General features: G+C 46.8%; 1 protein-coding gene across 2 annotated transcripts; it reads right to left on the bottom strand.

Moving 5' to 3' along the window:
- Positions 1-2,035: 2,035 nt before the first annotated feature.
- On the bottom strand, positions 2,036-59,772 carry LOC115078701 (early activation antigen CD69-like). 2 transcript variants are annotated; one of them, XM_029581679.1, is made up of 7 exons: positions 59,597-59,772; positions 27,737-27,919; positions 24,528-24,644; positions 23,226-23,270; positions 8,761-9,002; positions 8,183-8,286; positions 2,036-2,208 (listed from the first exon to the last, which is right to left on the bottom strand). In XM_029581679.1, exons 1-7 carry the CDS (start codon positions 59,667-59,669, stop codon positions 2,169-2,171), a joined length of 804 nt encoding a protein of 267 aa, XP_029437539.1. In that variant the 5' UTR covers positions 59,670-59,772; the 3' UTR covers positions 2,036-2,168. The 2 variants fall into 2 exon arrangements, with proteins under 2 accessions (XP_029437539.1, XP_029437538.1); XM_029581678.1 differs by lacking the exon at positions 2,036-2,208 and adding an exon at positions 2,700-4,222.
- Positions 59,773-114,959: the final 55,187 nt, after the last annotated feature.

Genomic DNA, 114,959 nt, shown 5'->3' with positions numbered 1-114,959 from the left:
AAAAGTAAGTCGCTTCGCCGCTTCACACTGTCCGTGTCTCTTCTTCCCTCCTCCCGAAGCAGGGCGCGAAAAGCAGCCTTGCTCCGGGAGGAGGGAAGAAGGGGCTGGCAGTGCGAAGCGACTTACTTTTTGCAGCCCCCTCCGGATATCGGAGGGGGCTGCAACGTTTTTTTCGCTTTTTTTTTTTTGCTTCGGGAGGAGGGGAGAGAGGACTGGGGCTGCCCCAGAGACCGGCACCCATGATCGCGGCTGGGGCAGGTGAGCGGGGGCTGGGGGAAAGTTTGCCGCCTACCCTTACCCCTGCCTCTAACGCAGGGGTAAGGGTAGGCGGTAAGTTAGCAGGTTAAACGCGCGGCAAAACAGCAGGGAAAGATAGCGATAGTCGGGGCGCGGGTTACGGGATGGGAGGGAATAGCTAATTCGCTCGTTTGCATGCAATATACATGCCGTGTGCGGAAGGGGTTGTCCAGGGGTTTTTGGGACGCGGTAGGAGTAGGTTAAAGGGGATTCGGGATCGCAGGAAGGGCTAACGCGGCCAGAAAGTGAGTAGAATGCGGGTTAGGAGCGGGGTAAACGCGGCCGCACTTTACTGGATAGACCTGACACAGAATAGTCTCCGAATCACCAGCGCCTTCTAGCCTTTAATTAAGGGTACAATACTCCTTAGCAAAGGTTAAACCACCAAGCTGAGAGACCTCGTTCCAGGACACACGCTTCAGGTTCCCCACCCAGTTACTCCCTCATGGTCCCCCTTCCCCCACCTCGGAAATCTGGTTTCCATACTGCCCTCCATGCCAAAGCTCCTAAGATTACTCATTCATAGTAGGGTTTAGTGCAATGCATAGGAGGATTAGTTTAGGAGCTGTACAAACAGAACATTTAATCTGGAAATGCAGAATTCTGTTACTGTATGAGTGGCCATGGGGCAAGTTATGTCTTTATATGCAAGCTGTGGAGGAGCTGTGACTAACAAGTGAAAATTAAGATAGAGGCTCATGTTTATTTCATGTTATTGCCTTTGGCGAGCAGGATAAAAAGTGTTCCAACTTGCTTACAGATCATCAGCATCCAGCCTTGCAGGGGCCGCAACAATCTCTCTTGCCCAGGCCCTGATCCTAAGGCCACCGGCTAGGATACTGAACCCTCAGACAGAGGCTGAGGAGAGTCCAGGCTGAAGGTGGATACACAGAGGGCACTGGAAGCAGTGGGGTCATCAGAAACAGAGCACAAGACTTATGTAAGGCCCCCACTCCCCACCCAGGGGGGATAGGGAAACACCTCCAGTACCTGAATGCAACTCACCTTGAGCTGCCATTGAAAAGGCCACAAATAAAGACAAAAAGAAACGTCAGCCTTATCTGCTCCCGTGACCCATCCAAATGGGAAACAAACGTCTATGGAAGTTTATAGAAAAATGCCACAGCCTGCCTGGGCTTCTGCTGGAGAATGAGCTCGTTGGGGTGTGATAGGCCCAGTTGGTCCCCGAGACAGTTTTGAATCATATGATACACAAGGATAAACAACCAGTTTTCTTTGCAGATATCTGGCTGTGTCGACTTGGAATATCTTTCCAAGACTTCACAAGCACATAAAGTTCCTCAAGCTTGCACTCGTGACCGGAATTCTTCTGCTCAGCGCCACTCATTTAATGCTAACGTTGACTTCATTGTTTGCCATGCAGGCTTTGTGCCAGCCTGACTGATTTTGATGGTCGTATACCCAGGAGCGTGGCAGATCATTTTTGAATAAATAAATTCCCACAGGCTGCTGTTTGTGTGAGTTGTAAGTTTTTGTATAATCTGGATGAAGCTTCTCCCTCCTGGCACAAGGGATAGGATCTGTGCCTTGGAACGGTTACCTGATGCCTGCTGGGCGTCCTCTGGAAGGAGGGTAACTTCTGATGTTGCTTCCTTATAAATATTAAAGCCTCCCGACAAGATAGGTTGATGAACAAAATATTTTTTATTTATGTAAACACAGTTGCTTATTTCTAGTACTGCTTTACAAATGATAAATAAAAAATGCAGTACAGGAACATAATACAACTTCACAGCTCTTACTGAGCAATTTACATGCAGTATGTACAGACAGACAAACTTCCACAACCTAATTGTGCACGGCGTGAGAAGTCGCTCTCCCACGTGTTTTACAGCTGCTGCCTGCCAGCTTCATGGACTCCTGCCCTCGTCCTTGTACTGACTGGTGACCCTGGCAAACACAGCACATGGTACAGTGTGTGAGCTCTATGGTGAGGGAAAGGTCAGTCAGACAGGCTGCTGGACCCAGTGGGCCTTGGCCTGATGCTAATGCTCTTATTTGAAAGGGTAAGTAACCTTCCTTTATTTACCTGTTCCCACCCACTCATGATTTTATAAACTTCTATCCTGTCCCCTTCTCAGCCGCCTCTTTTCCAAAGTAGTTAAAAGACAAAAACGCTGAGGAACTGCGGAAGGATCTTTGAGAATGGGGAACTGGGCATGTGAATGGCAGATACAGTGCACTGTGGATGAGTGCAAAGTGATGCACATAGGGAAAATAATCCTACGTATACAGGATTCTGGGTCCTGTCTTAGGAGGAGTCACCATCATAAGAAGTTGCCATGCTGGGTATAGCTGTGTTTAAAAAAAAAAGGTTTGGAAAGTTCCTGGAGGAAAAGTCCATTAATTAAGGTAGAGCTGCAGAAATTTACTGCTTATTCTTGGGATCTATCAAACCCTTAGGATTCTGCCAGGTACTTATGGCCTGGATTGGCCTCTGTTGGAAACAGGATGCTGGGCTTGATGGAGCCTTGGTCTGACCCAGTATGGGAAGTCTTATGTTATCATCTTAGGGTGAGTGGTTTGCTCCTCTCAAGGCCATCTCTCTGTGTTTACTAACATTACTGTGTTTACTAACATTAGGGAAAGTTTGCATGAGCACAACATTGTGGAATAAATTCCCATCGCAGCAAAGCAAGTTTGCTCAAAATTGAGTCTTCAAAATAAAGGAAGACTCTCTAACTCCATCTCTGTCCCAGGTCTCACTGTGAGAACCCTACACAGAGGCCTTCATCCCTGCAACCGAAACAGGGGACAGCCAAGAGCGAGCTGCCCCTGGGAACGGAAATTACAAACTCCACCACCTAAGATGGTGGCCCCAAGTATTTATATCAACGGGGCTCACCCTATGGGAGGGAGCTACCCACCCAGCCACATTTTTACAGTTTCCTTCCCACACAAATGGAATATTCTCGTTCAGCCAAATTGTAAATCCCACCCGTGCGCAAAAAATAGGGGGTTACGCGCATGGCTGGGCCTTGCGCACACTGTGTGCATCTTCAAAGGGGCGGTCAGGTACAGCGGCCATTTGCCCTGGTACCGGGGAAGGAGCGCGCAAGCTGCTACTGCTCTGATGGAACAGTAAGCAACAAAATAAAAAAATAATGATGATAGGTAAGAGAAAGGGGGGTGGAGAGGAGGTTAGGGTAGGGGAGTTCCCTCCCAGTCCTCTCCTTAATTGGAGCAGACTGGGAGGGACCTGGGAAAGGCCTCGATGCATCGCCGCGCAGAAATTGCAATTCTCTCTACCCCTTGCGCGCAGATTACAAAATCAACTGCACGTGTGCACACGCCACTTGCATTTTATAACATGCGCGCTCCTAACGCTTCTCCATGTTTACAAGACCACTTAGATTTTGTAGAAAGTATAATTTCTTATTGAGCAATACAAGTCTTCTTGGGAGATGCTGGATGCCCGTTCTCCGACAGATTGACCACCAGCATCTCAAATACATTTATTTGGCATTTTTTATATACCGACAACCGTTTGCACATCGTATCGGTTTACAATTAACTTGGAAATTATAGGCTGGGCCTTTACATGGAACGGATAACTGCAGGTAAAAACGGAGGAACAAAAACAACCAAAAGTACATAAGTTAGAAAAAAAAAAAAATTTAAATAACTTATATTTTCTAATTACAAAGAATCAATGGCAAAAACGGGGATTCCAGAAAACAATTATATGGTGGGGGTAGAGGACGGGTAGGCCTGTCTGAAGAGCCATGTCTTTAAAAGTCTCTCTCCATGGTTCCCGGTAGAGGTCTGGCAGGATCACTACCCTCCTAATAAATGGGGCCGTGCTGGCTGGGTGCAGATGCACTTTCTCTGCATGTGGCAGCCGGCACTAATGGCGCTGGCATCATTCAGGAAGACACAATCAGAATCTTGCGAAATGTTAAACCTGCAACACAGAACATTCACTGTAAGGGAGAGCATTCTCACGCCTTAAAGAAAAAAGATATACTGTGTTTTCAAGACGTTGAAAGGAAAACTAAGAAGTGGGCATGTAAAAGAAGAGAGAAGCGCTATTTTGGGTTTTCTTGTCCGGCAAAACTGGATGCCCAAGGACAACCAAGCAATAAGATTGTGACCATGTTGGTTGACAGCTGCCTCAAGCAAGACAACTTTCCTTTCCTGAACAAACCCAGATCAGTCTAGTCCAATGGGTTTTGAATCCCCACCAGCAGATGGAGGCAGAACACAAAACTTTGAGGCACAGCTACATAACCGAGAGCGCCACCTGCAGTCCCTCAGTATTTCTCTGCCTCCAGCAGATTGTAGAGGTGTAAAACCTGCAGTCCCTCAGTATTTCTCTGCCTCCAGCAGATTGTAGAGGTGTAAAACCTGCAGTCCCTCAGTACTTCTCTGTCTCCAGCAGATTGTAGAGGTGTAAAACCTGCAGTCCCTCAGTATTTCTCTGTCTCCAGCTGACTGTAGAGGTGTAAAACCTGCAGTCCTGACTGATTGGGTTTTTGGAGACTGTAAATTGCTCCCCGAGGTGCCAGGTTCCATTGTGCGGACATCCCTTGGGCTGAGTCGGGCGAACGGGGGGTTGGATACCCCTGGCGGTGCTAGCCCATGCAGTCCAGGGCCCCTGATAGCCAGGGGACTAGCTCCCTCTTCGGCCCCGAGGTCCCCTCCTGTGGATTCAGGGAAGTGTCCCCTTAGGGATTTTTGGATTCTTTATTTCGCTGTTGGGTTTTATTTTTGCTTTGTTTTAATAAAACCCCCAAATGACTTTTTTTTTTTTAATCTGAGCACAGTGGCTGTGCTGGGACAGTTGGCCTGCACGGCCCTGCCGAATCTGGCCGGACCCTGGAGACATAGCGGCCGTTTGAGGAGTGGGAGCGGCGCAGACTGCAGCGGGTGAGGTGCACTTTATCCCCGGCGGGGACGCTGGAGCCCTGCGGATTGCCGAGACGGAGTTCCTTTGGCGCGTGCGCCATTTTCCTGCCGCTACAAGTCTTGCCGTGTGCCGCCAGTGGTAGCGCTGCCCACCAGCTCGTGCGCCACGTGGTGCAGCCTAATTCTTTCCACAGCGTCGCGGTGGGGCCTACGGGAAGTCGCATGAAGGACAAGCCTCAGGTGGAGGCACGCGAGGCCTGCGGGGCGTGGGCTGCTTATTGAAACTCCCTCTCCCTTTGCACAGGTTGTTCAATGGGGGGGGGGGCCTCCGCGAAAGATTAAAAAAAAAAAATCCAAGGCGGCCTCTCACCCGGCAGGGGCCAGGACAGGGCCCAAAGGGAAGTCTTCTGCTAATTCAGAGGGAGACTGAACCCAACTGACTCAGGCCGGTAGGGAATCCGATATTGGTTCCCCTCCCCCCCCCCCCGTGGCGCAGGAAACCAAAACAGGGGGATGAGAAATGATCGGATTCAGATTCCAGCGGGGCTGAGGGGACGCTGTCGGGAACAAGGGGGTTTTCCCTCAAATTTGTGCTCCTGATGCATGGGGAGTTCCTAGCCAAGAAGGCTGCTAAACACAGACCTAGAGAGAGGTCTTTAGGGTCCTCGAAGAGGCTTCAGGGGCTGCATAGGGGATCGCTGGATCGACAAGCAAACTTCAGGGGCCTCATGCTGTGCGGCCATTGGACCGTGGAGACCCGGACAACTTGGATGAGCAACAGAGAGAGGAGGCTCCCTCTCCAGTGGTGGATCCCAATGGGGACCAGCTCCCAGACCCAGATCCGAATAAGGACGACCAGGCTCTGCTCGAGGGTGCAGACCCTCGGGTGGTCCATCTGTTTAAGAGAGAGGAGCTGTGACCTCTTATCCCCCAGGTGTTGGAGGAGTTGGGGGTTCAGTTGAGCCAGGAGGAATCAGATAGTGAAGGGGTCAATCCGGGCCTGGATGGTCTTCGGGGTCCACCCAGCGCTTTTCCTATCAGTAAAAAGATTTAGAGGCTCATTAGCCAGGAGTGGGACCTCCCGATAGCAGGCCTGAATGTTGGGAGAGCTATGACGAAGCTGTATCCTTTTTGTTAATTGCTCCGGCCTGCGCTTTGCACCTCACAGAGGCGTAGCTGCAGATGCCCATTCGAGCAGCACATCAGAAGCTCCTCAGGTTCAAGGTGCTGGCTCAGCATTTCCAGTTGGTCAGACCCTGAAGCCCCTAATATGACAAGCAAAGCACTTATGTTTCTTGGTTGCCGGTGCCATTGGCGGCGGTCACTGTATGTTCGATCGGCTTGCGTGTGCCCAGCCTGTATCCTGCACTTACACACACACTGTAGTAAGTATGTGCTCAACGTTATGGGGTAGATTTTCAGAGCCCTGCTCGCCTAAATCCGCCCAAAACCGGGCGGATTTAGGCGAGCAGGGCCCTGCGCGCCGGTAAGCCTATTTTACATAGGCCTACCGGCGCGCGCAGACCCCGGGACTCACGTACGTCCCGGGGTTTTCGGAGGGGGGCGAGTCGGGGGCGTGTCGGGGGGCGGGCCCGGTCGTCGCGGCATTTCGGGGGCGTGTCGGCAGCGTTTTGGGGGCGGGTACGGGGCGTGGCTATGGCCCGGGGGCGTGGCCGCGCCCTCCGGACCCGCCCCCAAGTCGCGGCCCGGCGCGCAGCAGGCCCGCTGGCGCGCGGGGATTTACGTCTCCCTCCGGGAGGCGTAAATCCCCCGACAACGGTAAGGGGGGGGTGTAGACAGGGCCGGGTGGGTGGGTTAGGTAGGGGAAGGGAGGGTAAGGTGAGGGGAGGGCAAAGGAAAGTTCCCTCCGAGGCCGCTCCGATTTCGGAGCGGCCTTGGAGGGAACGGGGGGAGGCAGCGCGGCTCGGCGCGCGCAGGCTATACAAAATCGATAGCCTTGCGCGCGCCGATCCAGGATTTTAGTGGATACGCGCGGCTCCGCGCGTATCTACTAAAATCCAGCGTACTTTTGCTTGAGTCTGATGCGCAAGCAAAAGTAGGCTGATCGCGCTTCTTTTAAAATCTACCCCTATGCGCGCGCATCGCATGCTCAGAGCAGATGCCCTGCACGTACCAAGTTCCTATGGAGGGCAATACGAGAGGCGCAAGATGGCGCCACCATGTGGTCAGGCTGACCAAGTTTAAAACAGGGCCTAGCCCACTGGGGGGCTGCTCAACCCACTCTTAAGCCCACATCCCTTTACCCCAACGGGATTGGGAACGACAGTGGTACGCACGCCGAGCAAGGAGACAGGAGTACATTTTACCGAATCCCTCATCTATGAAGGTCATTTAAAAACAAAAACAAAAACTTACCTGGGCTCAGCGCTTACCAGCTGAGCTCAGAGACGGTCTCCGGCTGTGGAAGAGGGGCTCAGGCCATCACCGTCGCCCTCAGCTTCCTGCACCCATTGCCTTTCAGCTGCTTCAGCAGCAAAGTCCATGCCTGGAACCGGCTGCCGGACCAAGGCCCAGCTCTGAGGGATCTGGGAAATCTCCTCAGGAATTCTCAGCTGGGGGAGGGACCCTTAGGTATCACCACAGGAGAGCGGGGCTCAATCTTCTCCAATTTAAAAGCTGAATTTCTTCTTTCAGAAAGGTACAGTGTGAGGTTTTTTCCCCCAACCGTGTTTAAAAAACCCCAAAACGTACCCTAGTTGAACACATTAGATATTATTATATATAAGAATTTTAAAGTATTTTTTTCAGGTGGATCTATTTGAAAAGAAAAATTAAAGAATAGAAAGTAAAAACATTGTGTGATTGTGGAAGAAGATGAAAGTACTGGTACTGGTGGGTTATTACTCTTTGATGTAAGATACGCCACAGGGGATCTGCTAGGATTACTTAGAGATATTGTCTGAGTCACTAACATGTCACACCCATTAGCCAATCAGAAAGCTCCCTCAAGTCCCGCCCACTTCACACATTTCTCCAGTGAGCGGGAAAGACTTACAGGTTATTGAACTCCGATCCATCCGGCCATTTCCACGGTTTCCCTTTCTCTCTTCTCAGGCCGATCCAGTGATTGGAGTGTACTTTATAGTGCATGGTGAAATTCTGGAGGAAGAGAGACAGCTGCTGAGACTGTGTCCTCCACAGGGAGAGCTTATTACTGACCAGCACTCAGATACTAAAAGGCAAGGCTGCATCTCTATACCGGGGAGGGGTAAGGACTTCTGCACCGCTCACTCCACCCTGCACAGCTTCTTGCTGGCTCTCATCAGGCAGGCATCTCTCATGGCCTCATCTTGTAGCTCTCATCAGGTATCATCTTCCTCACTTTCTCTCCATACTCTTGCCTTTCACCGTCATAAGCACTGACCCCCTCCTCCTTCCTAATAAGTCACCCACTTTCCAATTAAATGATCTGCAGGCATTAGGAATAACGAGAGCTGTAGAGTCGTGTGCATCCCACAGCCCAGCAACCTCAGCTGGAAATGAGGATACGGGACACCCAAACACTGCCATTCCCCTGGAAATGAATGCACCTCCTCCCCAGGCTGGTGGGGGAACGGACCCCCTCACACTCACCAGTTCCTGCAGGGTCTCGATGACAGCGAGGGAGGCGTTGTGAGAGGCGCAGAAGCTCTGGGCCTCGTCCCAGTCTGTGCTGTTCTCATAGAAAAAGTAACATTTCCCTCTGTACCAGATCCAGCCGTCTGCACAGGAATCTGCAGGAGGAGGAAGGGCCGAGGGGTCCGCAGGAGGAGGAAGGGCCGAGGGGTCTGCAGGAGGACGGGCCGAGGGGTCTGCAGGAGCCTTGCTTTGGGTACCTATAAAATGAGAAAACAATTCCAGTTCAGAGACATTGAGGAGAGTCTTCGGGAGCCCATCTATGTGCTGGGTCTGTGGATGCTTTAGTACCCGTTTACCTCGTAGACAGTATTCAAATGATTTCTCTTCAAAATCAGCCAGAAAGGTGAACGTGTAGAAAAGCATCCGTGGACCTTCTGCAGGCTGAGGGGTAGGGCTTGCACCATTGTTACTTTGCTCTCTGTGGGCCCCCGATGCCTGTGACCTGCACTAATTCTGCTGTGGTAACTGCACACTGCTGTGATACATTGCAAACCTGCAGTTACAGGGTTAAATCTGCAGCCTCTGCCTGGTGAGTAGGCCTGAGTGAAAGGGGCTATAGAGAGGAAGGAAGGTCACTGCAGGAGAGAGATGAAGAGAAAAGTCCTGAATCCCCTCTCCCCCCCCCCCCCCCCCCCCGGACCAGTGAATGAGCAGGTAACTCCCCCGGTCCTGCTTCTGAGAACAGATCCCCTCACAGGTTTCAGCTGCTGCTTGAGAGGGTCACAGGCACCGTACCCTGTCCCCTGGACCAGTGAATGAGCAGGTAACTCCCCCGGTCCTGCTTCTGAGAACAGATCCCCTCACAGGTTTTAGCTGCTGCTTGAGAGGGTCACAGGCACCGTCCCCTCTCCCCTGGACCAGTGAATGAGCAGGTAACTCCCCCGGTCCTGCTTCTGAGAACAGATCCCCTCACAGGTTTCAGCTGCTGCTTGAGAGGGTCACAGGCACCGTCCCCTGTCCCCTGGACCAGTGAATGAGCAGGTAACTCCCCCGGTCCTGCTTCTGAGAACAGATCCCCTCACAGGTTTCAGCTGCTGCTTGAGAGGGTCACAGACACCGTATCCTGCATTCCTACTCCATGCAAACTGCTGGATGAAGGGTAGGGGGAAATGTTCATGAAGGCCTGGGTGAGGGGACCAGAGAGCATTGCTGGCAGAGTTTCAGCTGAAAAGGGACGAGCTCCCAGAAGACAGGGCTTTCTGCCTGCGAGTGGCACGTGGTCCCTGCTCCTGCGAGTGGCACGTGGTCCCTGCTCCTGCGAGTGGCACGTGGTCTCTGCTCCTGCGGGCCGTACAAAAGCCCCCCCCAAAGGGCATTCGTTTGCCCACCTCTGTTCTAAAGCAAGCAGCAGATAAGTAACCGGGACAGGCCCAACACCCTGGGGTCCTGATGAAGGAGTTCGATTTCATGAACCTCTGAAGACTACACTCCTGAAACGCCTCTCGTCTCTTCATGCCTGCCGTGAAACGCACAGCCATCTTGATTTACTAACATTTGCAACGCAAACGGAACCTAATACGTAGTGACGTACTTACGCACTAACATTTAGTGAAACGTAACTCCATTTTGGATTCATAATTTGTATTGTATTAATACGAACGCTGCCGCGAATGTCTAACCCGTCAATTAAATGACGAAACAATAGTCTGATCATAAGCTACACCTACTAGAGACCACGCTAGCTATTGCTTGTTCAGCAGGTTGTAAATTGTTTGTTCAGCGAAAACCAGAACGCATGTGTGAAAGATAAGAACTGTAAAGTGCATAAAGGTTTGCTCCGAAGGGGGCGTGGCATGCAGTTGTACTAAGCCGTTGTCTTAGCTGCATCTTGCTGGCAATAAAAGTCTATCTTTACGGATCAGTTGTCTGGGCCTCCTTACTGACTAAAAAGAGACGGTTACATTGGCGAGCCAGCCAGGAGGTACCGGAGACGCTATTTTAGCTCTCCAGAAGGTCCGGTAGTTTGGTGGCGGAGCAGTCCCCCTTACACCTGGTGAGTGGCCACCGCTGAGTTCAGCGATCAGGTTTCTGAGGGGATCGTTCCACAGAAATCCTGCCGAGATCTCTGGGTTGATGATCCGGGAAGAAGGCTTTCATGACGATCGGAAGACCCCTGCAGGCAAGTATTATGGAAACAAGGGAACAAGTGAAGAATAGATAAGGAAAATAGCCCGGTCTATCCCTGGCGGACCGAGGGGGCCTTGATCACACCCCACGCAGTGTGTTAGTAGGAATTACATTCCGAAGACCACGCGGATAATAAGGAGAAAATAATAAGTGAAGTATACGATAGTGGGAATAGGTTTCTTGTTGTGTGAAAGAGAGTGAATGGCCTCGCAGTTCTAGGCCGGGCTGACCGCGTCCTAGTCGGGGCGATTGTGATCCTTTTGTGTCTGGCGGATACGGACCCCTTACCTATCCGTCTTCCCTTCCCTCCTTTGTCTGTGAATTCTATCCTAATGGGAGGGGGCGGTTCGACTCCATTAAAAGTCATGACGGAACACTATAGCGAAGTGTTCGATAGACATAAATGTACAAAACCCGGAATGATTCAACGATGCACCCATAGGTGGCCCAGTTTGTGTGTAAATTGGCCTCCGGTAGGAACTTTCAATTTCCAAACGGCCACAAGGGTCCAGAAAATAGTTATACGAGAAGGGAATCCGGGTTGCCCTGAGGATATTCCGTATATAACCGCATGGATAGCAGTTATTGAAAATCCTCCGTCGTGGGCAAAGAAGCTAGTGGAGGGAGCCGCCCTCGTAATGGTAACTCAAGTATGTAAGATGGGAGACCGGAAATCCCCGAACCGGAAGAGAAGGGGAAAGGCGGCCATATTGGAACCTACAGAGCATGCGTCATCTGCGGCGGCCATATTTGTAGTACAAGGGAATTCACGAACTCCAGAAAAAAAAAATTAAACCCCTGCCGCCCGCAGCACTGCCCGACGCTGAAAATATCTTGCCGCCACCATATGCCCCTAGTTATCCCCTGGCATATCCTATGCCACCAAGCCCCCCAGTTCCCTCCAATGCGCAAGCCGATCCAAGGATGGCACCAGCTCAGGAAGAGCGACCCGAAGCGGCAACCGCAAAGGAAGAAAGCGGCAGCGAGTCGTCCGTGGCAGACGGAACTCGTAGTAAAACCCAAGCCGCAGCAAGTTTGCAATTACCAATCAGGGAAACATCAACTGTAGTTCCTGTAGTCCCGACTGATGAAAACGAACATCGCACTACGCAAACAATAAAATTATTTACCTACATACCTTTTACATCCAGCGATCTCTTCAATTGGAAACAGCTCGGGCCGTCATACGCTGAAAAACCAGAACAGATGATAGACTTTTTACGGGGCATTTTTGCAGCCCATAATCCTAACTGGGCTGACATTCGGCATCTAGCCTCCATCCTTTTTACCACTGAAGAACGCCGACAGATACAATTAAACATGGAAGAGGCAGCTCGATTAGGAGCCGGATCAGACGGACGTCCTGAAGACGTAGTGAGAGGCTTAGCCCCGACTGCAGATCCCAACTGGGATTTCCAGACCGCGGCAGGGCGGGAGCGCATCACCGCCTATCAGACCGCCTTTCTTGAGGCTTTAAAGAAAGGAAAGCAGAAAGTTGTAAACATGGGAAAAATCCAAGACGTGGTGCAGAAGAGAGACGAGTCCCCCGGAAACTTTTTGGAGCGATTGATGGATGCGTACCGCCAATACAGCCCATTTGATCCAGAGGATCCCAAACATCAACCCATCATAGTGATGAGCTTCGTTGGGCAGTCCTGCCCAGACATTCGCCGGAAGTTGCAAAAACAAGAAGGGTTCGAGGGAATGAATATCAGCCAATTAAAAGCGATGGCTGATAAAGTCTATGTAAACCGAGAACCGGATGGGGACAGCAAGGAAAAGAAAGAAACTAGAAAGTTAAGAGAACGTGTCAGTTTGTTAGCCGCAGCGTTGGAAGAAACTAATTTCGGGAACCCGTCCAGGCAGTATCACGGGTATCCCGGATTCCGAGGAAGAGGCAGACCGCCCTCTAGAGGGCTGCCAAGAGGACTGCCAAGAGGACGAGCTAGTAGAGGAGGATCGGTTAGAGGTGGAAGAATGCCATTGGGAACCAATCAATGCGCATATTGTAAACAAGAAGGGCATTGGAAGTCTGAATGTCCGGAGTCCCTGCAAGCAAGGCAGGAAGAATATACTCCGCCCAAATCTAAAGAAACGGAATGGCAGATGACCGTAGGTGAGACTTCCGGCGAAGATAGTGAAGCATGACTAGGTAGGGGAACCCTTCCCATAGACCCCCTAGTGGAGATAAAAGTGGGGGCTGAAACGTTCAAAGGACTGTTGGATACGGGGGCTCAGAGATCTGTGATGACCACAGCCATCACCACGCCTACTTCAAAAAACATTTCTATAGTCGGGGCTTCAGGAAAACCACTAACTGCCCCCTTCCTCCAGAAACGGCAGGTTGCAATAGGAGGACAATTAGTGTCCCATCAATTCCTCTACGTACCAGGGTGCCCAGTACCACTCATAGGGAGAGACCTCCTATGTAAATTAAGGGCTACCCTGCAGTTCGAACCTACCGGTGAAATCAAGGCATTCTTTGCCGATAGCCCAGTCTCTCTTATTTGTCCACTCCAAGAGGAATGGAGACTACATCTCCCCGTCCTTGAACAAATCACTCTGCATCGATACGAAGTGGATACCCCTCTCAACGAGCAACGAAGGCAGCTAATGGATAGCGTGCCTAAAGTATGGTCCGAACAGAATCCAGGGGGAATAGCCATCGATGCTACCCTTGTCTGGATCGAAATGAAACAGAATGCACAGGTGATCAATCAACCTCAATACCCCATTCCATATATGGCCAGAGAAGGAATTGAGATACACCTGCAGAGACTATATGATTTGGGAATTCTCAGGCGAATCCGATCTGCTTGGAACACCCCTCTACTGCCCGTAAAGAAACCCGGTTCTACTAATTACCGGCCAGTACAAGATTTACGAAAAGTGAATAATCAAGTAGCAGATCTAGTAGCCCTCGTACCAAATCCATACTCAATCTTGGCTCAAGTTTCCCCTACGTCCAAGTGGTACAGTGTCATTGACCTCAAAGATGCTTTCTTCTCCGTTCCAGTAGCAGAAGAATGCCAGAAGATCTTTGCCTTCACATGGGAAAATGCACGAACTGGAATCAAGCAGCAGTACGCATGGACTCGCTTACCGCAAGGGTTTAAGCACTCACCCACGATGTTCGGGGAGCAACTGGCAAAAGACTTGAAGATGTACCAAGTCATGTATGGGCCAGTAATACAGTATGTGGATGACCTTCTGTTGTTTCGTGAAACGTATCACGAATGTGCAGGAGCCACTTTCCACCTGCTAAAGACGTTGTACTCAAAAGGATACCGTGCAAGTAAAAAGAAGGCGCAAATATGTGAATTGGAAGTAGAATACTTAGGCTTCCAAATACGGGAAGGTACCCGTTGTCTTGGAATATCCCGTACCAGTTCAATACGAGGTCAACCTGTACCCACTTGCAAGAAAGAGCTCCGAGCGTTCCTTGGAGCTGCAGGATACTGTAGGCTGTGGATTGCCAACTATGCTGTTATTGCCCAGTCCCTGTACGACAAGTTGCGGGGAAAGGAGGCAGAATCTCAGCCCTTCCAGTGGGAACCTCATGAATTGACAAGTTTACAACAACTGAAAGATGCCTTGATTGAACCACCTGCTTTAGGATTGCCAGATGTGACGAAACCATTCCATCTATTCGTCGATGAAAAGAAAGGAATGGCCATTGGGGTATTGACTCAAACTCTAGGCTCGTGGGAACGACCTGTTGCATATCTGTCGAAAGGAATGGACAATGTTGCAAAAGGATGGCCAGGTTGTCTTCGAAGCATCGCGGCTGCGTGCTTACTAATCCCGGAGGCTGTCAAATTGACTTTTGGTCAGATACTAAACGTAACAACTCCCCACACTATTCAAGGACTTCTAGAAACACATGGACCAAAATGGATGACCAACTCACGTCTTGTAAAATACCAAGCCTTACTGTGTGAAACACCTGAAATTCAAATACAAGACAGTAAAAACTTGAACCCGGCCACTCTTATGCCGGCACCTGACCCCGTTGCACATGACTGTGAAGAGGTCATGACTACAATACATTCCAGCAGACCAGACTTGAGGGATCAACCATGGCAGGGAGCATGGACACTATTTACTGATGGAAGCAGCCAAGTTATTGATGGAATTCGAGTTGCTGGTTATGCTGTGGTTTCTGAAGACGACATCATTGAGGCTGAACCCCTACCTCCTGGGACATCAGCTCAAAAAGCTGAGCTAATCGCTCTCACTCGAGCTCTACAATTGGCAGAAGGACAGACTGTGAACATCTACACAGATTCCAAATATGCTTTCCTCACTATCCAGGTACATGGAGCCTTATACAAAGAGCGAGGTTTCCTAACAGCCGAAGGAAAGCAACTGGCTAATGCGTCTGAAATACATCAATTGCTAATTGCTGTATGGGCACCGCAAAAGGTAGCTGTCATGCATTGTAAAGCCCACACGGGAAAATCAGATCCCGTTGCAAAAGGAAACCAATGGGCAGACAAAGCAGCAAAGGAAGCAGCCCGTGCCCATTTATCGCCCATCCCGACTACAACTTGTCCACTTCTGCAATTCCCAACAGAAACTCCTACCTACTCGACGGAAGAGACTAACTGGGCACAGGCTGAAAAATTCCACCATCACGATGGCTGGTGGATTCTGCAAGATAACAGAATATGGATACCTGAAACATTAGCTTGGACTATTGTCAAAGAAGCTCATAACAAAACCCATCTCGGTCGAGATGCATTAATAAAGTTGCTGGGAAAAACGTACTACATCAATAGAATCATCCAATTAACAAAGCACGCAATCAGTCAGTGTGTCACATGTGCAAGAAACAATCCTAGAAGCGGACCTGGTCCCACACCCGGACACATTCTAAGAGGAACTACGCCATTTCAAGTTTGCCAGATCGACTTCACTCATATGACTCCGTCCAAAGGCTATAAAGCAATGTTGGTGGCTGTCTGCACCTATACCGGATGGATCGAAGCCACACCGACACGAACTGAAACCTCCAGAGAAGTTGCATCTCTGCTCCTTCACCAAATCTTACCACGCTACGGATTACCAAGACAAATCAATTCAGACAATGGACCAGCATTCACCAGTGAGGTTATCCAACAATTAAGTCGAATTCTGGGTATCAAATGGCATTTGCACTGCGCATGGCGACCACAGAGCAGCGGATCTGTTGAACGAGCTAACAGAACTCTGAAAAATCAGATAGCTAAACTATGCCAAGAAACAAAGACCAAATGGCCAGACATCCTACCCTTAGCTTTGCTACATATCCAATGTAGCCCAAAGCAGTCTGGTCTAACACCTTATGAAATGATGTATGCAAGACCTCCACCTCTCCCTTCTTTTCCCGAATCACTACAGATACAAGGGGAATTGTCCCTCAGTAATCAGCTCAAAGGACTATATAACACAGTCATTGAAATCCAGAACTATACATGTGACGTCGAACCTTTAGTCTTGCTGACCCCTATTCATCCATTCCAAGTAGGAAACTCTGTATGGATGAAGGACTGGGATGAATCAGATTTCCTCAAACCACGATGGAAGGGTCCATACACAGTGTTACTCACCACTCCTACTGCTGTAAAAGTCTCTGGATGCCCTTCATGGATTCACTGGACCCGCCTGAAACCTGCTGCCTCCAGTTGGCAAGTCTCCAGAATTGGAGACAACAAATTAAAGTTCACTCAAAACAGGCAACAAACTAGTCCAGGTTAAATGACTCAAGTACTTTGCTAAAGACTACTAACACATACATTTTTTCTTCCTTTCAGAATTAATCTGCTGATCTACTTACAAAGCAAGACATAAGGTGTATACTCTAAACCTCCAGCCATGAGAAACAGACTGCTACAAGTTATTCTACTAATCTCATGTTCTGCAACTACGTCTCTCATTCTACCTCTAAGCAAGAACTGCACTGAATGCGTCAAGTTAATCCGCACTACAACTCCAGATGGATTCCAGGTTGTCTCTACCATAATACACCAATCCCAGCCACCCACTCCATGTGCAACGCAACCTGCATGCGCATTAAACACCACTCAAGGATACCAGTCTTTTCACCGATGCCTACAGGGTGACAAGGTCATTTGTCACACACCAACAACTCCCAAGTACTATAACATTACCCTCACTGCTGGATTACCAAAGAGCTACACCTCAAGTATCATTCCAGAAGGAAAAGGTATCCTGTATTACATCAACTCAACCAAAGTCCTTATCGGAGGAGAATCTACTGTCGCGATAACCTTCGATGCCTGTGAAGCTATTGGAAAACACCCAAACGCTCTCCATTGCGGATCTCAATCCTGGAAGAAGTCCTATACTCATAACCACAAGTACCTTTGTCCTTACAATCGGGTTGCCAACCCATCCAGTTGGATACCATGTCAAGGAGACTTAATTTTATCGGGATGGGCACTGGTATGTGACTATACAGGAGGAGGTTACCACGGCTGCCACGGGGTTGGCAGATTAACTGCAGTAACTGGTAATATCGTTTCCATACAATGGCCCATACGAGGTGAAGGATCCCCCTGGCAAGATACTTGGGGCTTTGGAATCGATGGAACCGGAAGAGACCCCATGACTTACATAACCATCACCCAGCGTCGTGACAAGCCTTGGCCAATCATTCATCAGACCACTGTGGTGGGCTATCAGTCTTTTTTTGATGAAATATCCCATGTATCAGAAGAATTGAAGAAGCATGCCTTTTCACTTCAAGCAAAGAATATGTTTGTAAATCTGGCGGAGAATATAGCTCTCTCTCTCGAAGTCAAGAATTGCTTTGTCTGCGGAGGCACACACACCAGAGAGCAATGGCCATGGGAGGCCAAAGAGATCTTCCAAACCGACCTCAATCAATTGAACACAACTATAACTTACAACCGGAAGACACATCCCTACGAGTGGGCTCTCCAGACAGATGTTATTGGCAGACAATGCTTATCCCGGCAACACTCCCGAATCTATACAACCTCTGTAGGAAATTCGCCATGCACTGGGGTCCTTACTGCCAACTTGACCAAACTAACCTGGTGGCAGACTGAAAATTTGACTATGCCCACTACCCTGTGGACTGACTCAACCCTAAACAAAACATGGACTGCTGCTGGGGTGCCAACCACCCTCTTCGCTGCGCCAGATGGATACTACTTCGTTTGTGGCCGTCGGGCTTATGAATTGTTACCACTCAACTGGTATGGCACTTGTTTTCTGGCCACCATACGGCCAAGTTTCTTTCTTTTACCAATCACAGCGGGAGAAACATTAGGTGTACCTGTCTATAGCCCCATGAGGCCAAACAAGCGTCGCAGAACTGCTAAAGTTTCTATTGGAGATTGGAAGGATCAGGAGTGGCCTCCTGAGCGTATTGTACAATATTATGGCCCTGCCACTTGGGCTGAAGATGGGTCTTATGGATATAGAACTCCAATCTATATGTTAAATCGTATCATCAGACTGCAAGCAGTCTTGGAACTTCTGACTAACGATTCTGCCATGGCTCTCAATATCCTTGCCAAGCAAAACACCAAAATAATTACAGCTGTCTACCAAAATCGTTTAGCCTTGGATTACCTCCTAGCACAGGAAGGAGGTGTATGTGGAAAATTTAATCTCTCTAATTGTTGTTTACAGATTGACGATAAGAGCAAAGTCATCGAAGAAATTACTGATCGAATGATTCGATTGGCACATGTTCCTGTGCAGACGTGGACCGGTGTCCTTGACTGGACGGCCTCTCTACCAAATTGGCTTACTTCAATCCCCGGATTGAAGGACATTCTCATTCCTCTGCTGTTTTTTATTCTAACTTGCATTTTATTCCCTCTTTGTTTACCTCTTATTTTCAGAAATCTACGATCTATGATTGAAACCATTGCTGATCGCAGAGCCGCGGCTCATGTTATGATGATCAATAAGTATGTGTCTATTTCCTCATTCCCTGATTCTGATGCCTCTGACTCAGATATTACTTCTGACTCTGATGATGATTATTTTGACACTAAACTCTAATACTACTTCATTAACTCACGCCATTGGACCACGTTTGTTGTCATGGTAAGCCGGGCTACAAAGGGGGGTGACGCCAATAGGGCCCATCCGTCTCAAACCCGTGAAGTAACCAACGACCTGGCAACATATTAGGGTCCACCATGAAAGTTCTATGTATTAATTTTCCATCTCTTTTCAGTTACCTAACAGATACAAGTGATACTTCCACATCGAAGTTGAAGTATCAAAGGGGGGAATGAAGGAGTTCGATTTCATGAACCTCTGAAGACTACACTCCTGAAACGCCTCTCGTCTCTTCATGCCTGCCGTGAAACGCACAGCCATCTTGATTTACTAACATTTGCAACGCAAACGGAACCTAATACGTAGTGACGTACTTACGCACTAACATTTAGTGAAACGTAACTCCATTTTGAATTCATAATTTGTATTGTATTAATACGAACGCTGCCGCGAATGTCTAACCCGTCAATTAAATGACGAAACAATAGTCTGATCATAAGCTACACCTACTAGAGACCACGCTAGCTATTGCTTGTTCAGCAGGTTGTAAATTGTTTGTTCAGCGAAAACCAGAACGCATGTGTGAAAGATAAGAACTGTAAAGTGCATAAAGGTTTGCTCCGAAGGGGGCGTGGCATGCAGTTGTACTAAGCCGTTGTCTTAGCTGCATCTTGCTGGCAATAAAAGTCTATCTTTACGGATCAGTTGTCTGGGCCTCCTTACTGACTAAAAAGAGACGGTTACACTGACCCTCCTCCGCCCAGCCGAGGCGGCCACCCAAATATCACACAGACACAACAACAAACAGCCTCAGCCATAACTTGGATGCAAATGGACGCAGCCGTTTGTTACACGACCCTAACAGGGGAATCTAATTCAGCCCCCCGCGGGGGAGGTACCGGTCACCCCATGTCACTGCCCCGGTGGGACAGGGGTTTGAAAGGGGGGGGGGGGGGGGGGACTGCGCCCAGCGGCAGAGCACTGCTACCGGAGGGACCCCGTCCAGCTGCCACTCACCAGGCCCCATCGGAGCCCCTCACAACGAGCCATTTCCCCAGCCTGACATCCATCCTTGATGGCCAAGCGCAGCCCTCCGTGTTAAGATTATTCTTCCAGGATTTTGCCACCGCCACCGGGATCCTGTTATGTGGGGGCCAGGAAATCCCATCACGGCCCGCACTGGACGGGCTCCCCCCATGCCAAACGGCTACGGCCCTGCATTAAACCAGTGAATACGCTCTGCAGTGCTGAGCTACCATCCTTCCTGGGCTGTCTTAATCCTAGGCCCAGCTATGATGGGCTCCGCCGTGAATCCTCAGGCTGCTAACGCGCTGGGTTTCAGGAACTGCCAGCGCAAAGGGAACCTGGGCGAGCTACCACCGGCAGAAGGCTTCAGAGCCTTGAAGGGGAGGGACCCCAGACTGGACTTGGAGGAAGAATCAGCTGACCAGTTGCAAAGCCAGAGGAGACGCCTCGCCGCAACCACCGAAACCATGGACCGCGCCAAGACTGAGCAGATCGTACAGAGCATCTGCCCCGTAGGCTATGACAGCCACCAAGCGATCTGCTTGGCTAGCTTCCTCCGGGAGCAGATCTTGCGAGGTGAGGAGCTGCTGAACCCAGCAGAGGCCCGCTCTCTGGGCTAGGAAACTGCAGACTGCAGCTCGTACCCACCTGTGACCAGAATCGTCGTCCACTTGGTCACCGCCGACATCGCGGAGTCCACCTTCGGTGTCTTAAGGAGCTGAAGGAAATCCTCAGGGAGGGGGTATAGTTTTTCCATCGCACTGCTGACCTTGAGTGAGGCCTCGGGAGTATCCCATTCCCTGGCCAGTAGCTATAGGAAGGTGGGATGGGTGGGAAAGGCCCTGGACAGAGGGCGCAGGCCCGCTAGGACAGGATCTCCCTTCTTGCTTGTGGACGAGACGATGGGTGTGGGCGGCCCCGGAGGATCAGGAGGGGGGCTCGATGTCCAGCTCATGTAAGATATGAGGTATGAGTGCGTCCAACTCGTCCCTCTGGAAAATTCAGAGTACTCTCAGGTCATCGCCTCCCACCTGTGCCGCGAGGAGGGGCTCATCCTGACGGGGAGGGGAAGCGCCTCCCCCCTGGTCCCGACCCGGGCTGCTCCGAGTCTTGGCGCTGTCGACTTAAGACGTCCGCCTGAATGTTGGCCACGCCCGCAATGTGAGAGGCTGCCAGGTGTGAGAGATGTCTTTCTGCCCACGACATCAGGCGGGCTGTCTCCAGTGAGACGTTGGCTCTTCATGCCGCCCTGGCGGTTGATAAACGCCACCGTGGTTGCGTTGTCAGAGAGAATCCTGACCGCCTGATTCCGCACGAGTGGAAGAAAGTGTATGAGGGCCAGCCGTACTGCCCTGGTTTCCAGGCGATTGATTGGCCACGCCGCGATCCCGGCGCTCCCTGCACGCCGAACAACGTGCCGACCGCGACATGCTCGGCGGGGAGGCGAAGGCTGCGCCACCGATGATCCGAGAGGGATCGTGCCCGGGGGAGGAGCGGGAAGAGGTGTCTGCTAACCCTGCCGACCCCGAAGGTAACAGCAGAGGAATACGACCTCTCTGCTGCGGCGGTCCCGTGGAATGCGCCTCATGGGACTGCGGCAAGGGGGAGGAGAGGCTGAAACCTCCAACATCCACCCCCTAATCCGGGAATCTGAAAATCAAAAACCCTGATGAGACTGAAACAAGGCAAACACTTACCCTGTGAGAAACAGAACAGTAAAAGGTAAGGAGACAAGACAGCCCTGCCTGCAAGACTCCCAACCACAAAGCCAAGAAATAGAAAGAGGAGGAAAGGATTCCTCTAAACAGGGGGAGCAAGGCTCCCCTACTCCTATCTGCTGGAGTCAGGAAGATACTGAGGGTCTGTAGAGGGTGCACCCTCCGAAGCCGTGTCTGACTCCATCTGCAGGACGGGGGACATAACCCACCGTCTGGCCTGATCCTGGTACGTACAGGAAATGCCACTCAGCTTCTAGGAAAAGGATCGACGATGTCTTCCTTTGCAAAGTAAAAGGTTGGTTCTTTAACAAGTTTGTTCCTTAGTTGAACAAATATCTGTCAGCATCTGGGAATTTTAGGTCATGCGTAGTATCAGGCTGGGGGGGGGGGGGGGATTTGGGTATTAGAACCACTACCAAACTGGTCAGACCAAGGGTCCATCGAGCCCGGCATCCTGAATCCAACAGTGACCAATACAAGTCACAAGTACTCCAACATTAAATAGATCCCAAGCTACAAATGCTAGCAACAAGCTGTGGCTATTTCTTATGTATTAATAGCAGTTTATGGACTTCTCCTTCAGGAACGTATCCAAACTTTTTAAACCCAGTTACACTAGCTGCTTTAACCACATCCTCTGGCAATGAATTCCAAAGCTTGACTGTGGGTTGAGGGGTTCAGTGAAAAAGAAGTTTCTCCAATTTGTTTTAAATGTGCTACTTGCTAACTTCATAGCATGCTCCCTAGTTCCTTCTATTATCTGAAAGAGTAAACAGATTCACATTTACCCAAACAAGTGCTTTCTGGATTTTATAATATCTTCCCCCCCCCACCCCCATCAGCCGTCTCTTCTCCAAGCTGAAAGTCTTAACCTCTTCAGCCTTTCCTCATAGGGGAGCTGTTCCATCCCCTTTATCATTTTGGTTGCCCTTCTCTATACCTTCTCCATTGCAACTATATCCTTTTTGAGATGTGGCGACCAGAATTGTACACAGTATTCAAGGTGTTCACATACACTCCCTCCTCACCCCAAACCCACCAGCGACGGCAACCTTGGGGCCTTCCTGCTCTCTGCAGCCAATCACAGCTGCTGCTGATCTTCCTTTCACTATAACTGCTGAGACTCACCCCCCCCCCCCCTTCCACCCTACACAGAGCAAATCTGAGGACTCCTCTCTTCTGTGCAGGGCAGAAGAGAAAATGCTTCACCTTCAGCAGCGGGGAATGCAGAGGTTTACAGGACAGAGACCTGGCAATTCCTCTACAATTCCAAGGTCTATGGGTCAGATCCGGGGTATGAAAGGGGGAAATGCAGTATGGGATGGAGAGAAGGGGTGGGGTAAATATGAAAGGGAGAGAGATTAGGGTAGAAAAGGACCAAACCAAGAAGGAGAAAGAGGGGGAGAAGAGAGACGAAGGGGAGAAGAATAGTGAGGAGATGGTAGAGAGGTGAGAAGCCAAAAAGACAAAGGAGGCGATGGGGATAAGGAGAGGAGAGTTTACCTTCTGAGAGGCTTTGAGGTGGATCCTTCTGGGATTTCACAGTCACTAACAAAAAGAAGAGAGGAAGCTCGGTGAGACCACGGGAGCAGCAAGCGACCTCATGTCGCACTGAGACCCCCCTCCGTCAGCGCTGGGACTGCTCCTCCCTCTCCTGGGGGCTCGGGGGAGGGGGCTGCTGACCACTGCTTCTGCAGAGGAACATAGGTCAGACCTGGATCTCCACCAAGGCAGTGCTGGGCCATTCAACACCATTTTGTGAAAAAATAATTAGAAACACAGAAACTTGATGGCAGAAAACAACCGCATGGCTCATCCGTCCATCAAGAAAGCACTGGATAAATGCAGGGGATCTCCGAGGGAGAGATGGGAATTATAAAGCTAAATTAGGGCTCCACCCTTTCTATCCCAGGCTTTCTTGAATTCAGGTATCTGTTTTCCCTCCTCCACTTTCACTGGGAGGGCGTTCCACACATCCATCCCCTTATCTGACACTTAAGCATGGATTTCAATCTTAAGTCTGTTTAAACTATTGTTTAAACTTGTTTAAACTATCTTTTCTCTTACAGCCTAGTTCCACATTCCCTGTTATAATGTAACTTTTGTTTTTGTTTGCTCTGTTAATTGGTTCCCCCTAGTTTTATGTAATCCGGTAGGATAGGACCTGGTCTTGAGCATCGGTATATTAAAAGAATTTAAATAAATAAATAAATAAATCTGCACCTGAGGCAATGCCAAAGACCCAGGGAGCTGGATTTGAACCCTAAGCCTCCTTGATTCTCAGCCTCTGCTCCAATCACTAGGCTACGTCTCCATTCCATGATGATCAAATGATAACTGTTAGCATCTAAGGACACAGAGTGCCGCACACCATCAGGGAACGCTTCAGCCCTGGCGTGTACATATATATATCACACGCATGTCTCACATGCAGAACTGCACTCCCTAGTTAAGAGGTTGGTGGCAGCGAGGAAGGAGGATATTGTAATAAGTGCCTTTCACTCTGTGTGTGTGTGGCTATGCTTGCATCGTGAGCTGTAACTTGGAACTCTCTCTTTAATTTGACTGACTGGCATGTGGTGGGATAATTTGCTCAGAGTCATACGTTCTATACATTTTTACATTAAAGATGAACTTAAATAAGGAGTCACTAACAGAGCAGCACAGAATGGAGCAGCTCCTCCCCCTCAGGAGGGCGGCGCTTCGGCGCCTGCGCGTGAACTTTGAGCCTCGCAGTAGTCTCGCGCTGGTGAACGCCAGACTGAGACGGCGCGTACAGAGAGCGTCCCGGTGCCTCTCACTTACCTTGCTGGGCTTTTATACCCAGAATCAAACCCAGAATCAGAGCAGTAAGTAGCACCAGAGCGATCACGATCACGATCACGATCAGGCGTTTCCTTTTGCGGAGGCAGTGTGCCTGTCCTGAAACACAGAAAGGAGAAAGAGAGAGAGAGAGAATGAATGAATGAATGAATGAATGAATGAATGAATGTCACTGGTTGCAAACAGACCTGGAACGGCTGACACAGCTGAGAGAGACAGAGACACAGGACCCAAACACCGGGCAGCCCTCCCGCTTCTCCTCTGCTCAATCAGAAGCTCTTTCATTTCCTAAAAACGCTGCTGGGTTTTTCGCTGGGAGAAATGAAAGTTAAGCTTTCTTTGGGGAGCCTCGCTCCTGGGTTTGAAACATCTCTTCCTTCACTTACAAGTGAACGTGGACAAACAGCACTCGAGCTCCGCACACTCACATTCGTCCTGATAAAGGGGCTTCGAAAATATTCCAAAGTACTTTTTCAGCTGGGGTTTTAAAATGAAGCCAGAAAAAGAGGTTTTTGGGTTCTGTACTGATAAGATAATGAAAAGCTCAAAGCTGCCATATGACAACATTTAATCAATGTACAGGGACTTTCATAAATTATTTTGTTTCACTTTCTAGGTGAGAGTCCCTGCATTATGATTTCAATCTCCAAGAGTTATAATTAGTCCTAGCTTGTGAAATTAAGTCCAGTCTGCCACCTAGGGATGTGAAATGTAATTTACGCAAGGCTCTGATTCTTTGCAGAGTGTAAATAGCCCTTCCTAAGAATTACCTAACCCTAAGGGTGAGCCTGAGTCTTTGGAGAAGGAATCATTGATCATCAGCAGAAGGGACCTCTGCAGGGTCTGAAAGGCTCAGCTTGAATATCGCAGTGTTTGCATAATTCTTGTATCGCTCGGCAAGTCACAGCCAGTACAGACTTCAACTGACCACTGGCAGCTAAAACCGTGAAAACCAGTGCACATTTTCATGGCTACCAGATTACTGCATCAGCCTGTAAGAGGGCTTTTGTCTAAACCTACTTCTACCAGTCAACATATTTAAATAAATATGAGAGACAGGGAAGTGGAAGGTAAACCACAATGCTCCCATTAATGATTAAAAAACAAAAAAAATCAACCATTATTGAAACAAAACATCCATCTTCTTATTTTCTTCTGATTTTCATTTCAGTGCTAAGGGGATATCAGTATTTGGAAAGAGTTTAAGAATTTCTCCTACTTAGAGTCACAATTGTGGAAGTAACCACACAACTCAGGGGGTGCAGCTGCACTGATCATCATCAGAACCTCTGACAGGTGTCACCCTGATGTATGTAAAGTATCAAAGGCCAACATGGAAGGAGAGCTTTCAACAGGCAGAGAGCAATACAATAATAAGAGGTCCCTGAAAAAATAATAAAAAGAAAATATGGGGCAATGCTTAACTTGCGGACATTACTGCAAACGCCCCCAGTAGTTTTTACCTGCAGGGTTTGCCCCTCTAATCCAAGCAAAATTAAGTAAATTGTTATACTTTGATTATTGTCCCAAGAAAAAGTACCTGCAGAGATCAGAGATGCAAAGCTCCACATGTGGCTGCCTCCCACCGTGCACTTGTAAACTATGCAGGCAATGCCACACACCATTTTACCTGCATACACGTAGAGCAATTTTCAAAAATTATTTCCACAGCTGAAATGCTTTTTCACCTACAGAAATGGCTTTCAAAATTCATTGCCCTCATTATGAAAAGAAAGTAGGAAGACCCAGAAATAAAACTAGAAGAGCACATTTGGAGGTAAAACGACTGCCACAGCAGAGGTGGGATTATAACTTGGATCTCTAAGTTCCAGAGATTTCAGTTAATTCCACAAATTTCAGTTTATGCTAAACTGCTGAAGCAAACAGGTTATCATAAGACAGGACTCAAGCTGCGAAAATAAGGACATGCCCACTGCAGGGCAACATCCAGGACCTCCTCTCTCTCTGCTAGTCTTAGCCTGTGTGAGTGAGGGGAGCAGTAAGGCAGTGACTGCCCCTCTCCTCTCTCTGAGGGTCTCAGGTGTGAGTGAGGGGAGCAGTAAGGCAGCAACTGCCCCTCTCCTGTCTCTGAGGGTCTCAGGTGTGAGAGTGAGGGGAGCAGTAAGGCAGTGTCTGCCCCTCTCCTCTCTCTGAGGGTCTCAGGTGTGAGAGTGAGGGGAGCAGTAAGGCAGCAACTGCCCCTCTCCTGTCTCTGAGGGTCTCAGGTGTGAGAGTGAGGGGAGCAGTAAAGCAGTGACTGCCCCTCTCCTCTCTGAGGGTCTCAGGTGTGTGAGTGAGGGGAGCAGTAAAGCAGTGACTGCCCCTCTCCTCTCTCCGAGGGTCTCAGGTGTGAGAGTGAGGGGAGCAGTAAGGCAGTGACTGCCCCTCTCCTGTCTCTGAGGGTCTCAGGTGTGAGAGTGAGGGGAGCAGTAAGGCAGTGTCTGCCCCTCTCCTCTCTCTGAGGGTCTCAGGTGTGAGAGTGAGGGGAGCAGTAAGGCAGCAACTGCCCCTCTCCTGTCTCTGAGGGTCTCAGGTGTGAGAGTGAGGGGAGCAGTAAGGCAGGGACTGCCCCTCTCCTCTGAGGGTCTCAGGTGTGAGAGTGAGGGGAGCAGTAAGGCAGTGACTGCCCCTCTCCTCTCTCTGAGGGTCTCAGGTGTGAGAGTGAGGGGAGCAGTAAGGCAGTGACTGCCCCTCTTCTCTCTCTGAGGGTCTCAAGTGTGAGAGTGAGGGGAGCAGTAAGGCAGCGTCTGCCCCTCTCCTCTCTGAGGGTCTCAGGTGTGAGAGTGAGGGGAGCAGTAAGGCAGCAACTGCCCCTCTCCTGTCTCTGAGGGTCTCAGGTGTGAGAGTGAGGGGGAGCAGTAAGGCAGTGACTGCCCCTCTCCTCTCACTGAGGGTCTCAGGTGTGAGAGTGAGGGGAGCAGTAAGGCAGCAACTGCCCCTCTCCTGTCTCTGAGGGTCTCAGGTGTGAGAGTGAGGGGAGCAGTAAAGCAGTGACTGCCCCTCTCCTCTCTGAGGGTCTCAGGTGTGTGAGTGAGGGGAGCAGTAAAGCAGTGACTGCCCCTCTCCTCTCTCCGAGGGTCTCAGGTGTGAGAGTGAGGGGAGCAGTAAGGCAGGGACTGCCCCTCTCCTCTGACAGTCTCAGGAGCTCTTTCCTGCTGTCTCAGAGTTACTGACAGAGAGCAAGCTCTTACCATGCTTCCTCCTGGAATTTTCTGCATTCTCAGTGCCTTCCTGGGATATAAATTCCTCATTTTCGGAGATTTCATTGGCGTCTGCCCCACGCCCCGCGCTCTCTTGCTGAGCCTGTATTCTTCCAGATGCTTCGCCATTGCAGACTTTGACTTCATTCAAGTCCTTCGCCTCGCTGTTCCTCTCTGTGGGTGAAAAGTTTATGATGTAAAACTGGAAGATGAAAAGATTTTAGTGGTGGCCAGGCCTGACGTGACCAGGTGTGCGTAACGTGCATTTGCACGGAGCGGTGCCCCAGGGGAGGCAGCGGGCTGAAGATAGCAGGAGACCATTGTGTGTGAGCTTCTATGTATGAGTGAATGAGAGAGCCTGTGTCTGTGTGTGACTGTGTAAGAGTCTATGGGGCTCGATGCAATACAGTGCGCTCAGTTGGATGCAGGTTGTGTAGGCGCCACCTAATTCCCTTGTGTGTCTAATGCACAGCAAAACTAATAGTGCTCATCACATGCAAAATGCAATAAATGAATAAATAAATAAAATAAAATAAAAAAGGATTGGATAAGTTTTTGGAGGAGAAGTCCATTACCTGCTATTAAGTTCACTTAGAGCATAGCCACTGCCATTAGCAATGGTTACATGGAATAGACTTAGTGTTTGGATACTTGCCAGGTTCTTATGACCTGGATTGGCCTCTGTTGGAAACAGGATGCTGGGCTTGATGGACCCTTGGTCTGACCCAGTATGGCATGTTCTTATGTTGATGAGGCTATTAGTTAATCACCCGAAAAGCAAAAAAAAAAAAAAGGTACATCTAAAATGCTGTTTTGTGCTCAGAAATTAACGCCTGCCTGGAGCAGGTGTTACTTTTGCACTCCCAAAAGTTGTACAGAAAAGCAGAAGATCCTGTTTTTCTGTACATTCTCCTACTTAATAGGAAAATGTACTGAAAAGCGTTAAGTAGGAGGAAGGAAAACTTTTTTAAAAGTTAAAGAAATTTGTTTTAAAGTGCGCCAGATAGGTTTGGGAAACGGATGCTTAGTTCACAAGCGTCCGTTTCCCAAACCCATGGCTGCGTGCAGATTAGGAAATGAGATGCCGATAAATTCAGCGTCTGTTTTCCTAACTGGAAGAGGGCTCCTGCTGTCAAGGAGGCGCTAGGAGTATGCAAGCAACCCTAGCACCTCCTTGACAACGCAACCCCTAATTTAAACATTGCAAGGCGCCCCCAGGAGAGGTGCCTGGGGGTGCGCTAGGAAAGCAGGCGCTGAATACTCAGCACCTGCTTTCAGCGCTCTTTTTGATTTTTTTTGCATCGGCCCCTGTGTGTGTGTCTGTGTGAGAGCTTGTTTGTGTGCCTCCGAGAGCCTGTGTGTCACATACAGGCTCTCACAGGCATGCACGTGAACATACACACTCTCAAGGTACCTGTGAGAGGGAGTGCGTGAAAGAATGAATGTGTTATTGTGCATGTGTGAGAGAAGATACAATTTTTATGGCTCCTATCTCCCCCAATTCATGACAATCTCAGGGTGACTAAATCAGATCCCAGGAATGGAGAGATTTTTAAATCCTATTAGTTTTAACTACTGGATGTAATTTACATTTACATTGTATTAATATGCGAATCACCTAATGCATACAGGACATGGGGATGTACAAGAGAACATCCATAATAAGTAACATCAAATAAAAACAGATTTAGAAGGAAAAAAAAAACCAAAAAAGAAATGATAAAATCAACTATAAAAAAAACATAAAATCAAAATGTATACAACATTGCAAAAGAAACCTAAAAATAAGCAAGATTAAAAAGCTAAGTTCTGACTACCTTTCTGAAACTCTTGATGGACTCAGATTGCCTAATTTCAATAGGGAATGAGTTGCAGAGAGTAGGCCCCAAAACTGAAAATGCACACGCTCGAGTGACTTGAAGTCCGGCAAACCGTGGAGATGATACATCCAGCAGACTGCGTTGGGAGGAACATAGAGATCTTGTGGGCTGATGAAATCGTAGGATGGCATTGGTCCAATGACATGATTCATCTGTCAAGAGTTCAATAATAATCATAGCAACCTTGTATTTTATCCTTTCATGAATGGAAAGCCAGTGTAGCTTTATCAGGGTAGAAGTAATGGGGCGGATTTTAAGAGCCCTGCTCGCGTAAATCCGCCCGGATTTACGCGAGCAGGGCTTGCGCGCTGGTGCGCCTATTTTACATAGGCCTGCCAGCGCGCGCAGAGCCCCGGGACTCGCGTAAGTCCCGGGGTTTTCCGAGGGGGGCGTGTCGGGGGCGGGGCCAATCGGCGCAGCGTTTTCGGGGCCTGTCGGCAGCGTGCCCGGGGGCATGGCCGCGCCCTCTGGAACCGCCCCCAGGTTGCGTCTAGGCGCGCCAGAGGCCCGCTGGCGCGCGGGGATTTACTTCTCCCTCTGGGAGGCGTAAATCCCCCAACAAAGGTAGGGGGGGTGGGTTAGGTAGAGGAAGGGAGGGGAGGGCGTTAGCGAATTCCCTCCGAGGTCACTCCGATTTCGGAGTGGCCTCGGAGGAAACGGAGGTAGGCTGCGCGGCTCGGCGCGCGCCGGCTACACGAATTCGGTAGCCTTGCGCGCGCCGATCCAGGATTTTAGCAGATACGCGCGGCTCCACGCGTATCTGCTAAAATCCAGCGTACTTTTGTTTGCGCCTGATGCGCCTACAAAAGTACGCGAGGGCGCCCTTTTTGAAAATCTACCCCTTAGTGATCAGCCCACTTCAAACCAAAAAGCAAGTGAACAGCCGCATTGAGTAATAACTGCAAAGGGCGAAGAGAAACATTAGCTAAGCCAATGTAGAGAGCGTTACAGTGGTCTAAGATAGGAATCCATCTCGTTGATATACAAAAATTATCCACCAACACACCACAATTGACCTACAAATTCCCCTCCGCTTACACAACTCCACAAGACCTACCAGAGACGCATACAGAGGATCCCTCCATGTACCCCCTACTAAAACCACCAGTCACATTACCTTAAGAGATCGAGCCCTCTCCACAGCGGGCCCACCTTTATGGAACTCCATCCCTCCCGACCTCAGAAATGAGCCTTGCCCCCTAACCTTTAGAAAAAGACTCAAGACTTGGCTGTTTAGGCAAGCTTTCCCGAACTCCAATTAATGCACCTCGCCAGCAAGATATCCTACACAGCAGCTGTACCTCATCTCCTTGTATATAATTAAGTTCTTCTATCTCTCTTTATTTCCTCCACCCAAGTTCATTAGTCCTTGTTAATTGTAACTGCATTTCCTCATCACGTCTATCTATGTTTTTATTGTATTCTTTGCACCCCTGTTTTTTTATGTAAACCGACATGTGAGCGCTTCATGAATGCCGGTATAAAAAAAACCTTAAATAAAAAATAAATAAATAAAAAGAGAAGCCCGAAGAACTGTGTGGAACTTGCAAAGATGGAAATGATTTTTTTTTTAAGGCCAGACAAGTCACGAACTCTGTAGAAGCCTTGGAAAATAACATGTCTGAGGGCGAAATGACAAGGTGTTGTCTAATAAAACCAAGACTTGATCTGCTTCTGAATAATGAAATTATGGCCATGAAGTGAAATAGAACTGAAATTAACAGCAGTGTAAGGACTATGGATGGCATGAAACTCAGTTTTGCCCATATTTATGATAATTTATGATGTTTTAGCCACTTGAATAGCAGAAAAACCAAATGTTAAGGTGCTGAAGTGTGTCGCCCCATGTTGGACATATGCAAAGAACAAATTGAATGTCATCGGCATAGAGTTTGTAAGAATCAGACAAGGTAGCGAGAAGTTTGCAAACTGGAGTAAGCTAAAGATTAAAGAGGGTAGAAGAAAGTGCAGAACCTTGTGTGACTCCAGCTGTAATAGAACAGGTTGAAGAGAGTTCATGTGTTAGTTTGATGGCTTGAGTACGGTCAGATAGGAATAAAACCATTTAAGAACATTTAAGAATTCCTGAAGCCTGTAAAGTAAAATGTTGTGGTCGTTCGTGTCAAATGCAGCCGAAATGTCAAGTGATACTAAAAGGAATTGTTGACCCGAAAGTATCAGTAAGGGAGAGGAGTAGGAGCTCAGTACTTAAAGTTCGATGAAAGCCAGATTGATGTGGATCTAAAGTTCAGCTTTTTCAACAATCATTCAGTTGGCCCAAAACAGATTCTAGAATTTTAGTCCAAAAGGGTAAAGAGGAGATCAGCCGATTAATTTTTAGAATCTGAAGGGCAAGATTGCCTTCTGCTAAAAAAAAACAAAAAAAAAAACCCCAAACAGCGTGTTTTAAGTAAGAGATTGATAAGTTTAGAAAAAAATTGGAGCTATGATATTACGAGAACATTTCAAGAAAGCTGAAGAACAAAGCATTTGTGGGCAAAGGGTATTGGTGGATTTGGAAATTAAATTTTCAAACTCAGTTGACGAAACAAATTCAAAATTGGTCCAAGAGGAAGACGCAGGGGGAGTAGGCTGAGTATACCGTGCACATCATTTTTCAATTTTTAATTTGAAAAAAATAGAAAAAGATTCTGCAAAAGGAATATCAGTGTAGTGTGAGGTCATGGGATTGGTACGTTTTTTTGCAATGTTAGAGAACTTTTTGGTTATATCCTATTTCATTAATTTTTTTGGAAAAATGATCCTTCATGTATTTGTTTTTATATACTGGTGTTCGATTTGCATATCACATCTGTTTACATATAACTTAAAAAGTGCAGGAAGTCAAGCATTTCCTTTTGTTTGGTACAGAGAACACTAGAAACTAAATTCAAGCAGTCTTGATATTTACGAAGTAAAAGATGAAGTCTGAGCACTCTCAGAGGGAGCTTTTCTCCAAGAGCATTCAGCTCTTCTATGGGCATGTCTGGCAGTAAGAAATCAGGGCTGGATTCTCTCTCATCCATGTGAACCTATAAACTTACCTCCCTCATCCATTTGAACCTTATCTGTACCGCCTCTCGCAGCCATATGAAAATGTATAATCTAATATTGCCATAACTAATTTTGATCATAATGTCTATCCTAACTCATTAACATACTCTATTCCATCGAAACTTGTAAACCGTTATAATGGCGAAACCGAATGATGGTATATAAAACTCTATAAATAAAATAAATAAAAGCAAGGATGTGGTTTGGAATTAGACAAAATAAAAGATTTAAGTGGAGCAACTTGATCAAGAGCAGTTAAAATCAATAGAGCAAGATGTTAATGCAGCCGAAAAATTCTCATACTGAATGCTCGTGAATAATGGTGAAAGCACCTCGTGAAGTGAGGAGGCGTCAGCAAAAACTCGAGAGGATGACATAGTAGGTTCCATAGTAAGAGGAGAGCTAAGAAGATGTAACAAAAATGTAATGGAGTAACGATCTGACCAAGGGACAGGCGAAATGCACAAAGACTCTGCAGGAAATGCAAAGGTGGAGTCATTAACAAAGATAAGATGTAGAGTATGGCCAAGCATATGAATAACCCGAGACTGAAGTATATGCAAAGAAAGTGAGCAGCGCTGTGGCAGAGGAGAGACATCAATATGTAAATGAATAAAAGATAATTAGGATACTTTGTTTCTCTTTGACCTCTGATTTGTGGGATATTATCTTATGTACTCTCAGAGGATATGCATGTAACATATTCCTTACCAAGCATATGAATAGCCTGAGACTGAAGTGTATGCAAAGAAAGTGAGCAGCACTGTGGCAGAGGAGAGACATTGTAAGGGAAACTGCAGAATCAGCTCAGCATGTTTGACATACAGCACAGAGAAAAGATGACCTGACCATCCATCCTTGAGTCTGGATTGTTTAGACTGGGACTGCTGGCAAGGATAGTGAGTAATCCTGTCCCACAAACACACAGTCTAGTTTGGCATGCACACTTGTTTACATTACGCTATAAAAGACAAGTAGCTGTGGCTGACAAACTGAGAGAGTTCCTTTGCAGAAATGCAAAGTGATACTTTTCCTTTGCTGACATGCAAAGTGATGTTTGTCCTTTGTAGACGTACAAAGTGAAGACCCCTTTTTCGCCTGTGATGCGCTCTCTCCTTGCCAGGCTGATGATGAAAAGGGTGTAGTGAGTATTGGCCGAAATACTGTGCACGAATACAGATGTATATGCTTAGAACTGTATATTTTAGTGCTTAGATACTTAGAATCGTTAAGATTGTATATCAATAAACATTATTTTACTTTTACCTTGTTCTCGCCTACCACATTCCTTACAGACATCAATATGTAAATGAATAAAAGATAATTAGGATACTTTGTTTCTCTTTGACCTCTGATTTGTGAGATATTATCTTATGTACTTTCAGAGGATATCCATGTAACATATTCCTTACCAAGCATATGAATAGCCTGAGACTGAAGTGTATGCAAAGAAAGTGAGCAGCACTGTGGCAGAGGAGAGAGACATCAATATGTACATTAAAATCACCCAAAATAACCATCTTGTTGAGATCAAACTTGGAAAGCAGTAATTGCTCAAGAAAGGGAGATAAGTGAGAGTTCAATAACTTAGGAAGGATATAAACAAAGCAAATAGAGAAAAGGCTTGCAGATATAATTAACATGGCTAAGTTTGAGGTCCCATTTAAGTGCTCAACTTTAATGCTCCAAGAGCTTTATGTATGACCAATAAACCCCTGCCAGGGAATAACCAGGAGGACACATCTGATTAACAACCAGTAACCATGACTCAGTAAATCAAAAATAGAGTTGTTCCGTAGGAATAAAGTAATTAATAGCTGACATTTACTCTTCAGAGATTGAACATCGATCAGACAAGGTAAAGAAGGAGCACTTCTTACTATTCCTCTCATTACCTCAACTGCAGTAAGAGCTAGGACAAGAGGAGTTACTTTTCTTGAAAGAAATCTCCCCTGACCAGAGATAGACATGATTAGAAAGAAATAATCCTTAAGCCGACAGCTGTTAAAACTATCCTCGGTGACACCGTGCATGCACGAAGGAGCACACAAAGGAGCTCCTCTGTGCATGTGGCGAGGCATGCACACCTCCAGCCCCCCAGGGCAGGTGACATCATCAGGGGCGGGGCCAATGGCCATAGTGACAAGAGCCGGCAGAAGCAGAGAGGGCACAAGGTCAGGTCTCCCTGTAGAGCCCATAGGTGGAGAAGGCTTGGTAAATCTGGGAGAGCAGCTGGAAGACAATTTGATGATTCAGCTCTTTTGAATTTTTTTTTTTGGGGTGGGGAATAGAACTTTTTTTTTTTTAATTGGGGTTTTTTATTCATCAGATTTTTTAAATATTTTTGGTTTGGGAAATTTTCAATATTCTTTATAAATATGACAATGTTTTATATTTCTTGATTTTATTTAATGTTTTATGAAGAATGGTAATGTCCCTGTTTTCCCATTGTTGCTCTGGCTTGTTATGAGTTCCAGTTCGGTTCTTCTCAGCACCTTCCTATTTATACTTTCTGATCTCTTTATTCTGTATTTGCTGAGGGTCTCTCTGGGTTCTGCATATGTAACAGAGGTGAGGTATTTTGCTGGCATGTAATTTCTGTGTAAAGATCTATAGCAGCCTGGTTTCCTAATAAGAGTTTTATTGCTGTTCTAGGGCCTGGTGTAATAGGTGCAGTGTTGCCTTATCATAGATGAAGTTGTTAGGGCTGTTTTGGTATGGGAGGTTGACTATATTGTAATGATAATTGTTAGGGATGTGAATCATTTACGGACGACTGAAAATATCGTCAGATATCGGGGGGTCCCTGATAGCGATAGGAAACCCCACGATTAATTTAGTGGGTTTTCTTTTTATTGGGGGGGGGGGGGCGGGAAGAAAGGACACAACCCTAAACACACAACCTGACCCTTTAAAATGAGTTTGTTAGTATCCCCCCACCCTCCGGACCCCCCCCCCCCCCCCAAAACAAAATGTTTAAATACCTGGTGGTCCAGCGGGGGTCCCGGGAGCATTCTCCCGCGCTCGGGCTATCGGCTGCCACAAATCAAAATGGCGCCGATGGCCCTTTGCTCTTACCATGTGACAGGGGCTATCGGTGCCATTGGTCGGCCCCTGTCACATGGTAGGTGCACTGGATGGCCTGCGCCAGTTTTTTTTTTTTTTAAAGATGGCGCCGGCCGTCCATTGCTCCTACCATGTGACAGGGACCGGCCAATGGCACGGATACCCTGTAAGGTTTCCCTAGGGTACCTCATAACCCTTCCCTATCCATGGGTTCTGGGCAGAGGGGGAGGGGGGGCTTGTCCGTTTTTAAAAATGAAGATTGCAGGACAGAGCTGGGACAAGCACTGAATGATTCCGGGCATCAAAACACTAGCACTGGCCCTGGTGGTGGCTCCAGACGTGTGTGTGTGTGGTGGGGAGTGGGGGGGAGGGAGTAATAAAGAGCCGGGTCATCACATGCCCATTATCTTGGGCAGCACAGGCAAGGAACAGAGGGACAGCCCTGTAACTACGGTAGCAAGTGCCAGGTTTTAAATGATTTTTATTCACTAGAACTAGGAAAGAGCCAATTAGAAGAATATATTCCTAACCTAACAGGCAGGGAGTTTGGTTTATAAAATCATATCACCCTATTAGCGGAGGATTATCCTTGTGATTCCAGCACAGGGAAAGCCAGGATTGCAATCCTGCTGCCATGATCTTGAGCAAATCACTTTACCCTCCCGCTGCTTCAGAACGCACCTCTATACCTGCACTTTCTGTGTGCAGAAAATATGCATTTCTAAAGGTGAGTGCCGCTAGTGCTCTGGCATGGGATTTCTATGCCAACGAGGGCATTAAGCAGAGAAGTAATGCTGGCACTAACCCAGGTTTCCTAACACTAGGAACTTGACTCCATGTATCTGTGACCTGGGGTTAAGTTTCCAGCGTTACTGCATTGGCGCTTAACCCCCCCCAAATAAAAAGTTAAAACCAGGAAGACTTCAGTCAGGTAAGTACAGACTTACAGGCTGAAACAGAAAAACCCACGGGAGAGCCACGGATTCGGAAAACGGATGCCGGCATAATTGAGAATCCGTCTTCCAAGCTGCAGGCAGATTTTTTTTTTTTTTAATTTTGTTTTTAATTTTGGAGCCTCCGACTTAATATCGCCATGACATTAAGTCGGAGGGTGCACAGAAAGCAGTTTCTGTGCACTTTCCCGGTGCCGGCAGGAGTTAATTACTGAGAGTAAAATGTGCGGTTTGGCTGCACATTTTACTTTCTGAATCACGTGGGAATAACTAATAGGGCCATCATCATGCGTTTGCATGTTGCGGGTGCTATTAGTTTCGGGGGGGGGGGGGGGGGGGGGGGGGGGGGGGTTGGCCATGCTTTTTCCATGCGCTATTACCTCTTACTGTATAAGGGGTTAAAAAATAGTGCGTCAAACGCGTGGCCAAACGCGGGCTAACCGTGCTCCACCGGAGCGCACTTTACTGTATCAGCCCGTTATCTGGCTAGGTGGCAGCCCCTTAGGTGGATAAGGACTCTCTGTAGTTTACAATGTTATATTCCACTTGTAAAAAAAGACATCCGAGCAGAGCTACATTAAAAAAAATATATATAATGAATCGGGTGCTTGTTCTGTTACCCCCTTCCCAAGATAAAATGGGTGTTCAAGCCTGTGCAAAATGCACAATTTAAAAAAAAAAAAAAAAAAAAAAAGTTTGCCGCCCTTAAACTCCCGATGCATTTGCATATCATTAGTTTGCTGCATCAGGCGTTAAAAAATGTTTTAGTCTGAGCATTAAAACCGTGCAGTGAAATCCAACAGCATTTTAATGTCCAAATTTCTGCAACGGCTCCTCAGATTGCAAGCGCTCTGCGGCCAGGAAAACGCTCCAGCATTTTATTAAAACATTTATAACTCACCTACATTGACTGTTATGAGATGTTACAGCTAACAGACATTGTAGTAAAACAAATGAAAGACTTACAGCAAGATACATTGCTCAACCCTTAAAATCATTAATCCCACTTAATTAAAAACCATCATCAAATTAGAAAAAAGCTTTTCTAAACATTTTAACATCTTGAATACTCTGGCTGTCTAATGGGATGTCATTCCATGATGTGGGCCCTATAACACAGACAGCCGGTTTCCTGGTCTCTTGAACATGGGCTACCTTAAAAGTTGGAACATCTAATAAATGATTGATAGGATGCAAGGATCTCCTTGCAGTATGCACAGAAAATAAATCCATTATATAGCTTGAAGCAATATTATGCAGACAATTATACACAAGGTAAGGACCTGAAACTGCTTCACTGACAACCAATGTTATTGAAGAAGCAATGGGGTCCACATGATCTCTGGGGGATGCCCCCAAGACCAACCTTGGGTGCAGCGGTTGCAGGGCACTAATATTCAGGAGAACAATATAAAGAGTTTCAGTAATTGTGGTTAGTACAAAGGCATGAACAATAGTGCAGAACTCAGATTTATCTACCAAAAAAAATTCTGGGTTCAGATCAGGCAGCTTTGTTAGTTGAACTACAGCACCAGCAAGCCGCTCTGAGGAGTGATACACCATCAAATGTTCTTCAGCTGTAATACTCTTACCAAGTTATCTAATTGTTTTTCCCCGTTTGTTTGGATCCAAGTCTTGATCTCCCTGTTCAATGTAATGCATCCTTGTGCAAAGATTATTGTTTGAATGTAAACAGAGGTGATTTGTAATTTGTTACATGAATATCGGTATATAAAAATGCCAAATAAATAAATAATATCCAGAAAAAACAAATTGGTGATTGTTTTTCAGTTCCAAATCAAAATATAACCCAAAGTTATGAACTTCAGTACCTGCAGGTAACTCGCTTTGAGCTACCAGTGCAAAGGTCCAAGCTGAATAAAATAGACCAGAAAACTAAAGTCACCTGCTGTCAGAATAATAGGTATGCAATGGATTTCAGAACAGAAGCAAATCCCTTTGACAAGTCCTTATTTGAAAGGTGCACTAGGATGGATGTATTTTGGAAGGATTGCCTGATAGACTGCCTTGCATCAAACCCTCACTCTTCCCTCCAGCTCAGCAGTGGGCTGCACACCCTTCTTCTGGGGTTTGACAACCGGAGTGCCCTTTCAACCATCCTGCGGCGTCAGTGAGAGGAGACCACCCTGCACCATTACCTCTGGCCTGTACTGCTGAGTGATCCATGCAAGTTAGCATCTTGAATATGCTCATGCTGGGAACCTATAAGTCATCTATTAACTAGGGGCAGGGCTTCCCCAACCTGTCCTGAGGACTCCACAGCCAATCGGTGTTTCAGGTTATTCACAATGATGAGATAAATTAGCATAACGAGTCCCCATAATATGCACATTCATTGTGGATATCCTGAAACCCCGACTGGCTGTGGGGTCTCCAGGACAGGATGGGGAAGCCCTGAAAGGAACCCACATCATAGGACGTTGCTATTTGGATGATTTCTGCAAAATCGGTCCCCTGTGCAAACGTGGAAATTAGCCTTTCATGGAAAGAGGTCGGGGGGGGGGGGGGGGGGGGGGTGAGAGACTGCGAGACCTCTGTAATCCGCCCATTTTCCTTTTCTCTTGCAATTTCAGCTTTCAGCTGGGTGGGGGGTGGCAAACCACAGTCGCCCCTTTGTCCAGTCCAACGTGCAGCAGGAGCAGAGACTGCGCACACCGACAGCTCCTGCACGACTTCCTGTTGTTAGTGTGCACTAAGGGAGCTCTTGCATGCTCCTAGCAAGCTTTCGTTTTAGCCCCTTGCTGGACTCCCCTCTATGCCCAGCTTTGTTCAAACTGATGAGGTTCCCGCATCAAACCCCCTTCCTCCACAACCTTGCAGTACTGCAACGCTTGCCCCTTCCTTCCTGTTTAACTGTGATCTTTCCATGCAGAATGCACACCTACCCCCCTCCCTCAAATGGAAGAGCCAAGGGTTAATATTACCCTTTAACATGGGTAGAGAGAACAAGACTAGAGCATTACTTAAGTTACTGCATATAATAAATGTAAGATTATTCTTATAATGTAGGGAGATTAGGGGCTGCCGGTACTCGTGTCAGCACAACTGCGCCTGCGCACGCTACAATACACAGACAGGAAGTGGGCGTGGCCACCAGGGACCCTGCTGCCCGGGAGATTTTACACAGACTCAGGGAGAGCAAACGTTCCCACCTCGGCATGGGGAGGGTGAGCAGGAGCAGCAGGAAAAGGAGGAGTCTGCTGCACAGGAACCCTGCTCAATCTCTCCTTACCTCACTTTGCACACTTAATTTATCCGCTGTCAGTGCAACTTTAGAAACCCGATTCCCTGGCTGCTGTAATGAAATGCTCTTGGTTACTGCTGGGGGGGGGGGGGGGGGGGGGGGGATTCTGCACAAATATATTTAAAATTCTACGAAAAAAAACCTAAGACCTTTATAGTGGTCAAAACAATGACAGTCTATGTAATTCAAAATGCAATACAGAAAAAATTACTTAAAGATGCAGAGTTAAGTATTTTGAGTATTGTCTTACATGTTCATTTTCCCACCCCCTGAGGCTCCTTTTCCCTCCCTTTTCCCTTAGCCTCTCCAAGTTCTCACCCCCTTGTTTATTGTAATTTCTTCTTCAGTTCTCTAAGTTTTGATGTAAACCGATGTGATATGACCTGTCATGAATGTAGATATATAAAAAGTATTAAATAATAAATGTTCACTATAAGAGTGACCCACCCTCTCTCCCTATGCCCCTGGCCAATCTCCTTTCACTTTGCCCTCAAGCCCCAACTCCTCCATCTGCCATTCTCTCCCATCTCCCCTCCGAGTTTGACCCCTCTCACCCACACACAGGCTTCCCTCTCACTAGTGCATACACACCCCCATGATACAGGCTCCCTCTCTCACACACACACCCCTCCTCCAGGCTCCCTCTCTCATACATACACCCTAACATATGTTACCTTTGTCTCTGCCACACCCCTGCACACTGGCTCCCTCACACACACATCCCTTCACACAAGCTCTCACCCATAACACCCTCACAAGCAAACCAGCAGCCTCACTCCCTCCCATACACACACACCAGCTCCCAAAGTTACACATACACCCACTCGTTCACAATCTACTCATCTATGCTTCCTCTCTCCCCCCCCCCCCCCCGCCGCAGACTTACACCAACTAACAGACTCGCTCTGAGTGGGGCCCGAGTGGGATGGGCTCTGTTCACAGCATGCCAGAGCCTACTCCATTCTTGCCAAATTCAGCACAGAAAATGGAAGTTCTGTGTAAATCCTGCACTCTGCTGTAGTGTAGAATGGCGCCAGGAGTATCGGTTCAATGCACTGGAATAGTCACCCAATGATGCTGAATTTCATAGGTGGTAGAGTTTGAGGTTTTCAACAAATACACTATCAGAAATGTCCAGAATGGAGAGGATTAAGATCCGCCTTTAGAATTTGTCATTAAACTTATGTGTATAATTTAATGTTTTCTAAAGGAAAGGGTTTTATACTGTAGTAACATAACACCCCTATGCCTTTTTGTTTGTACTAGGGAGAGAGAGGGAGGGAGAGGGAAGGAGGGAGCGTGCGTGGCATTCTGCAGCTGAGTGGCCATGGTCTGCAGGGCGAGGGCACTGTCTTTGGGAAGGAATCATGTGCTGTGTAGGGCAAGTGGATCCGGGCTACCAGCAGCCAGTCGTCGAGGTAAGGAAACGGTTGGATTCCCTGTTTCCTTCAGTGGGCCACAGCAACTGCTAGACACTTATGAAGACCCCCCGGGCTGATGAGAAGCCCAAGGGGAGCACCTTGTACTGGAAGTGATGTCCACTGACTTAGAAGCACAGGTACCACCAGTACATATGGTGCATAGGGATGTGGGAGCACACATCCCATCGTTGGGCTATAGGAAGGGAAGTATAAGTTTGAGAGAAGTCCTCTTGAATTCTCTCTGGTTAGAAACTTGAGGGCTTACAGGTCCAGGAATAGACAATGCCCCCCCCCTCCCCCGGATTTCTTGGGGGATGAGAAAGTACTGGGAGTAGAACACCCCTGATGCCACTGAGGGACGGGTACTCGGCCGATGGAACATTGGAGAAGCAGCCTGGTGAGCTCTTCCGAGGCATCAGCTGGTCCGTGTGGATTTGAAATTCAGGGTATAACTTTCGTTGATGATCTTGAGCACCCATCGCTTCCCAAGAATGAAGGAAATGTGAAAGCCTGCCAGCGACAGGCAGCACTAGAGGTGGCCCACACATTTCTAAAAGCTCCAAGGGGTTCTGGGGGTGTTGCTGTCGGGAAGGAGGGCGAGGTTGACGCGGATTACGCTGCCAGGAACGTTCCGAGACTGTTGGGAAGGTTGCATCCGTAGTTGAGGATAAGGCTATGGGGGAAGGGGGTGTATGGATGCCTTTGAAAGTAGGGCTTCCAGCAGGCTGGGAAGTACTTTTTTTTTTTTTTGCAGATGAAGGGTCTGGTGGTGATGTCAGAGACATGACCGCCACATTTTGTTCTTTTAATTGGGCCATTGTCTTGTGCAATTTGTCTCCAAAAAGGTTATCAAGGAAACAGGGAAGATTGGCCAGTTTCTCGTGGCCGTCCTCCCTGATGGCGCTGGCCCGAAGCCGTGCCAGGAGTCTGGCGGTGACGGCACCCTGCTGTGGATCATGCAGATGTGTCGAATGCTTTGGAGATGGTAAGGAGTAAAGCAGAGTTGCTTACCTGTAACAGGTGTTTTCCCAGGACAGCAGGAGGTTAGTCCTCACCGATGGGACACATCAGATGGAGCCCAGCCCAGTATGCCACCAACCCTGCAGCCACGCGGGGGACCCCCTTCAATCTCCTATCAAAGCATTAAAAAAATGAGCGAAAAATAAAATGCAGGTGAACCCAAGTCCGCGGGGTCACGGAGGATTGGAAACCAGACCTGTCGCAGCCAGTGTGGGGCCCCAAGGATCATAAAACCTTTGTCCTGTTGTAGCTTCACAAGAACCTTGCCTATGAGTGGAAATCAGAGGGTATGCATACAGGAGACCCACACTCCAGGAGTGGGTGAAGGCATCCACGGCTGGTTCCTTTCCCTCCCTGCGCAGGGAGCAGAAGCGATTAACCTTGTAGTTCTACAAGGACATGAAGAGATCCACATCCGGCTGACCTCAGTGGTGGAAGATCTTGCTCACCACAGAGGGTTTTAGGGAGCACTCGTGGGGGTGTGAGGCAGTCTGCCACCACAGTCTCCATCCCTGCCAGGTACACTGCATACAGGAGCATGGAATGTGACAGGGCAGGGCCCGGGCCCAAATCTGCACTGCTTGTCAGAGGAGATAAGAGTCTGTGCCTCCGTTTGTTCCTGTACCATATCATTACTTGCTTATCTGTCTGAGTCAAGACAACCCTATGGGACAGGCAGTTCTGGTACGCGTAGATTGCATACCAGATCGCCCGGTGTTCCAGGAAGCTTATCTGGCATCTTGCCTTGGGCTTCAACTACACCACTTGCGTGCGGAGGCCGTTGACATGGGTACCCTAGCCTAGGTTGGAGGCGTCCATGGTCAGGATCACCTGAGAAGCAGGGGGCTGGAAAAGAAGTCCCTTGCTCAGGTTGGATTTCTGCACCCACCAGACAAGGAAGCGCTGAAACGGTTCGGTTATCCAGACCAGTTCAGAGAGTTCCTGAGAGGCTTGGTATCACCAAGACCGCAGGGTCCACTGTGTAACCCTCATGGCCAGGCAGGCCATTAGGGTGATGTGCAGTGATGACACCATGTGACCAAGCTACTTCAGGGCTGAGGCCGGCTGCCGACGACAAACGGACCTGGCTAACCCCAGGATGGCTATGTGATTGCTGGAAAGGAACGTCTTGGCCACCGTAGTGTCCAGATCCGCACTGATGAAACAGTCACTGGGATTGCGACAGCTGGGATTTGGGGAAATAGACTAGGAACCCCAGCGATTGGAGGATCCCCACTGTCGAGTTCAGGGACTGAAGGGCTCCCTCCCTCGAGGAACTCTTGAAGAGCCAGTCCTCCAGAAATGGGAACACTTGCACCCCCTCGTGGCACAAAAGTGCTCCCACCACTGCCAGGCACTTTATGAAGACTCGGGGTGCAGAGGCAAGCTCAAAGGGAAGAACCCTGTACTGGAAATGCTGCTGGCCTACCACGAAGCACAGATAGTTTCGATGAGGCGGAAAGATGGCAATGTGTGCGTAGGCGTCCTGTAGCTCGAGAAAGCAGAGCCAGTCCCCCCTGATGAAGAAGTGGGAGTAAGGTGCCCAAGGTTACCATTTTGAACTGCTCCCTCCGGAGTAATCTGTTTAAGGCCCGGAGGTCAAGGATGGGACGGAGGCTGTCTGTTCTCTTTGGAATGAAAAAGAAAAAATACCTGGAGTAGAACCGGCGGCCACTCTGGGCACGGGGAACCGGTTTGATGGCTCTGGACCATAGCAGGGCTGAGGCAGATGCTTGGGAACTGACCGCAACACGAAAAGTGTACCTACCGAATGCCAGAGGAACCGATTCGTGATGGGGGGGGGGGGACCCGAAAAAAAATGAAATTCTTCCATGAAGGGAAAAATAATGAAGAGCTCCAAACCACGAGGCAACAGCACCGTGGAAAAAGACTGAAGGGGTCCTGCATGGCTGCAGGGTTGGTGCTATGCTGGGCATGCTCAGTGTGCCAGTCAAAGTTCTAGAAACTTTGACAAAAGTATTCTGTGCTGGGCTCTATCTGATGTCATCACCCCTCTGTGAAGACTACCATCCTGCTTGTAAAGAGTCTGGAGACACTCATATAGGTGGCAGTGTTGGATCTTGGCATTAAGCATACCGGCTTGAAAGCCGTGCTTGCCAAAATCTAGGTACTTGCAATCTCACGCTGAAGGGGTGTTAAAAACAAATTGCCATACTGAGTCAGACCAAGGGTCCATCAAGCCCAGCATCCTGTTTCCAACAGAGGCCAAACCAGACCACAAGAACCCTCTTCATGGCTGATATGACCATGATGGAAGCATAGGGGGAGCTAGACCACACTGTAAAAGGGGGATTGTCTCATGTGAAACTTGAGATTGGTTTTTCGCGATGTTGCTGGTCCGGAGAAGGGAAACTCCCAAGCCCTGGTAATCACGGCATTCAACATGGCATGCAAGGGCAAGGCTATGGGCTCAGACGGCATCTCAACGATCTTTAATATGCTGAGAACCTCCACCCAAGGGTCTGGCACCTTTCTGGTCTCTACGATTAGCCTGTTTCCCATGAATTTAGAGTAGAAGTCTTCCAGGGGGCAAACCGGCTCAGGTTGGTCCTCCAGAAGGATAACCGGTTGAGGAGCCAGGAGATGTGGATGGAGACCGGGGAAGAGAAACATCTTGAAGCAGAGAGCCCTGAGGAGGCATAGTGGTTCAGGGCTAATGCTCCCCTGGTGGGGTGACAGCAGGGACTCACGGGGAGAAACTTAAGTCCTGCTGGTACGTTGGCCAAGGGCCTGTTGCTCCACAGACAAGAGAAATTGTATCAATATCTGTGAAATCTGCGACATCTCCTGAGAGGCTAAGGTGTCATGTGCAGGGGCAGAAGATGGTTCCTTTGGAAGCCCCCTCAGGGGTAGTGCAGCAAGAAGAATAGCCGAGTCTGGGCCTCGGTAACTTAACGGCCTTCTCCACTGCAGTATATTTGTGACTTTTGGCCAGGGGCTCCTGCAAGTGGGAACTTGACTGCCTGCCCCAAGACACTGAGGACACATCCGAATAGACCCCGTGGATCCATATTCAGAGCCTGGATGGACATCCGAGCAGAAGCAGATGCCTCATGTCGCTCTTCTCGCAGAAGGGGTAACTGCGGGGGATCTGTCCACAGCACATGTGCGTGGGAGTCCACTGTTGATGGATCTTTTATGCTTCGGGGCAGGTGGTGGTGTGCGTCCCTGTGCTGATCTCTTTGCTGGCGACACATGGTGCGTTGATCCCGATGCCGTCTTGCGTCAGTGCATTGACCGCTGAGGCTCTCTTTTGCTTGGTGCTTGGGTGTTGGCATGGCCTGGTGCATTGGGGTGCCGAGCAGATTGGTGCTGGTACCTTCAGAAACAGGGCCGGCATGTCTCCCGAAGTTCCATGCATAGGGCCAATGGGGGGGGGGGGCACTTTGGCTGGACCCCAGGGTTGCCCGAAAGCCCCACCGAGGCTCTTTTTGAAGCTGGATGGTCCCGACTGGGTCCAGGAAAGGACTGGGCTGAAGTGGTGTTAAGGGTGCAAGACCCCGAAGCTGCCTCCTTTAGCTTGGCGATTTTAGGGGCCCGGGGACACATGCAGCCACAGCCCCTGCACGCAGCAGGATCATGGTCCGGACTGAGGCAGAGGTAACATTGCAGATGGCAAATCAGTCGTAGTCATAATCTTGTCACACTGGCAAAACTTGAAGCCAGGCGGCCACAGCATTATTTTTTTTGCTTGAGACGCACTCCACATGCAACCCGCAGTGCAGAAGAAAAAAAAAAAGACTGAGGCAAGATGGGAGCTGCGCAGAAAGCCACACAAAGGCGCGCACACAATCAAGATGTTATGGGCTTAGAGAAGCTCCAGCACCTGGGCCTCCCAAAGGACGTCCCAGGCAGCAGGGCCAACGTGTCCCCGAGGGGGAAGGGGGACAGCTTAAGACACAGAATGTGCTCATTTTATTATGTGGCTTAAGCTAATATCCACAACATGGCAATGTTAGTAAGCAGAGACATTTCTGCACCACCATGTTCTAATTAAAGAACATTTTCATGTAGTAACCAGCCCGAAGTTTGCAGGAGGACCTTGTGAGACTGGAAAATTGGGCTTCCAAATGGCAGATGAAATTTAATGTGGATAAGTGCAAGGTGATGCATATAGGGAAAAATAACCCATGCTATAATTACACGATGTTGGGTTCCATATTAGGTGCTACAACCCAAGAAAGAGATCTAGGTGTCATAGTGGATAACACATTGAAATCGTCGGTTCAGTGTGCTGCGGCAGTCAAAAAAGCAAACAGAATGCTGGGAATTATTAGGAAGGGAATGGTTAATAAAACAGAAAATGTCATAATGCCTCTGTATCGCTCCATGGTGAGACCGCACCTTGAATACTGTGTACAATTCTGGTCGCCTCATCTCAAAAAAGATATAATTGCGATGGAGAAGGTACAGAGAAGGGCTACCAAAATGATAAGGGGAATGGAACAACTCCCCTATGAGGAAAGACTAAAGAGGTTAGGACTTTTCAGCTTGGAGAAGAGACGGCTGAGGGGGGATATGATAGAGGTGTTTAAAGTCATGAGAGGTCTAGAACGGGTAGATGTGAATCGGTTATTTACTCTTTCGGATAATAGAAAGACTAGGGGGCACTCCATGAAGTTAGCATGGGGCACATTTAAAACTAATCGGAGAAAGTTCTTTTTTACTCAACGCACAATTAAACTCTGGAATTTGTTGCCAGAGAATGTGGTTCGTGCAGTTAGTATAGCTGTGTTTAAAAAAGGATTGGATAAGTTCTTGGAGGAGAAGTCCATTACCTGCTATTAAGTTCACTTAGAGAATAGCCACTGCCATTAGCAATGGTTACATGGAATAGACTTAGTTTTTGGGTACTTGCCAGGTTCTTATGGCCTGGATTGGCCACTGTTGGAAACAGGATGCTGGGCTTGTTGGACCCTTGGTCTGACCCAGTATGGCATTTTCTTATGTTAACAGTCTGGGATACTGTTACTCAGATAAGGGGAAACAAAACACACTGAACTGCTTCTATGGCAGCACTGACTGCATTTTCAAGAACGCTCATAACCCAGCAAAAAAGATGCTGCTAGCTGCAATTTATGGCTTCTCATAAGGCTTGGAGCTAACTGCAGGGAGTGGCTTGCTGGGCAGATGGGATGGAGCACTTGCTCCTTTTTTGCTTCTCTGTTTCTACCACCCTTCCCCCCATGCTGCCATCACCGTATGGTCCCATCCCAGTGTCTTTCGCTCCTGTCCCCTTCATGAGTGCCTCACTGCTTTCCCATCACCCTTGACACCTCCCCCCTGCAGTTTACGTGCCTGCCTTCTCCATGGCCCTTTCCCAAGTACTACTCCTCCACCCACAGCACCTTTCCAAGTCACCTCTTATGTACCCATCCTAAGCACTGACTCTCCTTCATGCTCTACTCATGACCCCTTTGCCCCTTCTCAAGTACTTGTATTACCTCCACCCCAACACCCAAGTGCTGGCTCCCAGATAGTCCCTCCCTCTGCCTGATAACAGTACTCACTGTGCCTGGAAATGCTCCTCGGGGTTAGCAGCTCATTTCGGATACAGCACACGTCCATCATCTGCATGCGATTTCAGGCTCCTGGTAGTGGTGAGCAGCTTCATTCTTCCCTGCCTCCTCACCGCAGCCATCAGCCCCACTCTGTGTGGTTTAGACTCCTTGACACCATCACCTCTCTTTCCTTTGAAATGATTTATCAGTTTCTGAACAAATCTGGTATAAAATTCCCATGACAGTATTCAGATTGCTCAGTCCTGATTCTCCTCCCTATTAAGGACTTACAAGCCAACTCGTGGGCTGAGGTCATCACAACTTGGTTTACTGGACATACCCCGTTTGTCTTTCTTCAACCCGTGAAAGATCGTTTTCTGTTGCCGCTCCATCTTCATGGAATTCTCTTCTGTATGAGGTGCCTGCGCAAGACAACTTAAAAAAGTTTAGGCGTCTATTAAAAAGCTTCCTCCTTCAATATGCCTACGGCGGGTCCTGAATAACTGATGATTGTTAAGTAATGTTGGTGAAAACTATTGATTAATATGAACTTCCTCTGGTGAGCGTTTTTCTGTTTTGTCTTTTTTTTTTTTTATTGTTGTGTTTGTTTTTTACATTATCATCAAATTATTTCATGTATGATTTGTTGTAAATCACATAGACCTATATTGTGGTAGGAGATTAATGCCATTTCTGAAGAACAGAACTAAGATCTTACTGTATTGGGCAAAGTTTTTCAGACACTCAGTGATTCAAGTGCTATGTTTAGCACCTATTACACACACCCAGCAGAGTCTTCAAGGAAGCACACATGGTAGAGAAAGCTTTTGTTGTCCCAGGAAGGCAGCTTCAGATAGATAGCGAAGTCTGCAGACCCAGCTTGAAAGAAAGAAGTTACCTCACAGAGCGTCCATGAGAAAAACTGAAAACCCAGAACAGTACCAGGCAGCAGAGGTCACAGGAGGAATTTGTGCAGTTCATTCAGTAAATCAGAACATTGATAGCTCTCCCTGTTTTTGCTATTAAAAAACACGGTGCTAATACCGATTGCAAAATCTTCCAGGACAAAGCTAAAGAACTCAGCCAATGATATCACACAGGCGTGGTCAGGGCACTGATGTTTCTTTAAGATATCTGTGTAGCAGTTCACAGCACAGGCCCATTTTGTATAAAGACATTTTTCATGAATTGCTACGGAGAGAAAGCCTGCCTTCCAAATGGATGCAGACCTTAGCAGGCAGCGATTACAGAAGCTTTGAAGCAATAAGTGATACTAAACTGCCTGGATGATGGCAACAGTTCTTTATTGAAATTAAAAGCTAAGAAAATGGTAATATGTAATACTTTAAATAAGTGTTCAAACAAAATACAAGTGACAGGTTACACTGTAAACTCAATGTATGTATCCAGGGCTTAGCCTTCTCCCAATCGGCTAATCTGTTCTTCATACAGGACAGGATTCAGGTGGCACCTTATACACTAATCCAGGGGTCTCAACAGGTGCGTCGCAGAGCCAGCAGAAGACTGATCTTTCCTCACCAGCCTAGGCAGGAGTTGGGTGACTTCTCTTTTATTGGGTATGACAAGAGCTGCTCTTGCTTCCTTCTCCTCTTCCTGGCCAGTTGACTGTTATTCCCTGCTCCTTCACCCAGATTAGAGCGAGATAATCACCAACTCCCGTTCATATGGGGCTGGCAGGACACCACCATTATCTTCCCCTGCCTGGCAGTGAGGCTGCTGATGCTCTCTTCACCTCATGGGGCTTGGACATGAAGGCAGGAGCTGCCTGCTCTGTAGATCCACTGCAGATGCTGCCTCCTCGTCTTCCTCTCCTCAATGCCCTCATCTGCTGCTGATAAAGCAGGAGGGAGACTCTGGATTGGACTGAAGGCTTTTATACTGGCTGGGAGCAAGGAGGAGGGGGAAATGTACTAGGAAGGAAAGCATAAGAAGATAAGAGTGTTGGATAGGAAGGGATAGGGGAAAGATGGTTATGGTTGCTGGGTAGGGAGAGGTAGAGGGAGGGGTTGGAGCTGCTGGGCAGGGAAGAGAAATGAAGTGGAGAGAAAGATGGGGATGTGGTGGATGCTGAGCAGGCAGGGGTAGGAAAGAGGTGTCAGAGGTTTTTTGGATAGGGGAGAGTGAAGGGCAGGGGAGAGAGGGAGCAGGAGTGGGGGATGTCGGGAATGTTGGACAGAGATAGGGACATGTGAAGGGATGATTGAGGAGTTGGGAGAAGTGAGGGGTGATGGGGGCATGGAGGGGAGGGACTGGGTACAAGGGTCATCCTAGGTCAGTTTTGAGAATTTGCATTTCTTCTCTCTTTGAACTTTTTTTTTTTTTTTTTTTTTTTTTTAGTGTAGGGGGAAATATATTTCTGTTTCTAGTTCTTGGTCTTGGGGTTTCCATTCCAGGTTTTGTTTGCACAGTTGTAGTTTACGGTCCTTTATTCTATATTAGGTGAAGGCAGGTCTGTCTGTGCTCTGTGTGGATGTGACTGAGATGAGGTACTTTATTAGAGGTGTGTATCAGCCTTATTTGCTGTATTTTCTCCATATGATATTGCACTGGTGCTGCCTTTTCATGGGCAGGGCTATTGCTGTTTCATTTCTTGGAGTTAGTGCTGCTGAGGTAAGGCAGGTCTGTCTGTGCTCTGTGTGGATGTGACTGAGATGAGGTGCTTTATTAGAGGTGAGTATCAGCCTTATTGGCTGTATTTTCTCCATATGATATTGCACTGGTGCTGCCTTTTCATGGGCAGGGCTATTGCTGTTTCATTTCTTGGAGTTAGTGCTGCTGAGGTAAGGCAGGTCTGATAGAAATGTACAGAGTGGAGTTTGCATCTGGTAGTAGAGAGCGTTTGTGATGCTGTTAAGACAATACCAGAATCAGAATATCTTTTTTGTATGGTGAGTGTACAGGGAAAAGTCTTAGCTCAGCTCTGCACCAATTGTTAGGAAGCAGGGGACTCCCTGTGTATGCAGAACATGTGCTTATATTTAGTACCACAATAGTCATGTTTTCAGTGAGTCACGCATGTGAGCGTCATCACCTCTCAGGCGTGTCCTGAGAAAAGAGGTTAAGAACCACTGCACTAATCAATGTATTAAAGCATGAACTTCTGAGGATAGTGTCCACTTCAGATGGGAAAAAGTGGACTTTGTTCTTGAAAGCTCATGCTTCAATAAACTTGTTAGGTGCCGCCCGACACAGTGCAGACTAACACGACTACCCTCCCGAAGACTGTTCTCCAGGACAGGCTTTCAGAATATTCCTAATGAATATGCATGAGATAGCTTTCCATACAATGGAGACAGGGCATGCATCTCTCTTATGCATCTTCACTGTGGATATCCTGAAAACCAGGGCCATTTGTGGGGAGGAAGCTTAGACGAATGATTAGTTTTGCTTTATTATTTAAAACAGATTTACCCATGCATTATTCCTCTTGCCTGGCACACTCCCCCTCTGGTAGCTTGCCACTCCTGCTAGACAGTAATTCAAAGAGAAAACCTGTAATGGGATTCAAAAGGGCATGGGAAAGAATCTTTGGTGGCCAGAGATGGAAATGAACAAGTGGGGTAACATGCAGCAGCAGCAGGTGGTATTACCCTGATAAACAAACTTTGGGGGCAGAGTGGATGCAACACTTGTGCTTATAGCTGCTATCATTATGTTGTATGTTTTGCTTTCACTACACTGTAGTAAGATACTCACTTCAAGACTTATTTACAAATGAGCCAATACAGTAAAAACGAGGCGCTAGGGACACTAGCAGGTCCCTAGCGCCTCTTTTTTGAGAGGAGCAGCGGCTGTCAGCTGGTTTGACAGCCGACGCTCAATTTTGCCAGCATCTGTTCTCGAGCCTGGTGACAGCCATGGGTTCAGAAACTGGACGCTGGCAAAATTAAGCATCCGTTTTTGACCCGCGGGCCTATTTCAAATTTTCTTTTTCTTTTTTTTTTTTTTTTTTAAACTTTCGGGACCTCCGACTTAATATCATGGGGATATTAAGTCGGAGAGTGCACAAACAGTTTTTACTGCTTTTCTGTGCACTTTCCCGGTGCCCGGAGAAATTAGCGCCTACCTTTGGGTAGACGCCAATTTCTGAAAGTAAAATGTGCGGCTTGGCTGCACATTTTACTTTCTGTATCGCGCAGGCATAACTAATAGGGCCATCAACATGCATTTGCATGTTGCGAGCGCTATTATGCACTGTACCGTATCGGCCTGAAAGTCGTTTGATCTGGGGCAGTGTTTCCCCAAGGCACACCTACATCATCAACATGGACACCTGGAATTATCACCAAACTGAAATAACCGAAATCCCTTGGTCAGACCACTCTCTCATCCATGCCACCCTGACCCACAATTGTATACCCACCAGAATAGAAAACAACATAAGAACCATCTCATATCGTCCTCCCTTTGATAGCGAAATACTACAACAAAATCTCCAACAGCAGCTCAAGATCATTGACTTAAACGCAGAAACAGCCACAACCTCATGGATCAACATTACCAAAGCCGTAGCTGATAAAACAAACCCAATCATAAAAACTATAAAAATTCCAGAACACCACACTCAATGGTACAATGACAGCATAAGATAAGCTAAACGAGAACTAAGGAAAAAAGGAGAGATTCTGGTGCAAGAACAAAAACTACCCCATTACTCAATGCATACCGATCGCAATTAGCAAACTACAAAAAAAAAACCAACCAAAACTTATCCACAATGCAAAGAAAGATTTCTACTCAACCAAAATAAATACCATCAGAACCCCAGAATGCTCTTCACCAAATAAAACAAGAACACCTCCCAGCACAAACAGTAATGATTTTGCAGAAAGCTTCACAGAAAAAAAAAACCCAGAAAAATTAACAAACAACTCCAATAACACCATTACTCACACCCAAACTACAATATCGTCTCTGGAAATAACTTGGCATGAATTAGACTCCGCCTCCTCACTAGAAATCTAAAAAATAATCAAAAAAATGAATCCATCTAACCATCCCATCGACAGCATCCCCATACAAACTATTAAACTGCTCGACAACCCAATAATTAAACAATAATGGGCATAGTTAGCTTCTCCCTCACTGAAGGGAAATACCCTGACTGCTTAAAAACAGCAATCATTAAGCCATTATTAAAAAACAACCTAGACCAAGAGAATATCCAAAACCACAGACCCATATCAAATTTACCTTTCATCGCAAAAATCATAGAAAAAAAAAATAGTCCACTCCCAGCTCTCTGACTACATAGAAACGAACATACTTCACCCTGCCCAATTTGGTTTCAGGAAAAATTTAAGCACAGAAGCATTACTCCTGTCACTAAATGTCACTATACTTCCAGGATTCGACAAAGGACTAAGTTACATTTTATTACTACTTGATCTATCAGCCGCTTTCGACACAGTCAACCATTCCATCTTACTCGACAGATTATCTGAAATAGGGGCAACTGGTACTGTAATAAAATGGTTCACCTATTTATCTCAAAGAAGTTTCCAAGTATTTTTCAACAGCAACCTATCAAAACAAAAGTAAACTTAAATACAGGAGTCCCACAAGGATCTGCCCTGTGCTTATCCTAGCAGCAAATGGTTCCCAATCCAATATAGAGTTATCAAGCCAATAACTAGAATTATCACTACCATCAAGGGCACTTTTCAAGGCAAGGCAACTTTTCAGCAAGCATGGGAACGAGACTTGGGGGGAGTCATGGGATCAAGTCTTTACTGCTATTAGTACAGCGGTTCTCAACCTGTGGGTCGTGACCCCTTTGGGGGTCGAATGATGATTTGCTAGGGGTCACCTAAGAGGCCATCGGAAATATGGTTTTTTTGTCGCTCCTCCAGTCACTCCCTCCCCTCACCGGATGCAGTAAAAAAGTTCATTCTGCGCTCCCTCGCTCCCCGATTGGCCGGTGCTGGGCAAAAGGGGCTTGCCGAAGCTCCTCGAGTCGCTCCCTCCTGCTGTAAATGTTGGAATACGTTGGAAGAGGGGTAGTCTTATACAGCGAGGATATCCCAAACTCTATATTTTAACTGTAAAAGTTGGGGGTCATCTTATACACTGGAAAATACAGTACAGTTACTTAGGCCTATGAACGAAAATAATTTTACGGTTGGGGTCGCCACATAGTGGGGAATTGTATTAAAAGGGTCGCAGAACTATAAAGGTTGAGAACCGCTGTATTAGTAGAAGCTCTGTGTCAACCACCATAAAAGAAAATGGATACAAGGTGCTATACTGATGGTATCTAACGCCAGAAAAATTATGCAAAATGTAATCTTTGCTGGAAAGGGTGTGGGAAAGTAGGGACCTTCTTACACATGTGCTGGGAGTGCCCAAATGTGAAAAGGTTGTGGGAGGCTGTCAGTGATTTTGTTTACGTGTTAGCTCGCATCACTATTCCCACAGACCCTAAAGTTTGCCTGTTTTACGCACCCTTCAATGCTGTTAAATGTGAATTAGCTTTATGGTGGCACAAAGCTATGAGTCACTTTTGCTCTAGATTAGATAAAGTATTTTATATGGGGAAGCCGACAGCTATTCGATGCGATCGTCTGCACAGTTTTGAAAAAATTTGTCAGCGCTATACTAGCTGGAAGGAGGGAGAACAGAGCAGCTCCAGCTGATAGGCATACGTATCAGACTCACTTTTTGGGATGTAAACTGCATGCCTAGTACGAAGTTATTCACAATTGGGGATATTAATACCCTCATTACCATATCAATATTACAACCTGCATTATCTGATTCTGCAAGTAAGTTATCACCATAGACTCAGAGGCTGTTCTGGAGCCTTGTAGCTAGGGTACGGGAGAAAATAAAAAATACACACACAAACAATATAGTAAATAATGAGTGGCAGCCAATACACCACTATATAGTTAGCATGTTATTTTATTTAATATAAGTTCATACCATTGTAATGCAGTTCGACATTAATGTATGTAAAGTCTTCACGAATTCTGTGAGAAATGATCACAATATTGGCATGTAGAACATAGACAACCTGTTTGTATCATTTTATGTTGTGTTGCTAATAAACATTAAAGAAAAGAAAGCTTGTAATACAGAGGCAAAGCTATCCAGGTTAAATACGAACATGTGAATGCAGATTGCTATTCCATAGTAAACATTTTACAATAAAAGCAGTTTACAATATCCACATCAAACCAAGAGACTCCATAAACTGCTACCCTCCCACAGAATACCACCTTTCAGCAGTCATTCAGTACGGAGGCATTTTATTATAACTTGCAAGTTGCTTTATTTTGTATGATAAAATCCATATTTAATACAAGTGGCAAACCATAAACTGTTCAGATTTGGCTTTCCCCCTATGGCAGTAAAGGCACTGGCCATGTAAAAAAACAATGAATATGCATTACTGACCCATCAGGCACCAAGAGATTGCTCTAATAAGGTACGCTAAGCTTACTGCTAAGCATGAATCTTTACTTCAACCTCTGAGATTTAAGTTTTTAAGTTTCCATTCACTTCTATTGGGCATTCTGACACCTAACAGCCTGGGTTCCCGGGCCGGCAGGAAGAGGAGCGCTGCCATTTTACAGGAGTATGGTGGAGGGGGGGCCTAGAATTTCTACTCACTTTCACTTCTGACCACTGAAGTTACTACATCAGCCTCTAAGTTACTGTGTTTTATGAACAGTGGTTCCCAACCCCGTCCTGGGGGCCCACCAGCCAGGTGGGTTTTCAGGATATCCACAATGAATATGCATGAGAGAAAATTTGCATGCACTGCCTCCATAACATGCTAATTTTCTCTCATGCATATTCATTGTGGAGATCCTGAAAACCCAACTGGCTGGTGGGCCCCCAGGACGGGGTTGGGGAGCACTGTTTTGCAGCAACTACTTGTGATGTGGCAAGGCACATGTCAGAAGGCTGTTCTGAAAGGGGATGGGTCCTTTTCACTGACAAATGTCAGCTTAGAGCAGGTCACACAGGGGTGCCCAGCCGCGTCTCCTAGCACAGCAGATCATTTCATAACATCAGGTCCCTGGGAGAGGTGGTTGGGCGCGCGTTAAGAAAGTGGGTGCTCAGCGTTGAGCGTCTGCTTTCCATGCGCCAATACTGCATCGGCCTGCTAATTGATAGTATGCACGGGTTAGTTCCCTATGTAAATTCAATAGAAGTGAAGGCATTAACTCCTCCCCCCATGCGGAGGGCTCAAAAGCTAATTCATGTTCTCTGTATTTGTTTTGCTCCTAGTCTGTAGAGAGTGAGCTTGCCAGTGCTAGTGTTCAAGTTGTGTGAGGCTGAAGGATACCTATTTCTACCACGGCAGCAGAGGAAGGTGGCCAGAGGGAAGCGACTGACTGGGAGAGGATGGAATCTGAAACCCTAGTCCTGTCAGGGAGGTGCTGAGCAAAAGGGACATGGCATTAAATTTAGAATCAAGTGCTTGATTTACCCACCACGAAACATGAAATAAATGAGCTCTTTTAGTGCACTTTCCATGCAAATATTATGCAGTGACCTTGCTTTTAGCATTACTACCAATGCAGCAAATTGCACTAAAATCAGCACATTTAGTTTTTAGTGCTGGTTTTACAGGTCACCCTTTGAGATGAAGTAAAATGTATTAAACAAAAAAAAAGCCAGGATAGTAAAATTAACAGTGAGCTAAAATGGTACTTAACATCTCATTGTATTACCATTTTAATTTCACCAGTGACAGGTGAAGTTAAGATTTATTCTGTCTAATCATTCAATTTCAGAGTCACAGCTGAGGTGTCACAAGTGAAAGTATAGCCCAGCAGTCTGTAGTACAGTCTAAGCTTATTTCTTGATTCGAAAGCCTGCAGAATAAATTCAGCTTAAAAGTCAGAGTCACATCAGTGAAGGCTGCTAGATAATATCAAGGGGACAAGTTCTGGTGTGGACATGAGCTGTGCTGCACAGAAAACACTGTCTTCAAGGGACAAATTATAGGCAACCATTAACAGAAGTAAAACAGAGTTCCTTACCTGTAACAGGTATTCTCTAAAGACAGCAGGATGTTAGTCCTCACATGGAGCCCCGATATGGAAAACTTCTCAAAGTTTCTAGAACTCTGACTAGGCACACTGAGCATGCCCTATGCCATGTGTCCACGCAGAGTTGGCAGGCAGGTTTCATGAGGTCTAACTTCCTGCTGTCCTCAGAGAACACCTGTTACAGATAAGCGACTCTGCATTTTCCCCCGAGGACAGACATGATGGTAGCCCTTATAATGGTTGAATCCCTAGCTACAGCTGCTCCCCAAAACAAAGGGGTCCAACAGACATCCAACCAGGTGCCAATAGGCACAACAGTGCTGTTCATAGCAGAGGGGGAGACTCCCTGAACCCAAACAAAGGGCCCCAGGTTGGGAGAGAGAGGTTCTACACCTCAAACAGGTACTGGAGGTCAGGCTGGCCAAACCTACTCTCGAGTCAGCCATCCCTATCTAGACAATAGTGCAATGTGAATGTGGAGAGAGAACTCCACATCATTGCCTTGCAAGCAGTTCCCGTGGAGATCTGCAAGTGGACCACAAAACTAATTTAAAAAAGCATTTACTCTGAGTTTTTGCCTCTACAGCCAACTCCTGTCTTGTTTTATTTATGCAACTTTTCTACACAGTTATACAAAAAAACAAGTCTCTCTACGGTTTATATAATATAAAATAAAAAATAAGATAATTAGAATAAAAATTACTTAAAACCATTCAATACAAATAAAATCCAGCTAAAAGTATCTAAATTCATTACTTAAAAAAAGAGACAGTAAATGAAACAATAAAAGCAAAGTCATTATTAACTCTGTCTGATATTTAACCTGCGTCTTGAGAATTAATCCCATAAGCTTGCTGAAAACACCAGGTCTAAGTCCTTTTTAAATGTTCTAAGATTGGATTGAAGTCTCAAGTTTTGTGGCAAAGCATTTCATAGTTTTGGTCCTGCGATTGATATCGCACGGTCTCTGACCTCGCTAAGATGTGCGGATCTAACCATCTTGTCAGTCTTACATTTAACTTGCTTTATTCTACTTTCTTCTGTTGGATCCTTCTTCCAATTTTTGAATGAAGATCTTTTGGCTAAAATAGCCTCTTTCACCTCCCCTTTTAACCATGCCGGTAATCGTTTTGCCTTCCTTCCACCTTTCTTAAGGCGTGGTGTGCTTCTAGGATTTTTTTTATTTATTTATTTATTTATTTTTTTAACAGTTCACTCCTCTTGCACACTTTTTACTTTTGTAGCTGCTCCTTTCAGTTGTTTTTTTTATAACTATTTTTCTCATTTTATCAAAATTTCCCTTTTGAAAGTTTAGTACTAGGGCTGTGGATTTACTTACGGTCCCCCTTCAGGTCATTAATTGAAATTTCATCATATTATGATCACTTGCCAAGCAGCCACACCACCATTACCTCTCTCACCAAATCTCAGAAAGGAGCTCCTGTACATGGAGGAGGAGCTGCTGTTGCTGGTACTTGGTGCTAAGAGCAAAAAACCAGGTGTTGATCTGACTTTCAGCATCAGGCAGTGATGGTTTTCCCATGGTACAGGGGATCAGCTCTGAAGGCACAGTGGGTCGGGAAACAATGCAGCAAAGCAACTCCACACCAATCTGCAGCTGCACGTGCAAAGTGCATACAACAGCAGGGGAGATGGGCAGGAAGGAGGCAGCAGCTAAGAGCTAGGGTAATTTCCAGCAGCAGTCCGCCTGAAGTGGGAGTACAGGAGGAGGAAAATGCCTCCGTCTTGGGCTGCAATCTGGTTGTCCTTACTGGGAACGTTCAGGGCACCGGTGGGCCCAGTTCTCTTTACGTGTTCATAACACGTAAAGATTAGAACCATGCCCGCTTACCTTCCGTAAAAAACTTAAGACATGGCTCTTCATCCAGGCCTTCACTTAACCTACAGATCCAGCAATTCCTCAATAATTCAGACACTGACTCCTACCTAAACTCTCTGACAAGTGTAGCCTATACACTTAAGCCTCTTCTCATCATATTATTGTATTATCTAATTTGTTCAGTTATGCCTTCTATCGCTCCGGCTATCCTAGCCCTCCAGGTTAATACCCCTTGTTATATGTAACTTTCATTTCTTGTTATATGGTTGACTTTGTTATTCCCCCATGTTATTTGTAAACCGATCTGATATGAATTTCTTTCATGAAGGTCGGTATATAAAAATGTTAAATAAATAAATAAATAACACTGGCGAATAAAACTAAGAATTTTAAGGCAATGAAGGTGGAAGCGTTTTTAAATCCCTTCCTAGGTGGTGGTTTTAGCTACTTTTTACCTAATTCAGAGAGTTTTCGTAGTGGAGCTGCCAATAGTGGCAGCAAATCAGGCCTGAGGTGGAAGGCAAAGGAAAGGGAACAGAGGCTGAGGCTGGACGGGAGGGGGAAACGAGGAAACGGCGGGGATGAGTCTGGCTGGGAGGCCCTGCTCCTGATTGCAGGCTCCTACACCTCCCCTCATGTAGCAATTCTGTACGGAAAAAAAGTTACAAATAAATTGCATTTCGTAAGAATAAAATACTAAACGTATCTTACTGGCAGCGGGTTGTTAGCTCATTTCAAGAAAGCCTACAGAACTGTTTAGCGCGTGCGGGAAAGAAAACACTTCCACCCCAAAACTCCGCTCACCTCCGCGCCCGTCTCCCGCTGACAACGAGAGAGTCACACTTTCGCTAACCGCGCTGTAACGGGCGTCCTCCATCGCTGAGCACCGCTTGCCTCGGTCTGTGCCCTCTCACCCGCGCTACCTCCGCACACTTATGGAAGCGTCCAGAGCCAGGCTCGCTCCTGCATGGCGGCGGGCGGGCGCGCGCGGCGGCGATGAAGCACAGGCGCACCCTATCCCTATAGTGCAGCCGTAAGCCAATCAGAGCAGGGCAGATCCAAGCCTGTGCTTCTCTCTCTCTACCCTCCCTCCCGGCTCTCTCTACGACGTAGTGGCGCGGGGTAGAATTCTCTCGTTTTCTGAACCAGAGCAGGGCGTCTTGGTTTCAAATAGTCACCTGCTGTGCAAACCTTGATTCACGCAACAGGAGCACATTTTGTGGGCAGACCCAGCACCGTCCGTCCAGCACGGCAGAAGAACATAAGAACCTGCCATACTGGGTCAGACCGAGGGTCCATCAAGCCCAGCATCCTGTTTCCAACAGTGGCCAATCCAGGCCATAGGAACCTGGCAAGTACCCAAACACTAAGTCTATTCCATGTTACCATTGCTAATAATAGCAGTGGCTATTCTCTAAGTGAACTTAATAGCAGGTAATGGACTTCTCCTCCAAGAACTTATCCAATCCTTATTTAAACACAGCTATACTAACTGCACTAACCACATCCTCTGGCAACAAATTCCAGAGTTTAATTGTGCGTTGAGTGAAAAAGAACTTTCTCCGATTAGTTTTAAATGTGCCACATGCTAACTTCATGGAGTGCCCCCTAGTCTTTCTACTATCCGAAAGAGTAAATAACCAATTCACATCTACCCGTTCTAGACCTCTCATAATCTTAAACACCTCTATCATATCCCCCCTCAGTCATCTCTTCTCCAAGCTGAAAAGTCCTAACCTCTTTAGTCTTTCCTCATAGGGGAGTTGTTCCCCTAATTGTGCGTTGAGAACCTATCTGGTTCTCAAAGGAGGTGGCTAACAAAATTAAAGCTAAAAGAACAGCATTCAAGAAATATAAAAGATCCCAAAGGGAGGAGCACAAAGAAGAATATTTGTTTCAACTGAGGGAGACAAAGAAATTAATCAAGTTGGCAAAAAGTCAAGCGGAAGAGAGGATTGCCAAGGAGATAAAAAATAGTGACAAAACATTTTTCAGATACATCAGCGAAAAGAGAAAGGTCCAAAGTGCTATAGTGAAATTGAAAGGTGGTAATGATCAATGTGTGGAGAGAGACGAAGAAATGGCAGAAATATTAAACAAATACTTCAGCTCTGTGTTCACTAAAGAAGACCCTAGAGAAGGACCATCTCTACACAACAAGAAACTGGAGGGAAGTAGAATAGATGAAAATCCTTTTACAGTAGAAAATGTATGGGAAGAGCTAAAGAATCTGAAAGTGGACAAAGCCATGGGGCCTGATGGGATTCATCCAAGGATACTGAGGGAGCTCAGAGATGTTCTGGCGGGACCGCTGTGCGACCTGTTCAATAGATCCCTAGAAACGGGAGTGGTGCCAAGAGATTGGAGAAGAGCGGTGGTGGTCCCGCTTCACAAGAGTGGGAACAGGGAGGAGGCTGGTAACTACAGACCGGTTAGCCTCACCTCGGTGGTGGGAAAAGTAATGGAGTCACTGCTGAAAGAGAGAATAGTGAAATATCTACAGTCCGGAGAATTGATGGACCAGAGGCAGCATGGATTCACCAGGGGAAGATCCTGTCAGACAAATCTGATTGACTTTTTTGACTGGGTAACCAAGGAATTGGATCAAGGAAGAGCACTCGATGTCATCTACTTGGATTTCAGCAAAGCTTTTGATACGGTTCCGCACAGGAGACTGGTGAATAAAACGAGAAGCTTGGGAGTGAGGGCCGAGGTGGTGACCTGGATTGCAAATTGGTTGACGGACAGAAGACAATGTGTGATGGTAAATGGAACTTTCTCTGAAGAGAGGGAGGTTTTAAGTGGTGTACCGCAAGGATCGATGTTGGGACCGGTCCTGTTCAATATCTATGTGAGCGACATTGCAGACGGGATAGAAGGTAAGGTTTGTCTTTTTGCAGATGACACTAAGATCTGCAACAGAGTGGACACGCCGGAAGGAGTGGAGAGAATGAGACGGGATTTAAGGAAACTGGAAGAGTGGTCGAAGATATGGCAGCTGAGATTCAATGCCAAGAAGTGCAGAGTCATGCATATGGGGAGTGGAAATCTGAATGAACTGTATTTGATGGGGGGGGGGGGGGGGGAAAGGCTGATGTGCACGGAGCAGGAAAGGGACCTTGGGGTGATAATGTCTAATGATATGAAGTCTGCGAAACAATGTGACAAGGCGATAGCTAAAGCCAGAAGAATGCTGGGCTGCATAGAGAGGAATATCGAGTAAGAAAAGGGAAGTGATTATCCCCTTGTACAGGTCCTTGGTGAGGCCTCACCTGGAGTACTGTGTTCAGTTCTGGAGACCGTATCTACAAAGAGACAAAGACAAGATGGAAGCGGTACAGAGAAGGGCGACCAAGAAGGTGGAGGATCTTCATCGGATGACATACGAGGAGAGATTGAAGAATCTAAATATGTACACCCTGGAGGAAAGGAGGAGCAGGGGTGATATGATTCAGACTTTCAGATACTTGAAAAACTTTAATGATCAAAAGACAACGACAAACCTTTTCCGTCAGAAAAAAATCAGCAGAACCAGAGGTCACGAGCTGAGGCTCCAGGGAGGAAGACTAAGAACCAATGTCAGGAAGTATTTCTTCACGGAAAGTGTGGTGGATGCCTGGAATGCCCTTCCGGAGGAAGTGGTGAAGTCTAAAACTGTGAAGGACTTCAAAGGGGCGTGGGATAAACACTGTGGATCCATAAAGTCTAGAGGACGTGAATAAAGAGGAGGCAGCAAAACACTGCACGGAGCGGCAGTAGCCACAGAGGCATTCACGGAGCGGGATGCCAGTGGCCAGTGGTTGGTGTTCCGCCTTCACGGAGGGCTGTCATCTCCAAAAAAAAAAAAAAAATTCAAACAAAAAACAAACAAACAAACAAAGAGGTGGGTAAGAGTATGGGGCAGGGGTGTGGCCTGCTTGTTGCAGCGGTTGCTACCCCTAATTGAGCTGGATGTTCACTGGGATGCAGATACGGCGCTGCTCTCTGCATTGGTGGAGGGGTGGAAGGGAGTTGGGGCCAGAGGGTGCTGGAAGCCAATAGTGACGGGTGGGAGAGAGAAAAAGGGGGGGGGGGGGGGGGGAAGTAAAAAAAAAATGAATAAACTGCGTAGCTTGCTGGGCAGACTGGATGGGCTGTTTGGTCTTCTTCTGCCGTCATTTCTATGTTTCTATGTTCCATCCCCTTTATCATTTTGGTTGCCCTTCTCTGTACCTTCTCCATCGCAATTATATCTTTTTTGAGATGCGGTGACCAGAATTGTACACAGTATTCAAGGTGCGGTCTCACCATGGAGCGATACAGAGGCATTATGACATTTTCCGTTTTATTCACTATTCCCTTTCTAATAATTCCCAACATTCTGTTTGCTTTTTTGACTGCCGCAGCACACTGAGCTGACGATTTCAATGTGTTATCCACTATGACACCTAGATCTCTTTCTTGGGTTGTAGCACCTAATATGGAACCCAACATCGTGTAATTATAGCAAGGGTTATTTTTCCCTATATGCATCACCTTGCACTTATCCACATTAAATTTCATCTGCCATTTCGATGCCTAATTTTCCAGTCTCACAAGGTCTTCCTGCAATTTATCACAATCTGCTTGTGATTTAACTACTCTGAACAATTTTGTATCATCTGCAAATTTGATTATCTCACTCGTCGTATTTCTTTCCAGATCATTTATAAATATATTGAACAGTAAGGGTCCCAATACAGATCCCTGAGGCACTCCACTGTCCACTCCCTTCCACTGAGAAAATTGCCCATTTAATCCTACTCTCTGTTTCCTGTCTTTTAGCCAGTTTGCAATCCACGAAAGGACATCGCCACCTATCCCATAACTTTTTACTTTTCCTAGAAGCCTCTCATGAGGAACTTTGTCAAACGCCTTCTGAAAATCCAAGTATACTATATCTACCGGTTCACCTTTATCCACATGTTTATTAACTCCTTCAAAAAAGTGAAGCAGATTTGTGAGGCAAGACTTGCCCTGGGTAAAGCCATGCTGACTTTGTTCCATTAAACCAGGTCTTTCTATATGTTCTGTGATTTTGATGTTTAGAACACTTTCCACTATTTTTCCTGGCACTGAAGTCAGGCTAACCGGTCTGTAGTTTCCCGGATCGCCCCTGGAGCCCTTTCTAAATATTGAGGTTACATTTGCTATCCTCCAGTGTTCAGGTACAATGGATGATTTTAATGATAAGTTACAAATTTTTACTAATAGGTCTGAAATTTCATTTTTTAGTTCCTTCAGAACTCTGGGGTGTTTACCATCCGGTCCAGGTGATTTACTACTCTTCAGTTTGTCAATCAGGCCTACCACATCTTCTAGGTTCACCGTGATTTGATTCAGTCCATCTGAATCATTACCCATGAAAACCTTCTCCATTACGGGTACCTCCCCAACATCCTCTTCAGTAAACACCGAAGCAAAGAAATCATTTAATCTTTCCGCGATGGCTTTATCTTCTCTAAGTGCCCCTCTAACCCCTCGATCATCTAACGGTCCAACTGACTCCCTCACAGGCTTTCTGCTTCGGATATATTTAAAAAAGTTTTTACTGTGAGTTTTTGCCTCTACAGCCAACTTCTTTTCAAATTCTCTCTTAGCCTGTCTTATCAGTGTCTCAGGTGGTGGGCAGACCTGGAACCGGAAGGCAGCAGCAAGCAACAGCAAAGGAATCTTCAGACTGTGCAGCTACAGCCAACTATCAGGAGGGGAGAATGAGTGTGGGGGGCCAGAGATGTGCTCGGAGGGGGGAATGAGCATGAGGGAATTGAAGACATGTTTGTAAGGGTGGGAGAGAGGAATGAGCATGAGGGAATTTGTTGTACCAGCTTCTTGCCAGGTAGAAATATGCTGAAGTGATTTAATAAAAATATGTATCGTGACAATGCTGACAATATAGAGAATGAAGAATTGGCTGTTATCACTAATTGTCAGACCTTGTTTTAGTTAACTGTTACAGGCCGATACAGTAAAAGTCACAGGAGAGCGGGGCGAGCGCACAGGCCACTCTCCTGGGCGCGCGATACAGGAGGGTGGCCTATGCAAATTAGGGCCCGCGGTGAAAAAGCGCTAGGGACACTAGCGCCTCCTTTTTGACAGGAGCGGCGGCTGTCAGCAGGTTTGACAGCCGACGCTCAATTTTGCCGGCGTCGGTTCTCGAGCCCGCTGACAGTCATGGATTCGGAAACCGGACGCCGGCAAAATTGAGCGTCCAGTTTTCGAACCACGAGCTGATTTTAAAATTTTATTTATTTATTTATTTTTTACTTTTGTAACTTTCGGGACCTCCGACTTAATATGGCCATGATATTAAGTCAGAGGGTGCACAGAAAAGCAGTTTTTACTGCTTTTTTGTGCACTTCCCCTGCGCCAGCAGAAATTAGCGCTGACCTTTGGATAGGCGCTAATTTCTGAAAGTAAAATGTGCGGCTTGGCTGCACGTTTTGCTTTCTGTATCGCGCGGGAATACCTAATAGCGCCCGCAACATGCATCTGCATGTTGCGGGCGCTATTAGTTTCGGAAGGGGGGGTTGGACGCGCGTCCAGTGACGGGTTAACAGTGCGCTCCACTGGAAAGCACTGTACTGTATCGACCTGTGTGAGCTACAACAATTTATTACAATAAAGTCAGCTGTTTTGCATTACAAAAGTATTTCAAGCGTTAAATGCTATAAAAAATTAAAAAAAAAAGTTTCAATCTCACGTGTTTTGGGCTTTTTTGGGTGTGATTTTTTGGAAAAAAAGTGCTTGTTCTTTCATGAAAACTTGGCAGCCCTGGTGCCTTTGTGTCAGACAGACTGAGACACAGCCACAAGAGCTTGCGGTGCGCAGCCAGAGACAAGGTGCCTGCTGCAGGGGACGGGGAGCTGCTAGGGTGCACCACAACTGGACACCCCCCACTAAACTTCATGCTAGGGGAGGGAAAGTTACAGAATATTGCCAGCTGTTGATCCATTCATTACTTGCCTTTCAAGCACCCCTGTCAATAATCTTTGTTTTATAAAATGTTTTTTCCTAGTGTGTAGCAGATGGACTCAGGACCAATGGGTATAGTGTACTCCTGATAGCAGTTGGAGATGGATCAGATTTCAATCTGACGTCAGCCCCCAGTACATAAACCCCTGGAGGAAGTGCAGCTCTCCAGTATTTTCCATCTCCATAGCAGTTAGGGACTATCTGCACGCTCTCACAGCGTTAGAACCAAATCCAAAGAAGAAAATCCAAATTTAAAGGAGAAAACCTACCTGAAGACGAGCCCCGCTCTCCTGCAGTGATACCCTCGGGTCCCTCCCCCAGTTCCCGAGGTGATTTCCGTGGTCCCTCGGAGGTGAGCCTCGGTCGGCGGCCGAATCGCGGCGAGAACCTAGCCCCCGATCCTCGGGCGTGGCTGAGAGGCACCAGGTGCATCCCTCGAGCACGGCGGTGAAGGTATTTGCCATCTCCCCCCGCAGCCGGAGACCGCCCGGAACGAAACCGGGAAGCGCCGAAGACAAGGTAAGGTAGGAATCTTCTGTATGAATTCGGTCTCTGAGGATCGAGGAGGAGCACAGGTCACCGACCGAGACCAGTGCCACCGGGTTGATCTGCCCTAGCAGGGCCAGGACCCAGCTATTTTTTAAGGGTCTACCCACATGGAGACCCTCCGAGGAGGTCGCCATATTGCCTGTGTGCTCGCCGTCGCCATCTTGGCCCTACTCGCCGCCCGCCATTCGGCCCAAACGCACAAAACCGAGCTAGGCACACAAAGCTCTTGTGCATAGACTTTCGTGCACATAAAACCCTGTGCACATAAGTTGCACGCACAGAACCGGGCGCATATCTACGGCTATTTATTTATTTATTTATAACTTTTGTATACCGAGGTTCAATTAACAGGATTAATTATCACTTCGGTTTACATTACAACCAGCAAAAAGAACAGAGACTAAGTCTTGTTTTACAGTGAACAGGGTAGAAACTAACCTGGATAACATAAACTGGGTGAAAGCAGGTATAGAAAGCAGGCTAGATGCACAACTGTGAGCACAACTCGCACGCTTACCTTAATCGCACTGGAGCGCACAAGAGTTTACGCGTCGACAGACATGGCACCACCAGAAACTGGGATAAAAGCTCAAGGCCTCTGCCCAGCAGGCCACATCAGAGCCGCACAAAGCAAGGAGGCTGACGCCCTGTGCACATAGTGTGAGGAGGCCCTCGGAGATCCAGTTCAGGGCCAGTCCCACCCAGAGCCGAGTACTAGCTCCTCAGGGGGACCCCGGACCTAGCAGGTCCCAGTGGGACCTCCCCACAGACGGGGACCCCTAGAGAACCAGCTCCCCTCAGCTTGGACCCAGCGTCTATCTCATGGGTGGAGTTATTCAAGGGGATTCACGCCTTTGTTAAAATGCAAACTGAACCTCTGGCTGATCAGCCACATGCTCCACCGGAGGACCCTCATGCCCCATGCCCTTCAAGGCCTAGGTACAGGCTTCCACTACCCAGAAGCCCCACCTATGGGGACACGGATATCTCTGAAGAGGAAGCCGAGCCCCTAGAAGAGGGGGAGCTCCCCTCGGGGACAGAGCCTCACCAAACCATGAGACGCTTCTTCACAAAGGACGAGCTCCCAGACCTGGTCTCCCAATGTCTGATGGAGCTCGCTATCCCGGGCCCAGGTACCTTGGGGGAATCTAAAACGAACCCCCTGCTGGAGGGGCTTCGCCAGACGTCTCGCCATTTTCCTCTCTTACAGGCGGCACAACAGCTGATTGACCTGAAATGGAATGCTCCAGAGTCCACATTCAAAGGGGGACAAGCCTTGGCAGCCATGTACCCCCTGGACCCAGCGACCAAAGAGCTTCTGGCATGCCCAAGAGTGGATGGCATGGTCTGCGCGGTCGCTAAGCGCACTACTATCCCAGTGGAGGGAGGAGTGGTGCTCAAGGATGCACATCACCGGCGCCTGGAATCCATCCTCAGTCATTTGACGTTGCAGCCATGTCTCTACAAATTGCGGCCTGTTACACCATGATGACACGTGCCTGCTTATCACAAACCAGGAACAACACCCAGGGAGAAGACATGGAACCAGCAGTATCATTCCTCACGGACGCTACCTCTGATCTAGTGCGCACAGCAGCGGCGACCAGGAGACAACTCTGGCTTCGAAGTTGGTCGGCCGACGCATCTTCCAAGATGTGCCTCACAAGGATGCCCTTCAAAGGATCCCTCCTGTTCGGCAGCAAACTAGAGAAACTGGCCAACAAATGGGGCGAGTCCCCATTGCTACGCCTGCCGGAGGATAAGACGAAGAGAAGCCAGCGACCCTTCCCCAGGTCCTCCAGGGGCAGAAGTTCACAGCACTTCAACCCTTACAGGAGCAACTATGAAGCACCCCGCCCTACAGGCAGGAACCAGTCCTTTCGGAACAAGCACAACAAGAGGGGAGCCAGCTCGGGAACAGGCCCCAGCCGCACCCACAATGAGATTCAGCCGACCCATCCAAGGGAGGAAGCCAAAGGGGGCAGACTAGCCTTATTCTACCGCAGATGGGTCAAGATAACTTTGGGCAAGTGGGTCCTAGCCATCATTCGGGAGGGGTATTACCTGGATTTCCTATGAACCCCTCTGGACAAGTTCTTGGAGTCCCCCTGCCATGACCCCCTCAAGAAGGCGGCAGTGGAAGCTACACTGTCCAGACTACTGGCCCTCGAGGCCATAACCCCGGTGCCTCCATAAGAAATAAATACTGGACATTATTCCATTTATTTTATCGTACCCAGGAAAGAGGGTACATTCAGGACCATCCTGGACCTCAAGTCTGTCAATCACCACCTAAGGATTCCCCGCTTCCGCATGGAAACTCTACGATCCGTTATATGTGCAATACAACCGGGAGAGTTCCTCATATCCCTGGATCTTTCGGAGGCATACCAACACATCCCAATTCATCAGGAACACCAGCGTTACCTATTTATTTATTTAGGGTTTTTATATACCGACTTTCTTGATAAATATATATCAAATCAAGTCGGTTTCCATATAACACAACTGTCGCCGGGGGGCGTTACATTAAACAATAAACATAGTATTGAACAGAGAACGTATAGCGTTACATTAAACAATCAATAAGGTCGTTATAATAAACTATAAACATAGTATTGATCAGAGAATGTGTAGGGTTACTTTAAACCATCAATAAGGTCCTGATGGTCCTGAGGGTATTAGGTTGGCGGTGGACTTTATATTGTGCTATTTTGTTCTTTGTCCTGTGTCGAAGTGTTCCTGGGATTCCGGAAAGGCTTGCCGGAAGAGCCATGTTTTAAGGTTTTTCTTGAAGGTTAGATGGCAAGTTTCAAGTCGAAGATCTGGCGGAAGTGAGTTCCAAAGGGTGGGCCCGGCTGTGGAGAGTGCTCGTTTGGCTAGAGAGGTTTTAATAGGGGGAGTGTGTAGATAACCTTTGTAGTTATATCTGATAGGTCTTTTTGATGTGTGAAGGCGGAGTTGCGAGGTAAGATTTAGGTGGGCGCTTCCCATAATATCCTTGTGGATCATTGATAGTGTCTTGAAGGTGATTCTAGCTTTTATTGGAAGCCAGTGGAGGTAGTGCAGAATTGGAGTGATGTGATCTCTTCTGTTGGAGTTAGTGAGTAGCCTCGCCGCGGCGTTTTGTACCATCTGTAAAGGTTTTATGGATGATAGCGAAAGACCTAACAGGAGAGAATTGCAGTAGTCTAACTTGGACAATATCAAAGACTGGACTACTAAGCGGAAGTCATTGAAGTGAAGGAGTGGTTTAAGATTTTTTAATACTTGTAGTTTGAAGTAACATTCCTTAGTTGTGTTGTGGATGAAAGATTTAAGGTTGAATTGATTGTCGAAGCGCACCCCTAGGTCTCTGACTGAAGGTGAGTGGTTGATAGGTGGATTTATGGATTGTGTTGAGCTTTGGACGTTGAAGAGTGTGTGGTTTTCGTCGGGCGAGATGATGAGGATTTCTGTTTTATTTGTGTTGAGTATACCTACGCTTCAAAGTCCTGAATCGTCACTACCAGTTCCGGGCACTACCCTTCAGGTTAGCCACTGCACCCCGGACGTTCACCAAGGTAATAGTAGTGGTGGCGGCAACACTGAGGAAGGAAGGAATCCTTGTTCACCCTTACCTAGACGATTGGCTGATCAGGGCAAAGTCACCGGAGGAAAGCCACCAAGCAACCAGCAGAGTCATAACACTACTGGAAAGCCTAGGATGGGTGGTCAACACAAACAAAAGCTCCCTATAGCCCTCACAGTCGCTAGAATACCTAGGAGTCCGATTTGACACCAAGGAAGACAAGGTCAGTCTGACCCCCACAAGGAGATCAAAACTGTGGAACCAGTTGTAGACCTTGCTGAACAATCCTCGTCCCACAGCATGGGATTACCTGCAAGTCCTCTGTCTAATGGCATCCACATTGGAAGTTGTGCCATGGGCGCAAGCCCACATGAGGCCCCTACAACGCTCACTTCTATCACGGTGGAGCCCACGGTCCCAGAACTACACCGTACGTCTACCACTCCCGGGCAGAGTCCGGACCCAACTATGGTGGTGGCTGCAGACCAGCCACATGTGCCGGGGATCAAGACTATCCTCCCCAACCTGGACCCTGCTCACCACAGATGCCAGTCTACGCGGATGGGGAGCACACTGCGAGGAGTTAACCACCCTAGGGCAGTGGAACGCAGAAGAGGCCGGATGGAAAATCAACCGCCTAGAAGAGCAGGCAGACTAGCCTGTCTGCGGTTCGCTCACAGACTTCGAGACAAAGCGGTCAGAGTAATGTCGGACCACGCCACGATAGTGGCCTACATCAACCAACAGGGGGGAAACCAGAAGCCAACAGGGGTGTCCCTAGAAATAGACCTCCTGATGGCGTGGGTGGAAGCAAACCTCCAGATCTCCGCCGTCCACATCGCCGGGAAAGACAACATCACAGCAGACTGCCTCAGCAGGGAAAGTCTAGACGCAGGAGAATGGAAGCTGTCGTCCACAGCCTTCAAAATGATAGTGAATCGGTGGGGGACACCGGACATGGACCTTCTGGAAAAACAGATCCAACGCCCAAGTATCCAGATACTTCAGCCGCAGGCGGGAACCGCAGTCCCAAGGGATCGATGCCCTGGTACAGACCTGGCCACTGGGGACCCTGCTATACGCCTTCCTGCCGTGGCCCCTATTGGGCACAATCATTGACAAGATACAACACGGAACTAGTTCTTCTGGTGGCTCTGGATTGGCCAAGATGACCCTGGTACGCAGACATGAGATTACTGGCAGGGAACCCACTACCCCTGCCCCCACACAGGGACCTGCTACAAGGTCCGATCCTCCACGAGGACCCAGCTCAATTCTCTCTTATGTTCTGGCTATTTAGAGGGCCCGCCTGAGAAAGAGCGGATACTCGGGGGCAGTAATAGACACTCTCCTCCGAGCACGCAAGTTCTCCACATCGCTAATGTACATAAGGATCTGGAGAGTATTTGAAGCCTGGTGCGAAGACCACAATATCAAGCCACACTCCTCTAAAGTTCCTGTGATCCTGGAATTCTTACAGAATGGACTACAGAAGGGTCTGTCCCTCAACTCCATCAAGGTACAGGTGCCCGCATTGTCATGCTACGGCTCCAGGAGCGAGGGCGACGGCATAGCCTCTCACCCAGATGTATCACGCTTCATCTCAGACCATAACCAAAATGACTAATGGCAGGGCTACGAATAATGTGCATTAATACAAAGGAGCTTAACTCGCCCTACAAGAGGAAATTATTATTTCAAGAGGCGAGCAAACATTTTTTGTCAGGAGATAACACTTGCTTAAGCATATCAGAGCATGTTCCTGCAAAATATAATCAACCTTATTAGAATCATGGGCTGAAGACCAAGTGATAGTAGGAGGTGACTTCAACTTGACTAGGTATCCCTTTCTAGACAACTCGGGGGATGGGGGCAGGGGACTTTGGGCCCAGAGGCAAGCCTTTAAACATTTGATCTCCGAGAGAGGGTTAGAAGATATTTGGCAGCTACGGAATCCCACTCAGCGCATTTATACATTTTTCCCCCATGCTGGCAGTACCTATTCATGCATAGACATGTTCCTTATTGACAGGGTTAGTAGATTTCACTGTGGACTCAAACATTGGGCTTATTACACGGTCAGACCATTCCCCAATCTGGCTAGAAATTAAATTACCCACTACAATCTATGGAAAGCGATGTGATGTTATTAACGAATGTCGGTATATAAAAACGTTAAATATAGACTGAATTTGTCCCAGTACCATATGGGTACTGGGAGAAAGCAGTAATCAGGGGACAGTTGATTTCCCAGGCTAGCTTTCTTAAAAAAGAAAAAAATTCTAGAAGGGCTCTCCTTCTTCAAACGCATTGCCCGACTGTCACTAAGTCACAGACACTCCCTCAACCCTAGAAAATTGGAGGAACTTTTGTCTGCTAAGAAGGAGCTCCAAGCTTTAGATTTAGCAAAGATAGCCTTTCAGTTGGATTTGTTACATCAGCAACATTTTGAATTTGGTAATAAGGCCGGGAGTATCCTTGCTCGAAAATTAAAAGAAAGACCAGCACAATCACATATCACCAAGATAAAAGATGCACCAGGGGCTATGTTGTATACCGCTGAAGAAATCAGCACTCGCTTTACAAGCTTCTATATTGATCTCTATGCATCTGACACGGCTGAGGGAATCTCAGTCATAGATGATTATCTAGTGGATGTGGAGCTCCGGACTCTGCAGACATAGCAAAATTGCTTACCTTGTAATAGGTGTTATCCCAGGACAGCAGGATGTAGTCCTCACATATGGGTGACATCACTGACAGAGCCCTAGTGTGGGAAAACTTTCTGTCAAAGTTTCTAGAAACTTTTGACTGGCCCTGTGAGGCCACTGAGCATGCCCAGCATGCCATGATATTCTCTGCCACAGGGGTCTCTCTTCAGTCTCGTATGTAGCAATAAGCTTTAGCAAAAAATAAAATAATAAAACGTATCGGACCCAACTCTGCGCGGTGGTGGGTGGGTTTCGTGAGGACTACATCCTGCTGTCCTGGGATAACACCTATTACAAGGTAAGCAATTTTGCTTTATCCCAGGACAAGCAGGATGCTAGTTCTGGGATAAAGGGTTAATGTGGGTGGATTAACAAGCTAGAGGCTGAGTCATTTTGTAGTGAAGTAACACTGAAGTATTGTTGTTGAAATGAATCAGCCGAAGACCACAGCAGGTTGGATGTAGAAGGAGTTGGGTTTATACTGGAAACAAGTTCTTTAAGACAGATTGTCTGTAGGCTGAATCTTGTCGTCCTTCTTTGTCCAAACAGTAATGAGCTGCAAAGGTGTGAAGAGAACTCCATGTTGCTGCTTCACATATGTCAAGGATTGGCACTGAATGATAATGTGCTACTGATGTGGACATAGCCCTTACCGAGTGTGCCTTTACTCACCCTTGGAGAGTAAGGCCTGCTCTTTCATAGCAGAACTGTATGCAATCTGCTAGCCAGTTGGAGAGAGTATGTTTACCCACTGCTTTTCCCGGTTTGTTTGAATCATAAGATACAAAGTTGAGTGGATTTCCTGTGGACTGCAGTGCGGTCTAAGTAAAAGTCTAGTGCACGCTTACCATCCAAGGTATGTAAGGCCCTTTCCCCTTGATGAGAATGAGGCCTTGGAAAGAATGTGGGTAAAACTATGGATTCTGTAACTACCTTGGGGAGGAATTTTGGATGTGTCCGGAGAACCACTCTGTCATGTAGGAATTTTGTATAGGGTGAGTACATGACAAGTGCTTGTAACTCACTAACCCTTCTAGCCGATGTAATGGCTATAAGAGAGATAGTCTTCCATGTGAGAAACTTAAGATCACAGGAATTCATGGGTTCAAAAAGAGAACGCATGAGTCTTGACAAAACCAAATTCAAGTCCCATTCCATGACAGGTGGCCGAATTGGTGGTTTTAAGGTGAATTAAACCTCTCATAAACCTACTGACTAGAAGTTGTATGGATATTGGTGCATCTCCCATCTTGTTATGGTAAGCCGAGATTGCACTTAAATGTACTCTGACAGATGAAGTCTGAAGACCAGAGTCTGAAAGATTTATTTATTTATTTATTATTTTTATATACCGGTGTTCCTGTATGCAATACAGAAAAGATGACATAAGTAGTCCAGTAGAGAAGTTGTGAGGCAGGAGAAAGGATCAATACTCTTTTGCCTGCACCACAAAGTGAATCTTTTCCATTTTGAAGAATAATTCTTTCGTGTGGAAGGTTTACGTGAAGCTATAAGCACTTGAGATACATTGGTTGAAAGATTAAGTGGTTGTAAAATCAAGCTTTCAACATCCATGCTGTCAGGGATAGGGATTGAAGGTTGGGATGGCGCAACCGACCCTGATCCTGAGTTATGAGAGTGTGAGCTACACCCAGGCGACTTGGATCCTTGATCGATAGGTCTAAAAGTGTGGGAAACCATACTTGTCGAGGCCAGTGTGGGGCTATGAGTATCATGGACCCCTTGTCCTGTTGTAGCTTCACTAGAGTTTTGGTTATGAGTGGTATCGGAGGATACGCGTATAAATGGCCTGAGTTCCAAGGGCGAGCAAAGGCATCCTTGGCTGGCTGGTTTTTCTGTTTGTGTAGAGAACAGAATTTGTCCACTTTGTGATTCAAGTGTGATGCAAAGAGGTCTACTGTTGGCTGCCCCCAATGTTGAAATATCCTGGTCACTACTAAGGGATCCAGGGACCATTCGTGTGGTTGGAATTGACGACTGAGTCGATCTGCCACTACGTTGTGAATGCCTGCCAGATAAGTGGCCCGGAGAAACATTGAGTGCGTTAGGGCCCAGTCCCAAATCTGAGCAGCTTCTTGACAAAGGAGATACGAGCCTGTACCTCTCTGTTTGTTGATGTACCACATGGCTACTGTGTTGTCCGTTTGGATCAGAACAGTCTTGTGTGAAAGGCAGTCCTTGAACGCATGCAGCGCATAACGTATAGCTCGAAGTTCTAAGAAATTGACTTGAAATGTTGCTTCAAGTTTTGCCCAAGTACCCTGGGTTTGGAGATTGTCTATGTGAGCTCCCCAACCTAAGGTGGACGCATCTGTAGTTAAAGTTATCTGTGGGACTGGTTGCTGAAAGGGAAGGCCCTTGCGCAAATTGTCCCTGTTCGCCCACCAAAGTAGAGATGAACGTAGCTGGTGGGTTACTTGAATTGGAGAGTACAGTGGTTGAATGGCTTGGATCCATTGTGCTCTTAAGAGTCCATTGAGTGACCCTCATGGCTAACCTTGCCATAGGAGTGACATGAACTCTGGACGCCATGTGGCCTAGTAAGATTAGAAATTGATGAGCTGTTGCTTGTTTGCTTGAGTGTAGCGAGTTTACAAGTAGAGAAAGTATGTCTGTCCGATCCCCGGGTAGAAAAGCTTTTGAAAGTATGCTCCTATGAATTGAAGCAGGTGAGGCAGAATGAGATGGGACTTCTGATAACTGATGAGAGAGCCCATGGAGTGAAGTAGAGTAATTGTTCGACTGAGAGAAGTCAGAGCTCCTTGTTGAGATTGACTTCTGATAAGCCAATCGTCTAAATAAGGAAAGACATACACACTTTCTTTGTGCAAGTGTGCTGCTATTACTGCCAGACATTTTGTGAATACTCTGGGAGCAGAGGCAAGTCCGAATGGGAGTACTCTGTACTGGAAACGTTGATGACTACCATGAAGCGCAGCTACTTGCGATGAGGGGGGAAAATTGGAATGTGAGCGTAAGCGTCTTGTAGATCCAGAGAACAAGCCAATCTCCTGTTTGAAGAAGTGGAAGCATGGTGCCTAGAGAAACCATCCTGAACTTTTCTTTCTTCAGGAAATTTGTTGAGATTTCTGAGGTCTAGGTAGGGCATAGGCCTCCAGTTTTCTTTGGAATGAAGAAATAGCGGGAATAGAATCCTCTGCCCTGTTGAGTCCGGGGCACTGGCTCTACAGCCCTGGCTCACAGAAGAGTGGATAATTCTACTTACAATTGGATTATGTGATTTTCGATTACAGACATAGGTCTCTGAAGAGAATCTCTTGGAATTGAGAGGAAGGTGAGTTGGTAACCTTGAAATATTATTGCAAGTACCCATTGGTCTGTTGTTATTTGTGACCAATGGTTGTAGAAGAAGGATACTCTACCTCCTTTGGTTGAGGATTGGAGAGATGGCTTTGGTCTCTGGGAAAGGCCTCAAAAGCCTCCAACCGGTCCCGTCTGTGATGGAGGTTGAGGTCTAGCTGTCCTAGGTTGTCTGGGCTGAGCTCTTTGCTGTGGCCTGGTAGATCTGCCCCTTGATGCTGGAGGGTAATAACGCCTCTGTTGATAAAAGGGTTTCCTGGATTCTTTTCTTGGAGGCTGACGAGATGATTGGGCAGCAGAATCCTGTGGAATTAATGAAAGTTGCCGCAGGGTTTCTGTGTGCTCTTTTAATCGAGCAACCGCGTCTTGCACCTTGGAACCAAAACGTTTGTCACCAAGGCATGGGAGGTCAACTAATTTTTCCTGGACTTCAGGCCTGAGGTCCGATGCTTTAAGCCATGCCCAACATCTTGCACTTATTCCAGAGGTCGCTACTCTGGATGTTGTTTCAAACCCATCATAAGCAGCACGGACTTCGTGCTTGCCAGCTTCAAGTCCTTTGTGAATAATTGCTTGGGCTGCTTCTTGATGTTGCTGTGGTAATGATGGTATGAATTCCTGCATCTGCTTCCACATATTTCTTTGGTATTGAGTCATGTATAATTGGTAAGATGAGATTTTAGTATTTAACATGGCTCCTTGATAAACCTTCCTACCCAGGGAATCCAAGAGTCTGTGATCCTTTCCTGGGGGAGTGGAGGAATGCGGTCTTATCCGCTGACTTCTTTTGTGCGGATTCCACATCCACTGATTGGTGTGGAAGCTGTGCCGTTTGGTAGCCAGGAACAGACTGTACCAAATAAGTTGTGTCCATTCTCTTATTTACAGCAGGTACCGAGCATGGATGCTCCCAAAGGCGATGTTGTAAGTCCAGGAGGACATCATGGACAAGTATGGCTACTACTTGTTTTGGAGGATCCACAAATTGGAGAGCCTCCAATATTTGTTGCCTTGAATCTTCCTCCTTCACCAAGGTGAAGGGTATGGTGTCCGCCATATCCTGAATGAAGTTTTTTAAAGGATAAATCCTCTGGTGGAGATTTCTTCCTTGGGTCTGAAGGTGAAGGATCTGACAAAGTCTTCAGAGGAAGTGTCAGTATGTCCATCGTCCCAAGTATCATATGGATCTTCTTGAGGAGGAGATATCGGAGAAGATCTAGGTGGACGAGGAAGCCCTGAAGGACCTGGTTGCGGGTCATCGAGGGGAATTCCTTCAGGAATGTCTTCTCGGGGCTTGGCGGGAAGAGTACAGACTACTTCATCAAATCTCTTCATTAGAAGTTGATAGAGTGCCAGTTCAGGATGTCCTTGAGTACCAGGTGTTATTGGTATCGATGGCATCGGATCTGGCATTGAGGATGGCGTCGATGGCATCACTTTAGGATGTGGCGCCGGCATCGGTGCGGGAACCGGCATGAAATCCGACAATTCCTGCGAAACAGCTGGTGCAGGCAGCGCAGCTGTACGCGGTGGCGGTGTCGATGCCCCTTCCACAGAGCTCAGTGGAGGCTTGACAACTGGTGTTTCTCCTTGAGGTGAAGGCCCCAGCGTCGAGGGTACCGGTGTTTCCTGAATTTTCTGCCGCTTAGCAGTCGGTTCCTCCGGGTAGAGAAGCGCCGGTGTCGATGTGTGTCGATGCCGGTGTTTTGATCAGTGTTCGACCACTGACCTTGCCGATGCTATCGATGTCATTGGCGATGGATGGTCCCCCGACCCCTCTGGATGACTTTTTTTCAATAATATACGTTTTGAGACTCCGGTCGGAGATGATTTTGTCGATGTTGAAAGAGAAGGCAAAAGCTGTAAATGGAATAAATGTTCCATCTTCTCTTGACGAAGTTTTCTTCCTTTTGGAGTCATCTCTACACATTTAGTGCTGGTTGTGACATCATGTTTTTCCCCCAAACAAAGGACACAATCGAGGTGTGGGTCTGTAATGGACATATTTCGATTACAGACGGGACACTTTTTTTTTTTTTTTTTTTAATTTATACTTTATTTGATTTCTCATACATTTTTACATGAAAAGAAAATAAGTAAATTTGGCTTCTAATAACATCTCACTCAAATTTAGGAAATCATTACAGTTCCGCATTTCCAATAATTAAGTCCACATTATGGGGAGTTTACTGAAAACATAAAATCATAGGAAAATAATCATACATTTATGAACTTCTCAGGAGAATATACATTTCTGACCAGTATACAATATATCCATATAAACAATTACAACTCCCTCAGCTACCTTTATCCTTAAGAAAAATTTCTAGATGAGAAGGATCAAGAAAAACAAACTTGTTTTTGTGTAGTGTTATAATACACTTACACGGAAATTTGAGAAAAAAGGTGGCCCCTAGGGCCAACACTCGTTGTCTCATCAAAAGAAATTGTTTCCTTCTCATCTGAGTATTTCTCGATACATCAGGGAAAGCTTGAACTATCTTACCACAGAACAAGAAACTTTTATTTTTAAAATATTTTTGCAGGACTAGGTTTTTGTCCTGCTCAGCAACAAAGGTAACTATCAAAGTTGCCCTTGTTGGGATGTTATCTTCAGAAGCCTCAAGAAATGATGTTAAGTTAGGGCTATTATCAGCTAACACATCTATTCCACCTTCTGGGGCTATACCTTCTCTCCTAAAATTTGATAGATAATATATCTTAGAAATAGGAATTTCCGATGTAATACTCAATATTTCTCTAAGATATTTTTTAAATAATTCCTGCGCCGATAACAGTCGGGTAACAGGAAAATTTAAAAAGCGTAAGTTTTTCCTCTGCATATCATTTTCTAACCCTTCCAGATTTTTATATATAACCAAAGTATCTTTGATGAAAGTAGTCCCAGTGGTCTGTAAAACTGTTATCTGGGAATTCATAGCAGTATTAGCAGTTTCAATTTGTTCTATTCTTTTCCTGTGGTCGTTCAGTTCCCCTTTTATCTCAGTAGAGAACACAGTAGCTTGGGCCATGGATTGAGATAGCCTCTTTTCCATGTTTGTAATTGCTTTCCAGATGTCGACTAGGGATATGTTCTCTGGGTCTGGTGCGGCCGCTCCCTCCTCCACACCTTCAATATTGGCTGCAACCTGGTCCAGAGGATCTTTATCCCTATCTTCAGTTGTCACCACCCCAGCTGTGTTCGGGGTATCTAAAGAATTTACCCCTACACTACTTGAGGTGCTTATGGATATCTGATCGTGGGCGGGACTCGCTGTAGCCCCAGACGAAGAAGAAAGATTTTGAGGGACCTCCTTGGAGGTGTAACTCACCCTTCTTATTAAGTGTGAGTCCATTGGTCCTCTTTGTTCTTTTGCCACCGGTGTAGATGTTAATACCTTCATTTTTCGCTTCCTCCCCATTTTAAAATGAAAGGCTCTTCCTCCTCAAAACTTTCTCCAGGGGCGCGCCCCTTTGGCGCGCGGCTTCGGCTGCGCGCCGACGGCTGCGCGCCGCTGCTCTGCTGTTTAAATGCAGTCAGCTGGCGTCTGGTATTGATGACGTCGGGTGGGGCGGGAGACAGCTCTCTAGCTCACCGGCACAATCCCGTTCGCCCTCGCTCCCTCTCAGGTGCGGTTCTCCTCGGCTTTAGGCTCCCAAATACTGCCGCTGCTCTGCTGTTTAAATGCAGTCAGCTGGCGTCTGGTATTGATGACGTCGGGTGGGGCGGGAGACAGCTCTCTAGCTCACCGGCACAATCCCGTTCGCCCTCGCTCCCTCTCAGGTGCGGTTCTCCTCGGCTTTAGGCTCCCCGGGACACTTTTTTAATCCTGTAGCCATTTTAAAGTCGACAGTCGTCGATGAAATGAGGGGAAAATATGAGAGAAAAAGTGTTTTACTCAAAGTAAAAACGAGACAACGATTTACTCGCCAGCCGGTAGGAACCTGAGAGAACCCGTGTGGGAGAAAATGAATGAGAAAATAAGTGACTTTTAGTCAGCAAATCACTGTGAGAAAAAACTCACAAGGCTCCTGCTCCGCGATGCCTACAGCAGCGCGGAAAAACGAAGACTGAAGAGAGAACCCTGTGGCAGAGAATATCATGGCATGCTGGGCATGCTCAGTGGCCTCACAGGGCCAGTCAAAAGTTTCTAGAAACTTTGACAAAGTTTTCCACAATAGGGCTCCATAAATGATGTCACTCATATGTGAGGACTAGCATCCTGCTTGTCCTGGGATAAACAAAGATTCTTTAATGCAGAGATCTCTCATGCAGAATTGTACCAGGTGATCCAAGCTCTGAAGGTGAGCAAATCTCCAGGGCTCCATGGGTTTGGTGCCAAGTTCTACAAGGTATTTCAAGCAGAGGTGATCCCAACTTTGCTTTCTATGTTTAATGCATTGACAGGGGAGGGCTCGTTGTCCCCCGAAATCAAACCTGGCTGGCATAACTATCTTGGTCAAGAGTGGGTGGGATCCCACACAGTGCAGTTCCTACCGTCCCATTTCTTTAATAAACATTGACCTTAAACTTTTGGCCAGACTTAGCAAGGGACCCAAGCACCGCCGGAGCAGAGAGACCAGAGATCAAAGCAGACTTCCTAAGCCCAATTCACTTCTCTAGGTTTACCTCCCCCAGGCAGCGCTATCTTCTGGGGGGGGGGGGGATTGGGAGGGAACGGAGAGAGCGAGCTGGATCCCGGTGAGACGGGCAGAAGACCCCAACTGCATGTTCAACAGCAGCGCGGGACAATAAAACTACAAGTAGGGGAGCATTAAAAGTCCCTGCTGATAATGGCCGCATGATCGTTGAGCTCCCGGTCCCCCAGTGACAAAAGCTTCCTTTAACGGGCGAAAAGGAACAAACAGAAACAAAAGCAGCAGCACCATAAAAAGCTTAACTAAAGTACAACTTGGGGCTTACTGTGCTGGAGCGAGTGGCCCCAGGCTGAGATAACCTGCTCTTCCCCTCCCCCTTCTCTCCTGACAGGCACCAGAGAAGCAGGAGATAAATAGAGTTGATCGGCATAACTAACTGACTTTTGGAGACCCCTGTCCTCCTGCTCCCTCCCCTGAGAGTATTGTGGGGGGCGACAAGGTTGAGAGGAGTCGGAGAGGAGTTACGGCTGACAAAGTGCTGCAGCCACAGCTGTCTGCCGAGTGCAAAGCTGGCTGTCACAGCCTGAAGCTCCAAAAAGAAGTTTCATTTTGTTCCGGCGATTCCCTGAGGCAAAAAGTCCCAGCAAGCAGGCAGTTTAAAATCTCCGGCTGTTCGCTGCGCAGGAGGAGGGCTGCTTGAGTCTGAGGCTCCTCCACAACACCTATAACCGGTGCCCTAAATATACTTAGCAAATAAATCTAAAAGCAGAGCTTAATTGCAGGAACAGACTGAGCAAGTGCTGTGGGGCATTTTCATCTAGAAGGGGGAGGGAGGGGGAGAGAGAGAGAGGAGAGGAAAGAAGAAAATAATCAGAAAACAAAGGTCAGCCCACATTGAGACGAAAAAATTATGAGTCAGGACTGTTTGCATGTCGGAGTCCTCTGATCACCATCTAGCAGCCAGGGTGGGGGTGGGCTTTCCGTAGCAGGTCAGCTGCTGGGACTGACTGCTTGAGTGATTTAAAGTAGTGTATTCTACTAGATAAAAGGAAGGGAGGGATGGTTTTCTTTTTTTGTTTTTTGATTGCTTTCTTGGCGGCCCCCCTCCTGACTGTCCTCTAGTAACTGCAGCAAAATTCACAGCACCATTCCAGCAGCAACACATATGCAGCAAATTATCAGCAGCACAATTCAAGCAGAAATATTCCAGTACTCAAAAGTCAGCAGCGAATTTTCCCACAGCAAATACAAGCAGCTCAATTCAAGTGACATTTTCTAAACAAAAGAATTTCAGCAGCACATTTCACACAGCAAACTCTACGCTGTAGAATCTACATCGCAAACCCCCTCAAAGAGAAATTTAAAACTCCAATCAGCAAAAACCAAAAGGGGGCTTTAAAATCTCAAATGGCATATTAACAACTACACTCCTGAGATCACGCGACGCTTGAGAGGGAGCGGATGTAGCCGACCCTCTCTGGCACCCCTTTCTCACTGACCCAGCCCCATCCCACTTTTTTTTTTTTTTCTCTATCTCTCTTTTCCCAGGTTTTGGAGGACTATCAGCCACCATCAGATAAACTTCTGAACTGCAAATAGTCCACTTGGAAGATGTCGACCCGGACGGCACGTAGAGAGAAAGAACAGACAAAAGACAAATCGAGGCCTCCTGACGCAGCGACGGAAGACGAATACAGCATGGCCGACTCCCTGGTGCCGGCGAATTGGGCAGACTTACGCGCTGCAGTGGTGGAAGCCCTGGAACCGGAATTTAAAAAACTCTCTTCCCAGCTTAGCGAAGTGACCGCGGCATTCGCGGGCTACGAGACGCGCTTCTCGGCGATTGAACAACGGATCTCAGATGGGGAAGATGGTGCCCAAACCACGAGGTCGGAGGTCGAGGAGCTAAGGGCAGAGATCAGCCGGCATACGGCTCGCCTTGAGGACCTAGAGAACAGGTCCCAGAGATCTAATCTGCGTTTGGTGGGCTTCCCAGAGGCAGTAGAGGACAGAGATCTGCCGAGAGCTTTGGAGCGCTGGTTAGCCAGTGTAATAACGCTGAATAACGACCTGGGTCCCCTGCGCATTGAAAGAGCGTGTCGACTAGGGCAAAAACGCACACGAGAGGATAAACCACGAGTGGTAATTAAGAAGTTATTAAATTATGCTCATAAGGCGGATATCTTGCAAGCAGCTCGCCGGGGTCAGCCTTTGCAGTATGAGGGGAAGAAGATTCTGGTTTTTCAAGATTACTCAGGGGCGTTATCCGCGCAGAGGAGAGTGCTTTCCCCCTTGTGTGCCCAACTGTTTAACCTAGGCCAAAGAGCCGTGATAATTTATCCGGTGCATGTCCGGGTGAGCGCTCCTGAAGGGTCAAGATGGTTTACAGAAGCGGCTGAGCTCTTGTTGAATACTCTTGCTGAATACTCTGTTGATTACTCTCTGTTGAATACTCTGTTGAAAAAGTATTCAACAAGAGTGAATACTCCAGCGTGGCCTACATTGCCACGCTGGAGCGGGGAGAAGCGCGTAAATCTGGCAGGAGTAGTCCGGGTTCTGCCGTTGGGTGATGGGCACTAACGATTACTTTAATGCCTGCTCCTGTGCCTTATTTGGGGTTTTCTCCTTTCTTTCTTTTGCAAGGGGAGGTTGCCTTTTACTCAAATGCTTAAAATATAGAACAAGGGGGTGAGGCGCTTGAATAGCCATTGTTTGTATTTCCTTGTTTATCAACCTGGCGCCCTACAATCTTTAATAGTTACAGGTTTAAGGTTTCATTCGACATATTCATGGTGATTGCTTATTAGTGTCATCATACAAAATAAGCTGATAAGAAAACCCGTGAACCGATAGTTGTGGTTAAAAACAGTTAATTCATATGTTACTGTATGTTCCTTGTTCTTTCTGTTGGGATGGGGTTGGTGAGGGAGGAAGGGAGCCTCAGTGTCAGTGGTGATCTCCGAGGAGAGGAGTAGGTATAATGGGGTTTTTGGAGAAACTGCGGAAGGAACGCAATACAGCGGGAATACAGAGGGCTATGGTGGGGGGGAGGGGTGGGAAGGGGAGAGGGGGGCGGGGCAAGAAGTGGGTTCAAGGTCTAGGCAAACTGTGGACGATGATATTCAGGTGCATGCCGGGGATGGGAAATTCCTTGTCATGGGGGGGTGGTCAGAGCTGGGGTGGCCACCACTCCCTTGGAGATGGAAGTTTCGGTTTACTAAGACTTTTGTAACGTGGTATGAGTGGGGATGATGGCCACACATGGCTTTTAAACTGATTTCATGGAATGTATGTGGAATTAATTCGCCCATCAAGAGGTCAAAAATTTTACAGGCCTTGAAACGCCAATCGGCAGATGTAGTATTCTTGCAAGAAACACATCTCAATGATGTCGAGCATCGGAAATTGCGTCAAAATTGGGTGGAGTCTGTATATTTTGCATCTGCCTCCACGAGGTCTGCAGGGGTGGCTATATTAATCCGTAGGAATGTCCCATTACAGATAATATCTGAGATCCGGGATCCTCAAGGGCGCTTTATCATTCTCGAAGCCTTAATTAATCAAACTGTAGTGGTGCTTTGTAACATTTACGCCCCACACTCCCATCAAGTGCCATTCTTCCAGAATTTACACAAATGACTAATTCCATATAGAGATAAATTGCTGGTGGTGGGGGGGGGGGGATTTTAACGATGTACGTGACCCTGAGCTGGATAGATCTTCAGCAGGTCGACACACTGGGGCTGTGGGCCGGGGGATTCCCCTCCTTGAGAGAAATTTGCATTTGGTAGACACATGGCGCACATTGCATCCTAATGAAAGGGACTTTACCCATGTTTCAAGAGCGCATGCGACTCAATCTCGAATAGATTATTGGCTACTCAGTGCTCATTCATTCTCCAAGATCTGTGAGACGGGAATTGGGGACATCATTATTTCGGATCATGCACCTATTTGGGTTACGTTGGCATTACTTCCACAGGTTAATACAAGGCGTAGTTGGCGCTTCCCCTACTATCTGGCCACTGACACAGCATTTCAAGCATTCTTGCTCGAACGATGGAAAGATTTTGCAACAATGCACAACACAGCTCCGATCATATATTGTTTTGGGACACCGCAAAAGCTGTGCTTAGGGGGGATATCATATCATACATGGCACACAGGAAAAAAGTATTGGATAGTCAGCTTTTGTCATTGACCAAGAAACACCAACAAGCTAAGCAGGCGATGGTACGATGCCGCACTCCTGTAACTATTAGTGCGTATAGGGCTACTCAATCGGCCTTAAACTGTCTTTTACATCAGAGAGCCAAACACAATATCTTTTATTATCAACATAGGTTATATTGCCATGGAAATAAGTCTGGGAAACTTCTGGCAAAGCTGGTCAAATCAAGGAAGGGGTCGCGCCATATTGCAGCAATTCGTACTCCCCAGGGTAAGATAGTGCATGACACCCTAGCTATTTTGAAAGCTTTTCAGGAGTATTACTCTACACTCTATCAAACTGAGGGTTGGAGTCAGGACAGATGGGAGACCTTCAGTGCTCACTTAAAACTTCCGTCACTCACCCAAGCTCAGACGGAGTGGCTGAATCGGCCCATTTCTAAGGAGGAAACGAGGAAGGTTATAAAGGGCTCTCCTAGGTTTAAAGCACCTGGACTGGACGGGTTCAGTTCTGAATTCTATAGCTGCCTGACTGAGCCCCTATCCCAATTTCTTCCATTGGTGTTCACTACACTGATAGATAAGGGGAGTTTTTCAACTCATGGTAATATGGCCCATATCATATTGATCCCAAAACCCAGAAAGGATCCACTACAGACTCCTTCTTATCGCCCCATTTCCCTACTAAACATAGACCACAAATTTTTAGCAAAGATTCTGGCAGACCAATTGGGCAACATCCTCCCACAATTGATTCAACCTGGACAGGTGGGCTTTGTTCAGAAAAGATATGCGTTATCTAATATTAGACGATTGATGGTGGCCGTGGAACTTAGCACTCGACACCAGGAACCCTTTCTTGTTGCAAGTTTAGATGCTGAAAAGGCCTTCGATAGGGTGGAATGGGGATTTATGTTTGGCCTTTTAGAGGAAATGGGGTTTGGTGGTTTTTTTCTTCCAGGCACTGCAGCTTCTATATTCAAACCCGACTGCTTTGCTGCTGGTGAATGGTCAGCACTCCACCCCATTCCCGGTGCTTCGTGGTACCAGACAGGGGTGCCCGTTGTCTCCACTCCTCTTCCTATTGACCTTAGAGCCTCTGCTATTAGCCATTCAAGCCTCTCCTAGGATACGAGGGGTCCTATTTCAGGCCCCTGGACAGAAGGAGGTTTTCAAATATGCCGCGTTTGCGGATGATATTTTGGTGTTTCTTACGAATCCGCATCAGTCTCTTTCTGCACTACTGGCGGTGGTGGGGGAGTTTGGGGTTTTCTTGGGCCTACGGATTAATTGGGAAAAATCTGAGGCTTTGGGGTTCCCATCGACAATTCAAGCTCAATGGGATGATCCCTTCCCCTTACATTGGGCAAATGGAGCAATCAAATATTTGGGGGTCAACATATCTTTGGATCTGTCGACCTTGTATGAATTAAATATCCTGAGATTACTTCAATACACTAAGGATAAACTTACCTTGTGGAAAAGTCTGCCACTCTCAATGGGGGGGCGCATTAATCTGTTTAAGATGATAGTGTTACCTAAGTGGATATATGTGTTGCAGAATCTGCCCTTGATGCTTCGGCGCTGTGATAACGCACTCCTGCAAAAAATGATCAGAGATTTTATCTGGCAGGGGAGGCGGGCACGGGTACCCCTGTCTTGGCTCACCTTGAGATGGGGTGCGGGGGGTATGGGTATCCCTAATTTTAGTGAATATTGTGTAGCGGCTAACCTCCGTATTATTCGGGACTGGCTGGCGGACACTTCCTTTTATATTAATCTGCTGGCGGAACGTACATTGGTGGCTCCCTTGGAGCTCAACTATGTTTTGATGGGGCCTAGTAAAGAGCTACTGCCAGCAATTTCTCATAATCCATTAATAGCCCCGATTCGAAAGGCCTGGAAATACCTTACTGGGCGGCTAGGTCTACTTCAGTGCTGTCCATACCTTCTCCCCATACAGGGAAATCCAGAATTTCTTCCAGGTTCCCAAGAGATAAGTCTAAAGGAATGGGCACAGAAAGGAATTACCCATGTGGGGCATGTGATAGATACAGATGGGGTGATGATGCCATTTCCCTTGGTACAAAGCACTTATGGGGTGTCGGGTGCCCAGTTCTTCGGCTATATCCAGCTCCGACATTATATCCAGACGTTAAAGCTTGATCCCAGGAGTTTATCTCAGTTTCTAGTGCTAAAATCATTCTTCCACTTGGAAAAACAGGGATCTGTATCCCTATCCATATATTACAGGAGTCTTCAGAAAAATCTGTCACAAAGCACATATGTCACCTCTGTGGAACGTTGGGGTAAAGATGGGGATTTTAAGATACTGATTGAAACCTTTTCTGCATGTATGGGGAATTTAAACAAGGTCACTGATAATATGTATTACCGGGAAATACAATATTAATTCCTGCGGAGAGCCTTTGTCTCTCCACAGATTGCTTGGAGAGCACGATTAGTACCCGAATCTACGTGCCCCAGATGTCACCTGGCAATAGGTACTTTATCACATACCTTCTGGACATGTCCTCTCATACAATTGTTTTGGAGTAAAGTTGTAAATTATTTACAGCGTCTATTGAAGGTACACTTCACAATTACCCCGCAGCTGATTCTATTTGATTGCATTCCCCAATCTGTTGTAAAAAAGAAGGGTTGGCGAACGTTGGTTAAAAAGGCTTGGTTGGTTGGTAAGAAAGTAATTTTGCTTAATTGGGTGGAGCAATCCGCGCCTTCCTATTGGACTTGGCGAAACCATTTTCACCGGATGATGCAAATGGACAATCTCACCTCTAAACTCACCCCAATGAGACGACGTGTTTTCATGGACATTTGGGAGGTTTACCTTCACACTCTGCTGCATCATGCTAGGAGCTGGATACTAAATGCCTGAGCACTGAATGAAGACCTTACTTTTGGAAGTGCAATGGACTCCCACTCTCACGAATCGGTGTGGTTTCTCAATCTCGTTGCTTTAGCTGTTGATGTTCTCTTTGCCTAGACTTGGGGGAATGGGAGGGGGGAGGAAGGGGGGAGGGTAGAAGTAGGAGGGAAGGGGGGAGGGGGGAAGACTGCAGCAAAGTGGAGACCTTGTGTACACACATTTATGAATTTAGGGTAAGCTCGCTACAGTGGCTAAATTCATTGATGAGAGGGATGTATCAGAGTTCAGCATCCCCAACGCTACCTGATTGGGTTATTATAGCGGGTTTTCCGGGTGGTTAATGAATGAGGAATGGGAGCACAAGGATACCGATATTAAGAGTGGTTCTGTTATACCTTTTGAAAATGGTTGTCTGTATTTGTACTTTGCTGCATGTATTTCGGGTATGCATGATAATGTTATTTCTATGTGTTAACCACTCAATAAAAATTGTTATATTAAAAAAAAAAAACAAAAAAAACTTTTGGCCAAGATCTTAGCAACCAGGCTAGCAAAGGTTGCTCAGTCCCTGATTCATGAAGATCAATCCAGCTTTGTTCCAGGCTGGCTGGCCTTTGATAATGTGAGGAGAGTCCTAAAGTTAATATGGAGGGCAAAACAGGTCAACACTCCATTGGTACTCCTAGCCCTTGACACTGAAAAGCCCTTCGACAGGGTGCACTGGCCATACTTGTTTAAAGTTCTTGCCAAATTTAATCCATGCCCCAATTTTATTAGATGGATTCAGCAATTATACGAGAACCCAAGGGGTAGTCTAAAGATCAATGGAGAATATGTGGCCCCATTCCCTGTAAAGAGGGGTACCAGACAAGGCTGTCCCTGGTCTCCGCACTCTCTCTCGAACCATTTGCTGCTAGGGTAAGGACTAACCCTGGAGTCTGGGGAATGAAGAAGGGACCCAACGATAAGATATCTCTGTTTGTGGATGACCATTTATTCACAATCACAGAACCTGAGCACTCCTTACCATTTTTATTAGAGGGAATGAGAGAATTTGGGGGAGTCTCAGGCTTTAAGGTTAATGAGGACAAATCTGAGCTTCTTAATGTATCAGTGGAGTCAGATTGCTTTGGTGATTTTGCGCGCAATCTACCATTCCGTATAACAAAAAACTGGGTGAAAGATCTCGGTGTCAAAATAGGCCCAGAGTACCAGGATTTATTCCGACTGAATTACACTCCATTGCTTTGCAACTTCCAAGGTGATCTGAACCACTGGGATAGGGGAACTATCTCTTGGTTTGGGAGAATAGCAATAATAAAGATGTACTGCCCCGCCTCAGCTACCTTTTTCAAACACTTCCAATACCTGTGCCTGACACCACCCTGACCCACTGGCAAGCTATTCAGATTTATATGGAAAAGGAGACCACCCAGGGTGGCGCATGCCACTCTTTCAAGAGAAACTTTGTGGTGGTCTTCAAGTGCCTAATTTAACCTGGTACTTTGGAGCCTCCCAACTAAATCATTCTGGGGGGAAACACTTAAACCCTGGGCAAGGATATCATCACCGATTGGCAATGCGCCACCGCTACAGATTCGGGCCTGACAGGGCATACTGACGTTCTTCCTGGGTAGACTATCTCCTCTCTCAGTCCGGTGGACTCTCCTTCTCATGTCGCCATACTTGCTCCACCCAGATACACCGCCTGGGGAGCTTCCATTGCGACCGGTCTGCTTGGCTCCGCGCCATTGTCACTTGAGGGTGCGGGCTGCTTCGGCTCACTGGGACTCGGAGATGTCAGGAGTCAAGGGTGAGGACGCTCGCTCCAGCGTCTCTCTCCCAGCAACCAATCTCACCGGCGTGGAGGCTGTCACACTCGCGAAGAATCCATCGATTCGGGGCTGAGAGGACTCCTGGGGAGTTAAGCTGTCATTAACCCCCCTCAGTCTCCCCTTTCTCTTAGTGTGAGGCATGATATTTTAGGAAATATAGTCAAAGAAATGACCAGCCTTTCCTCGACGTTCCTCGCAGACCTAGAAGGCGGCGGCCATCTTGTCCCCAGCAAGTACCCTTCTAGCTGAATTCCCAAACTGGAGGTTATGGATCAGCACCCTAGAGACCGTGACAAGTCTGCTGTCCAAAGCTCGGGCAAGCAAATCAATGATCATTCCTTTAAACTTACTTTTACTGTCAAAGCACAAAAGGTCTTATTTTTATGATTATATTTTTCTCTCTTTTCAAATGTTAGTGTATTATTGCACAGTAAGGGGGTTATTTTGTAATATCCCACATTAGCTAGCTGGCAGATAGGCACATGAGTTCAAGAAAGATTTGTGCATGCTTTCTCTTCGAAGTTATCTCACCTAAACTACCTACATGCAATTACGCCTGCTAAAACACCCACACAAATTCACAGAGGAAAACCCCACCCACACCACTCCCAGGAACGCCTCTGCAACAGGCCATGGATGCTGGAAAAACACTGCTTTACCCAGTGAGGTGCCTTTTGAAATTTATCCTTCCTGATCTACACTCCATTGAGCTCTGTTTAACTGACACCCTGTACTGTGCTTGGGTTTTAGGATACTTTTATGAACCAAGTAAGCCTGATACTTCACTTTGAATACATATCCAGTGCAGCTCACTGCTTCAACGGCAGGGGGGAATGAAGATAAGAGGATTTACATTCAGACAACTACCAACAAGGAGTGAATTGCATAGTCTGGGTAAGCAAATAAGCGTGTGAATAGCTTGCTTATTGCGGCGGTTACTACTCCAACCAATTAGGCTTGATGCAGCTCCAGCACTGCTCTCTACATCAATGGCGGGGGTGGAAGAAAATTAGAACCAAAAAGTTACCAATAAGGGCCCTGACCTCAGCGGTCAGAGTAACAGATAAGTATGAGAAAAACAAGTGTGAAAGCTTGCTGGGCAGACTGGATGGGCCGTTTGGTCTACTTCTGCCGTCATTTCTATGTTTCTATATGAGAAACAAACAGGTCAGAGAAATAAAATAGTATAGTACAGCTGCAGAACCGAGGCGAGTCTGGCAATTTTAAGAAAAGGGTTTCCATTTTTGTAATCTGCTCAATGTTCCCCAGTTGCTCAGAGATGAACCTGGCTTCCTTTCCGCCAAAGGAATGGAAGGGAACCTGCAATGCCACCAGTCGACTCAATTGTGGGGGGGGGGGGGGGGTTTCAGAACAGCTGGAAAAGGCAAACAGAATGGTGGTCTGCTTTTCTTTTGTAGATCTACAAGTCCATGCATGCACTGGCGGTAAAAAAGAAAAACTGAAGCTATTTATTATTTTACTTAAAATATTTATATGCCCCCAATCGCAACAGCTCTAAGCAGCTTACAAAAAAACATTCATAAAAATTGAACAATCACAATGCAAAACAAAACAACTGAAAAGCAGGTTGTTAAAACAAGCAAAAACAACACTTTGAAATGTCTGTATGCCAATGCCAGAAGTCTAAGAAGTAAGATGGGAGAGTTAGAGTGTATAGCAGCAAATGATGAGATTGACATAATTGGCATCACAGAGACTTGGTGGAAGGAGGACAACCAATGGGACAGTGCTATATCAGGGTACAAATTATATCGCAATGATAGGGAGGATCAACTTGGTGGGGGTGTGGCACTTTATGTCTGGGAGGGTATAGAGTCCAACAGGATAAAGATCATACAAGAGACTAAATGCTCAGTAGAATCTATATGGGTAGAAATCCCATGTGTGTTGGGTAAGAGTATAGTGATAGGAGTATACTACCATCCACCTGGACAAAATGGTCAGACAGATGATGAAATGCTAAGAGAAATCAGGGAAGCTAACCAATTTGGCAGTGCAATAATAATGGGAGATTTCAATTACCCCAATATTAACTGGGTAAATGTAACATCAGGACTTGCTAGAGACATAAAATTCCTGGATGTAATAAATGATTGCTTCATGGAGCAATTGGTTCAGGAACCTACAAGAGAGGGAGCTATTTTAGATTTAATTCTTAGTGGAACGCAAGATTTGGTGAGAGAGGTAACGGTGGTGGGGCCACTTGGCAACAGTGATCATAACATGATCAAATTTAAACTAATAACTGGAAGGGGGACAATAAGTAAATCTGCATCTCTAACACTAAATATTAAAAAGGGAAACTTTGATAAAATGAGGAAAATAGTTAGAAAAAAACTGAAAGGTGCAGCTGCAAAGGTTAAAAGTGTTCAACAGGCTTGGACATTGTTTAAAAATACAATCCTAGAGGCGCAGTCCATATGTATTCCATGCATTAAGAAAGGTGGAAGGAAGGAAAAACGATTACTGTCATGGTTAAAAGGTGAGGTGAAAGAGGCTATTTTAGCCAAAAAAACATCCTTCAAAAATTGGAAGAAGGATCCATCTGAAGAAAATAGGATAAAACATAAGCATTGTCAAGGTAAGGGTAAAACATTGATAAGACAGGCGAAGAGAGAATTTGAAATGAAGTTGGCCATAGAGGCAAAAACTCATAATAAAAACTTTTTAAAATATATCCAAAGCAAGAAACCTGTGAGGGAGTCGGTTGGACCATTAGATGACAGAGGGGTTAAAGGGGCTCTTAGGGAAGATAAGGCCATTGCAGAAAGACTACATGAATTCTTTGCCTCTGTGTTTACTAATGAGGATGTTGGGGAGATACCAGTTCCAGAGATGGTTTTCAGGGGTGATGACTCAGACAAACTGAACGAAATCACTGTGAACCTGAAAGATGTAGTAGGCCAGATTGACAAACTAAGGAGTAGCAAATCACCTGGACCGGATGGTATGCATCCTAGGGTTCTGAAGGAACTCAAAAATGAAATTTCTGATCTATTAGTTAAAATTTGTAACCTATCATTAAAATCATCCATTGTACCTGAAGACTGGAGGGTGGCCAATGTAACCCCAATATTTAAAAAAGGCTCCAGGGGCGATCCGGGTAACTATAGACCAGTGAGCCTGACTTAAGTGCCAGGAAAAATAGTGGAAACTATTCTCAAGATCAAAATCATAGAGCATATAGAAAGACCTGGTTTAATGGGACACAGTCAACATGGATTTACCCAAGGGAAGTCTTGCTTAACAAATCTGCTTCATTTTTTTGAAGGGGTTAATAAACATGTGGATAAAGGTGAACGGTAGATGTAGTGTATTTGGATTTTCAGAAGGCATTTGACAAAGTCCCTCATGAGAGGCTTCTACGAAAACTAAAAAGTCATGGGATAGGAAGCGATGTCCTTTCGTGGATCACAAACTGGTTAAAAGACAGGAAACAGAGAGTAGGACTAAATGGTCAATTTTCTCAGTGGAAAAGGGTAAACAGTGGAGTGCCTCAGGGATCTGTACTTGGACCGGTGCTTTTCAATCAACCTAATAAACGAAGGTTGACCGACGTGCCACAAATGCGCAGTAGAGAGCAGCTCTACTGCGCATGTGCGGGCAAGCACGTCGGTCTCAGCGAGCGTCAGCTGAATTTACCAACATGGCAGCGGCAGCGTCGAGCAGCGGTGGCGGCGACGAGGAGCGGCGGCGTTGTCGAGCGGCGGCGAGGAGCAGCCGTGGCGGTGGCGAGGGCGACGGCCAGTAGCGAGGGAGGAGCGAGTGAGAGGGAGGGAGGAGAGAGAGAGGGAGGGACTGAGTGAGAGGGAGGGAGGAGAGAGAGAGAGAGACTGAGTGAGAGGGAGGGAGGGAGGGGTGAGGGAGAGAGAGAGAGGGAGGAGTGAGTGTGTGGGAGGGAGGTAGGGGGTGGGGAAGAGTGAGGGGAGAGAGAGAATGAAGGGGAGGTGAGAGACAGAGGGATATGAGTAAGTGGAAGGGTAAGAAGTTGTGGAGCAGAGAAAAAGGGAGTGGAGGAGGGCTGAGGGAGAGGGGATGGGATTGAGAGAGGGTGGGGAGTGACTGAGGGAAGGGGAGAGAGGTGGGAGTGAGGGGAAGGAGGCAGTGGGAGACAGAGGGTGAGTAAGACTGAGTGGAGGGAAGGGGGTGAGTGAACGAGGGGAAGGGGGAGTGAGGGAGAAAAAGTGTAGAAGGGTGCTGTGTTCGAAAATGGACTGAAAAAAAATTTAATGTAGCCCGTTTTAACGGGCTTAACGGCTTGTATATATATAAATGATCTGGAAAGGAATACGACGAGTGAAGTTATCAAATTTGCGGATGATACAAAATTATTCAGAGTAGTTAAATCACAAGCAGATTGTGATACATTACAGGAGGACCTTGCAAGACTGGAAGATTGGGCATCCAAATGGCAGATGAAATTTAATGTGGATAAGTGCAAGGTGATGCATATAGGGAAAAATAACCCATGCTATAATTACACAATGTTGGGTTCCATATTAGGAGCTACCACCCAGGAAAAAGATCTAGGCATCATAGTGGATAACACATTGAAATCGTCGGCTCAGTGTGCTGCGGCAGTCAAAAAAGCAAATAGAATGTTAGGAATTATTAGGAAGGGAATGGTTAATAGAACGGAAAATGTCATAATGCCTCTGTATCGCTCCATGGTGAGACCGCACCTTGAATACTGTGTACAATTCTGGTCGCCGCATCTCAAAAAAGATATAATTGAGATGGAGAAGGTACAGAGAAGGGCTACCAAAATGATAAGGGTAATGGAACAGCTCCCCTATGAGGAAAGACTAAAGAGGTTAGGACTTTTCAGCTTGGAGAAGAGACGACTGAGGGGGGATATGATAGAGGTGTTTAAGATCATGAGAGGTCTTGAACGAGTAGATGTGAATCGGTTATTTACACTTTCGAATAATAGAAGGACTAGGGGGCATTCCATGAAGTTAGCAAGTAGCACATTTAAGACTAATCTGAGAAAATTCTTTTTCACTCAACGCACAATAAAGCTCTGGAATTTGTTGCCAGGGGATGTGGTTAGTGCAGTTAGTGTAGCTGGGTTTAAAAAAGGATTGGATAAGTTCTTGGAGGAGAAGTCCATTACCTGCTATTAAGTTCACTTAGAGAATAGCCACTGCCATTAGCAATGGTTACATGGAATAGACTTAGTTTTTGGGTACTTGCCAGGTTCTTATGGCCTGGTTTGGCCACTGTTGGAAACAGGATGCTGGGCTTGATGGACCCTTGGTCTGACCCAGCATGGCCTGTTCTTATGAAGACGCACCCAGCTCTGAGCGTCAGGATTTAGGTATCTTCACAAGTTCAATTAACACAACCATTGTCAGGAAAGGCCATTCAACATAAAAAGGTTTTCAGCTATTTTTTAAATGGTTTTATGCAAGCTGTTAATCTCAGTTCTGCTGGTACGGTGTTCCACAGTTCCAGAGCAGCAATAGGAAGTGATCTCTCCCAAGTCTCCACCAGAGATGCACACTAAGTGTTGAGGGGACCTCCAGCAAACCTCTTTGTGACGATCTCAATGATCCTGATGGGTTATGTACACGTAGGGTTGCCAATTGGCTCCAGACCTTCAGGACAGGCCGATCCAAATCCCAGTCCCACTCCTCTGCATGCGGGCACTCACTATAGTCTTGCTTTTCTTAGGAAATGCAATAGGGAGATCAGAATAAGTCCTAGCATGCAGAGGGGTAAAACCAGGACCGGATCAACCCATCCAAAAATCCGGAGCCAGCCGGCAACCCCATGCACAGGTAACGTTGAATTAAGCCATATTGGAGACTGGTCAGGCTTCCTTGTACCTAACTCATTTCAACTGGCAGCTAATTAAACGGGTTTCCTATGCTTCCCAGGCCAGTCCTGCAGACATGGTGGTGGCCAAGAGCAGGAACTGGCAGGCAGAGGCAGCAGGGGAACTTGCAAGCCGGCAGTCACCGTGGGCAACTGCATTACCCAATCAACGAGTCATTGACAGAAAAGGATGGAAATAGAAAGAAACTTTACAAATGTAATAAACTTGCAGAGACCGTCCCTATTCAGTCTTTTAAATGAACTGCTCGCATACCACACACCTTCTGGCTCGCTTTTTAACAGGAAATGAAATAAGAAACCCCTTTAGCAGTTACAAACATGAAATGCTTTGCAGTTTTGTAAGCAGGAGCTCATTAGACACTCTGTTATCTTCTCCCTTGTATGGTCTTTCTACCCTTTGGCCGCTCACGCAAAGAAATACATAATTATACATATATTTTATTTCTTGGAACCAAAGTATAGTGACAGGGTATTTATGTTTAGTACGCATTTATGAGACCCCTGTAGTAAAGCCGTGGGTGATATACAAATGTAATTTGTGCAGACAGATCAAGAACAAGGTGGGGTGTGTGTAGATAATTGGATTCTAAAAGTTGTGGTGCTTGGAGAATTTTAGGAGAAGGACAGCCCTAAGGCAACAATTCTGAATGGAGACAGTGTTGGGTGTGAACTATTTTTGCAAATAGAGGAAATTATGTCCATCTATTTTATTTTGCTCAGAAATAAACAAAAAATGCAAGGGGGTGCATGCATAATCAAGATGTGGAGCCAGGATGTGCTCGAGGCAATTACCACAGCAGCTTTAAAAGAAGTTTGAAGTTCCTGGAGGAAAAGTCCATAACTGATTATGACCCAGGCAGAGTAAAGGAAGCTCTCGCTGTCCCTGGGAGGGAGTAACAGGAATTGGATCTGCTTTAGGGGAGCTGCCGGGTACTGCTGACCCAGACTGCCCACTGTCTGAGACAGGATGCTGGATCGATGGAGCTTAGTGTGGCACTTATGTTTAACTGGTGCTACTGCTCACGTTTTAAACTTGTGCTGACTCAAATCACGTTTTGCATACTATGCTATGTCCATTATAGGTCTGTCTTCAAAACCATGCCACATTCAGAAAAGCTGGTAACGGCCTTCCCACAGGGCCACGTGCGTGTCAGGTTCTTACCCTGTCCCATGGGGCCACTGGGTTATTCAGAGGATAAAGTAAAACCCCTGCTAAAATGTAAGTCTGATTGTAGCCCGGGTCACTACAGTGGCCCCAGTACTCTGCACTTTCAGGGAGGGCTCCAGAGTCGCAACCTCCTGCACTGTAGGGGCTGCTTGGGTGGCATTTATACAACTGACAGCAGTGGAAAGAAAACCAGAAATAGCTAAATAGTTCAAGTTGCATCTTTAATTTTCAAAGTGATACAGAGCTAAAAGCTTTCTAGCTTTAGACCCCAGACCTGACAAACCTTTCACCTGAACCTCTTGCTGTTTCTGCGTTCCTCATAAAATGTTTCCTTATTTCTCTCCTATCCATTAAACATCAGGGAACCCTCTTGCTTGTATCCCTTCCAGGTTGCCTTGCACTTCACTGTAATAAGTACTATAGCCCTCACCTTTCCCCCATTAAGCCACTCACTTCCCCATTGAATGATCTGCAAGCAGGAGAAGAATGATAGCTGAAGAGTCGTGTGCACCCCACAGCCCAGCAACCTCAGCTGGAAATGAGGATATGAAACACGCACGCGAGAACCAAAGGGCTCTGGGATCCAGCCCACTCGCCAGTTCCTGCAGCCTCTCAATGTGGGCGAGGGAGGCCTTCCACCAGGCGTAGGAGCTCTGGGCTATGTCCCAATTTCCCATATCCTCACAAACAAATATCCATTTCCCTCTGGCCCAGATCAAGCCATCAAAGTGATACAGTGCTAAAAGCTTTCTAGATTTAGACCCCAAGCGTCTGAAGGAGAAGGAGCCACCTGCATCTTCCTTTTGTCTACCTGTGAGAAAGTAGCAGCTTAGACACAGGGAGGACAATTATCCGTAACCCGTCTAGCTGCAAGATTTAGTACCTGTCAATCAGGATGCAGCATCGCCCTTTGTATTATCAGGACAGGGAAGAAAGATATTCTTATTTTCAGGGGATCAGAAAGTACGATGAAGCCTTTAGTTTATAAGCATAAATAATCTAATAAAAAAACAGACAATTTGGGAGCCTAAAAAATATATCTTTTATTAAGATCTGACATTCATAATTGTCAAACAAGTTATGATCACATACTCAGTTTTTCCAGGATTTGTTTGTGACTAAATTGAGTACCATTTGTTTTCAAGTTAACTAAAGGCGGAAAAACAGTTAACATTTTTATTTTTATATATATATATATATATATATATATATATATATATATATATATATTTTTTTTTTTTTTTTAGAAGACATCAAACAATGGAGTTAAGGGCTCTGAAATGAAAATATTTTTCGGCTTCTGATTTTAGGTTTTAACCAATAAACACTGATAAAACACTCCCGATACAAACAAAAAACCCCACGATGGATAAAGATCAGAAAACCTCCTCTTCCCCTAATACCTCTTTCACTTTGCTTTTGTGTCTTTTTGCACACTGACACTGACACAAATCTATATGATTCATCTAGAAAAGTTACTCAGCACTAATCAGTGCCACAAAAAAACACAGATAAACACCATGAGGCTTACATTCAGTAGGCAGCTCAGTGGACAACTTATCCAGCTAAAGTTAACCGAATAACTTGTCCCGTATATTCAGCAGGATAAACATCCCACTGACTATACTTAGCTAAAGATATGTGGCTACATGTAGCTGGATAACTAAGAAACCTAACCAGCTCTGGAATTACTGGGTCTCCGGGCCAATACCGGAAATCTCCGGGTGCTGCAGCCAAAGCAATCTGCCTGGACCCGGGAAGAAGAAAGGAGGAACTCGACAGTGATTTCTACCGTCTCCGGACCGCTTCTCGTGACACCACCTGCTCCTGCGCAGCCACTTGCCAGCCCCATCCTGTTTACCTTGGCCAATCGGCGTCGCAATTTTCTGCCCAAGCGAGGAGTAAGAAACAGGCAGCGTCCACTCCCGCAGCACAGGGGGAGAAGGAAAGGACCCAGCCTGAAGGGAGAGGCTGCTGTTGCTAGTGTGTTTTGAAAGGGGGGGGGAGAGAGAATGAATGCGCATGTCTGAGAGCGTGAGTGAGTGTGCACTGGTGTAGGAGGAAGAGAACGGAGAGTAGGAGAGAACTGAGCACAAGTGAGCATGGGTGTGGCAGTGAGTGGGCATGTGTGTGTGTGTGGAAGAGGGAGAGAAGTGAGTGTGTGCGCTGGTGGGAGAATAGGAGAAGTGAAGGTGTAAATGGACCTGTGAGAATGTGAGGGAATGAGCAGTGAAAGTAAGTGTGAACATGTATGAGAGCAAGTTTGTCCCACTGTACAGCTGCCTCCCCTCAGCCAATCCATGGTAATCTCAGGGTGACCGGAAGTGCAAAGTTCCCAGGTATGAATATAGTCATTTAGGTGTTTTTTCAGTTATCCGGCCTTGTGAGGCCAAATATCTTTTGAAGATATCTGGATAAGTAGCAAGTTATTATCTGTGTAAGTAGCACAGACACACAAAATCAAATAAAAAATAAAGTAAATGGCTTACAGCCTAATTAACATCCTTGCCCACAAAGTTTAAGTTAGGCCCCGTTGGGCCGTACACGCCCTACCGCCAAGCCTCTTGTAAATTTCTAAAAAATGTGCCGAGATCTGCTGTCCCACCCACAAGCAGCCCCTTCCCCAATTCTCTCAGTACTGCAACACAGCCCCCCCCCCACACACACACCCCCAGTTTACACTTCCAGTGCTAGAAGTCCGCACCCTCTCTGCTCTAAAGCAGGCCTAAAGTTATCACTACACCCCTCCTGTAATGTCTCTTATCCAGCTACATTTTAGCTGCATGAGTTATCCGTCTAAATGGCTTTTGAATATTGACATCCCAGTTTTTGTACACTAATAAACCTTGAATTAGCTGGAAAATAAACATTTACAGTTTATAGGCACCTAAAAATAGAAGCACTAAATATATTTACGTTATAAAAGCCGGGCACATGATAATGCAATTCAGCTAAGGCTTGCACGTGAACGTCCAACCTCGCTCCAACAACTGCGAAACCCTACTCCGTAAACAATCCATCATGCCTACAGGTCCCTTGGACAGACCACCGAATCATCTCCACGGCTCTAGAGATCATGGATCACCCGCCCCAGACTACGCATGCAACCTTAGTCCCCATCAGAAAACCCTGTACTGGAGAAATCCTCAGCTCTCATTTATCCAAAGAACTAACCCAGCTAAACCTTTCGGACATCTACACAGCCACTACTTCGTGGATCAACATCACTTACAGGGTGGCTGATCAAGTATGCCCCATGACCACAAAAATGCTCCATCCAGAAAAGGACAACAGGAAACTCTGGTTCACACCTGAGTTGAAGTTGCTCAAACAAGAGCTCAGATGTAAGGAGCACAGGTGGCGAAAAAACCCGTCCTCAACTACCCTATTGGCCTACAAATCATGCCTAAACGCTTACAGAAACGTCATCAACAAAACCAAGAAAGAATTCTTCTCGAAAAAGATTCACCATTTTATCTTTGACTCTAGAGCTCTGTTTTCCTATGTATCAGCCCTCACTAAACAAACTACTCCCCTTATTCCAGACGCACAAGCGTCCAACAAAGCCAACGAACTGGCACTCTACTTCAAGAAAAAAATAGACACCCTCCTCGCTCCTCTCAAGGGGCCTTCTCCTCAACCAAACCACTCATCTACCACCAGCCCACAGCAATCTCACCTAACCCCCCAGCAACATAAAATAACTACAGCTTTGATGGCCTCCCTCGAGCGGACGTCGCCTTAGAAATCGAAAACATCCTTAGGAAGATGAAGCCCTTGTCCCACCCACTAGACCACATCCCTTCCAATCTACTGTTCTCATTCCTAACATCATCGCCAAACCGATAGCAGACATCATAAACTGCTCGCTTTCCCAGGGCCAAGTCCCAGACCAACTCAAGCTTGCAATTCTCAAACCCCTCCTTAAAAAACCTAACCTTCCACCCACGGACCCAGCTAACTTCAGACCAATCGCCAACCTCCCAATGATTGCTAAAATCATGGAGAAGGTTGTAAACAGACAACTATTGGAATTCTTAGAAGAAAATGACATTCTTACTTCAAACCAATTCGGTTTTCGAAAATCCCTGAACACGGAATCGCTACTAGCCTCGCTTTCTGATAACATCCTTATCAACTTGGAAAAAGGTCAACCTTTCCTTCTCGTCTTACTGGACCTCTCCTCAGCGTTCGACACCGTGAACCATTCCTGCCTCCTTCAGCGTCTAGCAGATATTGGTATAACAAGGACAGCTCTCAATTGGTTCAATTTTTTCCTTGAAAACAGGCAATACAAGGTCAGGATTAACAACAAAGAGTCACTCCCCATTAGATCACAGCTGGGGGTACCTCCAATGATCTTCCCTTTCACCTACACTATTCAATATTTATCTCCTCCCACTCTGCCATTTACTAGCTAACCTCAAGCTAACACACTTCCTATACGCGGATGACATTCAGATCCTCATCCCGATAGTGGAATCCCTTCACAAAACTCTGTCTTACTGGAACAGCTGCCTTGCAGCAATCAAAAACTTACTAACAAGCCTCAACCTAGTGTTTTTTAGGAGAAGGCTATTGAATTATCTTGATTTATTAGTTAGAATTCTCAGGTCACTAAGGCCTGCATTTTCTAAAATCGCAAGCCTTCCTGAATCCCGCGGTAACGGGGGGGGCGAGCCGGCAGCGACCGCACCACCGCGGTGTTATCGCTGCCGGCTTTCGCACCCAATAGCGCCACCGTGAAAGGTGGCGCTATTGGGTGTGCTACTGGCGGCGATAAGGAGTCTTACCTTTCGCCGTCAGCGAAGTCGTCGTGGAGTCCGTCCCTGCTGCTGCCCCAACTCCGCCCCGATTTAGCTATCGCGTGCGATCCCGTTAGAAAATGACCCCCTAAGTTTGCAAACACAGGGATACACTGGTGGAAAATACTTGGTGAAAGGGAGGCGGTATTCCTTAGGATAGCCGGTGGTACTGCAGGACAACCTCGAGGTATCACAGAACCAACACGACCCAGCTACACTAACAAGCCTCGAACGCTAGCTCCTGTATCAGAAACTGGAAAGTTAATTGTGTGCACACCCAAACTGAACAGTACGAACGTATACAGACATATCGGACAAATGTTCAATAAAACAGGATACTAGAGGGGAAAATAGATACATAAGAAAAAGAGCAAATCTACCAAGGGAATATAGAAATAATATAATATTTACCTTAGAAAATGAACCTGTTCTTGAAGATATTCTGGAAAATAAAAAAAAAGACACATAAAAGATCAGTTTTTATATTTGCACAAAGGAACAAACAGTTACAGTAAAAGCATTAATACTACTTATCTGACAGTGGTCCTAAATTGTTCAAGAAAACTGGGTTTTCTGATTAAAGTTGTACCTGAATAAATACATTGTCTGTGTGAAGGTTGTGTGCACTGCCTATATCTCTCTGTAAGAGTTGGAGTGAAAGCTTGCGTGAGAACCTGTCATACACAGGCATGCATACACTGTGTGAGGGAATGAGATCCTGAATGTGTGTATGAGCATGGGGTATGTACAGTATATGAGAGAATATATATATATATCTCTGTAAGAGTTGGAGTGAAAGGTTGCGTATATGGATGTGTGAGAACCTGTCATACACAGGCATGCATACACTGTGTGAGGGAATGAGATCCCGTATGTGTGTGTGAGCATGGGGTATGTACAGTATATGAGAGAAATCAATAGATCCCAGCTATGAAGAGCAGGAGATTTTTTTAATCCTCAGCTTTAATTATTTGATATCCTAGATTTACTAACCTTAGTCTATGTGCCTATTTGTAAACTGTTGCGATGGTATATAACTTAGCAACGGTATAGAAAAGTTTTTAAATAAATAAATGATGTAATTTGATGTTTCTGTTTTGAACTTTTATTGTATTTTTGGGAAATATTAGAACATTTTTAAATTAATGGATGTTTTATTCATCAGATGTTTTGAAATACTGAATTGTTTGAGAAATACATAGGGGTAGATTTTAAAACATGCGTGCAGTTCCTGGCACACGTACATGGACGCACTGGCGCACACGTTATAAAGTCCGTTGGCCGTACACACACGCGTGCTGGGTTTTATAATCCCTGCACGCACGTGAAGGCAGCGTGCACAGAGGTGGGGGGAATTGTTGCAAATTTCGCGCGGTGAAGCTATCGGGCCTTCCCCAGTTCCCTGCCAGTCCGCTCCAGTTAAGGAGAGGACTGGGAAGGAACCTGCTTAACCCCCAGCCTAACCTTCCTTCACCTCTCCTCCCCACCTAACCTGCCTTTCACTAGTTTTATTTATTTTATTACTTACTGCTCCTCCGCTGTCTTGGCCGGCTTCTGTCCTACCCAGACCATGCCCCCCTTCCCCCCCGGCCAGCCCTTGTGCATGTAAGTACTGATTTTACCCGTGCTGGGCTTTTAAAATTTGAGCAATAGAGTTTTATAGCTTTCGCTTCGCAGGCCCCCCCCCTTTTTCCCCCCCTAGTGTGATCAGCGGTTGGTACTGAGAAGATGATGCAGGTGAATTAATGGAGGAGTACGTTACAGTGAGAAAGAGCAAGTTATTATACTACTATACTATACTACTACCATTTCTTATCAGTACAGCATGATCTCTCTCCCTTAGCTATTGTTAGGGTCTTTTATTTTAAAAAAATCTGTTTTTTTTTTTTTTTTTTTTTTTTTTTAATTATCTATTTATTGAATTTTCACAAATTTTACAGATAATCAGCATTTCACAATAGAAGGGAAAAAACAATTATTATTAAAAGACAAATATATGTAATAAGAAATACATCCCTTCCATTTAGCCCAAAAAATTATAAGAAATAGGGGAGAGACAATTTGAAATAAGCAGTAATTTAAGGATAGTCTTAAACAATAACATAGGCTTCTGAGTTAACCTGTGCACAATTCTATGTGCCTAATTCCCCTCAGGCTGACTGGAATGAGAATCGAGATATGTACGTAATTGTTCCGGCTCTTTAAACTTATACCTAGAATCTTTGTATATGATTAAACATTGACATGGAAATCGTAAGAGAAATTTCCCCCCTCTAGATACAACTTCTCCCCGCATTTCCAGGAATCGTTTTCTTCTTAACTGAGTTATTTTAGTAAGATCAGGGAAAACTTTCACAGTGAAACCATAGAATTTTTGATTCTGATTTCGAAAAAACAACTTCAAGATCACATCTCTTTCCACAGATGAGTCAAGTTGAACGAATAGAGTAGCTCTCTCCTTCACTTCCAATTCAAAGGATTTTTCTAGGATGTTGGTTAAATCATAAGAATCCTCCATATTCTCCCTGTGATCTAAACATGATTTTACTTCATTTGGCTGGGGTATATAATATATTCTCTTTATTTTAGGAATATCCTGCCTCAGCAAATTTTAAAAACATTTGTAAAATAACATCTAAGCAGTTCACGGTGTGATAATAATCTCATCTTAGGAAAATTTAAGATTCTTATATTGTTCCTTTTTACGAGATTTTCCAGATTTTCCATTTTAGTCATTTGTATAGACTCAGATTTAATCAGATTCATCTGAATCTTTTCTATTTCAGTTGTTTTCTTTTCCAATACAGATGTTATGGATTCAGTTTTCTCCAGTCTTTTTTCCAATCCATGACTCAGATCAATGCTTTCCCTGACTGTAACAGTCAGGGAAGCAATAGACTTTTCCATAGTGGAAATAGCATTTAATATATGTTCCAAAGTCACATTAGGGGTTATGGAGTGGGAAGAGTCGCAAACAACCCGCATTTCATTCTCTTTCCTCATTTCAGGCTTCAAGAAAAAAGAAGTACCTTCGCTGATTCGCTGGGGTTTAACAACCCGTAGGGCCCCGGAGTTAGACTCCTCTAAACTCACCGAGGAATTTGGGAAACCTTCCCTTCCTCTCTGGGCTTCTCCTACCTGGAGAGTTGTTCTATTCTCCAGCAGTGCATAGATGTTAGCGTCGGTCTCTAATTCCTTAAGCGGTGCCTCGGGGGTTTTTGGCGCGCCGGGGCTCAAAGATATTTCTGTGGCCAGAAGGCTCAACGGCTGCTCTCCGTCGTCTCCTCCAACGGCCCCTCCTTCCGGCGTTTGTTGCAACAGGCCAGCGAAGAGCTCCTCTATCCGTGGCTGATGTAAAATTTGGATCGGAGTAGAGGTAACTTCTTTGATTTTCGCCTTACGCTTCGTATGTGGCATGATACCACAACCGAATTTTTGAGGAAAATGTAATAGGAAATCTTTTTGGAGAAAAGAAAAGCGAAATCGCCACGGAGCTCCGCTTTCCGCTGCTCACTCGTCGGCGGCCATTTTGTCTCTAAAAAATCTGTTTTAAATAGTTATTATATTGTTATGTTTATGAGTCTTTATTATTTTATCCGTCACTAGGCTTTTATGTCAATAGATAGATTGTTATGTATTTTGGCTTTTAAGACTATTACTATTTAAAAAATTTTATCATTTTAGCATCTAAAATATATTTTAGGTACTTCTAACAGATTTTAGATGCCAGTATATTTTGATAAATGTTCTGTATTTTCCCTGTATGTTATTGAATGTGAACCGTTGTGAAGGCCACGCCGATGTGACGGTATATAAAAGCAATAAACCATACCAGGTCAGCACAATACTGCTTACAGCATGCAGAAGAAATGACAGGATTCTGGGCGGTTAGACAGCCCCTCCCCTTCCCTTCCCAGCCCCAAACTCTTGGCTCCCCATCTCCTCCTAACTTAGGCCTGAACCCTTCAAGGTCAAACACACACATACAAAGTACAAGACCTTAGGCAGAATATAATACCACTTTGTGCCAGCTGGCTATTGGGGAGTTAAAAGTTGTGTGCAGTGGAGCACGGCACAAAACAGCTCTGCTTGTGCTGAGGAGGATTGGAAAACAGACCTAAGTTGATAGATACAGTATGATGAAAAATTACTACTTACCTGATAATTTACTTTAGGACAGTCAGATGAATCTAGAACAAGAGGGTTATGCAACTCTACCAGCAAATGAGGACTAAGCAAGTTGACCTCACAGTAGACCAGTGGGTTAAGCACTCCCACCAGCAGATGGAGGCAGTTAGAATAGAAGTTTGAGGGTGGGCCACCTGCAGCTCCTCAGTATTTAGTGATACCCAAGCCAAGATGTCTCCCAAAAATAGAACTTCACATCAACGGTAACCCATAACTAGGCGAACACTATAAACAAACGGAAGGTTGGATTCCCCTGAAACTGGAAAACCTGACCCGGGCTATAGCCCTTAACTGATTGGAGCAAAAAAAAATCACTTTCACCAGATTTCTTCCACACAGTGGTCAGCGAAGGACACAGTCAGGCTTTTGGCAAGTTAACTGGTTGGGCCTCTGGACTGATCTGTGGTATTACAGGAACGAAAATTAGCAGGTAAGAACCAATTTTCCTTTCCTGAACATACCCAGACCAGTGGGATGTACCAAAGCCACACTACACCGAAAGACCCGCTCTCAGAACTCGTTTCCCGAAATTGGATTCCTCCTGTGAAGGTATGTAGGGAAGACCAGACTGCTGCCCTGCAAATCTCAACTGGAGAAACCAGCTGACATTCCGCCCAAGAGGCAGCTTGCGCCCTGGTAGAGTGCGCTCTAAGCCTCTCTGGGACAGTTCAGCCATTGCTAATGTAGGCCAAAGCAATCACTTCCTTTAACCATCTTGATAGAGAAGCCTTGAACGCTTTTTCCCCTTTTTTTTGGACAGGACAAATAGATGATTTGATTTGCGAAAGGAATTTATAATCTTTAAAATAGCAGAGAATAATTCCGCGAACATCCAAAAAGTGCAGATCTCCACGGGAATGGTAGTCTTCCTCGTGACCACCATCACCGCCGCATCCACCTTGGGCGTTCTAAGGTGCTCCAGATGCTCCTCCAACAGCGGATACAGAGTAGCCATGGCCCGCCCCACCTTGAGGCCGGCCTCTGGAGCATCCCATTCCCTATTGATGAGCTTCTGGATCTTCTTTGGAATCGGGAAGGTTGAAGGCGGCCCCCAAAGCCCATCCAGGACTGGGTTGACTCCCTCACTGTCAGAATCCTCCTGGGATAATTTAAGCCCCAGCTCGTCCAGAACCTGGGGAATAAGGGGGCGCAACTCCTCCTTCTTGAAAAGGCGGATCACCCGCGGGTCGTCACTCCCCCCCCCCCACCCCACCCGCAGCGGTGTCCAATTGTAACAAATAGTCACCTCCAGCATCCAAATCTGGGTCAGGAAGTGTCCCCCTGGGGTATGGGAGGATCCTCCCCAGGGGCGTCCACTGCGATGTCCGCATCTCCACGCCCCCTTGAGAGATGTGGGACCGGAGGATTAGGTTCTCGGACCTTGGGACGTTTCGCGGGTCCCCCGTCGCTTTCCTGGGGTCTCTTCTTTGCTGCCTCTCTCACCAGGAAGGCCTTATGCATAATCAGGACAAACTCCGGGGAGAAATCCCCGGTGCCCAGGCCGTCACTGTCAGATTCAGAGGTAGAATCCCTCCAATCCTCCTGACCCGTTGCGTGCGTTGCTGGGGACGGAGGCTCCTGCCCCGTGGTCCCTGCTGCTGTGCCCACGGGCCTGCCCTTCGAGGCAGCACATGCACCAGACCTCCTCTTGACCTTTCTAGGTTTAAAGACTTCTGGAGGAGGACCCCCCCCCTGCAGCACAGGAATTACAGAGCTGCCTGTCCTCTAAATAGGGAGACCAAATTCCACAGGCCTTGCAAGCCTCTACCAGAGGTTTATCTGCCATTAGAAGCAGCTTAGCACCAGTCTGGGAGTCCCAGGAGAGATCAGCTGAGCTTCAGAGAGGCAGCCACGCTGCAAACCCTCCAAAACGGCTCCCCTGCTTTCCTAATACCTCGGCCCCGCCCAGGAAAGCAAAATGCTGTCTGCTCCCAGCTCTGAGGGAGAAACTCCTTCTCAGGCTGCTCCTCCCCAGCCGTCCAAGACGCTGCCTGCCGGAGTCAGCCTTGCCTCAGCAGACTGAAGCCTCAGAAAGCCACTGCACAGAAAAAAAACCCAAAGTGTTCTTCAATTTAAGACAATAAACTAGAAAAACAGCAAGCTTTCCCCACAGGGGTACTTCCCTGAATCCAGGCACAGGAAGGGGGGCTTCGGGGTGAAGAGGGAGCCAGTCCCCTGGCTATCAGTCATCCCGGACTCGACGGGCTGCAGCAGCCAGGGGTATCCAACACCCCCCCCCCCCCCCCCCGATAGCCTGGCTCTACTCGAGGGATGGACCACTAAACGGAACCTGCCACATCGGGGAACACTTTTCCAAAACTCAGCCAGAGCTGCAGGTATGCACGACCACCATCTGCTGGAGACAGAGAAATACTGAGGAGCTGCAGGTGGCTCGCTGACTAATTAGCAGTGCCTCAAAGTTCTATTCTCTGCCTCCATCTGCTGGTGGACTGATCTGTGTATGTTCAGGAAACCCAAGTTACTCCCGAATAGGGCAGGAGGCTGCCCGCGGTCCACTCAAAACCGCACATGCAAAGACAGTGTCCTCCCAGGCCTGAACATCCAGACAATAATACCTGGAAAAGGTGTGTAAGGAGAATCACATTGTTGCTTGGCAAATGTCAACCGGAGCCAGCAATCTAACTTCTGCCCATGACACTGCCTGAGCCCTAGTGGAATGAGCCCTAACCTGATTAGGTAACACCTTGCCAGCATCAACATATGCTGCCGTGACTACCACCTTAAACCAGCCGTGACTACCACCTTAAACCAGCAAGCTAATGCAGCCTGAAAGGCCAGCTCCCTTGTATAGTACCGCTGTGAAGGACAAACAGGCGATCTGTTTTCCGTAAAGGCTTAGTAACCTCCAGATACCGGATGATGTATGTATTATGTATTTTTTTAATATACCGACATTCGATCTCAATCGAGATATCACACCTGTTGACATCGAAGGGTCGCAACAGACGATACTCCTCTACATCTCTCTCTGTCCAAAGATGGCAGGGAGCTGCCCCAGGAACTTAGACTATTTTCAAGCTCTGGGAAATCGGAGCTGGCAGTTCATCTTTATGAAAGAACCATAGCATATAGTTTTATATGGTTCTAATCCTGGAGGAATTTCACCTGTTGAGTCATGACTAGAGTGGTGGACTCCTGGTCGCAAGTAGAAATGACTCCTCCCACAAGGTGGGACCCTGCGGGAACTAGCTGCGATTGTCTCTCTTACTGCGGCAGCCAGCCTGAGTAAAACAAGTCTTTATTGTACAGCAGGTGATAGGCAAATTCCGAGAAGCTGATGAAGAACCTCTGTCCTGAGGAGCAGGACAATCCGAGAACTGGATACTCACTTGGAGCTGGAGGCGAGAGCTGAGCTGGTACTTCCATGTCACACGTCCTACACAGCTGAAGCAGGCTGGTCGCAGACCACGCTGGTAGGCACGCCCTACACAGCCAGTCTGGCTGGTCGCGGACCACGTTTAGTGGTTCCCTGCTCAGTAAATATAAGGAAGAGAGATGCCAATGTTGAAGGCCTTTTGAGGAGATGAAGAAGACGAGGACTGAGTTGGTATTTCTACTTCACACGCCCTACTCAGCCGATGCTGGCTGGTTGCGGACCATGCCGGTTGGCGCGCCCTACTCAGATAGTCAGGGCTGGTCGCGGACCAAGTTCGGTGGTTCCCTACCCAGGAACAGGAAACAGCTAAGCAGAGTCCTCTGAGAGATGTGATGCAGGATACCCTAAGTTGGATAGTCCCTAGAGGAGCGAGTACCTAGGAGCACCGAAGGGTCCTGGAAGAAAGTAGACAAAACTCCAAAGGAGCGGGTGTCTAGGTTGGTCAGTTGAACCCCGAAGGGCAGGTAGAAGTGAGAGGCCTCCGAGGAGTGGGTACCCAGAGCTTCCATAGGAGCGATATATCCCGGAGGGTAAAGAGGAATCCAAGCGAGCAGCTTAGAAGCTGTCAGTAGCAAACCCAAAGTCCTTGATAACTCAAAGAGTAGAACACAGGAAGGGGTTTAAATAGCCTTCCTGGGTGACGTTATCAGTGGGCTGGCTCAGGGTTTCCCGCCCTGGGCCCTTTAAAAGTGTAGAGAAGGCACAGCCCCGTGCCTAAGAAGGTGGACTGTAGGACCTTGGAGAGCGGCGTCCCTGCTGCTGACAACGCAGGCGCTGAGCAGGCCGCAGGAGTGGACCTTGGCATGGAGGCGGCTTCCTGCCGCGAACAAGGAGCTGGGGATGGCTTCAGCCGCCCAGAAACATCAGTGGCGGACTCCAGGCCAGGATGCGGAGCCCCGGGACGGCCTCCTGGCCGAAGAAGAGGAGAGGGTCAGCAGCTCCTGCTGCAGAGAAGGCCCCGGCGTTGGTGATGGCCTCTGGCCGCAAATATGGCAAGGGAAGGAAGGTGAGAGACCTCTCGCGGTTCCACCCGCGGGAGGGATCATAACATTTATTTATTTATTTATTTGGAAACTTTTATATACCGGTATTAGTGGGGACATCATACCGGTTCACATATTAACAGAAGGCTTAGAAAATACATTTCAACAGGGAAGGCGAACTGGGCAGGGGGTTAACATAAGGCAGTATGGAAAATAGATTAAACAACAAGAACTCAACAAGAGGTCATAACAAGAAAACAACTATGAACAATGTAATTAATTCCTTAATATAAGGAATAAAGAGTCAAGATTAGCGTCATCCGAGTCATTTGAACCCAGGCCTATATCTGGCTGGGAAGAGCCAAGCTTATTGAAATCAGAGGACAAATTCTCCCTGAGCCTCCAAACCGCATCAGCACAAGTTAGTGGGCACTCCTAGCTGAGATGCCTGAACATGACAGGCAGCACAATGAGAAAGGCTTCTTAGGCATAGGTGCTATTATGGCCGACAGTGCACTTAAGCAGTGGCCAAAGGCATGTGTCTAGCTGTTTTTTTTTTTGGTACGCCTAAAAACCCAACGGCCCTTTAAAACTCCAGCCGTCCTCCCAGACACGTTCTTTCACTTGCCTGCAACGCCTGAGCCCACCAACCACCGAGGCCTGCACCCCTGAGGCCCACCGACGCTCCACGCAGCTGGCGTGGACCTATCGGGGTCAGGAGCCGCCGCAACCGATGCCGAGGACCGCCCCCACTGCGACGTCAACAGCCTGCAACCTGACGGCCCTTTAAAACTCCGGCCGTCCTCCTAGGTGTTGCGTGCCTGGCGTCGCACGCCTAAGGAGCACAACCAAGGGGCCTGCCCCTTAGTGCACCCCTTTGTGCCGCCCCCTTTGGCCCAATTGGCCACTACCTCGCCAGAAAGTCAACCCAGTTTCACCATGCACACCTACTTCTACCCCCCTCATCCAAACTGCAGCTGCACCTCCCTTAAAAACCACAATCTTCCTCAACGCCAACGATGCTTCACAACAATCCCCACAACTGCAGACACCCTCATAGCAACCATCTCAATCCTAACCCTCTTCCTCATAAACGCCCAATCCATCTCCAAAAAAATCCACATCCTACATGACCTCCTTACAGACAACCACCCAGACATCCTATGCATTACCAAATTCTGGCTCAAAGAGTCTGACACAGCACTAATAAATCAACTTCCTCGCTCAAGTTATGACATCTTCTCCCTACCCAGACCAAACAAAAAGGAGGCAGCCTACTCCTTCTAGCCCTACTCCTTCTAGCCCATCTCCATAACTCACCCTGGAAATAGGCCTCTTCAAATCAAGAAACCTCCAAATACTGTTACTATACTCCCCACCAAAATGCCTAGATCTCAGTCTTTCCCTCCTCATCAAAACCATCTCCTCCCAAATCAACACAGACCTCCCCACAATCATCTTAGGAGACTTCAACCTCCATATCGACGCCACCCCTCTTCCCCCCTCATGCACCCTCCTCCTGGACACCATGACCGCAATGGGTTTCAAACAAATTGTCAACTCACCAACCCAGCGATCAGGCCACACCCTTGACCTCATATTCATCAACAAAGCTACATCCACAAACAACCCACCCACACAACCAGCATTTCATGGTCGGACCACAAATTAGTCCAGACCACACTCAGATTGAAAACCTCCCACACGGAAACCAACCAATCCAAAAAATACATTGAATTTCACAAACCATGCCCCAGCGAAGAGCTGATAGAAACCCTCCCCAACGCCTTGAACACCCTTGACCTCAATGACGCAAACACTGCCATTAACTCTTGGATCTCCATCAATGCCGAAATTGCCAGATCCAAATGCCCAATTATCTCCAAAGTAATAAATACGGACAACCCCCCCACAAAACACCTTGGTATAACCCAGAACTAAAAAACACCAAATGACTTCTCAGACAAGCAGAGAAAAGATGGAGAAGACATTCTACCTCACCTCATCTCGACAGATATAAAACACTACTCCATATATACAGAACAGACACTGACAAAGCCAAAAGAAAATTCACCAACACCAATATAACCCTAGAATCCTTTTCAACTTTGTCTCCAACCTGACCCAACCAAGCCACAACCCACTGTCAAAGGAAGACTCCATGGAGGCTTGTGAAGAACTTGCCCAATTCTTCGCAGACAAAATATCAAAGTTAATACCAACCAACCCCCCAGCATGCCTGGAAAGGCCAAATCTCCTCATCACAACATCCCCCACTTGGACCAGCTTCGACGTCATTGCCTCGACAGAAGTCAAAAAGATTATACAAAAAAATCAACCCAGCTGCCCACCCTCTAGATCCCATCCCAGTCAAAACCCTCAAGCTAATCCCCAAAGCCATTGCCAAAACTATAGCCAACATAATAAACACATCCCTCAAACAAGGCCTCTTTCCCGAAGCCCTCAAGTGCACAGTAATAAAACCCATTCTAAAAATAACACAACTGAACCCATCTGACCCTGTTAACTACAGACCTCTCTCGAACCTTTCCTTCATATCGAAGTTCCTGGAAAAAATTGTCAACTACCAACTCTCTGAACACCTGGAAACACACAAAATCCTTTACCCCACTCAACACGGATTCAGGAAATCACTCAGCACCGAAATGCTACTACCATCCCTCACAGACACCACCCTGAGAGGTCTCGATGCCGGACACTCCTACCTGCTAATACTACTGGACATCTCTGCCACCTTCGACACCATCAACCACAACTCTTTACTAACCCAACTAACAGAAATCAGACTAGGCGACAAAACCATAAAATGGTTTGAAACCTACTTATCTAATAGATCCTACAAAGTGCGACTAAACAACAGCAAATCTAAACAGTTCCCACCCCCCCATGGTGTACCACATGGTTCCTCTCTCTCCTCTACCCTATTTAACATATACATGCTCCCTCTCTGCAAACTCCTCTCCAGCCTGAACCTCCACTACTTCGTCTACGCAGATGATGTCCAGATACTACTCCCCATGAAAGAAAACATGCAACGCACCCTACTGTTGTGGGTATCTTACTCAGCCCAAATAAAAAACCTCCTTTCGCAGCTATCCCTCACACAAAAACAGAAATACTTCACATAACAAACAAGCACCTCACAAAGAACATCCAAGACCCCACGCCTATTCAACCAATGCATTACCGAAGTAAAAGACCTAGGTATAACATTGGACTCAGAGCTCAACCTAAAAAAACATATCAACGCAAGAATGAAAGAGGGCTACTTTAAGCTACCAGTCCTCAAGAAACTCAAGCCCCTCCTCTTCAGTCAAGACTACAGGACAGTACTCCAATCCCTCTTATTCTCAAAACTGGATTACTGCAACTCCCTCCTCCTCGGGCTCCTTTCATCCACCCTCAAACCCCTGCAACTACTCCAAAATGCAGCAGCCAGATCCCTAACAAACAGCAGTCGATCCTCCCACATCACACCCATCCTCAAAGACCTCCATTGGCTCCCAATAACCCATAGAATCCAATACAAAGCCCTAACCCTACTACACAAATCCATCTACAATAAAAATACAGATTGGCTAAAGGCCGCCCTCCACCACCATGACACCCAAAGAAACCTCAGATCCAAGAACACCGGCCTGCTAAACATTACCCTCCGCAAAACAAGCACACTTCACCACAACCAGAAAATGTGCCGTATCAATAGCTGGCCCTTCATTATGGAACACACTCCCTGCACAACTCAGACTGGAGACATCCACCCAGTCTTTCAAAAGAAATCTAAAAACCTGGTTATTCCAAAAAGCCTACCAGCCCACAGACCTAACCTCCTTTCCCCCTCCAGAAGCCAATCTCATTATAAAATGAAAATGTCACAATACTACTAAGCCCTATTGCACGTTCGCGTATCACAATAACTTCCATTATGCCTCCTATGTACTTATTCACACAATGTAAAAATTCTTGAGATGCGTACCACAATAAGTTCCACTATGTTTCCTATGTACTTATTTATACAATGTAATAATTCATAGAAACATAGAAACATAGAAATGACGGCAGAAGAAGACCAAACGGCCCATCCAGTCTGCCCAGCAAGCTTCACACATTTTTTCTCTCATACTTATCTGTTTCTCTTAGCTCTTGGTTCTATTTCCCTTCCATCCCCACCTTTAATGTAGAGAGCAGTGATGGAGCTGCATCCAAGTGAAATATCTAGCTTGATTAGTTAGGGGTAGTAGGGCTAGTAGCCGCCGCAATAAGCAAGCTACACCCATGCTTATTTGTTTTACCCAGACTATGTTATACAGCCCTTATTGGTTGTTTTTCTTCTCCCCTGCCGTTGAAGCAGGGAGCTATGCTGGATATGTGTGAAGTATCAGTCTTCTCCCATGCTGTTGAAGCAGAGAGCCATGCTGGATATGCATCGAAAGTGAAGTATCAGGCACATTTGGTTTGGGGTAGTAACCGCCGTAACAAGCCAGCTACTCCCCGCTTTGTGAGTGCGAACCCTCTTTTCTTCTCCCCTGCCGTTGAAGCAGAGAGCTCTGCTGGATGTGTGAAGTATCAGTTTTTCTTCTCCCCTGCCATTGAAGCAGAGAACTATGCTGTATATGCATTGAAAGTGAAGTATCAGGCTTATTTGGTTTGGGGTAGTAACCGCCGTAACAAGCCAGCTACTCCCCTCTTTGTGAGTGTGAATCCTTTTTTCCACATTTCCTCTTGCTGTTGAAGCTTAGAGCGATGTTGGAGTCACAGTAAGCATGTGTATGTTTATTTAATAAGGGTATTGTCTCCAGGCAGTAGCCATCATTCTGGCGAGTCACCCACTCTTCGTTGGCGGCCTCTTGACTTTATGGATCCACAGTGTTTATCCCACGCCCCTTTGAAGTCCTTCACAGTTCTGGTCATCACCACATCCTCCGGAAGGGCATTCCAGGCATCCACCACCCTCTCCGTGAAGAAATACTTCCTGACATTGGTTCTGCATCTTCCTCCCTGGAGCTTCAAATCGTGACCCCTGGTTCTGCTGATTTTTTTCTTATGGTAAAGGTTTGTCGTTGTCTTTGGATCATTAACACCT

This window comes from Rhinatrema bivittatum, chromosome 16, assembly GCF_901001135.1.
Source record: "Rhinatrema bivittatum chromosome 16, aRhiBiv1.1, whole genome shotgun sequence".
Taxonomy (NCBI): Eukaryota; Metazoa; Chordata; class Amphibia; order Gymnophiona; family Rhinatrematidae; genus Rhinatrema; species Rhinatrema bivittatum.
Note: the sequence above shows the minus strand (reverse complement) of the source record. Positions and strands in the feature narration are given on the sequence as shown.

Bases quoted from the DNA above. Each gene is read 5' to 3' on its own strand.
- LOC115078701 (XM_029581678.1), bottom strand. From the start codon at position 59,669: ATGGAGGACGCCCGTTACAGCGCGGTTAGCGAAAGTGTGACTCTCTCG. The intron at 27,920-59,596 runs GTGAGCGGAGTT...TTTCACCCACAG, and splicing joins AGCGGGAGACGGGCGCGGAG to AGAGGAACAGCGAGGCGAAG. The intron at 24,645-27,736 runs GTAAGAGCTTGC...TCTGTGTTTCAG, and splicing joins AAATTCCAGGAGGAAGCATG to GACAGGCACACTGCCTCCGC.